We start from the raw sequence: 144,179 nt of genomic DNA on the forward strand, positions 1-144,179 counted from the left end.
TAGTGTGTCCGGCCCACCCTAGAGACCCCACCAACAATGATTTCCTTCCACCTTCTGGGTTCTCCAACAACCCCTCCCTGGGCACAAGGGGATGTTTTCCCCTTGTCATTCAGAGATGCTTCAGGGTGGGAAGAACCCCTTATCAGATGATGACTCAATGTGCAAACGTGCAGTTGCTATTTTTAAATTCTGGATCTCTACTTCATTTTTGTCCCAGCAGAATGATTTATGACATATTCTATTTCTTCCCAGAGAAGAGCAGCTTTTATTATGTCATCAATTAGAGATGGATGGAGGTCGGTGTGTGTGGCTCCTTCCTGGGAGAGGAGCTCAGCAGGGGTGGGAGGAGGGTGGTACTCAGCTGTTTGCTGATTGCTTGACTCAACCTGAGGCTGTTGTAGATTTCCCATCCTGTGTTCAAAACTGCCAGCAAAGTCAGCTGCGTGGAGCTGAATTTGCCCTGGAAAAAAAAAAAACAACAAAACACCATCCAGCCTCAGCAAGTTCAGTCACAGCGATAACCAAACAGATTCTGGAAGGATGAATACGGAAGGCAACATTGGTGGTGCCACAGCTGCGAATGCCATCCACAGCAGACAGCCCAGACAGTCACAGGCCTGGGGAGAATCCACCTGTGGGTTGAATAATGCGGGGCACATTGAGGGTGAAGTCATGCCCAGGGCGAGGTTGGCTCTTTCTAGAACTCATCAATAAAGCAAAGTGTTCCTTTGGTCCTGGGGCAGGAAGTTTCTGATTGCTCCCTGGCCCTGGGAATGTCAATTCAAATGGTGAACACAGATACCCCTGTCCTGGAACAAGGGCCCCAGTTTTCAGCCCATATTGCACGTGAGGGATATGGGAGGGGCAGGACACCCTGTGACAGCCAGGGACTCCTTCTCTTGTAAGAGATCAAAGACCTTTGAGTGCTTTCATTTATTTTGCTATGAGTGGAGCCTATCTCCCAGAGAGGGTATGGGAGGGAGAGTTCTGGAACATATTCTTGTCTCCTGGGGGTGGTAAACTCTTCCAGAATGTGTCTGGTCTGCCATATGGTAGAGAAACCGAGCCCAGTGGGGCGCTGGCTGACTTGGAGTGCGTGGCTGTCCCTCGCAGACATCCTGGGATAGGAACTCCTAGCGGTAGATCTAATTGGACTGCTCCTTCCCTGCTCTGTACTAATTAGACAAGAAAACAAGGCATGGGTGGAAAGTTTATTTACAATACAGACCAAGCAATGCCAAAGATGCTACAAGGCAGTGGGCAGATCCCAGGGAGGGAGCAGGCAGCAGTGCCTGGGGACTTGAGGGGAGGGAGAGGAGGGCTGTGGTGGGGTTAGTATCAGTGGGGTTTCTGGGGTTCAAGGGCAGTTGATAGAGTCGGCTCAGGGCCCCTAACTAACCACAGAGAGCCAGGTCTGTGGAAAGTCAGACTGACTTTTGAGGATACCTTTGAAAGAAGCAGGAATCAGGAAAATGGTTCCAGCCAGAGACTCCAGGATTTCGGCCCAAGGCAGGAGAAGTTCTGGCTGCTGGTAAGGCTCTGACTTCTTCCCATAGGATGGGTCTGTTCCCTGAGGTATGGCCGTCAGACCACACTGTGGACCCCTCCATCACAGCTGAGAGAGAAACCAGGCTGGACAGAGTTTCATGCTCAGGCTTGGAGTGGAGACCAGGTGATAAAGCCTATAACCTGTGGCAGGTGTGACAAATGCTCCCAGGTATCTGTTATAAGGTCTAGATTTTGTGAACTGACTCTTTATTTTCAAGCCCCATCCAGTGGCCCCTCCTCAACCCTCTTGAACAGCCTTCCTTATTTTCTGCTCAGTCCTAGCTGTCAGCCCACAGGCCAGTTCTAGTGCCTGACAGGTGATCTGCCAGTGAGGCTGAGCAAATGGATACATTAGATATTGGTGAGGCTTGCAAAGGTGTTAGCGAAGGTGGCCAAAGCCATGTGCCATGGCATAGTCAGATATGCTTCCAGAGAAATTCTGGAAAGATTCTTGAAGAGGATCTTTGGAGAATAGCCATTAAGTGTGGACCTAGAGGACTTCCCTAGTGACACAGTGAATAAGAATTTGCCTGCCAGTGCAGGGACACAGGTTCAATCCTGGGTCTGGGAATATCCCATATGCCTCAGTGCAGCTAAGTCCACGTACGACACCTACGGAGCCTGTGCTCTAGAGCCAGAGAGCTACAACTACGGAGCCTACATGCTGCAAATACTATAGCCCTTGTGCCCTAGAGCCTGTACTCCACAACAAGAGGAACCACCGTGATGAGAACCCTGTGCCCCGCAGAGAAGAGCAGCCCCGCTTGCCACAACTAGAGAAAACTTAGACAAAAGCAACAAAGGCCCAGTTCAGCCAAATTTTTTTTTTAAAATAGTGAATCTAGAGGGACTTTCCTGATGGTACAGTGGATAGGAATCCATCTGCCAATGCAGGGGACACAGGTTCAATTCTTGGTCTGGAAATATCCCACATACCGTGGAGCAACTACTTCCACGTATCACAAGTACTGAAGCCTAAGTGCAGTTACAAAGACCTAGCACAGCCAAAAAAAAGAGAGAGAGAGAGAGATGTAGAGCATCAAACGCTTTATTCTGTTTCTCCTCTCTGAGTGGAATCCATCCTGATGTTTGTTTATGAGTCCATTATTATGTTCACGTATGTATTTCTTCTTACTGTGCACCAAACTTTTTTCAGTGTGACCTGAACTTCGTTGGCCTTATGAATATCATAGTCTTACACATTTTATTGGCATTTGTAAGCATTGCAATAAATTAGACATTTTAAAAATATGTGCCTCTGAAAGTAATTACTGGAGTTTTGACTAACGGAGTGGTATCCCCGTGAGAAGCATCAATTTCTTTTGTTGGGGAAAAAGCAAACATTTTTATGAAAACAATGCTCACTCCACGTAGGGTAGATGTGGGAGTATACACAAGGGATGATGCAAGTCCTTTTCCCATGCAGCTGAATTGAAAAACAAGACAAATATTTTGAACAGCTCATATGTCAAGAAGACATGTGCAGACCCCACTTGTTAAAATAATAATGGTATCATGGTGCTCTGATGTGGTGCTTTTATCTTCAAAGCAATTTATGACCGTTCACTAGTTGACTTGGAACAAAAGATCAGAAATTGGCGGGAGGTTCTGGGTATGTGATTTTAAGAAGAATGGATGGGACAGAGATCAAAGAGACAGCCCTCCACCCACTAGGCTTTGTTAAGTGTCCCCCTGGAACCTAAAAGGAAGCCTGCAATTCTGCCCTGAGGGGGCTGGTTTCTTCTGGACAGTGGAAGCTGACGATTCAATGGCAGAAAGAAAGTTGGGCATTTTTTCCATCAAATCCCACTCCTCCAGCCTTGTGTGGTCATGGTCCTAGAACCAGGGAAGGCCAGCCGATACATTCCCCACCAGGGTCCCAGTGTCCACCTCACACTCAAACGAGGGGAGACATTTCAGCTCGTGACATGGTCTTACCTCTCTCCAGTCCCTTTGGACCAAGGTGGCCCCACAGTCTGCATCCAAGGTCATAATAGTGGTTCTGCGGGAGGGGCGAGGGATAGGGAGTTTGGGATTGACAGGTTCATAGCTTCAGGTGTTCAGCAAAACGATTCAGTTATACATATACATATATCTATTTGTTTTAAATTCCTTTTCCATCTAGGTTATACATATATCTATTTGTTTTCAAATTCTTTTTCCATCTAGGTTATTACAGAATATTGAGCAGAGTTTCCTGTGCTACACAGTAAGTCCTTGTTGGTTATCTATTTTAAATATTGATATAGTGTGTGAACCTTAAATATATATAAATACACACACACACACACATATATATATATATATATATATATATATAAGCCTGTAAATATATACACACACACACATCGGTACCTCATGCCTGGATTTGCTTCCATGGGTCTTAATGAGGTGTTTCCTGAGTACCCACTCTGCACCGGGTTCTCTGCTGGGTGCCCGGGCCATGGCTTGAATAAGACAGAGTTGACATGATCCTCACGAAGTTTCTGGTCTAAGAGGAGAAAGCATTCAACCCAGGAAGGAGCACTAATGTATTGGGTGAAACGCACACTTGTGGATGAAAACTCTAGGGAACCAAATGAGCCAACAGCAGGAACTCACCTGGGAGTCAGGAAAGGCTCTACTAAGACAAGGTTTGAGGTGGATGCTGGGAAATCAACAGAGAAAAGAGAGGTGGCGTGGGGGGAAATTCCAAGAAGAGACACTGGTTCCTCGGTGGAAGCCAGTGAGCCAGGGAACTTTTTAAAAGGTCAGTGTGGCTAGAATCCCAGGAGTGAGGAGGCAGTGGAGAGGGAAGAGAGGCTGGACCAAGGCTTGCAGTGTTCTGGGAGTCTTGGGGCAGCCTTGGGTTTTAATCCTAAAAGCAGTGACAAGTCATCCAAGGGTTTTGTTTTGGCATGCATGATCTTAGTTCCTTTGCAGAGATTGAGCCTGTGCTCCTGCAATGGAAGCATGGATTCTTAACCACTGGATCACCAGGGAAGTCCATCCATTACCTTTTTTTAAATGTATCCATTCATCAACCATTTATGACAATGACTGTACTTACATTGTGCAAAGTCACCTCAGCTATGTCCAGCTCTTTGCAATCTTGTGAACTGTGGCCCGCCAGCCTTCTCTGTCCATGAGATTTCCCAGGCAAGAATATACTGGAATGGGTTGCCATTTCCTACTTCAGGGGATCTTTCCGACCCAAGGATCAAACCCTCATGTCAGATGTCTCCTCCACTGGCACACGTGTTCTTTACCACTAGCATTACCTGGAAAGCCCTGTACTTACATTAATAGAGACATATAATTTTTTTCTTTTATTTTGGCCACACCATGCGGCATGTGGGACCTTAACTCCCTGACTAGGAATCAAACCTGTGCCCTCTTCATTGGCAGCATGGAGTCTTGACCACTGGACTGCCAGGGAAGCCCCTGTCCAAAGGTTTCAAGTAGAAGGGTTGTGTCTTCCGCCTCCTGATTTTTAAAGATGACCCTGGCTTCTGTGTAGAAATCAGTGGCACAGAGCCGGGGTGGAGGGAGCGATGTCCAAGTAGGACTCCCCGTGGCCATTAAGTGAGAGAGGATGGGCTTGATGAGGGGGTGCTGGATGAGATGGTGGGGACTGGATGGATGTCAGTTCCGCAGGCCCCGCAGAGAGTTTTTGCATGCATTCTCCACCAATTATAAATGTTTTTTAGCTGTCCACCATCATCATGACTGTTATCGGTCTGTATATTTGGTTTGGAAATACATAGATAAATTAACATAACCTCGTTAAGGGAAATAGCATTCCAGATCAAAAGCTGGCAAACCACAGTCCATCTGTGGGCCAAAACCAGCCCTCCGCTACTTTTGTAAATAAGGTTTTATTGGCCCACGGCCACGCCCACTTGTTTCCATATTGTTTATGGCTGCTTTTGCCTGGCAAGTTGACTAACTCTAACGGAGACCACATGTCCAGCACAGCTTAAAATACTCCCTGATCTACAGAAAAGTTTGCCTACCTCTGTTCAGATCTTTATGCTTCCTGTTGATGAAAGCTACACTTCTTAACCCTTTTCTCTGGCTCTGCCAGTTCTGAGAGCTTCGGGCTCCTCTCTCACTTCTGCCCTTGAGGTAAAGGCAATCTACAGTCTTCCTGGGTACAAGGAGACCTGATGGCTAAGGTTAAGTCATGAGCTTCTCTGATGGCTCAGCAGATAAAGAATCCTGCAATGCAGGGGACATGGGAGACGTGGCTTCGATCCCTGGGTCAGAAAGATCTCCTAGAGGAGGGAATGACAACCCACTCCAGTATTCTTGCCTGGAGAATCCCATGGACAGAGGAGCCTGGTGGGCTACAGTCCAAATTGTCACAAAGAGAAATGACTGAGCAAGCAGGTAGGTGCATACTCTATGTCTTCTCATTTTACAGAATAAATAAAAATAAAAATATAGTTAAGACATTGGCCCCAGGGACTTCCCTGATGGTCCAGTGATTAAAACCCCCGAAAAATAAAACAAACAAACAAAAAAAACCCATTAGTTTCTCCACTGTAAAATGAGGATAACGACAGCACTAACCTCAGAGGTTGTTTCAACAAGTATTTATTGAATAGTTTCTGGAGAAGACAGTGAGTAAATCAGATAATGTCCACGCTTCAGGAGCTTATAGAGTGAGAAGAGGCATCAGTAGGGCCCTGCGGGGACAAAGCGCAGCATAATGGAAGCCGGTACAGACATGAGGGATTATCTACCCACCACATCATCACCCGTCATCACCCAGAGCTCTGTAGTGACCCAAGCTTCCAGGGTTGTGGCTGTCTTAGAATCAAACACAAACTCAAAGCCAGAATTGGGTGAAGGAGTGAGGCAACCATCTCAGGCGCAAACTTTAGGGCGACAACAAAACACCCCAACTAATGCGACGTCATCAAAATAAAAACTAATGTGAAAGAATCCACGGTGAACAAATGACCAACATTTCACATAAAGACAGAAGCGTCACTGCTGAATTTTCCTTTTGCCTCGGAGTCCTAGACGGCTCGGCGGGAGCTGCACAGACTCGCGCCCACACTTGCAAGTGCATCGCTCTGGATATTCGGCTCTAGGGCGCGCGCATCCCTGTGCCGGGCACCAGCCCGAGCCCTCACTTCTCTCTGAAGTGTGACTGTTAGACACAACTCGGACGGCTGAGCGAACGTTCAGAAACTCCCTCATCTCGCCTCTCTTTGGATGCCTCGGAAATGGAGTTCCGCTGTGTTTTGTTTTGTCGACATTTGCCAGAACGTAAACCAGAGAGCGTCCAACTGTTAATGGCAGGGCCTAGGAAAGTTTACATGGCACCCCATCAATCTAGAAACACAGCCTCAGAGGCCTGCGGGCCAGATTGGGGGAACACGCAGACCTCACAGCATGGATGGAAAGAACCCAGACTTGAGACCTGAAGAAGAAGAGCCTCCTCTGTCAGGTCCCTGGGATTCCCGGGGGTCTTCCTCATCTGTAATACACGCTCACTCACTCTCACAGACACAGGCACACATGCGCACACCCACTCATACACTCACACACACACACACGACACACACACACACTCACATATGCTCACACTCATACACACCTTCACATACACTCACACGATCCCATACCCTCACACCCTCACACACACTCACACATCAGACACACACCCTTACACACTCACACACATTCACATACCCTCACACCCTCACACCCCCTAACACACAAGACACACACTCACACACATTCATACACCTTCATATACCCTTACACCTTCACATGCTCACACACTCACACACAACATACACACACACACACAAGACACACTCACACATGCTCACACACGACACACACCCTCATATACTCACACTTTCATACACCCTCACACACACTCACACTCACACACAAGACACACACACACCCTCATACACACACCCTCATACACACACACTCACACACCCTCACACACACACATTCACATAGAGACACTCACATACAGATACTCAGACACACACAGATGTACGTATACACATGCATCTGTGTTTGCCAGAAAACTGATATTGACTCTTTTAGGGAGTTAAAACAACAGAGGCAAATGATTTGCGTCACGTCAAGGGTATGTATAGGTGCAGGAGACTGAACAAGTAAGTTGTGTGTGTGTGTGTGTGTGTGTGTGTGTGTGTGTGATATACAGAAAACCGCCTAGGAGCACTGCACACCTGCCCACATCGTCCGGTGGCTATGGCCACGCAGATGTGGGGTTCAGGGCCATAGCCCAGCGGCCGCCCCGCTGCCCAGTGACAGGGAGCAATCCCATGGGGATGCTGACATATGGAAACATCCTGGATCTGGTTCACTGGAAGGAGGTTGGTGGGTGTCTAGCACGTTGCTCTAGATTCTGTTTCTAGGTACAGAGCCTTCTGTGTTGCAGCCAGGGGAAAGCCTGATGCCCCATGTGCAAGCTGGGTCACTGATAGAGGACAGTCTAGCAGGTGAGGGGGTGGGAGGAAAGGCCTGGCTAGTCGCTCTTCCCAGGCATCAAGCAGTGCACCTTAGGAATCAGGAGAGGTTGAGGTGGGCTAGTCCTATCTGGATATTCATGCACATTGCTTGTTTGGTACACGTTCATAATAGCCAGGTGTGGTTTGCTGCCCTAGGAGATTCCGGGAAGAGGAATGTGACTCCTGCCTTCCAGGGGCTGCTAGGTTAGCTGACAACTGGTAGGGTAACTGGTTGTGAAATAATGACACTGTTTGGGGAAGGATTTGTGCAATCAGTTCTATGGCTCGACCCCACCCCTGCTATACCGTGTCATGGACTGGTAGACAGGACTGGGGGCAGAAGGACACGGAGCATCGTTCTGCCCAGAAGGCTTGGTTCTGCACCTCTGAGACCTCAGGCTGGTGCTTCTCGAAGTGTGAGCCTGATGGGTGGCCCCAGCAGCATCACCATCCTCATGGGAACCTGTGAGCATGCCAGTTCTCAGGCCCCACCACTGACCTATTGAATCAGAAGCTCCAGGAAGGGATCCAGAAAACTGTCTTAACAAGCCTTCCGGGTGTTCCTGAAATTTGCTCACACGTGAGAACACAGCCTTCAAGCACGTCGCTTGACCCCTTTGGCCCTATTTCCCTCATCTCCCACCAAGGGAAAGTTACTTGTCCCAGTCCACCCATTTAAGTTATGGGAATCAAGTAAGTTAATCAAAGCACCTAATAATGCTAAGTGAAAGTTGCTCAGTGGTGTCCAGCTCTTTGCGACCCCATGGACTATGCAGTCCATGAAATTCTCCAGGCCAGAATACTGGAGTGGGTAGCCTTTCCCTCCTCCAGGGGATCTTCCCAACCCAGGTCTCCTGCACTGCAGGCAGATCCTTTACCAACTGAGCTATGAGGGATTGCTACGGACATGATAAACTATCACCATGAAGGAGGAGTGGCACATATAGACAATGGACTGCTGTGCCTGTCTAAGTCACTTCAGTCATGCTCGACTCTTGCGACCCCACGGACTGTAGCCCACCAGGCTCCCCTGTCCATGGGATTCTCCAGGCCAGAATACTGGAGTGGGTTGCCATGCCCTCCTCACAATGGACTATTACTCAACCATAAAAAAAGAATGAACTAACACCATTTGCAGCCACATGGATGGACCCAGAGATTATCATCCTGAGAAAAAGAAAGATAAATATTTATGAAATCACTTACATGTGGAATCAAAAAATAATGCATCTATTTACAAAACAGAAATAGACTCCAGACACAAAAAATAAACTTATGGTACCAGAAGGGAAAGGGAGGTGGGCGTGGAACAAATTAGGAGTTCAGGATTAACATATACACATAGCTATATATAAAGTAGATAAGCAACAGGGACCTACTGTACAACACAGGGAACTATATTCAATACCTTTTAATAACCTATAATGGAAAAGAATCTGAAAAATATGTATAAAACAATCACTTTGCTGTATACCTGAAACTAATATAATGTTGTAAATCAGCTATTCTCCAATTTAGAAAATAACAATTATTGCCAATGCAAAGCAGAAAGCTTTAAACAAACAAACAACAAAATCCAGTCACTTCCGGCAGTGAGTAGGACATTCTGTTCCAGGAGTGGTCTTCATCAGAGAAAACATCCTGCTGCTGCTGCTGCTGCTAAGTCGCTTCAGTCGTGTCCGACTCTGTGCGACCCCATAGACAGCAGCCCACCAGGCTCCTCCATCCCTGGGATTCTCCAGGCAAGAACACTGGAGTGGGTTGCCATTTCCTTCTCCAGTGCATGAAAGTGAAAAGTGAAAGTGAAGTCGCTCAGGCATGTCTGACTCCTAGCGACCCCATGGACCGCAGCCTACCAAAGGTGCCTCCCAAAGGTGCCTCCCATATAAGACCATACTGTAAATACCCACATCACAATAAAACCCATCACTCACCCTCAGCAGGGCTGCTCAAGTTGTTCAACAGCCCCTGAGTGAACTGGATTCCACAGCTTCAGATGCACAGGCCCAGCAGGGGTGGGCGCCAGGCCAGGTTGCTTCGGGCCAGACAGGTTGGAACACTTTTCTTCCAAGTTCCTGAGGAGGGAGTGGTAATAAACTCAAGAGAGCAACAGCCAGGAGGGCTTAGGAAAGCTAGCCCATCACCTTAGAGACAAGTTAAATATATGATGGTGCGTAGAAGAGAGAAGCTCGCTTCTTATAGGACACAAGGGGAAAGATCACACAGAGAGTTCAGAGCCAGCCACTCTCACCATGAAAAAACAGAGTGCTAAATCTGCAGGTAAATTTACAGATCCGTAAATCTACAGATAAGGTGGGGTATAAAAAAAAAGGAATTTTAACATAGAAATTCTCAGAGGGATAGGATAGTCTATCTTTAACATCGATTCTTCCCATGACAGTACTTTTCTATTGTGGCAATATAAATATTATAGGAGTTACCATTTTAACAATTTAAAAATGCACCAGTTTATTTTTGGTTGCATGGGGTGTTCATTGCTGGGTGCAGGCTTTCTCTAGTTGTGGGAAGTGGGGGCTACTCTTCATTGTGGTGTGCAGGCTTCTCATTGTGGTGATTTATTGTCAGGAGCCACGTTAGGCATTACTGACAAAATGGAGGCACACGGCCCTAAACCCCCTCCCTTTGTTCCGTAGGCACGGACCCGGAATGAAGGAGTTAGGTTTTGTGATTCTGACTTGTTTTTTCCTTTCCTCGGCTGAGTTGACTGAAGAGAATATTAAGGTGCTTATTGTTTTTGAGAGGAGCATGAGAAGGCATAAAGCCTTCTGCAGCTGTGCTCAAAGAATAATTCATAAAGTTAATCATTGACATTTTTTCAAGGACTTTTACAAAAGAGTGTTCCAGGGTGAGCACAGAGGCTGCAGCTTGAGACTATGGGAGGGAATTGCTATCTGAAGCCTATTTGTGAGGAAAGTTTTATGGCAAAGGAGTTTGCTGAATTTCGGGGTTAGGAATAATTAAAATACTTAGAAGCTAAAGATTTAAGGGATACTGTAATGTTAGCATATTCTACTATAGCTTATAATATTCTACTATAGCTTATAGAGATTAGGGACTTTAGAGATATTTATAGCTAGAAGCCCTTTCTTAGAAATAGTGAGCTTAAGATACTAGGGGCAAACAGGACTTAGATAAGAATTAAAGTGAGGAATGTGGTATGCAGCCCAGACATTGGCGAGAGTTACAGTGTATTCACAAGGACACATGAGAAAAAGTAGATAAGAGAATCGCTGAGGAAGGAACTCCTTTTGAAGGGCAACAATGATTTTTGGGAGAAAAATAAATCTGGGTCAATGGGAACTAAAAATATCAAACCTCTGACCTAATGCTTTTGTAAAAGTATAAAAGAGAATCATCAGTTCAGTTAGTTCAGTCGCTCAGTCGTGTCCGACTCTTTGCAACCCCATGAATCACAGCACGCCAGGCCTCCCTGTCCATCACCATCTCCCGGAGTTCACTCAGACTCACGTCCATCGAGTCAGTGATGCCATCCAGCCATCTCATCCTGGGTCGTCCCCTTCTCCTCCTGCCCCCAATCCCTCCTAGCATCAGAGTCTTTTCCAATGAGTCAACTCTTCACATGAGGTGGCCAAAGTATTGGAGCTTCAGCTTTAGCATCATTCCTTCCAAAGAAATCCCAGGGTTGATCTCCTTCAGAATGGACTGGTTGGATCTCCTTGCAGTCCAAGGGACTCTCAAGAGTCTTCTCCAACACCACAGTTCAAAAGCATCAATTCTTCAGCGCTCAGCCTTCTTCACAGTCCAACTCTCACATCCATACATGACCACAGGAAAAACTATAGCCTTGACTAGACGGACCTTTGTTGGCAAAGTAATGTCTCTGCTTTTGAATATACTATCTAGGTTGGTCATAACTTTTCTTCCAAGGAGTAAGCGTCTTTTAATTTCATGGCTGCAGTCACCATCTGCAGTGATTCTGGAGCCCAAAAAACTAAAGTCTGACACTGTTTCCACTGTTTCCCCATCTATTTCCCATGAAGTGATGGGACCAGATGCCATGATCTTCGTTTTCTGAATGTTGAGCTTTAAGCCAACTTTTGCACTCTCCTCTTTCACTTTCATCAAGAGGCTTTTGAGTTCCTCTTCACTTTCTGCCATAAGGGTGGTGTCATCTGCATATCTGAGGTGATTGATATTTCTCCTGGCAATCTTGATTCCAGCTTGTGTTTCTTCCAGTCCAGCGTTTCTCATGATGTACTCTGCATAGAAGTTAAATCAGCAGGGTGACAATATACAGCCTTGACGTACTCCTTTTCCTATTTGGAACCAGTCTGTTGTTCCATGTCCAGTTCTAACTGTTGCTTCCTGACCTTCCTGCATACAGATTTCTCAAGAGGCAGGTTAGGTGGTCTGGTATTCCCATCTCTTTCAGAATTTTCCACAGTTTATTGTGATCCACATAGTCAAAGACTTTGGCATTTGAAATAAACAGGCAGTCCAAGAAAACTGAGAGGCTGCCTCAGCTTCTCGCCGACACCGCTCACCCCTTCAGGTTGAGTCCCTGGCTGCTGGAGCTGGACTCCGGCAATTTGTTGCAGAGCACAGGCTCTCAGCTCTTGGGCTTCAGTAGTTGCAGCTCCCAGACTCTAGATTGTAGGGTCAGTCGTTGTGGGGCAAAGACTTAGTTCCTCTGTACCCTGTGGAATCTTCCTGGACCAGGGATCAAACCTATGTCCCCTGAATTGGCAGGCAGATTTGTAACCACTGGGCTGCCAGGGAAGTGCCATTTTAACCATCCCTAAGTATACAGTTCACATTATCACACAACCATCGCTACCATCCACCTTCAGAACTTTTTCATCTTCTCCAACTGAAATCTGTACCTGCTCAATATACACTCTCCCTCACCCCTTGGCAACCACCATTCTACCTTGTCTCTAGAAGTCTGACTATGAATTTGATTAGAATACCTGGGTACATCATATCAAAGAAATCAAGAAATGTGTATCATTTGTGACTGCCTTATTTCACTTAGCATAATGCCTTCAAGTTCATCCAGGCTGTGGCATGTGTCAGAATTCCTTTCTTTTGAAGACTGAAAAATATTCCATTGTAGGTCTATATCACATTTTGTTTATCCATTTGTCTACCGATGGATAGTATTTTGACTTCCAGTCTCCTAACTACCTGGAAAGGTGGAAAATAAATGAGGCATGTGTGAAACACTAGGCACAGCCAGATGGGTGTCATAACCCCAGGCGGTGAGTCAGCAGGCTAGTGCATCTGAGATGTCGCTGCTCACAGCCGGCAGGAGACGTGGACGGAAAATGTGACCTAAATGTCCATTCATAGAAAAACAAATACCATCAGGGTAATGTGGATGGTGACATCAACTCTTCTGTCAAGAAGCTCCCAACAACAACACTTCGAAATACCAGAAACGAGGGCACCGTGGTATCTGGGCAATGTTTGTACGCACACAAGGAGCCTGTGTCCACTAAAGGTGATGACAGAGGTATTTGGTGTCTGTGTTGATGATTCTATTTTCAAATTAGTACTGTGTTGATTTCAGAAGAGCTGACTTCTTCCTAAGTGTGTATAAGTGCTTTCAGGATGGAAATGTTCAAAGTGCTAAATCACTGGGGACAGAAACAGTGTTTGTTCCAATGTCCGCCTTATTAAGGCCCTAGCAAAGAGTTAAATTTTTGTTCCACTAAAAGGGAAGTGGCAGGGAAACAGGAACCACCAACAGGCTGACCATCCATGGGCTGTGGGTTGAATGTGTGCGGACGATCAATAAGCAAGAAGCATCACCATCTATCGACCTGCGATCCTGACTCTGAAACCTCCCCATTGCTTCCTTAGATAGGAAACAGAGGAAGTGAGGCCCTGCTGCCCCAGCCCTCGCTGCCCTTGGACCCTCACACACCAGCTTCTCTCCCCTTTGGCTCACGTTGCAGACTGAATAGGATGCAGGTGTCATTATTCAGAGTCTGCTTACTAAGCAGAATGGAAAGGGAGAAGAAAAATTCAGCTGCACATGTGTAAGGCAGCAAATAGCTCTCCAGGGGGAGAGAAAGCCCTGGCCAGCATTTGTGTAGGAAGAACTGCTTGCTGGGGGAATATTTCATTCTTACGCGCTAGTGAGGCAGCAAGGGGGTGATTAACACATTATTCACCTCAAATCAGGAACGGAAGGGAACCAAGAGAGACGAATCCCTTCCCATCCCTCAAGGGATCCCCCCCCCCACCCAAATGGGTCTTGTCATTTTCCTTTGTGCATCTATGTTTATTAATAAACAACCGGACCAAGGCAGACCTCTCAGGTGTCTTACTCACATCTGGACTGAGCAGGTGAATCTATTCAGGGACAATTGTCCCCATCTGGGACAACTTTAAGCACATAACTCATAAAAGTCTGCATGTCTCACTGACCCCACACAGATCCTGATGTAATTGCAGTGGGAGGGACATGCATCACCGAGGTGGCGTCCCTAGATGCAAGAGTTGGAAGAAGTCCTCTAGAAAAGTCCAGAGTTGAAGAAAGCCAAATGTCCTACTTCACTTTGGGGGACCTGAAATTCCCACCCGGCTATAGGGCAATACCTCGCAAGCTGGGTGCTTTCCTGTACACTATACCCTCCTGCGTGAGGTTCTTTCCCCACTGCTGCCCCTAGAGATCACTTGTTCGCTGCTCAAAATGCATCCCAAACTCTCTCCTCCTCTGGGAGGTCTCATTTGTCAAGCAATGAATTGTGTTATCTTCCCTGATTTCAAATCCAGTTATTTAGAGATATCTCTATTCTTCTTTCCTTGTGGCTCAGCTGGTAAAGAATCCGCCTGTGAAGCAGGAGACCTGGGTTCAATCCCTGGGCTGGGAAGATCCCCTGGAGAAGGGAAAGGCTGCCAACTTCAGTATTCTGGCCTGGAGAATTCCATGGACTGTATAGTCCACGGGGTTGCAAAGATTCGGACAGGACTGACTGATTTTCACTTTCACTACTCTGCTACTTAGAAACTGCTCAGTGCGCTGAAATTCTCCCTGTCTGTCCCTGTCTCTGTCTCTCCATCTGTCTCTTTATCACAGAAGACACTGAGTATCTCTGGCCTGGGGACTGACCAACTATGTATTTGGCAGGAGGTATGTGTCGAATGAGCAAACAGGCAGATCACCGTACCCATCCAGAAGGCCAAGTGGAACTGCAGAACTGGAACATAGAAAGGAGTAAAGCATTAATCCACCAGCTTATCAGGTTCGTTGGCCATCACCTGGCACAGAGCAAAGGCCTGAAAAAAAAAATGGGATTTAATAAGAAGGGAGGGATTTTAAGCCTCTCAGTGACTGGAGCCCCACTGTGCTCTCCATGTGGCATGCTCAGATGAGCCTACATTCAGGGTGGTAAGGACATTCAGTCACCTGTTTACATGTGTTCCCAACACATGAACATTTGTACCACGTGTTTTGGGGATCAAAACTCAGGAATCTCAGCCATCAGACATCATGCCTCATTTTTTCTTTTTTTAAAAAAATTATTTTAATTCATTAATATGTATTTTTTGGCCACACCAGGCAGCATACAGGATCTTAATTCCCCCACCACGGATGGAACCCACACTTACTGCATTGAAAGCACAGTCTTAACCACTGAACCACCAGGGATGTCCCTTCTTCCTTTTAATAAAAAATGCTTCTCCCATTTTATTTGAAAATCCAGCTAGTGAATTATCATTGTTCTTGTCTGTCTCGCCATTGGAGGATCCAGCGGGGCGCCCTGCTCCTTTCTCCCGTTCCTTGCCATAGCAGGGAACATGTGAACTACAATAGAGTTGAAGGAGAATTTCCTACTTAAGACTTCCGGGGGCCCGCAGGGTACCGCTATTCAGGAATAATGTTTTGTTAGCCAGAGATCAGCGCTGCACAAGGCTCTTGTGGTGTGTGGGGACCCCGGTTTGTAAACAGGGACTCTTTCCTTACTGCTAGAAGTTTAGACCCAACAACTGCTGCTCCGAAAATGGGAGGAGAGTGACGCTGAGGACCACTGTCAGCTGAGGAGTGTTAAAACAAGCGCTGGTTTGTGCACATGCACCATCACCCATACACACGCACACGCTGTACACAGCAGTAACACGTTCTGATAACAAAACCAGCCATCTCGGCGCTTGAGCCCTGGTTGGGCACTTCCACTAACTGGCCAGCAGGGGGCAGCATTGCAAAGGCGTCGGAGGCACCCAGCCTGAAAGGAGGATGATTTAACCTGACAACCCGCATCCTGTGCTACTGGGCCAGGCCCTGTGCTGGGTGCTTCGGAGCCTGCGATGGAGAAAACAGGACCATCTCATTTTCCTTCCAAACCTCCCAGAGCGGGCTTCACCCAGAGCCGCCTGGCTGAGGCGGCAAGGGCAGGGGCCGCGTCGTCTCAGCTGCAGCCAAGCCTCTAACTAGGTGTGTGATCTGGACGGGTTCGTCATCCCCGCCCATTTCCTGGAGCATGCCGTGGCCGACAGAGCAGTATCACCCAAGAGAAAGACGATGTGAGCCACACACGCAAGCCTCTTTGTTATTGTTATTTAGTCTCTCAGTCGTGTCCGACTCTTTGAAACCGACCGACTCTTTGAAACCCTATGGATGTAGCCCGCCGGGCTCCTCTGTCCTTGAGATTTCCCAGGCGAAAATACTGGAGTGGGTTATCATTTCCTTCTCCAGGGGATCTTCCGGACCGAGGGATGGAACCGGCATCTCCTGCATCAGCAGGTGGATTCTTTACCACTGAACCACCTGAGAATTTGTCAGTGACTTTCAGTTCCCCAGTAGCACCTTTCAAAATGGAGAAGAGATGAAATTTAGTAATGTGTTATATTTAACCCAGTAAAATAGTATTTCGATGTGTAATCTAAAAATATGGAACTACTTTGCATTTGTTTTTTGAAGTCTTCAGACCCGGGGTGCAGTTTACACTTTCACAGTTTCCATCCCTGTGGGGGCAGCGCATCACAAGGGTTCCTCTGGGTGAAGCAGGCCTAGCGACTGTGGGAACCCGCTGGGTGTTTACAAAGCCCCAGGGCCAGAGAGGAGTGGGAGCGGCAGACACGTGACCAGGCCCCACAGCCTGAATTTGGTTTTGTCCAAAACTTGAGGTTGTCACCAAAATCCTGAATGTCAGCCAAGCCCGTTTCCTTCCCCCTTTCCAGGGTGCACTCCCACCTCCTCTCTCTCTCCACACACACACAGGGTTTGGAACCTGCAGTTGAAGTTTCCTCAGAGGTCTCTTTCATGAAAAAATCTGCAACAAAAGGGACAGAAGAGCAGCTGCTCTGGAGAACAGTATGAAGGTTCCTTGAAAACTGAAAACAGAGTTCCCATATGGCCCTGTAACCCCTCTCCTGGGCATATATCTGGAGCAAACGCTAATTCCAAAAGATGCATGCACCCCGATGTTCATCGCAGAACTATTTACAATAGCCATGACGAGGAAGCCACCCAAGTGTCCACCGCCAGATGAATGGATAAAGAAGCTGTGGTGCACATATACAGAGGACTACTACTCGGCCATTAAATGGGATGAAATAATGCCATCTGCAGCAACAAGGACGGACCTAGAGATGATCAGGCTAAGTGAAGTGGGTCAGAAAGAGGAAGACATATGTCATCTTATGTGTGTCATCTAAAATACGACACAAATGAACTTAACCACAAAGACTCGCAGGCATAGACCACAAACATGGTTCCCAAAGGGGAAGGGGGAGGGGTAAATTAAGACTGAGATTGACAGATGCACACTGCTGTATACAGAAGAAACAAGGCCGCACCATGGAGCACGGGGAACTATGTTCAGTGTCTTGCAATAAATTATACTAGAAAAGAATCTGAAAAAGTATATGTTGTTTTCGGTTAGTTGCTAATTCACACCCAACTCTTTTGCCACCCCATGGAGCCTGCCAGCCTCCACCATCCCTGGGGATTCTCCAGACCAGAACACTGAAATGGGTAGCCATTCCCTTCTCCAGGGGATTTTCCCAACCCTGGGAATGAAACCGGTCTTCTGCATTGGCAGGCAGACTCTTTACAGTCTGAGCCCGCCAGGGAAGCCCCAGAGTATATGCATGCGTATGTAAATATAGAGGCATTGCTGAAGCATGTTGCTCTACACCTGAAACTAGCACAACATTGTAAATCAATATAGAATTAAAATTAAATTTAAAAATTATAACAATAAGCACAAACTTGGCAAATAAAAATGTTTTTTAAAAAAGAACTACCATATAATCCAGCAACTCCACTGCTAGCTAATTATCCAGAGAGGAAAAAACCCAGCAACTTGGAAAGCTGTCTGCACCCATATTCATTGCAACATTACATATATATACATATATATATGTGTGTGTGTATATATATATATATATATATATATATAGAGAGAGAGAGAGAGAGAGAGAGAGAGAGAGAGGTTGGAGGCAGTACTGTATTTTTCTTCTTAGGTAGCACTAATTTTCAGATGAGGCTTCCCTGGTGGCTCAGTGGTAAAGAATCCGCCTGCCGATGCAGGAGACACGGGCTTAATCTCTGGGTCAGGAAGATCCCCTAAAGGGGGAAATAGCAACCCACTCCAGTATTCTTGCTTGGAAAATCCCAGAGGAGCCTGGCGGACTGCAGTCCATGGGATCACAAAGAGTCGGACACCACTTAGGGACTAAACAACAAGTGCAAAACATTTCAGATTCATCTCCTCTGCCATGTATAACCTGACCTTGGAAGCATCTTTAAACTTCCTGACCCTCTGTTGCTTCATCTGCAGAAAAGGAATGAAAATATCTGTGTGCCTGGCTCACAAGATGATGGTGAACAAGGGTTTCAACCTTGGCTGAAAGGGGTTCAGAAAGAGAGGGTCCTGAGACTGCACCCACCTTGTAAGCGAGGCCACCTGGGCATCCTGGGCGGGGACGGCAGACACAGGAGTCAGGATGGAGGCTGTGTGACATCGGCAAGAGCACTGGGTAGGGTGGCAGTATTGTCTCGCCCTGGATCCAAATCCCTAACCCCCAGTTGGCACAGGGCTCCGTGAAGAGGGCCAGGTGACACCCACCTGCGGGACAGGAGCCCTGCACTTTGAAAACCCAGGGGGTCAGAGGAGCAATGGGTGCCTGAGCTTTGCCCCCAAGGGAGGCAGTCTTTATCCCACTTGGCCATCCACAAACCTGTCCTTTGCCCTGGTGACGGACACATCTCAGACTGTTCACTTTGCAAACATCCTTGGAAAGCTGGTTTGGAGCAAAATCTAGAACAAGAGCAGTCAGCAGAAGGGCAGGCGACCCACAGAGAGCTGCCTGAGTTGTCTCTCAACTGTCTCTGTCTCTCAATATATAGCAACAAATATATATACATATTTATTGCTATATATATACACACACATACACATATATATGTGTATTTCACTTAGGTTGTGTCCATGTCTTGGCTATTGTGAATAGTGCTGCGATGAACATTGGGTGCATGGATCTGTTTGAATTCGTTTTCTCCAGATATATGCTTGGGGTGGGACTGCCGGATCAAATGGTAACTCTATTTGTAACTTGTTAAGGAGCCTCCGCACTGTTCTTCACAGTGGCTGCTCTATGAAACCAAAAAAGCACCATATGAAAGTGTGAGTGCGGGGGATCCATCTAGTGTTCCCACTGCCCTGATGCTGACAATTGTCCCCTGTGAGGGGAGGAGCCAAAATGACTCCCTCGTGCTGCTTATACAGATGGGGAACCAGGTCGCAAAGAGGTGATGTGTTTGCCCCAGGCCACCTGGCTAATTGATGAGCTGCCGAGTCTAACACTGGGAAATGTAGACTCCAGGCCTCTGGCAAGATGACTTCTGAGATCGCTCAAGCCCCACCCATCCCCACGACAGCCTACAGATTATAACCCCTGGGAGTTCTCAGCAGTCACCACCTTCAGAAACTTCTGGAGCTGAGCTCCTTTGAAAACAGGTGAAAACATAAAACCATTAGTCGCTGTCATGTCCGACTCTGCGACCCCTTGCACTGTAGCCTGCCAGGCTCCTCAGTCCATGGGATTCTCCAGGCAAGAATCCTGGAGTGGGCTGCCATGCCCTCCCCCAGGGAATCTTGAACCGGGGTCTGCTGCATTGCGGGCAGCTTCTTTACTTTCTGAGCCACCAGGGAAACCTGGAAAACAGGTGAGGGGGTGCAAAATAACTTGGCTTTGGCTCAGGGTATCACGCTTGCAGGGGCGGCAGGGGGTTACCAGGGAGCTAAGGACACCCAGGAGCAATTGGACCCAGAGCTGCCCAGGGGGTTGGGCATGGGCAGGGCTGCAGCCCTGGGGGGTGAGTCTGGTGATCAGCCAGGTACCCCTACACCTGTGTAGCCGATGCTGTTTTCCCCTAAGGATCCATACCCAAGGGGCAATTTCTGCGCAACATAGGTAGCCAGGCTCCAGAAGTCAGACGGCCTAGGACTGAGGTCCGTCTTTGCGCTTCTGTGGATGTCGAGGAGGGTCTCTTGTCCGGGAGGGGCTCTGCAGGGTGGTGGTGGTGGTGGGGGGGCATCCTGCAAGAGCCCCAGTTCCTGCCCCCTCTTCTCTGGGGGTTGTGCTCAGCATGGGCTTCCCTGGTGGCTCAGGTGGTAAAGAATTTGATTGCAATGCAGGAGACCTGGGTCTGATCCCTGGGTTGGGAAGATCCCCTCCAGTATTGTTTCCCAGAGAATCCCATGGAGAGAGGAGCCTGGCAGGCTACAGCCCATCGGGTGGCAAAGAGTTGGACGTGACCGAGCAACACAGCACATGTGCCCAGCATGGCTGCTTTTCCAGGCCACAGCATGACAGCTGATGAACTTTGATTGAACAGGCGCTTTGCTAAGCTCTCTCATGCATTATTTTATCTGACCCTCACGAAACCCTCTCTGTGATAACAGAAGTGACCAGATGCCTATTTGTCCAAAGCCCCTCTGGCTCTAAGGCACATACATGCTTCCAACAAAAAGCTTGTGGGTTATCTGCATATTTTCACAAACCAAGTTTGGGTCCAGGAGCAGAATCTCTGAAGAGCCTTTGTTTCATGCCGACTGATTGCAGCAAAGTACCTCAACCCAGATCTTAGATCAGTAGGTCAGGGGTTCCATTTGCAGGAAAAGCTGCCAGCCTCCCCAGAGCCAGGTGGTACCAGATGCTCTGGACCAGCTCCCTCTTCGGAATGAGCTGATGCTGCCCTCTAGTGCCTGAACGCTGGTGGGACACCTCTGCCAAGGATGCGCAGGTTGACAGCCTTGTCATTCTCATCCCTGGAGTCACAGGACAGAGTGTGCACCTCCGGGCTCTGAAAAGCGTGCTTCTTCCCAGTGCCTCTCCACACAGACAGCCAGGCCCTGCCCACCAATCTTGAGCATCCTTGGGCTGAATCTTGAGCATTCTAGGGCTGTGCGGAGCTGTCACCACCCTCCTGCAGGCTCAGCTCTATGAGGAGGGTTTTTTCCTCTGGAGGGGACTTTGGGACACCTTTTGCCACAGTCGCTCATCCCTGAAGCCGTTTATTCCAACGGCTAGGAGCCAATGTTGCTATTTGGCAGGAATGCCAACTCGAAATCCACGAACCTCAGAGGTATTTCCTTGTTTCCTCTCAAGTGACTGTCGCTTTAGAAACCAAGAGTGAGAGTGCTAGTCGCTCAGTCGTGTCTGACTCTTTGGAACCCCATAGACTGTAGCCCACCAGGCTCCTCTGTCGATGGGATTCTTCAGGCAAGAATACTGGAGTGGGTTGCCATTCCTTTCTCCATGGATCTTCCTGATCCAGGGATCAAACCTGGGTCTCCTGCATTGCAGGCAGAACTTTTCTTTTTTTTTTAAACCATTTGAGCTACCAGGGAAGCCAAGGATATTTCCAAAGACACGAATCTGAGCACTGAGAAACACAGCATCTCCTCCTGTGAGGATTTTGGAGAAGTGTTTGAATGTCCAAAAAGCAGAGATGCCTCTAATGATTTTTAGCCTTTGAAGAAGCATCAGAGGAAGGGTCTGAGGTCAACTTTGGCCCTCAGGTAGAAACCTGGTGGGTGAGAGGTGAGATTTCCCAAGGCAACCAGCCCAGGTCAATCTAGCCATGTTAGCGGAGGTAGGCATGGGGTCAAAGGGCAGAGAGCTAATCTCTTGAGCACACACCTCCCTCTGGGTGATTCTTGATATCCCCAAAGGCCCTGACCTCAGGCATTTGCAAATTATAAAAATTCATGGAGTCCTCCCTGGCTATCCAGTAGTTGGGACTTCACCTTCCAATGCAGGGGATGCCGGTTCAATTCCTGGCTGGGGAGCTAGGATCCCACATGCTTCATGGCCAAAAAACCAGAACATAAACAGAAGCAATATTGTAACAGATCCAACAAAGGCTTTCAAAAAAAATTCATGGATGCCTTGAGAGCACGCAAATCTCCCCATAATCACAACAGCATATAATGAACAATGGAATTAGCCCATATCTCAGTCAGCAGGTTACTATATAATGCTGTGTAACAAGCAACCTCAAACATTTCAAGAACATACACAGTAAGCATTGGTTTCTCACACATTCGTGGTCAGCTAGGGTGACTCTTCTTCAGCCTGCAGGTCTTCGGATTGACTGGGATAAGTGTGTCGTTCATTTTTCCAGAATGAGGGGCTGCTGGAGCATATTTTCAAGGCAATGGGAGTAATCCAAACATCATACCCTGTGGACCCCAGTGTACCTGTGAACTAATCAGTGGGCGGAACACACAGAGGCACATGCTGGGCTGGCTCCCTGGCCAGTGATGTCCTAAGACTCACCAGCTTCAAACTGGAGGATTGATGTGCAGCCCCAGAACAATGACCAATTGCCACGTTTCCTAAACAGCGCTCAAGAACAAATGAAACTGTGTAGCCAACCTGGCAAAGACTGAGGAGTGGGAGTGAGAGTTTGCACCCGGTCTCCACCATTTGTGTCATCATGGGGTTCCCTGGTGGTGGGAACCCAGATTGTGATCCCAGAGCTCACTTGAAGCTCACTCTGGGTTGTCCTGCAGAGATTCTTTGCTACACCATGAGCAAGTCTTATTCATGAAACCACCTTTTATTTTCATAAGAAGAGGTTTTCTATTGTGTGTGCTGGCAGGATCTAGGCAATGCTTCTGTGACTTGAAAAATTAAAAGTGAAAGCCGCTCAGTTGTGTCTGATCCTTTTCGATCCCATGGTTGTCCATGGAATTCTCCAGGTCAGAATACTGGTGTGGGTAGCCTTTCCCTTCTCCAGGGGATCTTCCTGACCCAGGAATCGAACCAAAGTCTCCTGCACTGCAGGTGGATTCTTTACCAACTGAGCTATCAGGGAAGCCCCTGTAACTTGAAACTTCTCTGAATAAAGAAAGAAACAAACCCCTTCATAGACACTATCCATGGGAGGTGCTCAAACTGAAAAAAGAAAATCTACTGTGAATGAAATAAAGTCTGCAAACTTTAGCTTCTTTTTCTTCATGGTACAATCTTTGTACATGAATTGTAGCTGAACCAGATATAATATGGGCATGATTGTATCTCTGATGGGGAATCCTCCAAGAGTAACAGACATTTATAATAAAGAAAGTCATTTAAAAAATATTGGTATAAACTGTGTGGCATAATATTGGTGTGACTCAAACACAGACTTCTGTCCAAGTTCATGCATTCAGTGCTTCCCAAAGGCAAAAGTAACTCTCCTAACAGCTTGTATGCGAAAAAAGGCAGATCCTATGGTAAAATTACAAAGCTCTCAAAATGAATCCTCTCAGGCCCCATCTCACATTTCTTATTCCTTCCCCACTAGCCATCACAAGTTTCCCTTTTGCTTTCACTGGTAACAGAATTATGATTATATTCAGGTCTGTAATGGTGCCCAATTTAAAGGACTACATTTCCCAACCTCCCTTGTAGCTAGTTTGACTAAGTTCCAGCAAATGGAATATAAGCAGAAGAGTTTAGGACTTCCTGGACATCTCTTTAAAGTAAGCTAACTCATCTGGGAGAATTCTTCCTAATGTCATCTACCTGGAAAGTGTCCAAGATGACTGGCACTTTGGCAGCCATATTGGGCCATGAGGTTACCTTGAGGATGGAGGCCACCATGAGAGGATGCTAGAACAGAAAGATACAAGGAGCCCAGGCTCCCCAGGTACCGTGGAGCCGACATGCTAGCCCCGGACTGCCTGCCTCTGAGTTCCTTGAAAGTGTGAGAGACATAAGCTTGCATTTCACTTAAGCTACCGGTTTTTCCAATTTTCAGATAAGCAGTTGAACCTTATTCTAACAGATGCATATAGTGTTGTAAGATGTTACCTTTGAATTTCTTGACTAACTAGAGGATCATTCTCTCGTCCTCCGGGATGCAGCAAGCTAAAATGAACAGCATGACTTTGGGGCATAGAAATAGGTTTGAACCCCTGCCCTTTCACCAGCTGTGAGCTGCATCTGTAAGCAATTATTTATCTTCTCTATACCCACGTGTCTTTTGTAAAGTGTTGTACATTGAATTTATGTTATAACGTACCTGGCACACAGTAGGAACCCAACAATGTTGGTTTCCTTGTTTTCTTCCACGGACTTGCAAAGAGTTGGACACGACCAAGCTAGTAACACACACACATAGCTGATTAACAATGCTGTGATACCAAACTTCCTAACTATCTCTTCTTCGCCTCTCCCCAGCAACCATAAGTTCATTCTCTAAGTCTGTGAGTCTGCTTTGTAAGAAAGTTCATTTGTATCCATTTCTTTTTATATTCCACATATAAGGGATGGCATACAGTATTTCTCCTTCTCTGACTTCACTCAGAATGACAATCTCTAGGTCCATGCATGTTGCTACTAATGGCATTATTTCATTCTTTTTAATGACTGTGTTATATTCCATTGCATATATGTTCCAATCTTCTTTATCCATTCCTCTGTTGATGGACATTTAGGTTGTTTCCACGTCTTGGCTATTGTAAACAGTGCTGCAATGAACACTGGGGTACATGTATCCTTTCAGACTATGTTTTTCTCTGGGTAAATGCCCAAGAGTGGGACTGTAGGATCAGATGGTAGCTCTGTTTTTTAAGGAACCTCTGTACTATTCTCCATAGTGGCTGTACCAATTTACATTCCCACCAACAGTGTAGAAAAGTTCCCTGATTTTACATACTCAGAGGAAATTTCAGGGAAATACGCATCTAGGTTTGCATGTATACAGGTTGGCTCTGCCATGATGACCTCTGAAATGCCAGTGGGGTTAGGCAAGATAAAAACAGCCATAGGTAGTAAAGCAGGAAGCACAGGACAGAAGTAGCCGTGAGACAAGACAGCAAATAGAACCTCGATGTGATCAGGCACAAACCTCTACCTCAAGAGCTGGGTTCTCCCACTGAGTCCAGACCAGACACCGACTGGACCTGGAGGAACGATGCTTCCCACGGGGCTGTTGTCCCCAGTGCTGAGCAATGGGGTGATCGACAGCGTTTCCAGTCTGTGAAGTACAAGCTGACTATCTTGGGGGAGATTTATGCTCGGGGTAGAAGCAGAAAGGCCGACTTAGCTGGGAAGAGACAAACTCTCTGAACCTGAGTGCATTTAAATTGTGAGAAAAACAGTCTATGCGGACACTGCAGATTAATGCCTTGGACTGACTGCCAGGCTCATAAACACCGCGGTACCCTGTTCTAACCTAAGAAAAATGTTTGGGAGAATTCAATGTTGTCAGTCTCTTGGCTGGTCTGTACTATGGTGGGGGGCGGGGGTGGGGAACAAAAGCATGATAAGTTATTGGAAGGGGGAAGGGGGACCATGGACCACCCCGGTGAAAGATTAAGTCATGGCAAGATTCCCTACCCCGGGAATGACCCGGTCTTCCATCATGTACAGCCGCAGTTTTCAAATTATTTTACTCTTGGACTGTTCTGTCAGGGCGAAAGACCCTATGGACTTTCAATTTCACCAAACAACAGTTATTTCATCTTAGAGTTGGAAGAAACCAGCTAATTTAGTTCAATCCCTTTCCCCCACTTATGAAACGTTTCCAAGTGGGTAGCAGAGGTGGCCACAGTCAGAGAGTTTAGGCAGAGCTTAAAGCCAATTCCTGGCCCAAGTGCTTCATGCTACAGCATTAATTTGGTCAAGGGACTTCTTTTCCAGTTATATTCTAATATGTGCATTGAATTACCAACTGGCAGGGAATAGCTCTTCATTTTAAGGCCTGCATCTTGACATGATCTGAAATTTCAGACTAGGGAGAGGACCCTGGAACTCTTGAGCTTTGGGCTCCACACACATGGAGCCAGGAGAGGATGAGGGCAAGTCTGCAAAAGCTGATAGGAAAGAGGTAAAAAGGACCTTTTTTTTAAATACAACTTGGAAACCACCAGGTAGTGTGGTGGTAAAGAAATTGCCTGCCAAGCAGGAGACACGAGAGACATGAGCTCAGTCCCCGGGTCGGGAGGATCCCCTGGAGGAGGAAACGGCAGCCCACGCCAGTACTCTTGCCTGGTAAATCCCACGGACAGAGGAGCCTGGCGGGCTACAGTCCCTGGGGTCACAGAGTTGGACATGACTGAGCAACTAACACACAACTCCACAGGCGCCCTGTCCCTCCCCCTGCTGCCCATGAACCTGAGACTGTTCTGGGGGGCTGTGGGTTAGACCCCATCAATGTTTTCCAGAGGCTGAATTGCAGTCTTTACCACTCCTCCCCACCTTTAAAAAAAAAAAAAAAAAAAAAAGACGTGCAGGCTGGGGACCATTCTATCTTTCATGTTATTTTATCATCTCCTCCTTCTTGGCTTGAGGGGTCCCTGAGAGGACAAACCCACACTCCTGGAAAAGGACCTCCCACCAGGCAGACTCTTAAAGGTCACTTGGAATCAGTCTCTTAAATCCTGTCCTGAGTAGCAACCCTCCTCCCACAAACAGATGTGCAGAATCAGGAGTTCAAAACAAAACAGAAAGAAAATGCAGAAGTCCCCCCGGCCTGTAACAGCTTTGGCTTAAGAAAGGCACTTGCACCCTTCACTCCATCTCTGCCAGGTGGATCTGGCGGAACAGTGACCACCTAAAGAGTGGTGGTACTGCATCCAGGTCTCTGAGCCCAGATAGTTAAAGGCATTCTGCAATGCTGGCCCGTTTTCAGGGGACGCTAACCTGACATTTAACTGTGTACTATTTAGTCATTTTAAACAAGACAAAAGACGCACAAGTGTAATCTTGGAAGGTTACAGATGAGATGCCGGGTTCACCTTATCTTTCATCAGCCCTTTCTGCTCAGAGCTGGGAAGTAGTTGTGTCAACTGAGAATCAAATTTATCTTTTCCCCAGAAACCCACAACCAAGGTGCTATCAGAGAGTCATTTTGCTGTTGCAAAAAGCAGTCATTTGAGTTTAAGCTCAACAGGGTCATTTGGGTTTAGACACTTGGACTTCTGTGAACAGCAGACAGCCCTTCACAAACCATCATGTGAAACAGACAAGGATCTACTTAGAATTCCCACAGGAATCAAACCTCAATCTACAACTCTCAGGAGGAAATCAGGATCTCACGGTACATACATTTTTAAGGGATGTTAAAAAAAGGGACCCAAATAGTTATGTACAAACACGGAAAAGGATTCTAAAGACGCAGTCAGGGACGGTGCACCCTTCAGAGGGAGTTTTCTGTAGTTTGCAGAAACTGAAGGTTCAAAACAATAATAAAGATGTTTGGTTTTCAATGGTCCAGGAATTTTCTTCAAAGAAAGGTAATTAGAGCTATATTACCAATATTTTACCCCTTCTTTTGCAAATCAAGAGATACAAACACATTTCAATTGTGATTCCTCACATTTTTAAAGTCCAAATAGTCAAAATTAGAACTTTTAATCTTATAAGCCCCCAATTATTAAACACCAACAGTAAATCATATGAATGAGAAAAATAATGACAAATACAAAATATGAATACTTCCTTTCCAGCCACAAATGATGAGAGAGCTGTGCATGTATGAGAAATAGAAATAATAAAAGAATAATTAGCAAAAGTTCAAAACCTCTGGACAAGCTATTTTATAGGATTAGAAACCGTTATTTACCTCAGGAAATGCAAGTTTAAAAGTCACATTTTCAGTTACCTCTCCTCCTAAAAACTTATGTACACACTAGAATCTAGAAATTAAGGTTAAAGGGATAAATACTGATAATTTCCCCTAAATTTTTAGAATAGTTTCAGAGTGATATGATACAAGGATTCAGAAGAAAACAGCGTGTCATATTCTGGTTTGTGATTTCTTCCCTTTAGGATCCTTCTCTTTCTCTTGAGGAATAAGCTCCTGTTGAACTCTTTTGATTAAAAGATGTTTTAGATGGAATTAAAGACTGTAACGGGAAAGTCAGAGCCGGTAATATGTATATACATACACAACACACACAAGTATATACGTCTGTAAGTGTACATACATGACACATGCGTGTCTGTACGCATGTTTATGTACACACATGATGCATGTGTGTGCGTGTGCGTGTGCGTGTGTACATATACCCTCTCTCATCTGCACCTAAGAGGGATGTACACCCCCTCACAAGGATCCCCCAGGTGGCTGCTCCCAGCGGTACCAGACGACTCCGGTGATTTTCCCGGCATAGGCCCGGCCCGTCATCCCCACGGGCTGTGAGAAGCAAAGCCTCTAATTTCACACGAACCAAAATCTGGAAAGGAGTGACCATGAGAAACAGGGAAGAAGCAAGGCTGCGAGGTGGGTTTGAAAAGACTTCTCAGAACTGCTTAGACTCCGTGTTGTTTATTACTGTCCAAATGCATGAAGTTCTGATGAAATACAATCATATGGGACAGATAAAAGCAGGCCATGAGAGCCCAGAGCTGTTTTAGGGCCAAATGGCAGACCACTCAGCAGTTCACATCTTAGGAATTCAAAATGCTTAGAAACTGATAAGGTGGTTTCTGAAAAAGAAAGAGAAAGAGAAGGAAAAAAAGACGAAAAGGAGGGAGGGAGGGAGGAGACAGAAACCATTGAGGAAATGTTAGCTCACGAGAAAGCCTGACTTAGAAAGAAGTGACAAACACATTTTTAAAAAATGCATAAACTTTGTGCAGATTAATGCAATAGTAAACAGCAGAATACATAGGCCTCATAATACTTCTGTAATGGCGTACATATAATGTCTCTAGCACTTTTGGAAAATAGGCAGAGGCTAATTAAAGATCATTCTAGATAAAAATACACATTTCTTTAAAGGGACAATGGGGATGAGGGGAGGGGGATCTGGTCTCAGGGCACATCCCCGCAGATGAACAAAGATGAAACTATGGGGTTTTTTTGGTAATTCTAGTGAATATGGCAGCAAAAATTTGTTGTAAGGATGTTGTTGGCTGGTTCTAAGAGGGTTATTTTCAAATATAACCTTATAGCTGCATTTGTAAAAAAAAAAAATCTTTGTGAAAAGTTAATTTTATTAACCCTGAAAAATGTCTCTATTGACATCTCTTTCTAAGATAAACTAAGAGTAGCAAGAGTTGTGAATGGGTGAGGGGTTTATGCTTTAAAGCAAATGCGAACCCTCTCTGGGTTCCTCTCACACAAAGGGATACAGACTCTTAAATACAATAAACTTCCTTAAAAATCTGCCACCTAACAACTGTTTACATCATAGAAAAATAGCATTTTTTTTGGTAAAAAGAAATATAGTTACTTTGTTAAAATGGTCTATTTTACCAGCAATTATTTCTCATATAAAGAACTTCTAGACATCCATACAGGAAATAAAAATAGATAATACTGAGTGCAAAGCAGACAATGGCATGTTTGCAAAAGATCAGAGCGTCTCATTGCCGATAAATAATACTCTTGTCCATCATGGTACAAGGTTTCATCTTTTGGAAACTTACAAGCTACCGCTTTCATTTGCTGATGGCAAGTTACTTAATAGGTAAAGTGACTTCAGCAGCAGAAGGCCAAATTGATGAGAAATGGATCATACATAGGTGTTCACATTTCCCGGAAACTCAAAGTGCTGAAACACTAGCAATGGCCTACGTCCCCCAAACTCCCGAAAGTGAGCGTGGGCAGCAGGCCACAGGGATGCGAAGGGGGATTTATGACATTCTTGGTCCTTTCAAAATCATTCATTAAACCACCCACATTTGAGTTTTCACATATAGCCAGATTAACACCAAACGCTCTATCAACTGGGCTAAATCCATCATTAAGGAGGGTCCTTGTAACTCTCTTCTAAATATAGGTATTAACCCTTCATGCTATAAAAACAGATGCTTTCAACAGACTACTGCTTTATTTCCACAGAGTGACTCTGTGGAGTCGATGTGTGTCCTGGCCATGGGGAAGGATGGCCCAGTGAGGTTCCTCCCAGGTGGGGGGGCTGAGGCCAGCTTGGGGGGTCACCCATCAGCAAAAGACGCGGCCCCACACTCCAGCGGCGTGCCATCACACCCTCTCCACCCTGCTTGGGTCATAGGAATCTGCAGAAAAAGGAAACAAAAGAAAATGAGTAGCATATTCCACTGGTCTGCTTTCTATTTAATCCTCAGGCCAGAAATAAATGTGTAGGGAGCCAGGCCCACAGGTGTCGAGATGTTAATTTTCAGACATCTCACTGACCTTATTTTTCACCAAGGAGTAAACGGCTATCATCTAAAGGCTGTTTTGAAGGAACGGGTATGACCCATGCCTAATCACAGATGGGAAATGGGGGCAGCTTAGTATTTTGACCGTCCCTTCCTGTTGTTCACAGGGAACATAATTCACTTTAACTGCAACTCTTGTAAAGCAGTAGCAACGCTTTCAGCTGATACTAAGCAGGATACTGCGTGCATGTACGTTGCAACTCTAAGGAAAGCTTGCCGTGGGACCAGTGATGTCCCAGGGGGGCCTGAAACCCTGAGAACTGGGCCTGGTGATGGCAGGCCTCCTGTCTCTGACCCCACAGCCAGCACGCAGGCCCCAGGCTGCAGGCTCGCCCACCAGCCTTCCACACACAGCAGTGCGTGTGAGTCTGAGTTGCCATGCTGATCCACTCTACAGCTACACACACCGCGCCCAACCGGCCCTGGTTTCCAAAAAGGGACACCACACAACAGAACAATGGTCCTAGATTATCACTTGGGCTGTGGCTGGGCCCCTCGGGCATCACAGATCTCTGGGGTCCACGCAAACCTGAGGCTCACATGTGTACCTCCCACGGTCAGAATCTCCTCCCATGGCAGCTCAAAGGGCTCCTAAGTTCTTAAGAGCAAATACATAAGAAGTCTAGCAGGATGGTACAATTCAACAGGTATTAAAACTATCAGAGCCATCTCTTCCTCAACCCATCTGGACAACAGTGCATTCTGAAGGCCACGCAGAGTCCCACTTCTCTGGCAGCAAGATATCTTGCTGTGTCCGCTGCACACCTTGACAACGGAGGAGGAAATGGCAACCCACTCCAGTATTCTTGCCTGGAGAATCCCCTGGACAGAGGAGCCTGGAGGGTTACCATCCATGGGGTCACAGAGTCGGATACGACTGAGCGACTTTAGGCTTCCCTGGTAGGTCAGCTGGTAAAGAATCCGCCTGCAATGCAGAAGACCTGGCTTAGATTCCTGGGTTGGGAAGATCCCCTGGAGGAGGGCATGGCAACCCACTCCAGTATTCTGGCCTGAGAATCCCCTGGACAGAGGAGCCTGATGGGCTACAGTCCATGGGGTCGCAGAGTTGGACGCGACTGACACTTACACCACACACCTTCTTGACTCCTTGGGATGTACTTATGATGAGACGCCACAACTGCGACAACTAAGACAGTGTTTGCTGCACTTGGGGCAGGCTCTGCTTTTAGGAAGGGGTCTGCTGCTGCCCGACTCTGTGCAGCCCCATAGGCAGCCCACCAGGCTCCCCCGTCCCTGGGATTCTCCAGGCAAGAACACTGGATGGGTTGCCACTTCCTTCTCCAGTGCACGAAAGTGAAAAGTGACGGGGTATGCTGCTCCTCAAACGCTTACAGCACCAAGTGTTCATCTTGTTGGAAGCAGGCAGATCCCATGAACAAGCTGCCTTCTGCAGGTCTACACTTAACACCCACGGTGACAACACGGGTCTTAGCGGCTGAGCCCCTCTCTGGGCTCAGCTGGCCTCATTCAGTGCTGATTCTGGGGGACCCCAATGAGCGAAGATGAGATGGAAGCGGGTGGTCACGAATGGATGAAAGGGCACGCTGGCGGCGGGGAGAGGCCTCGAGAGGCTGAGCCTCCGGGGACACAGAGCCCGGCCCTCAGCAGCCCACCTGAGGGCAGGTACGTGGAGACCGACCTACAGAACACGCCTGCAGCCCGACCCCCACTGCTGAAGCTGAGGGCCCAGAGACAGAACCACAGAGAGAAATCAGTATGACCAAGGACTCCTTCTTTAGACCATGGAGGGTCGAGGTTCAATAAAAATACAACGTGAGCCGCAGTATGTTAAAGTTTTTAGTAGCCATGTTAGGGCAAACAAAAGGAAGCAGGTGAAAATAGTTTCAATGGTGCATTTTATGTCACCAAATATATCCAAAATGTTATCATTTCAACAGGGTAATCAATAAAAATTATTGGGACATTTTAGTTTAGTTTTTTTTTTTTTTTTGGTGATGTCTTTGAACTCTGGCATGCGTATCACACATTTACAGCCCATCTCAATTGGGATGAGCCATCTTTCAAGCACTCAGGAGCCACATGTGACCAGGGGCCACCATACTGCCGGCAGAGGTGCCGGAGAACAGGGAAGTCATGCCCCTCCTGGTTCCTGTGGGCCTTGTGTTGGGGGAAGACAGATCACTAAGGCCCACCCTGGTGGGTATTTCACGTATGAACACCCTCGAAGGCTACCGCCTGTGAGGATGTGCTGACGCCCAGCCGCCTAATGGCATCACGTGGCTCCTCTCAAGCTTGCCCTGGTTATCCCCACCCCAGGCCCGAAGAGGACAGGTTGTCCCCACTCCTCCTGAATGTGTACCAGGAGAGCGGCCAGCAGAGGTGGACGGGACCAGACCAGCAGGCTCGGACACCGATGCACCCGGATTAGGCTTCTGACATAATCCATCCAGCAGAGATGGGAATGCTGTGACCTGAATTAGTTTTGAGCTGCTGATTTCTTAGCCAGAGCTCCCCTCGACCGAAAAACACTAAATGTTAGCTGAAACGACTGTCTTTAAGCTGAAGGCAGGTCTTTATGATATGATGGGTACATAACACAGATAATAAAGTTCTAGAAGGATGTGTGTCGGGGTGGGGGGGCGGTGGTTTACAGATATATGAGGTACAATATTGCTTGAAAATTCCAGAACAAAATTTGAATCTAAGTGGGCTGTGAGTCTGGGGCAGTGAAGCGGGTCCCATACCCTGAGGTGACAGAGGAAAGGCAGGGGTCGGGCGAGGATGGAGATGATGACTTTTGTGTTTAAAATGATAAAAATACATCAAAAGGAAAGAGTGCAAAAGCTTATGAGCAACAAGGCTTTCATACCTCGATTAAGGCCTCTCAGAAGGACTGGCTTTGCAGTGAGACCTGGTGACCAGCATGTGGAAGGCTGAAGGGGGTACCTGAGTAGCTGCACACGTGAGGAATTGCCCTCATGGGTCTCACTATGTGGCCACTTCAGGAAGCCATCACCTCAAGCTCTCTGCCTTGAGATTTTTGGTCATCTTATTGTGTATTAAACAGCAAATGCACCAAACGGAGTGGCAAAAAAGCAATTAAAAATTTCTAATGGTTGGAAACTACAGCTACAAAATAGATAATAAAGTCACAGGTGAGGGTGTCTGAATGGCTGGTTAAAATGGAAACTGACATTATCTGGGGGATTTCAGATACCCGTCTGACCCCATTCACATGCCGGATGCTCAGGCTGAAAATTGAGGGAGAGCTGAATGGAACTAGAAATTTCATAACACATTCCCCAAAATACATGGCCATGGATGGAGGCATGGAAATCTTTACAAACTGATGTTTTTCTTTTAACAGGATGCATCTCCCTTTAAAATTCTTGTAATTCTCAGGAGGACTAACACTTTCAGCCTGATTTACTTTACAGATAAGAAACTCACTTTAAAAGCCTATGGCATAGGGGACATTCGTACATCTACGGCTGATTCACGTTGATAGTCTGACAGAAAACAACACAATTCTGTAAACTAATTATCCTTCGATTAAAAGAAAAAGCCTATGATGGCTTTCGAACCAGCATTTAGAAGCCAGGGGGTCTATTTTTGGTGGGGGTCGGGGGAAGTCTCCTGCTGCAGCCTCACGACGGCTCACAGATGGGCCACGGAGCTTTTTCCATGTAGCGGCCAAGGCCCCACACCCCCGCTGTTCTTTCCTGCAGCAAAGACCAACGTGGTCACTCAGATGACCCAGGAGGGCCCTGACAGACGGCTTCTGTCGATCCTGGATTCTGTGAGAGGGTGGGAGCATTAAGGATCTCTCCGCATTTGGGAGAAAACTGAAAAAATGCAAAGGAGATTTTTTTTTTAATTGAACAAAAATTTCGGGATTCTTCCAGCTGAAACAAGTGATCTTTTCCATCTCCTTTTAAACCCGATTTCAAAACAGGAAGCAGAGCGGCAGGGGTGGGGAGGACCACCCAGTCGGGGCAGCTAGGCAGATGGAAGGGCCTGGCTGCCAGGATGGGCTGGGGTGGAGGCAGAGCCAGACCACTGAGGACGGGGCACCCTTGCCCCTCCTGGCAAAAAGGCCCCTTCCAGTCGGTAGTTCAAGATGGATGCCTCCGCTCCTTGAACCATGTCTAGGGAATATAACTGGTAATATCATTGATAACCCCCAGGCCTGGACCAGAAATTCCCAGGGCTCTCTCGCCTGCTCTTGTCAGAGCTGGGAGAGTGAACTGGTGTGTGGGGGCACCATGTCCCTGCTGTGAGAACCTGCCCCGTGGCCTATACAGTGAAGAAGACTGGAGAGACCCGTGAAGATGAGAATACGCGGGGCTTCGGGTCTGCAGGAGGCTGTTGCCAGAACTGGCTCCCCTGGGCCGAGTGATCAGAGCTGAGGGGATGGAAGAAACAGGGTGGGCCCATGAGCTTCGAGGGGCGCGTGGGCTGGTGCTGAGAAAGTGCAAACTGCTAATTCTGTCTAAACCTCTCAAGTCTTTCATGAATGGTGTGGTGGCGAAAAGAGATAACAACCGAGGACAAAGGATTCGGTAAGAATCCCAGGGCAGGAAGTTTATTGAATCACTTGGGTACGTCTTTTCTCATTAGGCTAACCAAGCAATGCAGGTTATTCGCGTCTTGCTTCACTCGCTTCAGTCGTGTCTGACTCTTTGCAACCCCATGGACTGTAACCTCCAAGCTCCTCCGTCCATGGGATTCTCTAGGCAAGAACACTGGTGTGGGTTATCATGTCCTCCTCCAGAGGATTTTCCCGACTCAAGGATCAAACTCACACCTCTCATGTCTCCTGCATTTGCAGGCGGGTTCTTTACCACTAGGGCCACCTGGGAAGTCCGAGGGTTATCTGGGGGAATGTCTATTATCTGGGGAGAGAACAGAATACAAACGCCCTAGTCTCCTAGGAGACCAATCAAGGTGCCTACACCCTGGCTGGCATAGCTTACTGACGTACCTCTTCAGAGTTAGGGGCCCCACAGGTGTTTATATAGGCAATTTTATCTAGTCACTTACATAGAAAATATCTATGAAGACTGGATCATTTAAAATACACTGCAAGGTCTTACTATTAAGAGAGGCTTCTGGATAATTCTTGGGTAGATGACGACTCTTTGGGCACCATAATTCAGAGTCGATCTGATCTTTTGTGAATCTGCAGGTTTCATCATCTACCCACTGGGCATTTTGATGCTCTCAGGACGTCAAACGCAACCTGAACACCCGGCCCTCTGCCTGACTCCTCACCTGGGCAACAGAAGTCCCGGCCGCCGTTCTCCCTTCGTGCTGCTGGATGCCCGTCTACTTCCAGCGACAGAGCACCTTGGGGGTCGGAGAGCTCATGCCCGGTGCTGGGAGCCACCAGGCCTCCCGGCCACGCCCCGGGGCCCGTCTCGGCCTTGGGCTCCTCCTCGGAGTCCGCACCCCGGGACGTCAGGAGCCTCATCCGAGACACAGAGCTCACCTCCTTCATCCTCATCAGGCGGTCGGGGTCCGCCTTCCTGGGCGGGGAAACCAGCTTCTCCTGTAAACTTTCGATCACTCTGGAAGTGCTTCGGAGCTTCCTTTCTGAGAATGCCAAGTTTGGGGTCCTTTCTATAAAGTGGAACAAGGTGGACCTGAAGGGTGGCTTTGTCTCCACGTCCTTGGAAAGGAAAGGCTGGGACTCCGGGGGGCTGGGCGGAGGTTCGGGAGCCTTGCTGGGGACAGCCCCGTCCACACCCATGGGCTCAGAGGCCCAGGGAGCCTGCCGGGTGCTGTCCCTCTCGCCTACGAACAGAGGGCTCTTGGTCCAGCCGCACTTCCTCCTGCCATAGAAGGCGTCGGCAGGTGTGGTGGACTCACTGGGCTGGGCCAAGCTGGCCACTGCTTCCTGTCTGGGGGACTCAGGCCTGAGGGCACTTCCATCCGGCTCGGGGTGCCGGCTCTGCCCTGCCCTCTGGGTGCCTGGCAGCAGGGACTCCACAGCCACCTCGATGCCCAGGATCCTGGCGGCCCTGGCTTCGAGGGACTCATTTGGGGGGATTTCTATTGCATTGGCATCACCCGGAGACCCCGCTAGCTGGCTGGTACTGTGCTCCTGCACCAGCGTCAGCCCCACAGACCTCAAGTCTGGTGCAGACAGGCCTCGGGATTTGCCGGCAAGAGAGACGGGTGCCCTCGTGCTCCCTTGCTCCCCACCGCCCGCCTTTGGAGGGCCGGCTGCACTCAGCTCCACAGCTCCGAGACTGCCAGGGAGCTCCTGGCTGGGCGGGGGCTCCTTCCGTGTCGCTGGATCGGGTGGGGGCTCGGGTTTTGCATCATTCAACCCAGAAGATATTGCTCGTTTCACAGGCCTTGGGCTGACTGCCAGCTGGGCCACCCTGTCCTCAACCTCTCGGTCCCCGTCTTCGGCAATCCAGCTCCCGGGGGGCGACAACCACACAGAACCTCTGCCTTCTGCCTGCCAGGGTCTGGGGGACCGAGGCCTCCCCTCCTCGCTCCAGCTCTCGGACTTGCTCTTAACTCTGCCTGGCCTGGTCCTGGGGTCCTCAGGCGCTGCGTCCTTCAGGAGGCCTGGCCGCTGGGGTGCGGGGCGGGCACAGCTCCCCCAGGGCAGCTCTGTGTCACTGTCCTCGCTGCCACTACCACCACTGCTGCTGCCACTGCTTCCTTCCTCCTCCTGAAGCTCCTTGTTGAAACTTTCTAACTGGCTGATCAAGTCCCAGGGGCGGCGGCTCACGGGCTTCAGGAGGAACTGCCCGAACAGCTGTCTACTGTTGCAGGGGCCCGTGGTCTCCCCCTTGATCACCTCGGCCCTGGACACGGGGCTGGCTCGGCGCCCAGGGCCATCAGAGCCCTGCTGACCCAGGCTGGCCCTCGGCGTGGGGCCCTGGTTCTGGGGCCAGGAAGACCCAGAGAAGGCGCTGTTGCTGGATGGGCTGAGGGACCCTTGACTTTTCGGGGAATGAGCCCCGGGCCTCTGGTTCGGGTCACTGGACGCCAACGCCATGTGCATCTGAACCTCGAAGGGTGCGGGGTCCAAACACCTTGGAGGCAGCACGGGGTTGGGGGAGCCCCCTGGCCTCTCCCCTGGGAGGGGCTGCAGGCTCTGAGATTCATGAGCGAAGCTGGTTTGTGTTTGCTGGTCTCGGAAGTGGTACCCAGGCCACGGGCCGGGCCATGCGAGCGCATGGTGCTTTGTAGGGTTGGGGAATCTGAGGTCGTCTGCTTGCCGGCCCCGTCCCGGGCCCCCCGGGTCTGGTCTTGGCAGCTCTGTCCTCGTGGCCATGCTGCCTGTGAGTGCCTGGAGCTCCAGGTCGGTGGAGGACAAGCTGAGCACACTCTGTTCTTGCAATGCCGCGCTCTGCTTCAGGTCATTGTTGTTTGTGTCCGTACCTGGCAGCTGGGACTCCGATTTCACCGGGATGGAAACCAAACAAAAGATCGTCTCGCTCGTTTTTTTCTTTGAGCTTCTCTTGGGCTGCAGCCCTGTCTCGAACTTTCTGAGCTGGGTCTGCATCTCGCAGGAACTCTCGCCCTGGGGGCTCGGGGAGGACACCAGGCTTTCTGGATATTCGCGTGGGCTGCCGCTCACGTCCGGCTGCTTCCTCTGTGTGACAGTGCAGGGGTCTCTTTGGTCAGGAGAGCTGCCGTCCTCTCCATTCCTGGGGGGCTGGCCCCACAGCCATGGGGGGCTGGGGTCAGCAGGGGCGGGACCCCTCTCCTTCCCTGATGGGCGCCACACGGCCCCCTCCTGCGGCAGGTCTCTTGGGTCAGGGGCAGGGACCGCACCATCCAGTCTCACATCTTCCCAGAATCCATGGGGTCGGGGTAGTTTAATGTGTCGTATCCGTGGGTCATCGAAGGGAATTATCAGGATGGAGCTGTCGTAAGCCGTGGTGGGGTGGGGCTGTGGGGGGATGCCCACAGAAGAGCATGGGCTGGCCCCCCACTCACTCCCAGCTCCCCGAGAGCCAGAAAGAAGCTGTCCGCCAGCAGCGGGCTTCTCCATCGGATGCTGCGGTACACGGCGGCCTCCACCCTCATGCCTGGGCACCACCTCCTCGGGGCAGGGGTGTGTGGCGGGCTGCGGTGGCGACTTGTACGAGGGTGGGGGCACGTACACTGGGGGCTCCAGGCCGGGGTCAGGCCCGTAGAGGTCCTGCCTGGCACTGTTCGTCCTGGCTGAGTGGGCAGCTGGGTCCGGCTGCCTGCTGTCTGTGTAGCTGCCATTTTCTGCTCCGGCCCTGGAGTGTGGCTGGGAGCCGTAAGATGGGGGCTTGAGGGGTCTCCCAAACCTGGGCTGGGGCAAGGGGGCCGAGGTGCCAGCCTTCTTGGGGTTCCTGGTGGGTTCCAAATTGGAAGCACCATTTGGAGGCTGAAGTGGCACTTTAGGGACACCTGGTAAATGGCCATCGCTCAAAGGGATGGGGACCTCCACGCAACTCAGGCTCTCGGGGGAAAGGACTCGAGGCAGTGATTGGGACTTCCCTTTGCTCTGGGAGGCCAGCCCGTGCTCCCCAAGCATGAACGGGTACAGGTCCTGAAACAACTTCTCGCCAACACCGTCCGACATCTGCCTTCCTAGTCTCGGGGGCTGGTTCCAGCTTCCAACACTGACGTCCTGCCATCTGGCGGGACCCGCCATTCCCAGCTCGTCTTCCCAAACAGTCTTCTTGATCACGTGCTCAGACCTTCCTCCAACTTCCCAGGGACCCTCCCTCGGGTGCGCGGGCAGGCTGGGGACCGGGCCTCGGCCCCCTGGGTCCTCCCGGGCCTCCTGCTCTCTTCTCCTCCAGTAGGCGTGGCTGCGGCCGGTCAGGGGCTGCGAGGACCACGCGAGCACCGGCTGATGGTAGAACCTGCGAGACAGAGGGCCACAGGTTACACCTGGAGGAAGCCCACAGGAGCAGAGCGCACCTCTCTGCCTATGGGACCGTGTGCCAGGTCAAACTCAGGTCAGAACCTTTGAAAGATACAGTTCCAACCACAGGACTCATTCACTTGAAAGAAACTGTGGCCCAGGAATTACAGCTGGAAGGCAGCCACATGTTTTGCCATCGCAGACTTAAGAGTGGCAGCGACATGCTGCCCACAAGAGCATTAGGGCTAGACTTGGACCTGAGTGGCGCCTGAAATGCCCAAGAGACATGGGTTTCGCAAGTGTGATCCTGGGCCTCTGGGGTCCACCCCCAGCTCACACCGGAAGACCTTGCTTTCTGGGAGCAAGTCCAGGCACCTGCTTCCAGCAGGTGTAGGAATCCCACCCCTGATTCTGACTCTGAGGCCTGGGGGGACTCTGTAAAGGGCACTTCTAACAGGTCCCGGGTGCTGTGGCTACTGCTGATCCCGGCGACCCCTGAGGACCATCAAGGCCGGGAGGCATCAACCATGACTACACAGCAATCCGGGGACCCCGCCACTCCCAACGCCCAGGCAGTATCCCAGCTCCGAACTCTCAGAGTCTCAGGGGCAGGTGGAGTGCTCGGTGGGCCCCCAGCTCTTCCCAGCGTGTGACTGGGACGGCCCCTCGGCTCTAGCAGAGCAGAGTTCCCACACCTCTGTGATGGTGGGAGCCACCCAGGGGGCTCATTAACTATACACATTACCAAGTCTCTGCCCCCAAAGTTCCAAGTCAATAGGTCTGGGTTAGGGTCTGGGTGTTTCCCTGGTGGCTCGGATGGTAAAGAATCCGCCTACCAAGCGGGAGACCTGGTTTTGATCCCTGGGTCGGGAAGGTCCCCAAGAGGAGGAAATGGCAACCCACTCCAGCGTTCTTGCCTGGAGAATCCCAAGGACAGTAGAGCCTGGTGGGTTACAGTTTATGGGGTTGCAAAGAGTTGGACACGACTGAGGGACTATCTATTTTAAGCAAGCTGTCAGGGGCATCTTTTCTTCAGGGCGATGGGGGAAACACCGTTCAGACTGACTTTTGAGACTGACAGAGGAAGCGGGGTCTTGCTCGTGGGCAGAGCTCTCTGCCAGGCGAGGAAGGGCAGCACCAGCAGCACCCGAGGATAGCTGACCCCAGGCTGCCACACGCCGCCTGGCTGTGCATCAAGATTTCCTTGTGAGCCCAGGTCCCTCCCACCCCAGATGGAGGATTTAATCTGTCTAGCCAGGCGCCTAGTACCTCCTTGAATGACTCTAACACACACCCTGAGTTGAAAATCACCCTTCTAATGGAGCCGAAGAAACAGCCTGAAGAACCCTGGCATACTGTGCAGAAATGTTAAGCTACTGCCCACAGGGAGCAGAGACTAGGGCTGTAACCCAGAAAACCCACTGGGCAGAGGGCAGCCTAGGGCGCTCCATGAGCTCGACGGGCCAAGGGCTAATCCAGAAAGGGTTCAACTTTTCTTGAAACTGGAAAAGGTTTCAAGCAGCTAACAGTGCTGCTTGCTTTTCACATTATAGAAGAACTACGCATTCTGTCGTTTTCTGCCACCTATCAACACATAAAGCAATTATCCTCCCATTAAAAGTAAGTAAATAAATAAAAATAGAAGGAACATGTAATTTATTGCTGAAAATTTGGAAAAATACAGGAAAGAATAGAAATCAAACGTCACCGGCAGTCCGTCTACCAGAGGTAGTCACTGAGATTTACAGCTTCCAATGTTTGTGTGACGACGCGGGCTTTTCAAACAGCCTTAGTGTCATTCTACTAGGATCTGGCTTTACATGAATGTTTCCCAACAACTGTGTCACAAACAACAGCTGACGCTCACACAGCGGTGCCAGCTCTCCAGATCCTCACTAAACTCCCCCAGCACCCCTCTAAGGTAGGAGGAAATAGGCGCAGAGAGGTTCAATGACTCAAGTCACACAGCTTGCAAGTGGCAGGAGGAGAGTTCAAACCCAATGAAGGTGACCATTAAGCCCGTCAGCCACCACGTTCTACTTCTTCCAGCATAATGACGGATTCCTCAGGTGCACAGTTTCAGTGGGAGAATAGTCTCTCGTGAGTCATGCTTTATTTAACCATCTCCCTGCTGTTGGACATCCTTGCTCTTGTTGTTCAACCGCTAAGTCGTGTTCGACTCTTTTGCGACCCTAAGGACTGTAGCCCACCAGGCTCCTCTGTCCATGGGACTTCCCAAGCAGGAATACTAGTGTGGGTTGCCGTTTCCCTCTCCTGGGAATCTTCCTGGACCAGAGATCAAACCCACGCCTCCTGCATTGGCAGGTGGATTTTTTCTACCACTAAGCCACCAGGAAGACTTGGATATCTGTGTCGCTTAGATCTAAAACACTTTGGAGAAGTGCTATTTGCCATCACTGATCGTGTCTCAGGCTCTGGAGAATCAATGCTGAGAAGGCATCAGCAGGTCAGGGGGTCAGGTCCTCCCTGCTGCGCGATCTGCCCACAGCTTGGAGGAGAGCTGGTCCTGCTGCACTGTGCCCACATCTGACCATCAGGGCTCTTTTGTTTCTGCACTAGAGAAATGAAAGTAATCTCTCAATGGTCTCCATTTGCATTTCTGTGATTACTAGCGAGGATTACTGTTTTATGCACTTAAGTGCCATTAAACCACATTTTGTGGTTTGGAATGATTTCTATGCCACAGTCCACTTTCCAGTTGACAGGATGGTATAGAATGCAGGGAGGATGCCCACCCCCCGCAGCCACAGCAGGGGACAGCCTGGGGACAAGGCACTGTGGGGGATGGGCTGAAGGTGGGACCCCACCCCACCCCCACCCCCCGCAACACACAGGCAGAAAGAAGGGCTGTTCTACAGGAGCTAGATGGTAAATAAATGGTGAAAAGCTATTACTGTCATTATTATTTTGGAATTCACTTCTTTGCCTTAAAAAGTGAAGGCAGCTTCTCACATCCTGCATCCCGCCCCCTGCCCCCCAATAACTTCAGCAGCCACTTAGTAAAGCTGAGGCATGGATTGAAAAAGCAGAAAATGTCTGAAATGGATTGGAGGTAAAGCGTTTGCCAGAACTGCCTAACTGCTTCTGCATTTACTGCACACACACAGTGCAAGTTATCTTAACCCTGCCCACAGCTGAAGGTCAAGTTCTTTGTTGCCGTTGTCGTCATCACAGGGTGTTTGAGGGCATTTAGGTTTTGAAGACTGACAGAGCCTTTCTCAGGTCAGGTTCTATGAGGACTGGTCCCTGTGGAAGCCGCCTCACTGGCCTCCGCATGCGTCGCCCCCACCCTCACCCTCAGCCGAGCCAGCACAGGGCATCCAGAGCTCAGAAGCTAACATTCCTGTCCGTAGGGACACCCTCTGGCTGCCTGTCCCGAGTCTGATACTGACCATGAACCATGCTGCACCTACTGGCTTCAGCGTCTTAGACTCTGTGCCAAGTCCAAGGGTAAGACTCAAAAGTGCAGCTTAATAAGACGATACAATCATTGCAAACCTAATTAAAAGAGTAAAACAAACCATCTGGAGTGTGTGGTCGGTGCCCAGCATGGGAATCTCCTTTCTTGCCTGTTCTATAGCTGACGGTGAGTGGGCTTCACCCTCCACACCCACTGACTGGCTTCTTTCAGACCCCTGAATGTCTGCGGCACTTGGCTTCACAGAAGAGACCATGCTGTCTGGCTTTTGCTCACTTGCTCAACAGACATTCCAGTTTCCTGGCAAATGCGTGATCTGTTAAATACCAAGAGGGGCTGAAATCCCAAGGTGCGATCTTCCCACGTTTGGGCCACGAGCACCACTGGAGACTAACAAAGGATGACAGAAGCAGGACACACTCATAAACAGGCTGCAGCTACCTACACCAGGAAGGGGCTCAGTCTCCTCCCCGCTGAAAATCGTGACACCACCTTAACTCATCCAAGCTGCCGTGTGTAATTAATCAAGATGGCCAAGCATTCTGGGCTAAACTTGGTTTTCCATTTGCACCATACACCAAAATCCCAGTTTAAGGAAAACACAGGGCCACTTGGAGAACTTTAAATAATCTATTTTAACAAGTATACACGACATAGAAAACTATAAAGCAGTTAGTTCACCAACATCTAGTGTGTGCCTAGTCTGTCAGTCATTCGGCCATGTCCGACTCTTTTTCAACCCTGTGAACTGCAGCCTGCCAGGTTCCTCTGTCCATGGGATTCTCCACGCAAGAATACTGGAGCTGGTTGCTATGCCCTCCTCCAAGGGATCTTCCCCACCCAAGGATTGAACCTGGGTCTCCCGCATTGCAGGCAGATTCTTTACAGTCTGAGCCACCAGGGAGACCCCACATTTACATTCACAAAATGTTAACAATGGGACATTCCACAAAAACATGCGGAACGCACTCAAACAGGGTGGGAAAAAGATAAGGAAGCCAAGTAGAGTTTGTGAGCCCAAATAAATAGTGTCAGCAAGGTCAGGGAGACGAGCAGGGTCTTTGTGCAGAATTCCTGGGAGAAGAGGTCAGAGAGAAGACAGAAGCTACACTTGCGAGCAGCTCCCTGGTCTATCAGCAGTGACACGGCGATGACAAAATCACCGACCCAGGGTGTTTAGGAAACCTGTGAAACATGAACATGCGGCAAACAACAAGTCTACTAGAAAAAAGGCGAGTCCAGTTGCTGAAGGTATAAAAGCTGATGATGAAAAACATGGGACCTGTCTGTTCACATGACACTTTCCATGGCAACAGAAAATCCCACCATCCTTTTAGAAAGGAAAAGCCGACTTGGAAGGGCAGCAACGCCGTGACTTTTAACCACGGTTCCACCTGTGGCAGGACTATCCCTTCCAGGATCCCTAGACCATGGAATCGACACAGCACAGGCTGTGTCACCCGGGCACAACACAGCCCAGCTGGGTGCCCGCTGCCCCAAGGGGAGACGCCCTCCTTCCTCCACCAACAAAATCCTGAAATGGGTCCCCAGGGGGCCTCTGGAGTCTGGTTTTCCCTGTAAAGATCAGGGTGGAGGGAGAAGGCCCCACTGAAGAGGTCCCGGTCCACTGGCTTCTTCCCATCAGCAGGGCCGCCAATCTAGCAGCTGCCGGCACCACCCATCATAACCTTGAAACCCTGGGGCCACGTCCTTCAGAAGCCACATCCTCCTCCAGGTGGCCAGTCAGTCTTACTCAGGACCGCAGTCTGAGCAGAAACGTGGAATGTGTCACTTAAAGGACCTCCTACCCCTTAAAGGAGAAGCTCTCTCCTCCTGCAGGGGCACTAGGGCATCTCTTTAGAGTGACTCAGAGTTATCAGTCCAGTGTTAGGTGTTTTTGGGTGGGGTCAGCCATCTCATGCTACGGAACTTGCTCTCAATGCTCTCTGGCCTGGAAGCCTGCAATTTTACTTTTCAGCCAATTGTGGTATACTCAACATACTACACGGAGTAGGCAATGGCACCCCACTCCAGTACTCTTGCCTGGAAAATCCCATGGACGGAGGAGCCTGGTGGGCTGCAGTCCATGGGGTCGCCAAGAGTCGGGCACGACTGAGCGACTTCACTTTCACTTTTCTCTTTCATGCATTGGAGAAGGAAATGGCAACCCACTCCAGTGTTCTTGCCTAGAGAATCCTAGGGACGGGGGAGCCTGGTGGGCTGCCGTCTATGGGGTCGCACAGAGTCGGACACGACTGAAGTGACTTAGCAGCAGCAGCAACATACTACAACTGGGTAAATGGCCCTCTGACTCAGAGTAACAGACTAATTTTGGAAAAGGGAGCTATAAGGTCAAGAGGAGATCATGACAGAGGTTAAGAGGATAGCACAAATTAAAATCCATCAGAAAGGATAAAGCTGGTCTGGGAACATATTGCACGAAGATCACTATGCAGCCAAGTTCAATTTGAACACAAAGTGCTAGTTGCACTGGCATAGATATAACTAGGAGACACACAACTGCTGGGTCACATGACTAGCAAACCATTGGGCCTGCTTTTCACAATGTCCTGATGAAGTGAAAAAAGTGAAAGCTGCTCAGTCTTTGCCACTCCATGGACTGTAGCCCACCAGGCTCCTGTCCATGTAATTCTCCAGGCCAGAATACTGGGGTGGGTAGTCGTTCCCTTCTCCAGGGGATCTTCCTAACCCAGGGATCAAACCCAGGTCTCCTGCATTGCAGGCGGATTCTTTCCATCTGAGCCAGGAGGGAAGCCGCTATGTCATGCTAAGTGAGTGTAAATGATTCCAGCTGAGATCAAGGAGCAGGGAGACTATTTCAGGAGGTTCCTGTTTGATTATCTTTTTTTAAATACACACACTGAACAATGGGAATAGGAAGCATAATGACTGACTGGACTGATGAATGATGCTAACTTTAGCATATGGGGGGTGGGGGTAGGGTAGGAAGACAGTCTAGAGCACTCACTGCACACAGGGGACCAAGCAGATCCACCTGGGACACCTGCCTGCTGACACTGCAGATGGAAGGCTCTGAGTCTGGGTCCCCCACGTGGGAGTCTGCATAACCGAGCCTGAGTCCAGTTCTACAGAGATGGGTTCAGAATGGGCAGCCTCCTGGGGAGGCGATGGTGCCAGGGGGCCAGCCTGCTCTGCTGCACAACTGAGAAATCAGACGATGCTGGAAGTGGACACAAATTCCTCCTGTGGGGGCCGGCAGCTTTCCACATCATTGCTGGGGTAGGACTTCAAAAGCCTTTTGATGCTTTGAGGTCTGGCAACCCACTCCAGTGCTCTTGCCTGGAGAATCCCAGCGACAGGGGAGCCTGGTGGGCTGTTGTCCATGGGGTTGCACAGAGTCGGACACGACTGAAGCGACTTAGCAGCAGTAGCAGCAGCAGCAGCAGCAAAGACCTAAGTCAGAGGCCCTGCCCCAGGAGGGAGGGGTGTTTGGGGTCATTACTTGCTTTTTATAAATCACTGCCCAGCGCTGTAGTTCTGGGATCCATGAGAGCCCCCCTCCTCTCCCAGATGTGGAGCCCACCCCCCGTCCCCAGTGACTGGGCAGCTGCCCCTGCACTTACTGCAGGTGATCTGGCACCTTCTGATGGGTTTCCAGGCTTCAGGGAGAAAGGGCTCAAAACAGAGAAGAGTGGGATGAGAAGATGGTGCCTGTGGTCAGGCTACTGGGAAACTTGCAGCCAGTCCCCAGAGAGGGCTGCCCACTGGCAACAGGGCTGTGAACCACGGGGCAGCTGCCCAGGGCCGAGGGGACCACCCACGGTAATGCCACCAGAGAGCAGGGTGGCCAACCTGCCAGGACTGTGTGTGCATCTTGACGAGGGGGACCTGGCTTTGTCATCAGTATCCTCAGCAACACGCTTCACCCCCTCTGGCCTCAGACTCATCGCTATCGAGGGGGTGGTCCTAACGTCTTCCTTCTCAAGTGTGTTGGGAGGGATTCATGAGATAATACATGTCACCTGACTGGCAGAGGGTCTAATATACTAATCCCTTGTTTTCAGCTATCAGTACTATCTGAACCCAATTAATATCAATTCTCAGTGGAGTAGGATCCATTTCAAAGCTCTTGCCTCACATCGTCCAAGGAAGAGGGTGAGGGCCATGCAGGAAAGAGAGAAAGAGAGAGTGTTTGTCTTTGTGCAGGCTTATTTTAGACTGGGATTGTCCCCTCCTCAGCTGTGATCAATGGGCCTTCACAATAGCAGGAAGCCACGATGTCCTGACTGTCATAACAAGACCCTGCCCCTCCAGCCGGTCTCTAAGGGAGGATCCATAATGATGATGTCCAGTCCTCCAGTGTTTAGTTTATTCAAACAAAGCAGGGAGAGCAAGCTGGGACCCAGTAAACCAATAAGTAAGGCAGATTACTCCAGAAGTTTCCTATTTTCTCTGTAATAAGCATATATCCTTATGGATACAGGCTTCCCATATCCATATGGGAAAAGAATCTGCCTGCAATGCAGGAGACCTGGTTTTGATTCATGGGTTGGGAAGATCCCCTGGAGAAGGGAATGGCTACCCACTCCAGTATTCCTTTCTAGAGAATTCCATGGACAGATGATCCTGGCAAGCTATAGTCCATGGGGTCGCAAAGAGTTGGACACAGCTGAGCGACTATGGGGTCGCAAAGAGTTGGACACAGCTGAGCGACTAACACACTTATGGATATATACGGGGGTTTCTTAGCTTGTTAACTAACCTAGTTCTCTAGTTAAAGAAGAAACTCATCACCAACAAGTCTCCTCTTGGTGGTGATGTGGCTCTTAGGCAAATGGAGCCCCAGGCTTCACTTTGCTGTCTTCCCACTAATTCTGGAAGCGCCACCCTCCCAACACTGTTTTCTCTGAAGTCTTCCTGGTAATTCTGAAACACCTGTTCACGCTGTTCCTCCTGAAATCTCATGTTCAAACAGTCCAACCTGATTCTTCTTGGGAAAATACAGTGACAGAAGAGCAACACGGGAATGTGTGCAGAGAGAGGACCAGCGTCCAGGCTTCTGGAAGCTTACACTGCTGACGAACAAGAACAAAGTACCCCAGGAGAAGAGTTTACAACAAGACAGTGGGGAAACAGAAGGTCTGAATCCTCACGTGTGTGGCTGAGACACCAGCTCACACAACTCATACTTTGCTCAGTGAAGAGGTCAAATTAACAAGGCCTCAGTTCAGTTCAGTTCAGTCGTTCAGTCGTGTCCAATGCTTGGCGATCCTAACACTTAGGAAATGAAGCAAGGAGATGAAACAAGACCAGTGATGTTTGTGGAAGTGTCATTCTGTACAGAGAAAGAGATACATGGAACCAGATGTTAAACTCGAGACATCCCTTTTTAGGAAAGCCATTATAAGCAAGATGGGATTTGAGAGAAGCTTAAAAAGCATCCAAAAAGGAACTGTTTACTGAATCCAGTAGCACCACCTAAAACGATGTTCACTGAGCAGATGGAAGCCTCCCCAGTCTCTGACCCCACATCAGAGACCCTCCCAGACTGCCGAGTCTCTAATCAGCCACGACTGCTGATGAGAGCAGATAATTACAAGCTAGTCTCATGGTTAACTAGCACAAACTTCAGCCAGGATTTCTGGGGTAAGCAGAGAAGAGTTTATTATGGTACAACTTTCAGATTCAAACCTCTGCTATGTTACGTTATTTTACAGCTTCCTCCAATTATAACATTTGAAAGGGAACACAGTAAGGAAACAGAGAATGCCTGATAACAGTGCTTTACAAGTTTCATGGGAGCAAGCTGTTCTGTGTCCCCGGTTTTATTTTCCTTAAGCGTTTTCCTGGATACAACCAGCTTATACGTGAGAAACCCTAAGGCGATGGTACTTATCAGTCTTATCATCCTCCTCCCTCAGGAGTCCTGAAGTTCCAGCCACGCCCCAGAGGACAGCGATGGTGCCTCCACCCGTGTGGCCTGGCATCACTGCCCGGCTCTGGCCTGGGAGCACAGATGCGGTCCTTGCGCAGCTCCCTAGACAGGAAGGGGCGAGGCCGTGCTGGGGAGCTGATCCCCCACCTGCGAGCAGTGGGAGGGGACGAGGAAGTGAGGATGGTCCAGCCCGGGGACAGCCCCGCCAGCAAGGGTGTGGGCAGGTCCAGTGTCTCTGGAGCCAGAGCCTGGCTTCCCTCCACGGAAGCACTGAGCGAGTAGCCCCTGCAGAGTCACTGACATTCCCTGGGCTCTGCGCTCTTGGCTATAATGACATTGCTAACGTGCCTGCCAGAATAAAATAAAACAGCCCAGTCCCCTTCCAGCCCCTACGGCCTTCCAAGCCGTCCCCAGGAGGTCCACAGGGTGCTGAGGGACACAGTGCAGGACCTCATGAGAAACTGCAGGTGAGGGGTCCTCATGATGCCTTCAGGTCACCCTGATGCCCAGAAGTTGGGTAGCACCTCCTGGGCCCTATCGCCCGACCCCTCCCCGACCAGACCTGGACGCTAGGCCAGTGGGGTCACTGTGGGGACCAGTGACTGAAGGCTGGGGTAAGGCCAAGCACCGCTGATCCATGCAGATTCAGAATTCCCAGAAGCCAGAGAATTTGGCTTCACAGGTTGAAGCCTTAACTATTTATTTACTATTTATTTATTTCCCCTCAGAGCAAGTTTCTCCTGAAAGGGAAAAATAATTCTCCTCCCACCTACCTTTCCGTTTGCCTCTTGTTTCCAGCTCTCTAATGGCCACTGAAAAAGAAAATGTCTCTTCATTTCAGCCTGGGAAGCCCAGCAGCAGGTCTCCGAGATGCTGGGCACTGGCATGGGTCTTTGCCAACATGTGTGCACTGTCTCTCTCTACCCTACAAGACAACCTTCAACCCCAAAGCTCAACACCTCCCAAGTTGACCAGCCGACCTCAGAATTGGGAGGGAATGGCCGGATCTGTCAGAACTCCGTGGAGGGACAAAGCCATGCTGGCGATGCTCTCAAACCAGCTGAGGCCCTCATTTGAGACAGGAGGAAAGGCACCCGAGGGTCAGACAGAGGCTGGGCTGCAGGGCCTTGTAGTCCTCAGGCCCCCTGACCACAGGGGGCTGGGGAGTCCTGGGCAAGCTGTGGATGGGGCGGGGGCCTCACTGTCCTCAGAGAACCCTAAAGGGATTCTGTTGCCCCCACCACCCAGGACCCAACCCTGATCTCTGATTCAGCCTTCAGGACTGAGAGGACCCCACACGTGGCACGTTCATAGGGATTCTACGGCCACCATCTTTTCACCTCCTTAGAAACTGAGCCTTCGGCTCCTCGATGGTTGTCACGAGGCTGGAAGGATGAACTGAACCTCGGGGCTTATCCTGAGCACCCTGTGTGTGCAGCACTGGAGTGAGCTCTGTGGGACACATGGGGCAGGGGGGTAGCGGGCAACCTCGGCACCCCGAAATCCAGGGTGGGAGGTACAGGTACACTCTTCAGAGAACCAGAAGCCCAGGAGGCAGAGTAACACCCAGCGTTTGTGTGGTAGAAGCGAAGGCTGTCCTGACCCTCGGCCAAGGCACCCATAAGCGCCCTCTTCCAAAGTCCATGGCAGGCAGGCTTTTCAGGGACTGAGGCTGCCAAGACCGGGGCCCAAGGCAGCAGTAGACACAAGGGCAAGTTCTGAAGGGCACAGTTAAACAGAAGCAGCTTCAGTTCCTTCTCCATCCCTCCTGAACCTGCCCCATCGGCGACAACACTAGCCCTCCCTGAAGAGGTGGGTCTGGGTAGTAACGCAAACCTGTGTCAGCTCCACAGGGCATGAAGAGGCGCCCTGCCCTTGGGGAGTACTCCATGACCAAGGGGTTGACCACTCTGACTTGGAAGAGCAAGACCCCTCCCCTTTTTGCCTGAAGGCTGTCGACCAACAAGAAAGATTCTCCCTGTGGACAGACAGGTAACTTGAAACCATAGGAGGCCATTCATCCCCTTCGGACTTGACTCACTGTCCTGTTTGCGTGTTGGTTTGTTGCCTTAAACACAGGCCTCTGCTTCCACTTGTAGACAGAGGCCCCCCACCAGCCTAAGCCTAGTCCCCACGTAGCATTAAAGACAAACACAGCTTTAGGAAGCAATGACAAAGGTTCCTCCAGGTTAAAACTGCTGGCTGTGGGCTGCAGGGTTTGTGGCGAGCTGCCCAAATTCCCTCCTAATTACCTCCCTCCCCATCCCCTGGCCAGTCCACCCTCTTTTTCATTTGTAAGAAAACACCCACAGATGCAGCTGTATTGAGACGAGATGCCCACCTCAGGGCCTGAGCGTTGGGAAAAGATGGGTTGGAGGCCAGTGGAATGACATGAATATGAGAGAAGAGAGGATTTGCTTTTGCCCAAGTGGAGGGGAGCACGGGCGTCTCGCAATGCTGTAACGTACGAGGTATTGGAACGCATCTGTATTTCAGGTACGTACAGGTGCTTCAACTCTGTAAGGTACTGGAACGTGTCAACAAGGAGGCTGGATGTGCTTGGAGTGTGTGCCTGACATAAACTGGCCTTTCTAGAGTTTTTAAATGATTCCTGGCTGGGGAGACATGAAGGAACTATGAGGGAACAAGGAGGCTGAGGATGAAAATGCCGCATTGGCAGAAGAGAATCCACTCACACGTCACTGTGCTGAAGGCTTCACGCATCTGACCCTGCACTGGGTGCCACCGAGCATCCCGGATGCTCCAGGGAAGATGCAGCCCTGCCACTCAGTTCCCCTCCCTCCCAGGCCCTGGCCACACAGAAATGGTGCCCAGGATGCACGTGTACATCTGCTACCAGACCCCTGGGGCCAAGGGGGCTGGAGGGTCCTGGTGGAGCTTACCCAGCCTCGGAGATCCTGGCAGCGGCAGCAGCGCTGGGGCGCTCCCTGTGGCCCCTCGGCCCGAGGCGGCGGCTCTTGGGGTCGCTCAGGAGGCCAGTCCCCGGAGAGGCCTTGCCCTGGGGGTGGGCGGTGGGGCCATCCTCGCAGCCGTTTAGCAGGCTGGGACCTGCAGGTGCCGCAGTCCTCGCGGGCTGGCGCCCCTCGCCATCATCCTCGCGCGGGGCTGGCAGCTTCCTCGACAGCTTGTAGCCGTGGGAGATCAGCAGGTCTTCGACACTGTACATAGTGCTCTGGCCGCATCAAAGCGCCACCGTGGTGACCGTCGTGGTGGCAGGGCCCACGCTGTGGGGACAAGGAGAGTGTCTTGTAAGCTGTGGACGATGCCCCCAGCGCTCCTGTACCTCCTCCCTCCAGGACCCTGACCACACGGCACCCTGGTCACGGTGCCTGCAGTGAAAGGGAAGAGGAGGGGGCTTCTCTATCTCACTCAGACAGAGGGTGGAGGCAGGAGGGCTGCCCTCCCGGGGTTGGGTGAGATGGTCCCTTCTGGACCAGAGAGGGAGCATTTGATCTTGGATTCCACAGAGCCAGGATGGGGGACTGACTCTGGGGACCCCTCCCCAGACGGCCACCACTTGCAGGAAAGTCCAGAACAGCATTTAAGCCACGGAATGATGACCAGTGTCCCCTGCCCCAGACCTCTAAAGACAACACACACAGGAGAGAGGTCAAAATAAAGAGACTCGGAAGCTGCAATTACTACTCCACCCTGCTAAAAAGAGAAACCTCCAGGGGCCAGCTCCATCGTATTATCTTCCCCGCTTTCATCTCGCAGACACACCTTTCGGTCCAAAAGGGCAAGGCAAGATCTTTAATCAACCCAGGGTTATGATGCACTTTGGCGGAAGCAATCTGGGTGGGTAATGAGCCACCAAAAATAGATCCTAAGTCTTTCAGCTCATAATGAGAAACGCTAACTAAGCCTACACAGCTCGTGCACTACACAATTCCAAACTTCTTCCCACACCCAACTTTGAAGAGTCAGATTTCTCTCCAGTTTATCTTGGGGAGACAGTCTGCACCTCTGAACCCAGGGGTGTCCACATCCGAGTCCTGCCAGGGTGCATGAACTCAACAGCAGCAATGATTCAAAAACACACAGTCCTAAGACAATGGCACCAGCCAAGAAGAATGAAAGTGAACAGGGAACCTACATGAAAGCGCCTGTGTGTGCAGAGGTGGGGCTGTTGCGTTCATTTTCACGAGGGAGCATCTCTTCTCCCAAGACCTCCTGTTGCTAACGGGGTGGGAGGCAGTTTGGTCAGTCCTCCCGCTGCCTCCCCAGGCTGCCTCCCCAGGCCTCGAGGCAGGCCTGGGTGAGCTGCACCGGAGAGGCGGGCCTGGACGAACACGGCTGCTCCAGCCCCTCTTGGCTGCTGGACGGAAATAGCGACTATCAGCAGTGGCAGCCCCTGCAAACAATGGCCAGGAAATGCCTGCCCCCAAGTGCAGGTGAAAGGGGGGCCCCTGTACTTCCTGCCGGTGGGGCCTCTCCCTGGAGCTCATCACAGGATCCTGCTGACTGTGCCGGCCCTCGGCACACACTGGGCTCCAGCAGCAGCCAAATTGCAGCCGGCACAGAGAGGGCAGGAAAGATCAGGCTCTGGAAGCCTGTGGTTCTCTATCAAGTCCCCACGTTATGGAAAATCCACACGCTCCTGCCGGGACTGTAGTAGGAGAAGCATCTCCACAGCAACTCGGCTAGTCTCAGTGCTACGCTCAAGCTCCACATCTTCTAGGGGCTGGCACAAGACGGACAGAGAAATGGCAGGACCAGAGGGGCGAGCATTTGTTCTCTGAGTTCACTGTTCTGATCCCCAGGCTGGGCCTGCAGAGGACAGGGATCCCATCACAAACCCAGGGCTGCGGGAACATCAAGGCAAGGTCTGCTTCGTTCAGTGCTAGGACCCCAGCATCCGGCATATAGTATGTGCTCAATAAATCACTGTCGGATGACGGCACAGTGGGAGAAAGGGATGTTTGAGCTAGGTTTTGAAGAATGGTTAGGAGCTCACTGAATAAACTGCACGTGCACATGTGTATGAAATGGGGAATTAACATTTAAAATAGATTCAGGGTACAGTCATCCCAGGGGGAAAGAATGACACGGCAGCAGAATCCTGCAGGTGAGACTGTGGGTTCCCAGACTGAGTGTCACACATACAGTTGGCACCATGGTCAGAGTTCAGGTCTGAGGACACTCAGCTTCTTCCTGTTACCACATCAGGCTCTTTAAAAGCAAAGCAAAGTTCACAGCACCCTAGCTGGCCACCCATTACACAGAGGAGCAGGCCAGCATCAGTGACAGAATCCACTATGAGGGTGGTAAGAAGCAATGACCTTCCAGAAAAACGCCTGAGGGTCACTGTCCTCCTGGGGATAGGTGAGCTGGTCCATGCTGCCTCTGTCTGCAAGGTAAGTACACTTTGCAAACCCTTAAATGGTACAACAGATCAGGCCCAACCATGAATATCTTTCCTACAAACTCGTAAGAACTGTCCTTGACCTTACAGGTCTGAGGTCAAACATGCATTGATGTAGGGGGACTCTTAACTTGGTGTCACAGAGGCCAGCAGCCTGTGGGGGGCAGGAGGACAAAGCACACCAGCTTCAGCACTCAGGGTGCAGGCCTCACGAGAGGGCATGACCCATAGCACAGGCACCATGGCCCAGATGAGGGGTGCCCCCAATCCCCAGAGGACTCCTTCCTTTGGCCGACACCCACCACCTCTTGGACCGTATCTCAGAGCCTGACTTCTACCTCATTTCCAGCCCCATGTCAAACATCGTCGCTCCTAGCAGACAAGACTTCTCAACAGCCTCGTGGCCCATCCAGTCCTTTTTGTATTCAGCATCCTTCCTGTAATATCCTTCCCTACCATGGATGGACCAGCGCATCTCTAACACATCAGTCCCATGGCCACCAGGAGGGGATGCCAAGGAGCTGAGGAGGAGAGGAGTCCTTTCAAAGTCCCCGCCCAGCCCTGAGGCAGCAGCCTTACAAATCAAAGGTATTCGAGGCCACCCCCAACCCACTACCCAAAGGGCTGCTGCTCAGAGAAGCACACAACAAAACTGGACCTAAGTGTAAATTATTAGAACATGGTGTTTCACAACTTGGAAAGATGTGTGTGTATGATGGGCCCTCGTGGCTCCAACACCCGGGTCATCATAAATCTGAGGGTAAACTTTTCAGTCAGGCCTCTGTATACGGAGTCCCTCCGTATGCGTATCTGAGGTTCCTCGGCCACAGGTTCAACCAAGCCTCGGCCAGGACGGCTTATACCCTGTAAGCAGGCGCTTACTGAAAAGAATCTGGCCCCACGCAGGTCAAACCCGAGTTGTTCAAGGGCCACTCGAGTTAAAACAGCACGGGCTTGGAATGAGCCCTTTCATCCCTAAGTGGTGCTGACACCAAGCCCGGCTGTGGTCCCAGAAGCAAGTCATTAGCTGCATGAAACCTCAGTTTTCCAATCTGCAAAATGGCAGGGCCACTCACATCTGTCTTCCCAGACTGTTTCAAGGGCCACATGTCGTTGTTCAGTTGCCAAGTGGTGTCCGACTCTTTGCACCCCAGGAACTGAAGCAGGCCAGGCTTCCCAAGGGCTATGTAAGTACATGTAAAAGCGTAAATCACACACAATCTGAGATAGCATTTATCATGCAGCAATGGCGCGTCCATCTCTGAACAGCTACCTGTCCTCATGGAAAGCTTTCACCATAGTTATTCGCTGTGACCACTGGACCGTTCCCTGATTCCTCGTGTCTCACTTGGACTGTGACTTGATTCCCAAAGTCAAGCCCACTTTCTATCTCCCAGACATCTGTCTTCCAGGAAGGGGTACTTCTGTCACCATCCGAGTCACCCAGGACAGCAAATGTTATTTCACAGAGTCCAGAACCTGCACACGCACATTCCGAGGGCTTGGGATACGCCGGGCACTTACACTGTAATGATGAACGAGACCCATTGTTTGCTCTTGAGAAGTTTACTGCAGCGACAGCCGGAGAACAGGCCAAGGAAACACGGCACATGCGTGTGTTAGTGACAGGAGCGTGCCTGCTCCCCACAGTGTCAGCACTGCGATGGGGACAAGGGCAGGAGGAGAACACGGGACCCTCACCCAGTCTCAGGGAGTCAGGACGGCCTCTGGAAGAGCATGTCAAAGCCAAACAAACCCTTCAGGGAGAAGCTGTGCTGCGAGGTCACCCTGAAAGGATGCTTCTCCAGCCAGTTCACATAAGAAATGTCTTCCTTTGCTACTTTGTCACCTTGCATCAAATACTGAGTGGAACATCTAAGAAGAGCGGCCCAGGCAGTGCTGGTGCCCAGATATGTTCTCAGGGACAGACTCCTGAGAACACAAGGACCAGAGACTAAGGAGCCCTCTTCCAGTAACTCATTCATTCTATGACTAAATGCAAGGCAGACAATTAAGATAAGGGTACACATGTTGGGCTTTCCTGGTGGCTTGGCGGTAAAGAATCTGCCTGCCAACGCAGGAGACACGTGTTCGATCCCTGGTCCAGGAAGATCCCAGGTGCCTTGGAACAACCAAGCCCGTGCGCCACATCTGCTGAGCCTGTGCTCTAGAGGCTGGGAGCCGCGACCGCTGAAGCCCGCACACCCTGGGGCCTGCGCTCTGCAACGAGAGAAGCCACCGCCAGGAGAAGCCTGCACACCACAACCAAGAATACCCCCTGCTCGCCGTAACTGCAGAAAGGCCCCCACGGCAATGAAGACCAGCACAGCCAAATTTAAATAAAATTATTAAAAAAAAAAATACTCATGTTATTAGAACAGTCCATCAAGGCCTGTAGTGAGGAGTTCCTGGCTGGGGGGGGTCTTAAGTGGAGGTCAAGGCAATGAATTTGCAAATTCTATTGTTCTTACAGCCACCCACTGAAGGTGTGCACACATATTTACCCTCACATTCTGAGGGGCACTGTAGTATTTTCTATTCTATTTCACTTTTGAAAAATGCTGGTCACTACACACTAAATTTGATGTCACAGTAATTGATCAGAACCCAGCGTTTGGAAAGCACTAATGGAGAAATCAGTCCTGTGCTGGTCAGGACGCTGTACTAGATGACCCCTGAAATTCTGTCCAGTTCAACGTTCCCATCAATCGATGAGAAATTCCTTAACAAGTTCCTTGCTTTGTTCTCAATAGCAAAATACAGCTGTTCTACCTGATCAAAAATTTCCTTTCCAAGAAAAGTCACAGCAACTAAGTGAAGCTGCTTTCCCACTCTTAAGAGCATAAGATGAAAAGAAAGAAATCTTCTGAAGGGAAAGTCCTGGCTCCTGCTTCCTTCCTCTACCTGTGATCCACCTGGGGCTTGAGACCCGAGGCCTCGGAACACAGCATCACTGGTTGACAGATAAAGCCAGCATCGTGGAAGGTGCCAAGGAACCCTCAGGATGAACTGTACCTACAGTACTGCAGCTTTTGTTCTCTTTTTGGTTTGAAAGAGCCAGGAAGCAGACTTTTGTCTCTTTTGAGTCCACTATGGCTCTTTTCATCTTTTCCTATACTATTCTCTGCCCCATATATTCCTGGAGTAAGCCCATCATTTCAAAGACAAAACGGAGAAAGCAGTTAAAAAACCCTACCACCCTAATAAGAAACCTGACAGTCTGGCAGAAGGGACATGTGTCCTGGTGGGTCTCCTTCCCGGGGTGGCGTGTGTTCAGCTGTTTCTTCTCATCTCGGGTGGAACCTGCCTGCAGACTTCCTCCCACCTGATCTGAGGGAAAACAGAGCAGATCAGTGTGCTTTCTTGATAGAAAGGCTTCCTTCTATCAAGCTTCTGCTTGGTAGATGGCTGTTACCATAGGACTTAACTTCCAAGCCTCAGTTTTCTAAATGGATCGTCACTTACTCCAAAGACAAGTACGTGGGTCTAGTAGCTACTAGGATGTCAGGCTGGTAATTCCTACTGGACTTGGTGGCACTGTTCGATGATGCCAAAGAGAAACCCGGCCTGAGCCAGCAGCGGGGCTTCCCAGGCGGCTCAGTGATAAAGAACCCGCCTGCCAATGCAGGAGACACAAGAGACGTGGGTTCGAGCTCTGGGTTGGGAAGATCCCAGAGAAGGAAGTGGCAACCCACTCCAGTATTCTTGCCTGGGAAATCCCTTGGACAGAGGAGTCTGGTGGGATACAGTCCATGGGGTCGCAAAGAGTTGGACACAACTTAGCGACTAAACACAACAACAGATCCGGACCCCCGGCTCAGAGAACGTCTCCCCTGGTTATACAACCTGAGTTGAGCGACACAGTCATTCGATGGACGCAAACTCTGTAGACAGTGTACAGAAAGAAGGCAAACTGGATTTACAACAAGTCTCTTTCTATAGGAGAAAACTTTTGTGCTCAGTGTATAACAACACTCCAAAAACCAGTTAGGCGAAAGGCAAACTTCAGCTTTTCCCCCTCTGTTCTGTTATGAAAATGCATACTTACAAGCGTCAAAACTAACACAATGGGAGAAACGGTGAAGGAAACAAAGCACGAGGAACACGGAGCTGGGTGAGAAGTCTGCGTTCAGCCTACAGTTCTCTTGTTCACCTCGACAGGACTGGTTTAAATTAAAGTCACGAGAGGAGACCCAAAGAGAAATGCTTATGGCATGCAGGCTCTAAGTTAGGTGGTTTAAAGGGGAACCCAGGGAGAGGAATCACGAATGCTGAACAGCCGAGCTTCCCAGGCTGGGTTTTTTTCTATTGATTCATTACATCACTAGATTTATAGTCGATCATTTTTTCCCCCTTGAGGATGCTTGGGATAAGTGGTAAGATGCTCAAATGCCCTCCAGGAGATGCGTAAGGAACATCTTCCAATTTGTGGTTAATTTATACCCCCCCCTCCCGGCCACAACCCTCATTAAACAGAGAAGGAAGAGCCTGTTCTCTGAGCTCAGAATAGCAGCACACGAGAGATAACAACATCATCCATCCCCCGAGCATCTGTGATGTGCCAGCCACTCTGCTGGCTGCCTGGCACTCTTTATTTTCCACTCCCAGGAACCGTCCTGCTGTAGATACGAATGTCTCCATTTTACAGACAAGAAAACCGAGGCTGAGAGTCCAAGGTCACAGTTTGCAGGCACAGATCCAAGGGTCAAACCAAGGTCTGTCTAGCTTCAAAGCTCATGCTACTATTTTAGGCTCTAAATTTCCTTCCTTAATAGCAACAGAAGTTTCCCAGTTTACCAAATAATGCATAAAATATAAATAAGAAAGGATAGAAGGCATGGTGGAATAAAGATGAAATACAATAATAAAAACGAGAAAACACCTTTATTCTCTTGGGCTAGGATGGCTCTTTGAGGTGACCCTTGCCTTGTACACACCAAGCGCACACACAGCAATGCACACACACAAGGTTGACGCTTCACTTCACTACAATGTCTTGATGGCAATACTAACACTGACTTCTAAACATGCAAATAACATGATTCATTCACAAATACACCACGTGATGCTCTGTGACCTTCAGCAGACCTCTTCAATTATTTGGGGTTCCAGGCTCTCCACCAGGGACCTGGGGTTCTCATGAAACCTGCTGTGTGAAGCTGAAAAGCAGACAAACTACATCTATGAGAAATGGGAGGGGAGCTTGTAACTTTTGTAAAAAACGAAGTTCTAAAAGAAAAAAAATTATCTACATAGTACTATCCACTGTTCTCTGCAGTGTTAATACGATCCGGACTTGAATGAGTGGACTGTGGGAAACCACCGCAGGGTCTGGGCAGATAAAGGAAAGGCGCTTGACAGTGACTCTGGCAGGAGAGCGAAGGAATAACGTGGGCGGAACAGGACAGATGTGTGGACAAATAGTCACAAGTCCCTTCGATTGTAATGTGCATGGATGGATGGGAGGGCGGGAGATAAGAAAAAAGGAAAGCAATGAGTGTAACTTCTCAGGGAAGAAGTACAGTGAATTTTGGTCTGGGTGACTAAAGAAATCGTCCTCTTGTTATGAGAAACACAGAAATCGGAAACAACGTTCAGCTGGAGATGATGACGGGTCATTTGATTTTGATTTAACCAACTTATTCCTGCAAAATTTTCTTGTGCCCAGATCATTCTTCAATGGCTTTTCATCAGAATTCTTGTCCTTTCCAGAGAACCCGAATAAGACCACAGTAAGCCATCTTCCTGTGTGGTGGGCTTCTAAGTTCTGTCCTTATCAGCCGTATCCTTTCTATTCAGGCTGAAGGGATGCTGATAACAGCTCATAGCATTTGGGCATGGACTGGAATTGTCCACCCCCTTGCTGTAGGAATGAATTTCCATCCCGCCACGGTGGCTTAATACACAACTGCTGTGGGAACTGAGCCTAAAACAGTGCCTAGGAGAATCTATGGGTTTCAGTCTTCTTCCCAAAAAGTGCATTAAGAAGGCTGAACTAGAGGATCTTCTGGGTCCTTCCAGCTCTAGAGACAGCCCCCTCTCTGGCCTCTTCTTCCCTGTGATGAGCAGCATGCATTTTTCAGTTAGCTCAGTGGAGAGAATACAGCTTGTGTCCATGGCACAGAACAAAGCTAACTGGGTCACAGGAAGATAGACCCTCTGACCTTGGCCTGGTTAGCAGCACCCATACAGAGGCCAGCCCAGAGAGCAGAGCTAAGCGGCCACACAGTGAGAGAAGAGGGCAGTGGGGAGGGCTAGGGGAGTCCACCACCCAGGATCGCCCACCCCAAGAGACCTGGAGTGCAGCCACGCCCACTGACTGCAACTTGCTTTGCACCAAGTGTGCAGGCCCTGGGCTCTGAAGACATGGAGATACAGAAGAAGCCCCCATCAACACCCTCCGCTGTGAAGCTTCTAAGCTGGGAGGCATTACTGAAGTCACAGGCGCCCTCATCATTAGAGGTCGAGCCTCGCAAATGAATGTCATCTACACAGGCTCCACTGCCCACCCCCATCCCATCTGTAAAAATATGTGTTCTCCTCATATTGGCAGTTCTCAGGCTCAAAACAGTGAAATGAAACAAAATATTAGTAAACTGACGAAATCAACCAGCACCTTTCTTCCTTTTAAACATCTGCCTAGAACTGCAAACTAAGAAAGAGACAAATACTCAATTAAAAATATCAAACAAATGTTCACCCTCACCTGAGATAAAAGATATGCAAATTAAACCCAAAAGCCACTATTCCCTTCTCACACTGCTGAAGTTTCTAGAAAGCAATAGCTTTTGTTAAGGGCATGGTGAATGAGCTGTCAGGGTTCTCCCATTTGTGAGTGTATTAGTGGGGTTGGTGGGGGTGTGTGTGGGGGGGATAGGTCTGTATGTAAACGGCTATTTCCTTTCTTAAAAATGATTAATGCTATAAAATCTTTAAAAATCTGAAACCCTAAAGACTAATAATCTCACTTCTTGGGATCCATCCTAATGAAATAATCAGAGATACATACAAAGTTTTATATAAGGATACTTACCCAAGTTTTAATTATGATAATAATTTTTTAAAAAGCTAGATTAAACAGTCATTTAAGGGACAGCTAAAAAATTCTAGTACCTCCATGTGGAAGATTATAATATGCACACATGTGTATAAAATGATGTTTTTAGATATTGAATGGTACAGGGAGAAAATGCTCATGGCACCATGTTAAATAATAAAGACAGGACACAAAAGCCTAGATTCAGTGTATATAATACCAATTCCATCTAAATACATACAGATACAGCCTGGGGAGAAACACCGAGAGGAAACACACCAAAACAGCAACAGTGGTACTGGAGTCTAAGTCTTTTAAAAATGCTTATTTATACTTTCCTGTGTTTATGATATTCAGTCATGAAATATATTAGATCGAACCACATGAAGCTGCCATTTTACAGGTAAAAAATGGTCAAATAGCGGCATTTTCTTATACTTACTATTTCATCATCAGGGGAAAAAAGAACTTAACAAAAAGCTACATATAGGAAAGATTAAGAGAAAATATCTTCAAAAACATACTGCATATTTCAAGACTCAATGAGAATAAGAAAGACACAAAAGAGAAGAATAAATGAAAAGTAAATTACATAAGGTTTGAAGAGTTTAGGATATGGTATTTATGTCTTATCTGCTACCAAGAGATACTTAACCTGAATCTAGCAGGCTTAAAATGCCAATCTGCTGTTAAAATTGAATACAAGATCCCAAGCAGCATTCTAAAGGTCCTGATGAGACGTTGGTACTACAAAACCTAAGGCTTCTCTCTTGTATTCATTGACATTCCACCCTTAAGATGTAATTAGTCCTTCAAATTGTTGGCGGTTGACTATAAATATTTCTTCAACCGACAATTTTTCGGTCTAATGCTGTGATTAACATACAACAAAGCACTTTCTTTAAACAAGAGGTAAATAGCCAAGATACAAAACAAACCAGACTGAGGCAGGCTGCTAATTGATGCACAGATTTTTAATACTCTCTACAGCTTTTTTTCTTTTCTTGGATGGCAGAGTCATGGATTTTATTATGAGCAATAAGATTGCCATTTCCCTTTCCAGTCTTAATAATTAAATAAAGACACTGTCGTCACCACACCACAGAGGGATGACCACCTCTGCCAGGGCCCTCAAGTGGTCACAATCTCCTAAGATATAAAAAGCATATTGACTGTGAAGTTGTGGTTTTAGTGGGGCAGCCATCTCGGAGCTAAGTTTCTTTAAGGTGGCAAAAACAAAACAAACAAACAAAACAAAAAAAGAGATGGAAATCTTGGATCTAAGATCAGGAGTTTCCTGGAAGCTAACCTTGCTGGGTTGGGTTGGTATTAAGGCACTGATTCAAAAAGAGAAGAAAGTACAGTGCCAAACATTATGGAGTTCTTTTTTTTTTTTTTTTTTTTTGGTAAATATTACCTTTTTAAACTCTGTCTCTTCCCCTACCACCTGTATGAACACACACACATACACATTTCACACATACACATTCACACACACTCACGCTCTGCTATCTTCTTTCACCTCTAAATTCTACCACACAATTACTGCTTTGGAGACCTCAACCATTTTTAAGAGACTCAAAATATCTCATTAACGTTTCTGAAAGATTAGCAGTCATTAAGAAAAGAGGACTGCAATTGGATAACATTTTCTAAATCTTCTGGAATTGTTGACTATCTGCAAAAACAACTGTAAAACTTATATAGGTTAAAATTAAATTCCACTATCATCACAGATGTCAAATTCCACACATAAAGATTCCTAAAATAATCTCTTAAACTTACAACACACTAGTTTTGCTTTTAAATATCTTTAGAATGAAACAGTCAAGGTTTTATAAAAATGTCAAAGTTTAAATGAACTTGTATAATTCTTACATTATTCATTTTCTAATTATGAAAGTCATATAATATTATTCTAGAAGTAAACACTGAAAAATTCAGTGTTTAACTAGAAAGTAGAAGTTGCCTCAAACTCCAGTGTCAAGAGATAACCATCTGGTTTCTATTTCTCCAACTAGTCTTCCTATGTATAGTTGCTTTTGCTCACTCCTTTTCCCCCCACCCCCTTTCCTCTTTGAAATATTTATCTTGGTGTCTTCACAATAGTATCTAAATTCTTATATTTCCATACAGAAAGAAAGCAAGCTGAATAGGCAACTCCAGAGAGAGAATCAGAAAGCAACAAACCATGAGGCTATTTAGTGGTCTGATACAAGGTTTTGTCATTTCGGCCAGGCTGTTCTCAACTATATTATCTATAGACAGTTTCTAGGAAATATATTTGGTCAAAGAAAGTTAAGGTAGAAAGTCAAATTTTAAACAAAATACCACAAATTCAAATCAAGGTAATTGAGGTTTTAGCATCTGGGTGGTTCCCATATTCAGTGACATGAAAGGTTTAAGGGCTGTATCAAAGCACTGGCGACTGTTCTCAGCCTGCTGGCTTTAGCAACTGAGTGCCCCTCATCATTCCTGAAGTCGGCCAGCCCTCATAACAAAGACCAATAGCAAAGTTTCAGTGAATGGGATAACTCTTGCCATCCAAAAGGTGAAAAACAACATCTGCTGAAAAACCAAATGAACTGCAGTGACGGGTTCAGCAATCGGCCTGGAGGATTTCAGAGACATGGTCTTTGCCTCTGGAAAGAAAAAACACAACAGAACAATTGTCTCAATCCCACGCTCTGAGTTCTAAACTCTCTTTAGATCAATTAGCATGAAGTCCTGCCAAGCTCATTATTAAGGAAACTCTGGGCTCCTACAGCCCCATGGTGTTAAACTGTCCTCCAAACTAGAGGGCTCTGCAGCAAGGACAATGAGGACTTGATGGGGGCGCAGACTCCTTGGGTTTCCTTTGCTGATAGCCATTTCTAGGATTTATTTTTAAACTGCATTAAAAAAAAAATTAGACTCCAAGCATCTTTTCAAAGATTTTTTCTTAATTGAAAAACTGGTCCTTATTTATTCTCTTGTGTACCTCCAATCTCCAGTTACCTTTTATAGCTAAAATTTTACAGCCAAATGTTTCTGGAATCTGTGACTTACTCAGATCCCTTACTAGATAACAGTGATTAGCTGTCAAGACCTCCAGAGCATGTGGACACCCCAGCATCTTAAGTTATGTTCTAAGGAGGTGGGAAGACAGAATTTTTTTTCTTTCTGGCACAGGCTTCCTCCGCTCACCCAATCCCCCTAAATCTCTTGGGCCTGCCAAGGGCCTGACTTTCCGATCTCTGCAGAAGAGGGTGAAGTTTGGCGGGAGGAAGGCCCAGTAGATGAAGGCCCTCTGTTCAACAAATATTTGCTCACCCCTCCAGTGGGAGGGAAACCATTTTCTATAAGCTGCCTGCCTTGAGTAACACTTGGAGCCCTTCAGGAGGCTTGTTCAGCTGGTGGCCTAGAATTAGACACCTACTATCAAAGTAAACATAAAGTCCAAACCCACAGAACATTATGGAAAACCAAACGAATTTACCACACTTCCCAGGTCACATCAAAGCCAACACAAGTTCCTGGAAATAAGAGTCTGCGTGAAACTTCCAAAAAACCTTTTCACTCGCCTCTGCCTTGCTGGACGGTCTTAGTCCAGTTATCTTAAATTCTAAAACTACCTGACCTAGGACGACACTTCCCTGAAGTTTTGCCCACTCAAACTACTGAGTCTGCAATTTTTGTCCACGCATTTCTGGCTGCCTGAACCCCCGTTCCACTCCCCCTCCCATCTTTCAACCCTCCACTCAAACCCCCACCCTTCCCCCCCCTCCCCAACCCTGTCTCTATTTGCAAATCTGAAAATACAAAAAAGCCAGGGACAGGAGAAAACCTCCTAGTTGTGTGGTCCTCACCGCTCCACCCTCTCCCCAAGACAGGCCAGGCGACCAGATCTGGGGAGGGAGATGCTGATGGGGGTGGGACGGGGACGCAGGGGATGGGAGACTGGGTGGCAGGGTGTGGGTGCGGGCGGCTGGGGGAGGGGACCTGCCTAAGCTAATTCCCCAAAGTCCTCGCTCCTAGAGAGTGCGGATGGGCAAGGGCTAGGGTGTAACCAGGTGGCGCTGGCAGAAAGTTCCCGGGTTGTTTTTTTTTTTTCTTTTTTTTCCTCAGTAGCGGAATCACAGCTTCTTTTTCAAACCCCTAGAAGAATCCGGGGCGCCAGTGACAGGGGGCCAAAGCAGCGCTCTCAGCTCTAAGTGCTGAGGTCATTGCGGTCGGGTCTTCTAGGAAATCCCTGGTTTTCGGGGTGAACTGATGGCGACTGGGGGTGTGGACACGCAGGGTGCGCGCGGGAGACCCAGGACCGGCGGGCGGGCTCCGGATCGCAGAAGCGGGCTTAACGGATTTACAGCGCTCTTAGGCGGGGCTCTTTCCTTTCTCCCACCCTGTTTTCCTTTTTCTCTCTTTGGCTTCAGCGCCAGCCGCCTGGGGGAGGGCCGGGCCGCCGCGCGCACGGCAGAGAGGCAGCGGCGATTAGCACCCTAATCCCGGCCCTGACCCCCCGGCGGTGGGCGCGCGGGCCGGGCGGAGACGGGGCGGGGCGGGGGCGCGGCCGCCGGCTCCCTACGTCCCGCGGGCAGGTCCCAGCAGCCGCGGGTGGGGGCGCCAGTGGGAACTGGGGGCCCCGGGGACCCCACGCAGCGGCTGTCAGTTCCCCGCGGTGGAGATGCCCGGGAAGTCGGAGGGCGCAGGCGAAGAAGCGGGTGGGCTGGACCCGGGCGGTGGCCCGGACGCCGGGAGCTGGGCAGCGACCCCCGCCTCCCGACCCCCCGCCGCCCCGACCCAGCATGGAGGGGCGAGGCGAGCGCCAACGCCCGCCGCGGCCCTCGGCGCCTACAGGTTAGCGCGAGCCCGGGGCCGGGCACCTGAGGGCGGGGACTCGTCCCCCGCGACCCAGCAGAGGGGCGCCCCCCGCCCGAGGCTGCGGGGCTGGGCGCCACGCCGGGGGCTCCGGACTGGGGGCGGACATCCCCCCACCCCCGCTCTGGGGAGGGCGCCGACCCGACCCACGTCCGGGCTGGAGAAGTTGGGGGGCGAGCGCGGGAGGCTGGGGCGAGGCCCACGGGGTGCCGAGGGAGCGGACTAGATGGACGAAGGGAGTCAGGAGGGGCGACAGACGCCGGGACTTACCGAGCGGCTCCCTCATGCTGCCCTGCGCTGTCGCCGCCGCTCCGGCCGGCCGGGGAACAGCGCGACCCGCCCCGCTCGCAGCCTCTGCGGCCGAGCATGCCCGGAGCCGCCGCCGCCGCCGCCCCGCTCTCCGCGGCCCCGCCCATCACCCCGCCCATCACCCCGCCCTCCGCGACCCAGCACCCCGCCCATAGCCCCGCCCCCGCGGCTTCGCGATCCCCGCCCCGCCCATCGCTCCACCCCGCGCGCTCCGCCCCGCCCTGTCCGACGAGCGGCCTCCAGGCTCTGCTCTCTGGCGGGAGGGCAGCACCCGGGCTGGGGCGGACGGGTAGCCAAAGGCACAGGCCTGCTCCGGCCCCGCCTACGGCACAGGTGAATTGGTCACCTTTCCCTCTTTCCGGTCACTTGGGTTTGGGCAGCTTCAACGCTGTATGAATGTCCATACACACTTATGCATACGTACACTGCCACACAGAGATGCACACAGCTCCCCCCCACACACACACACACACAGACACACTTTCACAAAAACATACACGCAGGGAAGGTGTGAAGAGCAGAAGACAGTGACAACAGCTTAGTGCTTGGAATCTCCTAAAGCAGATGGCTGAGTATCTTAGCTAGAGGCTTGGGGAAACTTTACAGGTCAGCTGCTCAGTCCTGTCTTTTGGTGGATGAGGAAATGGGAAGCCAGGAGAAGGCAGAGGTCAGGCAGAGTGAACACATACTGCTCCCGCCTCTCCACCTCCCTCATAGCCACAATCAGACTGCTGCCAGGTCTGCTCACCGGCAAAAGTCCTTGTACTTTGGAGGGCAGAGAAAAGACAAAAGGTTCAACTGCTGATGAGTCATGGAGAGGGCGATGGTATTGGCTAAGTTCAGTTCACAGAGGCAGAGGCATGGAGCAGCCCCCGGTGCAGAAGGATAACCTTTCAACTGGACTTCCCTGGCGGACCAGCGATTAAAAATCTGCCTTGCAAGGCAGAGGATTTGGGTTTGAGCTCTCCTTGGGGAACTATGCCTCGGAGCTACTGAGGGAGTGAATTCTCAGGTAGGTTGATAAGACACCTGGAGTTCCCAAGGAGGAGAAAGGGGTCTGGGGCTCTCGAGGAGGAGAAAGGGACAAACCTTTTTTTCTGCATCACTTTGTCTTAGTCACATAAGACGTTTTTTCTTAAACTCTGAGTTATTGTGACAACAATTTTTAAGAATAACTTTCTTTAAGCCCATAGCTAATGATTACACAACAAAACAACTCATCTTGGTCAAGGGTATGTTTTTCCTTAAGCTCTATACTAATGATTATATATCCAGATAACCACGATGGTGTGATCTCTCACCTAGAGCCAGACATCCCAGAATGTGAAGTAAAGTGGGCCTTAGGGCCTTGGCCCATCACTATGAACAAAGCTACTGGAAGTGATGGAATTCCAGTTGAGCTAATTCAAATCCTAAAAGATGATGCTGTTAAAGTGCTGCACTCAATAGACCAGCAAATTTGGAAAACTCAGCAGTGGCCACAGGACTGGAGAAGGTCAGTTTTCATTCCAATCCAAAGAAAGGCAATGCCAAAGAATGCTCAAACCACCACATAATTGTACTCATCTCACACACTAGCAAAATAATGCTCGAAATTCTCCAAGCCAGGCTATAATAGTACATGAACAAAGAACTTTCAGATGTTCAAGCTGGATTTAGAAAAGGGCAGGGAACCAGAGATCAAATTGCCAACATCTGTTGGATCATAGAAAAAGCAAAGAGAGTTTCAGAAAAACATCTACTTCTGCTTGACTGACTACGCCAAAGCCTTTGTGTGGATCACAACAAACTGTGGAAAATTCAAGAGATGGGAATACCAGACCACTTACCTACCTCTTGAGAAATCTGTATGCAGGTCAAGAAGCAACAGTTAGAACTGGACATGGAACAATGGACTGGTTCCAAATTGGGAAAGGAGTGCGTCAAGACTGTATATTGTCACCCTGCTTATTTAACTTATATGCAGAGTCCACCATGCAAAATGCCGGGCTGGATGAACACAAGCTGGAATCAAGATTGCTGGGAGAAATATCAATAACCTCAGATATGCAGATGACACCACCCTTATGGCAGAAAGTGAAGAACTAAAAAGCCTCTTGATGAAAGTGAAAGAGGAGAGTGAAAAAGTTGGCTTAAAGCTCAACATTGAGAAAATGAAGATCATGGCATCTGATCCCATCATTTCATGGCAAATAGATGGGGAAACAATGGAAACAGTGACACTTTATTTGGGGGGGCCCCAAAATCACTGTAGATGGTGACTGCAGCTATGAAATTAAAAGATGCTTGCTCCTTAGAAGAAAAGCTACGACTAACCTAGACAGCATATTAAAAAGCAGAGACATTACTTTGCCAAAAAAGGTCCATCTAGTCAAAGCTATTGTTTTCCCAGTAGTCATGTGTGAATGTGAGAGTTAGATTGTGAAGAAAGCTGAGTGCCGAAGAATTGATGCTTTTGAACTGTGGTGTTGGAGAAGACTCTTGAGAGTCCCTTGGACTGCAAGGAGGTCCAACCAGTCAGTCCTAACGGGAATCAGCCCTGAATATTCATTGGAAGGATTGATGCTGAAGCTGAAACTCCAATACTTTGGCTACCTGATATGAAGAACTGGGAAAGATTGAAGGCAGGAGGAGAAGGGAACGACAGAGGATGAGATGGTTGTATGGCATCGCTGACTCGATGGACATGAGTTTGAGCAAGCTCTGGGAGTTGGTAATAGACAGGGAAGCCTGGCCTGCTGCAGTCCATGAAGTGGCAAAGAGGGAATGAACTGAACTGAACTGAGTGATTATATAACAACAATGTATCTTGCTCGAGGACATGTTTCTCCTTCTTAACAAGAAACTTCTGACTAATCTTGTTATATTAAGACCTATGTTTTGGGAGTGGGTCTGGTAAGACCTTTCTATTGCTAGTTCTAATCTTGTTAATTTAAGATGTATGTTCTGGCAGTGGATCTGGTAAAGTATATAAGGCCTTGATTAGACTAGTGAGTGGGGCAGTCTCTGTCCCCCTTCTGATGTCTATGTCAGAAGCTTTCTCTGTCCTTTTTCGCTGTAATAGAACTTCTGCCACATGAAATTCTGAGTATCTGAAGCCCAGTCTCTGGTTCTGAAGCAAAATCTTCTTTGGAGATCACAAATCTGACATCATTCACTGTAAGCTATCAGTACGGAGCCTGCATGCCCCAACTAGAGAGTCCATGTGCTGCAGCGAAGATCTGGGGAGCCATAGCTAAGACCTGATGCAGCCAAATAAACAAATATTTTAAAAAAGAAGAAGAAAGAAAACTGTTCAGTCACATTACTGATTTCTGGCTGTGCTCTTTGCCATCACACCGATAATCTCTAAAGTCATTGCACTGTCACTGCAGGGAGTCCCAGGATGAGCCCTTCAAGTGCATTATTTTGTTTCAGTCCTCACCATTGTCCTATGAGATGGTGCCACTGGGAACTGGGGCTCTGAGAGGCCCTGCAGCTAGGCAATTGCAGAATCTGGCCCAAGACTCTCATTCTGAACCCTAACCACAAGGCGTGTGCAGTCTAAGAGAGCATATAAAGCCAAACACACTTGTGCTGGGAAAGAAAGGTGATATGGTCAAGGGTCATGTGGTGAAATCATCTTTCTTGTATCCCAGGAAACCAGGCGGGGAAGATGGGAGCAGACAGCTTGCTCTGAAGCTCAAGGGGCAGATGGCTTGTGTACTTGATCTTGGGTATTCCTGCCACTTTCTAGGGGCTTCCCAGATGTCGCAGTAGTAAAGAATCCACCTGCTAGTGCAGAAGATGCAAGAGATGCAGGTTCGATCCCTGGGTCTGGAAAATACCTTGGAGGAGGAAATGGCAACCCACTCCAGTATTCTTGCCTGGATAATTCCATGGACAGAGAAGCCTGGTGGGCTACAGTCCATGGGATCACAAAGAGTCAGATACAACTGAGCACATGCTACTTTCTAGATGTGTGACTTCTGTGAGCCTCAGTTTCTTGCCTAATATGATGAGGACAACAATAGTGCTCACCTTGTAGGGAAGCCCTGAGCATTAAGTGAGATGAGGCCTCTTTAGCAACAAGCATAGTGCTGGCACAAGGTACGAAGGCAGAAATATCAGCTCCTACCACTAACACCTGTTCTAATGGTGCTCTGTTGGTAGGAAGGCTTCATGGGAAATGCCTCAAAGGCCTGGTAGGCTGCACTTAAGCAAAGGAAGCCTGGAAAAATAAGATAAGAAAAAAGCAAAGAAAATGATATGCAGAAGTTTTCCTGGGAAATTACAGTTATATACAGCAGTGACATGACTTCTTGTTATGAAAGCAAGTCTCAGGGGTAGACTGCTTCAGTGACACACCATTCCCATCTGTACTCAATCTGTCAACTCAATGAAATAATTTTTTTTTTTTTTTTTTTTTTTGCTGTGGAGCATCTATGTGCCCAGCAGTATGCACACGCATGGAGACAAATGTTCCCACGAGATCATTTATCAACCAGCACGTTGAGATCAGGACACGGTTTCCCACAGAACAAAGTTATATTGTTGGGTTTCTGGGTCAACCCTGCAGAAGTTTCCTAATGCAGCTGAACTGCTGTGTATTTGCAGCAGAAGACAACGCTGAAGCAAAGGGAGAAACAAGCTAAACCAACCCACATAAAGCCTCTGTAATAAGAAACTGTTGGGGCAGAAAGGTGGGTGAAGGCAGCTTTCTTTAGAGGAAGGTGACAAGATTGCACTATCACAGATTCTGGAGAAGATGACTTCATGATTTCCTAGATTGTTGTGGTTTCCTGACACCAGCTCTCTAACATGATAACCTCATTCCAAAATGTTTACCTTTCTGCTTTCTCCAGCACAGATATATCCCTGGCCCAGCTCTCATGCCTTCCAGCCATGACTAAGATCATTTCAGATGAACAAGGAGAATGAAAAAACTGAGGATGGGGCAGAGTGGGGTCAGGGGGTGGGAAGCAAGGAAAAAGATGGGAGCCTTTTCTGCAGATTTGGGGCTACAGTTGTGAAGAAGAAGAAGGGCAAGAGAAAAAAGGCAATGAGTATGAGAGGGTGACCGTCTCAAGAGCACAAAGAAGGGGCATGGTGTTTCCCCAAATGAAGGTGGAAGCTGAGGAGGAAAAAACCCATTGCACACTGGTTTACAGTACTTGGACCTGGGGTGGTAGGCATGAGAGATGAGAACCAACTGTGTATACATGCATATGCCTGTGGTCTTCTGCCTTTTGTATACATACACATATGGGTATATGAGGCTTCCAAGATGGCTCAGTGGTAAAGAACCCACCTGCCAATGCAGGAGACACAAGAGACACAGGTTTGATCCTTGTATAAGGAAAATCCCCTGGAAGAGGAAATAGCAACCCACTCTAGTATTCCTGCCTGGAAAACTCCACAGACAGAGGAGCCTGGTGGGCTATAGTCCTTGGGCTTGCAAAAAGTTTTACACAACTGAGCACACATGTATATATACGCTTGTTATTATATTTTTAGGAAAAAAGGGCATTTCTTCATCAGGCAGGTCTCTGTAACTCAGAAAGCACCTGCATAGGTTTTATTTTGCCCATAAGAGGAATCCCACTCCTTCACCACTTTGCCTCCAAATCTCCCAGTTATAAGGTAACTTCACCCCTCTCTCTCTCACCTACTTGATTTTGGGAGACTTCAACACAGGAAAAATATCTATCGCCTGCTTATGTATTTGTGAGGAAACAGAAAATGTGGTTTAAAGCAACTCTGAGCATGATGCTGCCCGGGACCCTGAGTCAGGATGCCTTCCTGGCTGCCTCCACGACCCCGCCTCCCTGCGGGTTCTGGAGAAGGGATTTCACAGACTCAGGAAGGAACTGGATTACTGAGTCATCAGGACAGATGTGCGATGACCAGAGCAAGAATGCTTAACGGTCTTCTTCAGGAAAAATAAAAATTAAAAAAAAAATAAAAAAGACCAAACCCTTGTTTCTTTGATTTGCTGCTTTTTTTCCAAGGACCCAGTGGGAAAAAAACAACCCTCTCCTTGCTTTAGGGCCTCAGGGATGACCTACCACAAGGTTTCCTTTAACTGCAATATTCTTTGATGTTTTTCTCAGTCTGTAAAAACACTACCAGTTCTTATTCTCTGAAAAGATTAATGTTCTTGATAAGATCTCAAAGTCCCTCTTGTTGGCTTGTTCTGGAAAGTCAGACAATAGTACTTATACAAAGACTAGAAAGGGTTTTATGTTCATAGGTGCTAAGAAAACCTGTTTTTAGATATTGATATTTCTATTAATTCAGAGGCTATGCTGCATAATCACTTTTGACCATGAACTAGGAACTAGGCATGCTTTCCCAAGTGTGCTCCATGGATCACTCGCTTCAGGATCAACTCGGGGGGGTCTGACTAAAAGCCAGATTCCTGGACCTCATTGGACACCATCAGAATTTCTAATTTCTACAGTCAAGAGCCTGAAATCTCTATTTTAAGTACATGCCCAGACAATTCGTACACACGGGCAAGTTTGAAAAGCAGAGAAAGAGTACAAGAGGAAGAACTCGTGTGTGGAGGGCCTAACAGAATGATTGGCACGTTATAAACATTCCCAGAACGGTAGCCATCAACGTCACTCCGTGAGGCTGGAAGATGCCCCTGGGAAATAAAGTGCGTTAGGGGTGTGTTAACTGTTGCCTTAGAGATTTGGCACCAACCCAAACAGAAAATTTACAACCATGGGGATTAAGAAAAAGGATGACAAATTCATTTCAGGATTATACTTTCACTCTAAGGAGACGGATCTGCATGGTTATTGCATGAGAAAAATCATTTTTCATCGTTTGCTGTCTCTTTCTCCACTATCTCCTCCATCAGGCTACACCTTCAAGGCCTCCTCCCGCCACCACCACCGAGCACCATCACCACCCACTGGAGCAGAATTATGGTTCATTCCAAGCATCCCCCTGCCTGCAGACTGTGGTGCTTTGCCAGATTCATAGGGAAAACCCAATTCTCCTGTTTTCCCGGGAATGACAGTGGCTGGCTAGAATTGCCTGGGACAAAGGCGATACAGATGTGGCTTCTGGAGGACAGTGGACCAGCGCTGGCGTGTCCACACACAGGCACTTGCGGCCTCCTCTCCTGCCATCTCACATCAGCTGATTGAGAATCCATCAGAATTAAGCTGAGTATTTTCTTTTTTCTTTCATTTTTTAAAAATATATTTATTGGCTGGGCTGGGTCTTAGTTGTGGCATGTGGGATCTAGTTCCCTTGCCAAGGATTGAACTTGGGCCCCTGCATTAGGAGTATGTAACCTGAAACACTGGACTACCAGTGAAGTCCTAAACATTGAGTATTTTCTTTACCCCTGTGTGACTTATTTTTTTTTAAATTGGAGATATGTGAACAACTATGAAACAAGTTGGTTATCAACATTAATTGGAAAAAAAAAAAAAGAGCCTGGTCTCCTGTATCGGAGGTGCATTCTTTACCATCTGAGCCACGAGGGAAACCTTCCACTGGGGGAGAGAATAACATTATCAGGCTTTCACTGGGTCTGTGATAGCAAGTGATACAAAGATGACACCAAGGCCAGGGGGAGAGGCAAGAACTTCCTTTCATGTTTGCTGTGTGCCAGGCATATGGCTAGGCCTTGACTTAAATTTTCCCGCAGTTCTGTTACCAGGGTTACTCATTCAGTCGTAGTGCACCAGGCTCCTCTGTCCATGGGATTCTCCAGGCAGGAATACTGGAGTGGGTTGCCATACCCTTCTCCAGGGGATCTTCCCAACCCAGGGATCGAACCCGGGTCTCCAGCACTGCAGACAGATTCTTTACTGTCTGAACCACCAGGGAAGCCCAAGGCTAGATGATTTGAGTTGAGTGCTGGAGAGGCTATGAATCCCCCATATAAAGAGAGTTTTCTACATCTTTGATTGTTTGCATTCATAAAACACCCACAGCAATTGGTTTAAGCTGCTAGGATTGAGTTTATCATGATATGTCTTGGATTTGCTGTTATCAGCCTGTGTGTTTAGTTAAGCTGCTGGATTTTGAGTTCTGGATTGTTCGTCTCTGTCCTGTGTTTTCTTAGGCTCCATGTTTATCTCTTTGGCGTCCACTAATCACAAAGCCAGAGCAGTGGCCTGGTTGTTTACAAGTCTTCTGTGATCGGGGGGCCCAGGCTGGAAACTACCTCCTTATCTAACCCTCACACCCCAAGCCAGTATTGTCCCTTCCCTAAACCGCCCCCCCCCCCAGGCAACCAGGGAAAGCCCTGATGCCCCAGAGCCCCCCTGCTACTGCTAAGTCACTTCAGTCATGTCTGACTCTGTGCGACCCCATGGACTACAGCCAGCCAGGTTCCTCCATCCATGGGATTTTTCAGGCAAAAGTACTGGAGTGGGTTGCCATTGCCTTCTCCTGTAACAGAGTCATGATGCCCAGCCTGTCTCCCTCCCTTGCCGGGCGGTGCTGCCTCCTTCTGGGCTTGGGCAGGGGTGGGCAAGAGCCGGCACCTGAGGAGGCGGGATGCAGGTTGAGGGAGCTCACTGATTTAAAACGACAGAGGCTGCCTAAGCTCCCCCTGCCCTCCCTGCTCTCAGTCTCCTCGGCCCGCTGCTCCGTGTTCTCCTCTTCTTCGATCAACCGGATCTTTCGTTGATGGCGTCCAGCTGCTCCTGCAGCATCACAGTCAGAGTCTCGGCATCGCCCTGCCCGCTGGGTGACAGCTGAGTGGCCGAGCTGAAGAGGGTGACCCTGTCGCCCTCGCCGTGAGACACACCCTCGTCACTCTTGAACGCTTGGGCCACGTTGGCCAGCTGCGAGTGCTCCCAGTCCTGCTCCTTCAGGGTCTGCACCTTCTCGTCCAGGGCCTTGTGGTGCTCAAACAGCAATTTCAGCGCCCTGAGCACCTCCACCTCGCTGGTCATGCCGGCTGGGGACTGCGCCTGCCGCTTGCCCACCGTCATCCGGAGGGACGGCACGTACCAGGAAACCAGGCACTCCAGGGGCTCCAGCAGCATCCTGGTGTTGTTTCTTTCTGTTTTCAGCTCTGCAATTTCTTCTTCTCTTTTAAGAAGTTGCTCCCTACATATTCGTATTTCTTCCGAAGGAGTTGGAAACTCCTCAGAGCCACTCCAACCAGCTGGTTCCAAGCTGGTTCCCTAGCCCTGCCTTGAGCTTTTCCACAGGCACCACAGTAGAGGCTGCGGCCCGTGCAGACCACTTGTTCTTCTCTGGCCCCTGGTGGACACTGGTGCTCCCCCCGCGGCCCTGCGTGCCTCTCCTTTCTAGGGGAATTGGGAGCCACACTAAACCTTTCCATCAAAACCACTGGCCTCTCCGAATTGTCACTCATGCACGTGTGCTCAGTCGCTGCAGTCATGTCCAGCTCTTTGCGACCCTATGGACTGCAGCCTGCCAGGCTCCTCTGATTATGGGGTTCTCCAGGCAAGAATACTGGAGTGGGTTGCCATTTCCTTCTCCAGGGGATCTTCCCTACTCAGGCATTGAATCCACATCTCATGTCTCCTGCATTGGCAGGCAGGTTCTTTACCACTAGCACCACCTGGGAAGCCCAAATTGTCACCCACCTCTCTAAATTAAGACCCAAATCAACCCCTCTGTTCACTGCAACCTCAAACCACACCTCTCAACAGGTAGATGAAACAACTGCTTGTTCCACTGAATTATTGAATGTATCTGAAGTGAAAAATGGCTATCTAAACTGACATTGTGCAAATCCTGAGTTATAAATCCTCACAATATGCACACAGTAAAAACAGTAAGCAGAGGGCTGAGGGTCACCAAAGGAAAAATGACCAACAAGTTTAGAAAATGCCTGAGTTTTCTTGAATTTTTGGTCTATTTGTTTTGAGTTTTACTTCTGCTTTTTCTGTATTCTATCATAAACCCAGCTTAGTATTCTCAAACTTTATTAGTCTCTTAAGTTCCTGGTGATTGATTGACCATATATATATGGTATATATATATGTATATATGTGTGTGTGTGTATATATATATATATATATATATATATAATATATGGTGGTGTCATGTCCAACTCTTGTGACCCCACAGACATCCCACGCCCATGGGATTCTCCAGGTGGGAATACTGGAGCGGGTTGCCATTTCCTTCTCCAGGGGACCTTCCTGACCCAAGAAATGAACCCGGGTCTCCTTCACTGCAGGCAGATACTTTACCAACTGAGCTATGAGGGAAGCTTCATATCTAAAAAGATATAGATATATATGGTCAATCTGATATATACCTATGTGTCAGATTGCTTGCCTTTTGGTTAAATCCAACAAAATTACATTTTCTAAAAGCAAATAATATGAAACACTCAAGCAAGAGAGCCAAGGAGAAGAATTAATGGTTTGTCAGAAGCTAACTAACAGACATGAAATGTAAGTCTGAGAAAAGAAAAGAAATCATTAGGAAACGTCAGCTTTTCATCAGCAGTGGCTACAAAATAACAGTGCAAGTCCAATCCCAGTGGCTCACTTGGTTGGAACACTTGGTTAGGAAGCGCCTGGATAACTCCTCGACTCCTGCCATGTTCCTTTTGTCAGCCACCGTCCCCTGGATACGTGGAAACTTAGTCCATTTGTGTGGGGGGGTCACCACTACAAGGTCCAGTGACTCCCCATCTCACATCGGGGGTGGCCAGAGCCTCTGTCCCCACATGGGAACCTGCACACACCTCCCATGGGAGAGGAGAAATTGAGTGCAGCTCTCAAGTCAGCAGGCAGCCATGTGTATTTCCTAGTGTTCTCAAACTAGTGAATGTATTCATCTTTGTCTCCGTATTTGTACAGCCTTCCCTGTAGTTCTTCATGCCTGGAATGTATATTAGAACTTCTGCTGAAACCACCAAATACCTGGAGGTTACCATAACTAACTAGTCACAGATGTCGTATTAAGTTCATCCCTATTTTTTTCCCTCTCTACATGGTATACACTGGAGCCATAATATCATACATCTTTGAACAGATGCTATTCATAAACAAAACTAATATCTTTTCCAGAGAACATGGCCTGATTTGTGGTCAGGGCCCACCTGCTTATCAGTGAGCAAATCTGTATATGAGGTTATGATAGATTTTACATGTTGAAGGGGTAATTTAAAATTTCCTAGTTACTAATTTTCTGCTGCTAACTCATAAGAAATTGTTTCATTGTTATTATTTATTTTTTATTTTTGTTTTCCCCACCTTTGCTAATGAACTGCAGTGTGAACAGGACACCATATGGGAGCAGAGATGGAGGATATGAGGATAAAATATTCTCATACTGAAGCAATTGCAGGATGGTAAAACTGATTTCAGTCGTCTGATGTAAAATGACAAGGTCTTTTTTATCGAAGTATAATTGATTTACAATGTTATGTTAGTTTCAGATGTACAGCAGTGATTCAGATGTATATATATATGCATGTGTGTGTTCAGTTGCTCAGGCATGTTCTACTCTTTGCAACCCCACGAGTTGTAGACCTCAAGGCTCCTCTGTCCATGGAATTTTCCAGGCAAGAATACTGGGTTGCTATTTCCCACTCCGGGGGATCTTCCTGACCCAGGGATCAAACCTGCGTCTCCTACGTCTCCTGCGTTGGCTGTATATATATATATATATTCAAATAAATATTCTTTTTTAGATTCTTTTCCATTATATGCTATTGTAAGATATTGAATACAGTTCCCTGTGCTATACAGTAAGTCCTTGTTGTTTGTTGATTTCATATATGGTACTGTATATATTTTAACCCCAGACTCCTAATTTATCCCTTCACCACTTCCCCATTGGCAACTATAATTTTGATTTGTATGTCTGTGTGTCTATTTCTGTTTTGTAAATAAGTTTGTTTGTGTTGTTTGCTTTTAGAATCCACATATAAGTAACAGCATATGGTATTTGTCTGACTTACTTCACTTAATAAGGTCATCTCATGATTTTAGAGGCTTAATACCGATGTTTAAGGGAATATATTTAAAAATTAAAAGATAGGTAGGTTTTCTTAGCTGCAGGTTTGAAATACTCATATAAGGACAATAAGAAGGAACCCTACAGATGCCAATACATCATTGCTTTGGGAAAAGAAAATCCTCTCCATTTTTTCATAAAAGGGGGTGACCAGAGGTTAGTATCACATAAACATACCTGGCATTTAAATTAAAGTCCATGAAACATCTTTAGTGCAGTTAACTGCCATTGCTACTCAGTAAAGTATATTTATTGAACACTCCCATTCTCTGGATTATGTGCTCTGTTTTATGTCCCATGCTATGTGAAAGTGTTAGTCACTCAGTTGTGTCCAACTCTTTGCAACTCCATGGACTGTAGCCCTCCAGGCTCCTCTGTCCATGGAATTCTCTAAGTAAGAATAGTGAAATGGGTAGCCAATCCCTTCTCCAGGGTATCTTTCTGATCCAGGGATAGAATCAAGGTCTCCTGCATTGCAGGCAGATTCTTTACTCTCTGAGCCACCAGGGAAGCCGCTACTTTTACTAATATTTCAAAATAAGAGTGTATTTTCCTGCAGGACCTACACGCACAAAGTCCTCTTTCATCTCACAGATTGTAAGCTTCTTAAAGACAAGACACCCAATGACAACCTATCATTCACAACAGAAACCATTAAGGCTGGAAATGTCAGCTGATTTTATTAAATTTTGGGGCCATTTGAGAAAAAAATTATATGGGTAGCTGTCAGTGGCTAGGAACCCAGAGACGGGGCTCGCAAATCTGCATTTTAAACAAGTTCCCTGGTTCAAATGAGCAGCAAAGTTCAAGGGCCATGGTTTGTGACAGATCGTGGTCTTAACTTGCTAGTGGCGGGTCCTCCTTGTGAGGCTTCTTCATTTGCCTTGTAGACCTTGTTAACTACAAAGCCATCGGCTGCCCAGGGTGGGGAATGAAACATTCATGCGTGGCCTACCTCCCCATCCCCCTGCTTATCAGGCAGTGACATAACCTGAAGAAGCACTGAGAGTCTGCAGTCAGATAGGTCTGGGTTGGGTGTCCAGGGTGTCATTCATTGACCGTGTGTCTTTAGGGAAATCACTTTGTTCTCTGAACCTCAGTTTCCTTATAGGATAACAAACCACACTGTGGCTACGAGGATCAAATGAGACCTTTTATGAAAGCATTCAGAATAGAGTTGGCATTCCATAAATGTTAGCTCTTACAAATGTTAAAGGTTGTGCCTTTCCAGGGGTTCACATGAGAATGAGTGAGAGTGATGTGAACTCCTGGCCATCACATATTCTCCCAGTAAGAGCTCCCAGTGTCTTCATGTTCTGGGGACAACATGTAACTTCTGAGCACCATCTCCTCATTTGAGAACTAAGAGAGAAAATTATTTCTCTCCAGGCAGACCTTGTTTTAGTGTATTTTGCTTTAATGTGCCTCTCAGATAGTGTGTTTTTGATGAATGGAAGGTTCATGGCAACCCTGTGCTGAGTAGGTCTATGGGTGTCATTTTTCCAACAATATTTGCTTGCTGTGTGTCTCTGTATCACATTTGGATAATCCTCACAGTATTGCAAATGTTTTCATGATTGCATTTATTATGGTGATCTGTGATCATTGTTACTACAACTCACTAAAAAGCCTCAGGTGGTGGTTAGTATTTTTACCAATAAAATGTTTTTTAGACATAATGCTATTACACACATCAGAGACTACAGCATAGTATGGGCATGACTTTTATATGCATTAGGATACAAAAACATCTATGTGACTTGCTTTGTGTCTGTCTTCACTTTATCGAGGTGGTCTGGAGCTGAACCCATAATATCTGTGAGGCCTGCTTGGATTCATTCACTTTTTGCAGGAAAAACGTTACAGAGATATTAGGTGATTAACAGATTGTAAGAAGGACTGTTCCACTTAGCCTCTTAATTGAAAACCAAGGCTGGTTTCCTTCCTTCCTTCCTTCTCTGCAGATGAGAGAATGGTATCACAAAGAGCATGTGCATTTTCAAGTTATAACAAAGGGTCAGAGCTTCTGAAAGCTACTTAAATGTCATAATGCATTCAGATAAGAGACCGCGGAAGGCAGGATGCTAAGAGCTCCCTACATTCCTCCAGGAATCCCAGGTATCACAAGATCCCAAGAGAACATTCAATGAGAGGACTCGGTTAATGTGAGATGTGACGGCTCAGAGCTTAATCCGAGCACATGGCTTTGTGTGTGGGGGGGGGGGGGGTGTGTGTGTGTCTGTGGGGTATGTATGTGGTGTGTGTCTGTGTGTGTGTGTGTGTGTGTGTGTGTGTGTGACAAGAGGGCAGTAAAAGGGCTAGCTTTCAGGATTTAGAAGAGTAGTTTTAGCCCAATGATGAGAGGATGGAGATACGTGTTAGGAATCTTGACAAAAACACTGCGGACCAAGTAACCACCTGACCCTAACTCAGGTGTGCCCTGAAGCATCCCTGAGTGGGTAAATCAGCGGGACTTCCTCTGGATGTTACACACAGTGTACCTGCCACCAGGACACTACTGCACTGACTTGCACCCTTTTCTTCCAGATTTAATGGGAGGACACCAAACAGGCAACTGGCCAAAGGAACAGAGTGTGACCATGTTATCACTGAGGAAGTTCCCTGGCAGTCCAGTGGTTAGGACTCCATGCTCTCACTGCCGAGGACCTGAGTTCAATCTCCAGCTGGGGAACTAAGATCCCACAAGCCACATGGCATGCCCACCACCAAAAAAAAAAAAGAAAAAAAATCACTGAAAGTTTGAGTGATTTCAAGCTCAAGTGTTGTTTTGTGTCCTGAGCCAGATTCTCTGACCTAGACGTTCTGAAGGGCCAGCCTGGCTGTCTGGCCTGGCTTCTAAATGTCCCCAGGTGGATCGTGTCTCAGTTCCTCATGTGTGAGTGTGTCACAGCAGGTGTAGGGCTCACGGCCACAGCTCTGCATCCATCCGGACACACGTCGGCCGTGATTTCCAGGGATCTGAAGCTGCCATGACGCCCACAGGGGGCAGGAACCCACAAAGCGAGCAGGGGTGTGGTGGAAGGTGACGGGGCAAATGTCGGCCGTGTCACACCCCCCAGCGCCTGTCCTGTATCCACCCATCCCATCACACGATGCTTTCAATACCTGCTGAGTCCTGGAAGGCAGGAACCGCCCCCCTTTTTTTTCATTTCCTACATCCAACTAGTTTTGAGAAGCTTCGATTATTTTATTTCAGTCTAGATTACACAAGTGGGAGATCTCTATAGACATCTTTTCCCCTGGGGCAAAAGCCTCTGGAATCCAGAGGGCAGTGGGCCAGGGTAGTCCTCCTCTCTGAAGGGAATAGACAGGCTTTAAGGATGGAGGGTCCAACACAATCACAGTTCCCTCTGAGTCCAAGAAAAAGCCCACGACACAGACTCTGTGACGTGCCGCTTTCAATCTGCTTTCAGTAGGAGTCCTTAGGAATAATGTCCTCTCCTCGTTAAACCCATTAGCCTAGTGACTTTCACACAGCTTTATCCCAACTCCAGGGAATGGCATCATTGATCTAATCTTCCTGTCAGCAGCAATGACACTGGGTAATTGTTATATAACAAGTGAGCTAAGCAGAAAGGGTGCCCAAGGTTGGTTCCAACTTGGGTGGATTTTGAGACAAAGCTTTCCCCTTAACCCATTCTAGAAACTTACATTGATTCCAGAGAAAAATGCCTTGCATCCAGTGAAGCCAGTGCCACATCAGAAATGCCAAATACCAAACACTGGCAGATGCCAGCCTGTCAGAACCATGCCATCAGATTATGGAGCAGCACGGTGGAAAAACCCAGGGCAAGTGGGGAGGGGAGAATGCACTCGAAATGAGGGCAGTTTGTCTTTGTTTCAGTAATATCTGCTGAAGGGGGAAAAAGCATCTTGGAAGACTTGGAGTGAAAAAGCAAAGAGCTGTCACACCTCTGCTTGCCCAGCCTGCCACTCCTGTACCCTCATTTCATGATAACATGCGCTTCCCAGCTCTGTCGTTTGATCTATCTTCTCCACTGAGATGACAAATGGAGTTAGCATGATGTTTCCTGGGGCAGGCGTGTTTTCACTTCTCATTTAGAAATATGGTTCATGCAGGGACTTTTTGAGCATTTGGTACCCACTCAGAAATCTGACAGAGGGATTCCTTTCTTGAGTTTGCACACCAGTGTTTTATCAAAATAGTTATACTGCCCAGTTGGTCCTGGAAGGCAAGAACAAAGCTGGGGCTGGATTCCAAAGTGGGATGCTCCAAGACTGTGTGTGGGGCTCACTCCACCAGATAGAGAGGTGGGGCTGCCCCATTCACCAAGGGACCACATCCCAGTGTCCAGGTTATGCCTTCTCTAGTTGCGGGCTTGGATTGTGAATGGCCATCTCTGGGGGGGAGGACAGTAATCCACACGTGTAGTCCTGGGGAGCATGGCCTTGCTAGTCCATCTAAATTGGACTTTCAGGCTTCCCTGGTGGTCCAGTGGTTAAGAATCCCCCTGCCAATGCAGGGGATACAAGTTCAATCCCTGCTCCGGGAAGATCCCACTTGCTGTGTGGCAGCTAAGCCCATGGACCACAACTACTGAGCCACCACAACTTAAGGCACACCTACTGAAGCCCCTGTGCTTCTGCTCTGCAACAAGAGAAGCCATTGCGATGAGAAGCTTGCATGTCGTAACAAAGGGTGGCCCCCACTCGCTGCAACCAGAGAACACCAGAGTGCATCAACAAAGACCCAGCATAACCAAAAATAAAAAAAATAAATGCGTAAGTCTTTTGAAAAATAAGCAATTTAACTGGACTCTGGTGTGATGGGACTGAAAGATGCCTGCCAGCCTCAGCTTCCCAGAAATCGAAATTAGCATGAGCCATCATACTTGTTTAGGATGGAAGGCCACACTATATGCCTGCAAGAACCAGCTGTGAAGGCTGAATTGCCTGGGTCCATGTTTTATTCAGAGAAGATTTGCTTGAGAGAGAGGAGAAGGGACATTCCCCAGCAGAATTTACTTGGTCAGAATGGCAGGCAGAAAAAATGGACATGTAGGTGACTGAACTGGGGAAGGTGGGAAAAACATTTGGAATCACAGAAAATATTAACGATGTTGTTGCAAGGCACCAGGAACAGTCCAGTGCCATCTACACCAGAGAGAGAGCTCCCAGGATTCTCTGTGGCGAGGTGACACACAGGTATGGGCAGAAGGTGGTACCTGGAACTGAGGTGTCTACACCATTGGCAAGAAATTGAACCAAAAAATTTACTTTTCCGTACCTTTTGTTTTTAAACCGTTTCTAAGTGTACAGTTCAGTGACACTAAGTACATTAATGATGTCGTACAACCGCCATCACTATATCCATTTCCAGAAAATTTTCATCATCCGTGATAGAAGTTCTCCCCCTTAAATAGTAAGTCCTCATTCTTCCTCCCTTCAGCCCCTAGTAACCTCAATTTTATTTTCTGCCTATAAATTTACCTATTCTATGTTTTCTCATTTTCTGTCTGGTTTATGTCCTCAAGGTTCATCCATGTTTTAGCATCAGTTGGAATGTCCTTCCTTTTAAGGGCTGAATAATAATCCCATTGTTTGTATATGTCACGTCTTGTTTATCCGTTTGTCTATAGATCAATAGATTCCTGTGTTGTTTATACCTTTTGGCAATTGTGAATAATACTTTTGGGAACTTTGGTGCAGAAATGTCTGTTGAAGTCTCTGCTTTCAGTTCTTTCGAGTATGTACCTGGGAGTGAAATTACAGCTCATACAGTACCTCTATGTTTAACTTTTTTAGGAACTTTCAAACAATTTCCTACACTAACTGTGCCGTTTCACATCTCACTAACAATGAATGATGGTTCTAATTTCTACACGGGTTTTCCTGGTGGCTCAGTGCTAAAGAATCTGCCTGCCAAAGCAGGAGATGCAGGTTTGATCCCTGGGTCTGGAAGATCCCCTGAGAAGGAAACGGCAACCCACTACCGTATTCTTGCCTGGGAAATCCCATGGACAGAGGATCCTGGCAGGCTATAGTCCATGGGGTTGCAAAAGAGTCGGATAAAACTTAGTGACTAAACCACCACCACCACCACCATAATATTATTACCTCCAGCACTGCCTGAAATTCTGGTGCAAAAAGCTTTTCTGTTAGTTTTTAGGGCTATCAATCAAATGTGTATGTAAGTAGGAGGTCTACAGGTATATCAATTTCTTTTATTTGCTGCTGAGTGTAAACTTAGTGGCATTTGTATAAATGTTATATACTCTGAAGCCTAAGTGTAACTGTTTTTACCTCTTTCTTATAAATGAATAATTTTGAATATATATTTATATATCTCGCACATAATGGTGATGATGGAACCTTTTAAAGTGCCTTGGAACAGATAGTAGTTTTAGTACAAAACAGACCCATTAGCTGTCAAATTCAGCTTCCCGTGGGAAGAAAAATAGAGTCAGTTCTCAGATAGTGCTAAGAAAAGCTTTCACTTTTTCTAATACCTTAGGATGTGAATTCTTTTGTAAAAAAAATTGCTGTGGGAAGACTATGACAGCTCACTGTTAATGAAGGTCACAAACTGGAAGGAAAAAAAAAAGTTTCTTTGATCAAATGATGTGAAACCTAAATCAAAGTGATGCCATTGATTCCAGACTAAAAGTGCACATTTCCAGAGTTTTCAAATATGCATGAGTTCTCTGACTTCACTTTGTATGATCTCTAGGTCCATCCATGTTGCTTCAAATGGCATTATTTCATTCTAATAACAGAGTAATACTCCATTGTATACGTGTTCCACGTATTCTTTATGCATTCATCTGTTGTGGACATTTAGGTAGTTTCCATGTCTTGGCTGTTGTGAATAGTGCTTATTTGCCACTCTTTTTATGTGACCTTGCATTGGTCTTCACTTTCCAGAGCTTCCCTGGTGGCTCAGATGGTAAAATTGCCTGCTCGCAATGCCGGAGACCCAGGTTCAATCCCTGGGTTGGGAAGATCCCCTGGAGAAGGAAATGGCAACCCACTCCAGTACTCTTGCCTGGAAAATTCCATGGATGGAGGAACCTCATAGGCGATAGTCCATGGGGTCACAAAGAGTCGGACTTTGCTTTCACTTTCACTTTCAATATCTCTATATTTGTCCTTTAGTCTGTGAGATTCCCTGTAGCTCAAGAATTCTGTAATGAATCAAAGTCATAATTTTGCTTTCAATAAATTTAATGTCAAGTTAGACCAAAGATGAGAAGGGATAGTTAGGGAGTTTGAGATTGACATGTGTATACGGCTGTATTTAAAATGGATAACCAATAAGGACCTACCATATAGCACGGGGAACTCTGCTCAATGTTATATGGCAGCCTGCACAGGAAAGGAGTTTGGGAGAGAATAGATACATGTATACTTATGGCTGAGTCCCTTCACTGTCCACCTGAAACTATCACAACATTGATAATTGGCTGTACTCCAATACAAGATAAAAAGTTTAATAATTAAAAAAGAAAGAGCTGTGCTGGACTACAATGTGGAACAGATTTTGTGGAAAATCTGAGAAGACGGGCCAGTCAGAGCTATGCATTCACAGAAGGGTACTTGAAGGAGATGAGATAACTTACAGGCTAGGAAGAAGGAAGGGCTCCCAAGTAATGGACAATAGGAGTTATGAGCCAAAGATCTGAGCAGTTTCAAGAACCACAGGGGTGTGTTGGAAAGTGTGTGTGCATGAGGAATGATGGGCTGACCCCCAAGATGCTCTTCCGTTGCTTTGCAGCTGTGCTGAGAACTCATCTCTAGCGTCATCCATGCCTCAGTTTACTTGTTCTGTTTAACAGTGCCCATGGACTCAGGGTGATGTTGTCCAATCCATGGGGTTCTAACTGCCTGCCCTTCTCATCAGCACAGCAGAAATCTATGGCATCAGAGAGAATTTTGTTTAACCAGATTCTAACATCAATCTAGTCCTTCCTCTGGAAAGTCTACTTGTTTAAATGAACTCCAGTAAAATGTTCAAAATTGAAATTACATGACAAATTTTATAGACAAAAATGACAAAACTCTGTATCTCTACTAACTCTCGAAAAATGGGCAATTTAGAATTATTTTTAGCATTAAACTGTCACCAAAAAATAAAACTGTACGTGAAATTTTATAAAAAGGGATTTTTCTCATGGAAAAATGAACATGTACGAAGCAGAGTAAAGATTAACTGCCCAGGAAAACAAAGCTTACTTATTGTCTGCCTCTTTTTGGATATTAAACTTTTTCCCTCCACAAAGGCCTGGTTTGTCCCTTTGGCAGACAAGTCTGTTGTGCTTTTTACTGACAGGGCAGAAAATAGAGTCTGCTACCCAGTTTGAAATGAGCTGCCTTCAACAACGCAATGAAGAGCTCACTTGTTTTTATTTGCCTGCAGGATGGTGTCAGTAGGCCCAAGGTAGAACGTTCTATCTGTATTTCAACCTTAGCAACTGTCTTAGTGCTGAACTTTCAACAGTGAATTCTTCATACTGAGAGACATGTTGCAAATCTAGATCATTAATTACTATCTAGGTTGGGTGGAAATCCAATTCCACTATTGGAAAAAGTCATTCAGTACTTTCTTCCAACAGACAAAAGGCCTCCTCACTTTTGTCACCCTGGGCCTTCTCGCAGCTTATACTCTGGATCAAGAGATGGGCAATGTCTATCTACCTTTTTCCAGCCAGCAGATCTGAATTCTTGCCAATCTGAGGCATATGATCTGAATGTGTTCACCTACTTCTTATATACAAAGAAGCTAGGTCTTCCTGATAAGTCAGAAATAGTATTTCTAAAAGGTACACTGATAAATAAATGTCTCTCATATTTGGAAAGTGTGAAATGCATGTCTTAGTTTTGGGAGATTTTTATCTCTTGCTAAAGAAGTTCCAGTGTTACCTGTCAGAGCAGCAGGATAGGACTTCCCTGGTGGTCCAGTGGTTAAGAATCCACCTGTCAATGGAGAGGACGTGGGTTCGATATATGGTCTGGGAAGAGGCCACAAGCCATGAGGCAACTAAGCCTGCACACCACAACTGCTGAGACTGCTCACCCTAGAGCCCTTGCTCACCGCAATGAGACGCCAGAGTACTGTAACTAGAGAGTAGCCCCTGCTCACCACAACTAGAGGAAGTCTGCTTGCAGCAAGGAAAACCCAGGGCAGCAAAAAAAAAAAAAAAAAGAATAGCAGGATAGACACAGAGGATGAACTCCAGATTAGGGGTTGGAGCCAAGGGTGGGAGTCCCGGTTCTTCTGAGTTAGGAATAGCTGTGCGGTGGAGGCAGACCTGTTTCCCCAATCAGCCTCTCATAACTGCACATTCTCTACCCCAGGCAGGAAGCCAACTTAGTATCTGATTGTCAAGTTGGGGAGGAACATTGTCCAACATCATTTTGACAGTAATACAATTGCCTGGCTTAACCAGTTCCCAGTGTGGGAGGGGAAGGTTAGTAGGAGAGATTGTTTCTCTATCTCTAGTCAAAAAGACCTAACATGGACCCTGCAACCATGCTGGAATTGTCAGTTTTGGCTTCAAATGAATGAAAGTAGAGAGAATGGATCTAGTAGGGAAAAAACCAAGCAGGTTGAGTGTGAAGATTATACACAGGCAGTTGGAAGTAGTTGATGTGACTTCCAACTCCCAAAGATAGATCATTAGCATTCTAAGAGCAAACAGCAGTCTTTCTCCTTGTGGGAAGTTCAGGAGAGAAAGGTCACCCTTAGGACTTCTAGAAACACACGACCTTTCTGAGTCTGGGGTCTCAGCCAACGCTGGAGGAACTCAAAGAAGTCCCCCGCCCCAACTCCAAGATTTATGTGTTGACTTAGAACAAAGGGAGATGTTTGCCAGCTCAGGGTTCAGGTTTTAAATCAAAGAGTTGAGGAGATAGCAAGATGAAGGGCCTGATTGCATTTCAGTTTCTTTCTCTTTTAAAAATAATAAGGGTCAGGAACACAGTGACCCCAAAGCAGGAGCTGGACGAAGTCCATTTGGTTTCCAAGCCTTGATGTGGGAAGAAAAGACATGACACGGACCATTGATCTCGATCCCAAGAAGGGTGATGATGTACAAACAGTAATGCTCATGAATCAAATGGAGATTTTTATTTTCCATCTTTGGGGTAAATTTTGAGAAGCCATTGCTGGTGAGGGTGGGACTTCTGCCTCCAGCTGCCTCTGCCTGGCAGAGGAACTGAACTGCAGAGGTGTTGATGGGAACATGGCTACCTGAGAGTGAGCAGGGCTCAGAGACCAGCATCTGTCTCCCAGAATCTCTTGCTCCCCTGCCTGTCTGCCTGCCCCATTTGGCAGTCACTTGCAAAACGACTGCTGTGCCTCCATCTGGGGAATCTCTGAGGAACATCAGGGATGTGGGCTGTGAAACGCGGATGCGCCTTCCAGATTTTTTATTTGTCGCTAATGTCTTTCTAGGGACAGAGATGTTGGGAGACCCTTTTGGACCTAGTGCTCAGTGGACAGTTGTTTCCTAGGATATGGGATGGCCACCGCCATTTTTGTAGCCAGTGATGCTGATTTATCCAGGGTGGTGAGGAATCACATAGGTGAGTTAATCACTCAGAAGAGAACAGCTGATGCCAGCTGTCTAGCGAACAGCGAGGCTTTACTGTATTTTGAGGCTTTTAAAGTACACACACACACACACACACACGCCCATCAACTCTGCTGTATGTATAAAGTGTTAGTCGCACAGTCACATCCGATTCTTACAACTGCATGGGCTGTAGCCTGCCAGGCTGCTCTGTCCGTGGAATTCTCCAGGCAAAAATACTGGAGTGTGTAGCCATTCCCTTCTCCAGAGGATCTTCCCCATCCAGGAAAAATCCAACCCAGGTCTCCTGCATTGCAGGCAGATTGTTTACCATCTGAGCCACCAGGGAAGCCCGTAAGTATAAAAGCTATTTGCAATTCATGAAAATGTGATTGTGCCAAAATGAGTTCAAAATGTGTTTTGTTCCCAATTATGGTCATGAAAATAGTCTAAAATTGTCCGTGTGTCCCACTAGTGAACTTCGATGACCTGGTTACTCTCACCTTCTCAACCTAATGGTGCTGATCTGTTACCACCTTTCATGTAGGACAGGGGTCCCCAAACTCCAGGATCTAGTGCCTGGCGATCTGAGGTCAAGCTGATATAATAATAATAGAAATAAAATGCACAATAATGTAATGCACTTGAATCATCCTGAAACCACCCCTGGAAAAATTATCTTCCATAAAGCCAGTCGCTGGTGCCAAAAAAGTTGGGATCGCTGATGCAGGGGTATCACCCAGAAAGCTGCAGGGCCCAGCTATGGGATAATGGTGCTCTACACAGTCCTTTGTATCCAGAGCTAATTTGACTAAAGATCCTCTGAGTATATCAAGGTCCCAGACTCACCATAGATACCACCTACTTCCTTGCTGATGTCTTGAGGCTCTGTTTAGGAGAAAAATTTGCACAGGTGATAAGTAGTCACAGCGGAGGGGAGTTGGGGTGGGGGGATGAGTAAAAGAGATGATTAAGAGGAGGAAAATGTGAACCTTCTGGATCTTTCCATGGCCTATTCCTAAACCCCTTTCCATACTCAGCCGAAGCTCCCCAGTATGGGAACCATGAGCAGCAGGAACCCAGAAACTGAAAGTCAAGGTGGAGGCACCTCAGGAATGGTGGGACATTTCGGCCTCTGGGCAGGGCCATCCTCACATGGCGGAGGCCTGGGCCCTGTCAGCTCACTGTTGGGTGACTTCTGCTCTAATTCACAGGCTATTGATTTATCGTGTCGAGGGAGCGGACAGGAACCGACCCTATGGCAAGATTAGAAACGACAGCCAGATGCAGACCCAGCCTCGGAAGCGGTGAGCACTGGTCTCATAGCCAACCCCCTCACCCCTTCTCCCTGCTGCGCACGCATGAATCTCCTGGGTCTGACTTCTCCTTCCAGGCCTGACCCTCTGCCCACTGGCACCCAGGCATCTATCCTTGTCCTCATGGCTAAATAAACCCGTTCAGACCCTGGAGGATGAACAACAGGACAAGTTAACGGCAACTGACGGGTCCGTTGGTGAGAAGCTCTGTCTGCAACATGATTTCTGACAAGTCGTTTGGCATAATTAAAAAATCGCTAAACAGAGCTAAGAAAAAACTCCTCAAAAATAGATGTGATTCTGGATGAGATTCTAATGGCATAATGGACTCTCGGTTTAAATTTATCTGTAAAAGAAGTTCCTGTCAGAAGCAGGGTGGAGAGGGTGGTTAAAGTTGGCAGCAGGAACACATGGTGACTGACGTCAGATTTTCTCGGAGGGACGTGGGAGTTAGAAAAGGGGGAGATGGGAGAAGATGACTTTATCAGCTGTTTGAGTTTCCTCGGGGTGGCAATAACTGTATTTTAAACTCTATTCAAATTCTTTAATGTCAATCTACTTTAGGCATAAAACCAAAAATATGTTTTCTATGACATAATAGGGATCCTCTAGAGAAAGAAAGAAGAGTAGGGAACGCGGGATGGGGCGAGCCAGAGGATTGAGCCCCCGGGTGGTGTCTGGGGGGATGCAAATAGAACTGTAGCAGCAGGGAGACACGTATTGCATGGTAGCCCCTGGCATATGGGCACAGGCCATGCAGAATACTAGGGGTTTACAGTTGTCAGAACCATCCCAGCCAAATTGAGAGAGTAGCTTTGGCTTTCAGACACTGCTGCTGCTAAGTCGCTTCAGTCGTGGCCGACTCTGTGCGACCCCATAGGCGGCAGCCCACCAGGCTCCCCCATCACTGGGACTCTACTGGCAAGAACACTGGAGTGGGTTGCCATTTCCTTCTCCAATGCATGAAAGTGAAACGTGAAAGTGAAGTCGCTCAGTCATGTCCGACTCTTAGCAACCCCATGGACTGCAGCCCACCAGGCTCCTTCGTCCGTGGGATTTTCCAGGCAAGAGTACTGGAGTGGGATGCCATTGCCTTCTCCGACAGACACTACCATGTGTAAAATAAATAGCTAGTGGGAAGTTGCTATATAGCACACGGCGCTCAGCTGGGTTCTCTGTGATGACACAGAGGGGTGGGATGTGGAGAAGGGTTGGTGGGAGGGGGTATATGTATCCCTATAGTTGATTTACATTGTTGTACAGCAGAAACTAACACAACATTGTAAAGTGATTATCCTCCAATTAAAAAAAAACAAAAGTCATCCCAGCCAACCCACCTCCACTATCCATTTAAACAGGAGCCAGCAGGCCGGCAGGTCCTAGCTCACCAAGCTTGGGGGAAGGGGCCCCTTGATGATCTCAGGGACAACACCCCAGTCAGAAACTTGCCTGCCGAGCACACAGCTCAGGGTCCTTGAAACAGCTTAGAAGCTTCGAGAAGGAAGCATTTTTCCGTCTGCAGGCAGTGTCAGCAGCAGCACCTGAGCCAGGACGTTGGCTGCCGGGTATTTGAAGCTTGGACCGTCCTGGTCTATTTGTGAACAGCCCCCAGAGCCTGTCATATGATCACTTGTTTCTGCAGAGGCCCAGAGTGGAATTAGCAGGAGAGCAGAGTATGGGGTGAGAGCGAGCCATGGAGCTGGTGAATGAGCTTTGCTTATGGCTTAGCGTCCACATTTCAATCAGGTTTTGCTGTTTCTCTGCTCAGTACCTCTTGTGAGTTGCTAGAAACAGAAAATGTTCTGTTGTGGGAAAGTGTTCATAAAGAGAGACCATTAAGTACGCGAATTTTGAAAATGAAAAGGATACAAAATGCTCCAAGGGAGCTGTGGGTTTTAGCCAGAGAATAGACATTTTGGATAAATTAGAAAATAGCAGAAAGGAGATACCATAGATAGACTTCAAAATCTGCGGCTTCACCAGGGCTCTGGATGTTGACTCTAGTGTACTTTTTGATTTTGAGATGTGAAGGAGCTGCAGATCCTGAAACCAAGTAATAAAAGGAACATGTTGTTGTTCAATCTCTCAGTCATGTTCGACTCTTTGCGACCCCATGGACTGCAGCATGCCAGGCTTCTCTGTTCTTCATCTCCGGGAGCTTGCTCAAGCTCATGGAAGGAATCTACTGTCAGCCAAACCACATATTGATGTCACTCAAGTTGGGCGTGGTTTAAACGTTGATAAAACCTGGTTTTCTAGTTTTCCCAGGTGAATCCCAATGGCATGCTCTTTCTAGGAGCGGTTTCTGGTATCTGTATTACAGTCACAAGTCCACTGTTTTCCTGCATCTGGGCACCCACATAGGTTGGATTGTTGGGAACTGGTGAAATTGGTGGTGCATTCAAGCTGCCTTGGAGAAGTGGATAAGAGAGTGGCCTAAAGCTGCACCTCCCAAGACTGCTGCTGCTAAGTCGAGTCAGCCATGTCTGACTCTTAGCGACCCCACGGACTCCTTCCAGGCTCCTCCGTCCATGGATTCTCCAGGCAAGAGTACTGGAGTGGGTTGCCATTGCCTTCTCCTCCCAAGATTGCAGAACAAACAAAAAGAGGCTGAGGGTTTACCGAGCCAATGACGAGGATCTGCCTATGTCCCTGAATAGCTGCAAATATGTCCTGAACCCCAGACTCTTATATTATCAGGGCAGCATCTGATATTCAGGCCTTAACTCCAATCAGCAGCACCGAAGCTAGGGGAACCCCAGGGACAGAAAAGAGCTTAGAGACTCAGCAAGTTTTTGGAGGGCAAGTTTCTTTAATGAGCATCTCCAAAGTAAGCTCTAAACTCTTTGGTTTTGGAGAATACTGGTTCAGTGATATTGCTTGCAGTAAATGAAGCCCTCACCTGAGGTCTTGGACATCTTTATTAGAAAGAGCTGGGGACTCTGTCAGATTCTTTCTTGCCCAGCATTTTGTTAGGCCCCTAAGGACTCCCTGAAATGGTTTCTGCCATGCACAAGGAAGGGGCATGGATGTTTCTTTTGTAAGCGCTCTGGGAAGTCATCGGGAACTTGCCTCCCTGCTTTATTGTTTCTTGTACCAAAGTCAAGATGAAAATCCATGAACTGTGTTCTGGGGGCTACTGTGAAATATGGCCATGGGGTTGCTGTCACTGTGAGAGGGGCCAAATAGAATAGTTACCTTCTCACTGAAGGCAGAGGACCTTTACCGCTGCCTGCATGACTCTGTGCAGCCCTGGGGAAGGTGGGTGCTGGTCTTTGGAAAGAAATCTGTCCTGTTATTGCTCAAAACTAAAGAAGAAACATTCCTGCCTTTGTAGAGGGCAGCAAGCCACTCTCACATTTTTTCTTCTTGCCCATGCACCTCACAGACTCAGCCTACCAGTCCTCTGTCATCCTCATCACCTGGTCTCCTGCTTGGCTTTCTCTCTCCCTGACCTTCCTGGGGTGTGGCATGGTTTCCCATTTTTGCCTATTTCCGCACTTTCTCTGAAATGGGCATGCTGAGTCCCTCATTCAAAAGAGCAGAAAAGAACATCTAGTTATCACCAGAAATTAGTTCCATTCAAATGGCCTGAGTAGGATGTTTGACACAGGGATGCATCTCTCGGTCTGGGGTGGGTTCAGGCTGGTCTGGTTGATGCCTTTATCCTTTTCCCTAGCATTGCCTGTGGCCCTGGGACAAACTTCATGTCCATCAACTGCACCCTGGAACTCTGGGTCCTTCTGTGGTCCATGCCCCGATTTTTGTCTCCCGTCTTAAACTTGCAGTTCCCAATTTTGCCCCTGATGTATAATCTACAACTCTCATCACTTGAAGTTACATTCTGATGCCTAATTCATTTCTTCACTTCTGCTATTCCTCATAGATATTTACTAGTTGGTGATTAAAGCTAATTCCATCCCTGGGTGAATCATGGCTTTTACAACTTTTGTTCTAAATTAAGCCCTGGGCCAGTCTTACCAGTAGCCCCATGGCCTCAATAAAGGACACCCAGTGTCCCAGGTGCCTTGTCTCCATTGCCTCACCTCTAATCAGAGCTTATAGCCTGCGCTTTGTCTTACCCCATTTCTGAGCTTGCCTCCATGTCTGACCTACTATAATTCAGAAATTTTGCTCGAAGTGTGCATCTAGTTCTCCACTCATTTACACGTCATCAGTCCTGGTTTCATAGCACTTATCATGCTGTATTTTAATTACCAGCAGACCTCAGAGATATCATGGGTTTGGTTCCAGACCACCACAATAAACTGAATATCAGACTAAAGCAAGTCTCAGGAATTTTTTGGTAGGCTGCAGTCCATGGCGTCGCTGAGTCCGACACAGCTTAGTGACTTCACTTTCACTTTTGACTTTCATGCATTGGAGAAGGAAATGGCAACCCACTCCAGTGTTCTTGCCTGGAAAATCCCAGGGATGGGGGAGCCTGGTGGGCTGCTGTCTATGGGGTTGGACAGAGTCTTAACTGAAGCGACTTAGCAGCAGCAGCAGCAACAGTGCATATATAAGTTATGTCTATTAAGTATGCGATAACAGCATTATGTCTAAAAGATAATATACATATCTTAATTTTAAAATAAAAAAGGCTAACCATCATGTGAAGCTTCAGTGAATTATCATCTTTTTACTGGTGAAGGGTTTGAAATATGGTGAGAATGATCAAAATGTGACCCAGAGACATGAAGTGAGTAAACACCGTTGGAAAGGTGGCGCCAATAGACTTACTCAACACAGGGTTGCCATAAACTTTCAATTTCTAAAAAATGCAATATCTATAAAGCACGATACAGAGAGGTGTGCCTATATTTGCTCACCCGTTGGTCTCCCAGATCTCTCTGTGAGCTCCTCTTGGGCAAGAACTGCACCTCATTCATCTTTAGCTGACAAGACAGGTGCTCAGAAAATATTTACAAGCCACTCAGGTTCTCAAGGGAGAGACGTTATGGAATCCTCAAACTTTAGCCTTGTTGCAGTCAGTACTTTATCCTGAAAACAGTGGGAAGAACAAATGACCTATAACAAATGCTGAAGAGGGTGTGGGGAAAAGAGAACCCTCCTACACTGTTCATGAGACTGTAAGTTGGCACAGTCACTATGGAGAACAGTATAGAGGTTTCTCAAAAAAACTAAAAATAGAGCTACCGTATGATCAATCCAGCAATCCCACTCCTGGGCATATATCTGGAGAAAACTATAATTCAAAAAGCTACCTGCACCCCAATGTTCATAGCAGCACTATTCACAACAGCCAAGATGTGGCTAAATGTCCATTGACAGATGACTGGATAAAGAAGATGTGGTATATACGTATATACAATGGAATGCTACTCAGCCATAAAAAAGAAATAACGTCACTTGCAGCAACACGGATGGACCTAGAGATTATACTCAGTGAAGTAAGACAGAAAGAGCAAGACAAATATCATATGATCTCACTTATATGTGAAATCTATACTATGACACAAATGAACTTATTTAGACGACAGAAACATACTTATAGGCATAGAGCACAGACTTGTGGTTGCCAAGGAGGCTAGGGGAGGGATGGAGTGGGAGTTTGGGAGTAGCAGATGTGAACTATTATATATAAGGTGAATAAACAACAAAGTCCTACTGTATAGCGCAGAGATCTATACTCAATATCCTTTGATAGACCATAATGGAAAAGAATGAAAAAAAAGAGGAACAAATGACCAAATTATTGAGAGACGGTCTGTCCTCATTCATCCTAGAGACTTTCTTAGTTCGGTCTGTCTGTTTCTATTTGTTTATATCCTCCTTTTTAAACAGAATGGAATTCTTTCTGAAACTCAGGTCATGTTGAGTCAGCTGACCACAAGAGTTGGGAAAATATTTGCTGCATTCCACTTTCTTTTTTTTTTATTGTCAGTAAAAGCCAAGGTTCAAAGCACACATGCTACAACATCGTCTATCACGAGAGGGCATAGAAGCTTCCAGAAAGATGTGATCAGCTTGGACTGCTAAGACCTCCTCTCCCCATCTCTCTGTCTTGCCGTGTCTTCCTGACCCACCTGTCCAGCCTTCCTCCCCTCCAGAGGCACCAGGAGACAGAAGCACGTGCATCTGAGAGCAGAGGGCGGGGGCAGGTCTGGGGATACAAAATCACATGACACAGAGCTGGCCTCCTCTTGTGTCTCAGCCTCACTCCCGAGCCTCAGTTTCCTCATCTGTAAGATGTGGGAGATGCCACCCACCTTACAGAGTTGTTACAAGGATGAGGAATGTCTGAGTGCTATGATTATTGTGGTGATTATGGAAACCTCTAGGCTCAGATGACATTCTCAAGCTGCCACATCACGAAAATCAAGGAGTCGCTTATGCATTATTCATCACACCTTGACATGACTTTTATATAACATTCAGCCGGAATATCTTCGATCTGTTTCTTGTTTCATTTGTGATTCTGAGCCAGACCACAGGATAACTAGCTCAGCAGTTCAACAGACTGCTTCCCCGCGCCCCTGCCCCCCGCCCCCAGAAAATGAGCATCTGTTTGTGCCAAGGTCTCAGGTTCCTGAAGTACCTGGTTGAGATATGGATGGAGGAAGGCTCAGGCGGGTGTCTTGAAATTTCTCAGCTAGATTATTAAGGCTGCGTGACATGTGTGCGACAGGGATCTATTTGGAGACACTGTGGGAAGGTGAATCAAGCTCAGATTTTCCAGGGAGCAACTGTCGAATTTTAATTAGCTTTGAGTCTTTCTCTGCTGGAAATAGCAGATCCCTGAGTGCTTTTTTGAATAGCATTACGGTAATTATAACAATTCTGAAAGGGATAATTTACACATTGTATTTTTGTACACTTGGAGGAACCAGAAAGGCTGGTACATGCTTGGAGTGACTGTCAGAGAGATGTTTAAAAAATATGAATGACAATAGTGTACACCATCTGGTTTATGGTCTCCACCAACACTCTGAGACAGGGCTGTGCAATTGAACTTCCTGGGATAACACAAGCATTCACATCCGTGTGGTCTCATATGGTGGCCACTGGCCACATGTGACCATCAGGCACTCGACATGTGGCTGCTGCGACTAAGATCTAAGTTTTTAAACTTTATTTCATTTTGACGAATTGAAATTTAAAATAGTGCCTGTTACCAGTGGCTACCATGTTGGACAGTGCAACTCTAATGCACCAGTTAGAGCTCCCTGTAGCCGCCTTGCCATCTGAAGAAACACTGGGGCAGAGGAGGAAACCCACGAGGTAGCTGGGGAGCGACAAAGACCGTGAAATTCAGCTCAGCTGGAGCCTCTCGATTTGGTTCTCTGGTTTTTCGTTCCACAATAGATTGGAAGCACCCAATTAGAGTGAGAGGCAGGCATGATGGAAGAGTTGAAATCCTTTTCCAAAAGAGAAAAACAGTTTAGGATCACTGAACACAGGACAAGCAGCCTTTATACCTTAAAAGTATGCTATTTTGGTGCCTTGGACCATTGGAAAAATGTTAAGGGTTCAGGGATGTAAGAATGGACAGAAAGGATAAGAGCCAGCCTCATCCAGGTATTCATCCTTCAAAGGAAGTAAAAATATAAATGTTGGGGCACACAGGTTGGCGAGTGTTGGTTATTTGAAGAGTCCAGCTCCTGGTCACCTCCCATCCCTCCTTTAAGCAAGAGATGCTCTGTGATGTCCCACTGCTCTCGGGATGAAAGCCCAGATAATTGCCATGACCCTCCAGATTGCCTGCTGGAGCTTTCCCATTGCCCTGCCTCAGTGAACCCCACTTCTCCTGGTTCTCTGTTCTCCAGCTGTACTAATTTTCCTTCTCTTTCTGGAAAGTGCATGAGCCTTCCTCCAAAGGACTTTGCATGTGCTGTGCCCTGTCTCTAGAAGGATTCTTCCACTCAGCTCCACTCCTCTTCCCCTTTGGATCCCAGCTCAGATGCTCCTGCCTGGAAAGCCTGCCTCACATCCATCCCTCTCTGCCCCAAGTAGACCTGATTCATTTGTTATTTACTCTTCCACATGAACTTCTTGGGCCGATGCCTACTTGAATATGTGTGTATTCATCAGTGAGAGCATCTGCTTTCTTCATTGGTAAAGTCAAAGAAAGCAGGGTTTGTGTTTGGCTGGATCCCTTCACCTCTGTGTCTCCAGTGCCTGGTTGATGTTCAAAAAATGCTGAATGAGGGAATGAATGAGTTCTGGTTTGTTTCTAAGACGATTTTCAGGATGCCAAGTGTCTTCCAATTCCTAACACTTTCACATCTTTTTATAAAGTCTGTTTAGTCTCTGAATGACTCATCTTCTCTTTACGAGCCATTTTGAAGTTTTTAGTGTCCCATAACTTTTTGTCGTGAAATCTTCAACCTTAAAATTCCACCCACCTCTCCCTTATTTGTTCCACTGGCTACAATCACCCCCAAACTTCCTGTTTCCTTTAAACCATTCGCTCTCCTGTTGGCAGGCTGGATGGTTCCTGCCATCTGTGGTTCTTTCCTCAGTAACTCAATTTTCTTGATTTTTTTCCACTGTTTCTTTCACTTGATTGCCCTGATAGCCTTTGAACTCCTCGCTTACTTTCTCTTGGCCAGAATATCTGCATTGTCTTTTGAGATTTTAAATTTATGCTCCATGTAATTTTTTTTTCCTGTCTTTTCCTCAGATTTCTTCTAAATTTGCAGTCTTTCTATTCCTGTTCTTTCCCTTTTAAAGAAAAGCATTCAGAAGTGGGGAAAATGAAACCCACACTTACTTCCAACTCTTCTTACTTCGAAAACATAAAACATTACAAAAGAAAGTTCTCAGTTAATTATTTCCAAAACCTTCTGGGGATTCCCAACTTCTCGTTTTCTGTCTCATTCCATTTTTTTTCCAAAACAAATCATGGGTGAGAAAAAACTCCCATTAATCCTATGTCTCCCCCCTAAACTTCAATTATGCCTCAGGCTTCATTCTTTTTTTGTTTTGAATGAGCTTTCTTCATTGCTTAAATGATTTTCCCTTTCTGGTATACCTTATTTAGTACCAAATTCTTGATATAAATTTCAACTCTCTTTAGCAAGTATTTATTGAGCCCCTATTATGTACCAGGCACTGTCTTAGGAAAACAGTAATGAATAAATTAAAAGAAAAATCCCTCTGTTGGTGGAGATTACATTTTACACAGAGAGGTATAAAAAAACATAATGACATATACAGTATAATTGCAGATAGTGACAAACTCCATGAAAAACATTATAGGATAAATGCTGTCTACAACGAAAAAAATCTGAACTTATAACTCCTTATAACAGCCTACAGGACTGTTGTGACAATCATGGGAGCTAATGACTATATCAAGGAGGGTTCTTTATTCTTGGTGGAAATTGGGACTGCTTTCTAAGCACAGAGTCCTGCCATAGATGTATTGCAAATCTTTTCATTATTTTTTTAATGAAAGGGAAGATTATCCACTCAGTGACTCAAGAGGTTTCTATGGGCTCTCTTCTGTGGGTGACGTACTAACATACATGCCAGGTGCTGCCACAATGAAGAGAAAATCCGCGACATTGTGCCTTCGAGAGCAAGACTGAAGTAACAAGCTGACTCACAGCAGCCTTTGCCTGGGAAAGGCCACTGGGGACAGGGGAGCTGCTAGGCTACCCTCAGGTCACTCTGGAGGACTCACCTCCGCCCAGTCCACAGTCTGTGGCCCTAGATGGCAGAGCTCTGGTTACTCCTTTGCTACAAAGTTTAGAAGTGTGTTATAAGGATTTGTTGTTGTTTAGTTGCTAAGTTTTGTCTGACTCTTTGAGACCCTGTGGATTGCATCCTGCCAGGCTCTTCTGTCCATGGGATTTCCCAGGCAAGAACACTAGCGTGGGTTGCCATTTCCTTCTCCATGGGAGCTTCCTGACCCAGGGATCAAACCTGTGTCTCCCACACTGCAGGTGAATTCTTTACCACTGAGCCACTAGGGAAGCCCATTATGAGGATAGCAAGGCCAATAGCTCAGATTCACGTACTTAGCATTGGAAGGATCTTCATATGACATCTGTCAATTTCACAGGTGAGGAAATATATAGAAAAACACATATACAAACACACGCATATATACATACATATCCATTCTTTGGATCCCAAACAGGCCCTTTCTCTACTTTCTTTTTTAATTTAATTTCTATTACGTAATGACCTTCTTTGTTAATTTAATTTTTTTAGTATTGGGGTATAGTTGATTTACAATGCCATGTTAGTTTCAGGTGTATTGATATATATACGCTGTAATATATATATATATATATATATATACACACACACATATATGTGATACATATATCTATGCACATATATGTGTATATATAAGTAAGTAAGAATTAGTTGCTCAGTCATGCCCAACTCTTTGTGACACCATGGACTGCAGCCCACCAGACTCCTGTGTCCATGAGATTTTCCAGGCAAGGATACTGGAGTGGGTTGCCATTTCCTTCTCCAGGGGGTCTTCCCAACCCAGGGATCGAACCGGGGTCTCCTGCACTGCAGGCAGATTCTTTACTGACTGAGCTACAAGGGAAGCCCATGTGTATATATAAAAGGATATATATATTCTTTTAGATTCTTTTTCATTATATATATTCCATTATATATACACATAATATATATATTCCATGTGTATATATAATGGAATATATATATTCTGTTAGATTCTTTACCATTATATTATTACAAGTTACTGAGTATAGTTTCCTAGGCTATATAGTAGGTCCTTATTGACTATTTTATATATAGAGGTGTATATATGTTAATCCCAATCTTCTAATTTATCTAATTTATCCTACCTTTCTCCTTTGTTAACCATAAGCTTGTAATGACCTTCTGACAATAAACATTCTGAGTCAACTTTTCAATTTAATTCAACCAACCTTTCCTGTTTGAGTATGTGAATAATTGCTTGCCTTGTTTCCATGTTCAAAGAGTTTGCTGTCTGTAACATGGGAGACTTCATTCAGTGTTAAGTGCTACATAAAGGCATGAAACGAGTACCACGGACATGCACCAAAGGAGATGAACTCTAGCTTGAACGTCCCGCTGGGAGCTAACCCACGTGAGGAATGAGGACTCAGAAGTGGGCTCACAGAGGCTGGTCCTGAGGCATAGGTGGGAGACAGAATAAAGCATCTCCATGAGGGGCTTCCCGGGCCACGTGAAGGGAATTTGAACTTGATTCACTCAAGGTTTTGAGCAGAGGAGTAACTTCATCACAACTGTGCCTGAGGATTCAACTTCCAGAAGACAGAGGAGAGGCAGGTTGGTGTTTGTTCAGCTGGAAAATGGAAGCTCGGTTCTGTGATTCACCTGCCCCCACGATAATAATAGTTCACGTTGATTGAATGTGCAGAGGGTTTTGCATACATTAACTCACTTAATTATCACAACAATCCTAATAGCTTTTGTTATTTTGATTTTAGCTTGGGGGAAACGGAAGCTTCAAGATGCTACATGCTAGAAAGAGGCAGATTGGAGACCCAACCAGGTCAATCCTCTCTCTAAATCCAGTTTCTCAACTGCGATATGATATCGCCCTGCAAGGTCATCTCCAATTGACAATGATTTTGTGAAGGTGGGGTACAGAGGGGAAAGGCGAAAATAATTATTAGACACCCCTACTCTGGCTGGTGTTGAAAAGGATGATTCAGGGACAAAAGTTGAACTTGACTGTGCTTGTCACCAGCCTGTACTGCAGGGGATGTTTGACCCCTAAGGGACTCCTTCTGCTGATTTTCTGGCCCAATTCCTCACCTTCTATTTGTCTGTGCCGAACTCCTCAGCATAATTTTCATATCAATTTAGAAAAATTAAGAATTGGGAAAGCAAGGCTATTCTAAAATAATCCCACGTAGTATTTTCAAAGCTTAACGCCTGTGGGGTAGTCGTTTTATTTGTGTTACCTGTTCTTATAAATTAGCCTTGAGATTAATTGACATCACTGCTCTTGTTAAACATAAAAGATCAAAGGCTGATTTTACAATTTACGTGCAAAAATCAGAATGGTGATTTTACATCATTCCTATAACCTGAATTGGGCATTAATCTTATGCTAACCTCAGCTGGTAAAGAATCCACCTGCAATATGGGAGACCTGGGTTCAGTCCCTGGGCTGGGAGATCCCCTGGAGATGGGAAAGGCTACCCACTCCTGTATTCTGGCCTAGAGAATTCCGTGGACTGTATAGTCCATGGGGTCGCAAAGAGTCAGACATGACTGAGCGACTTTCAACCTTCCTAACTTAGTTGACTCCCTAGTGGAGACTTCTAGGAAGAAACATACCTCACCCCTCCCTTTAGAACAAAACATTCTATGGCACTAAGACCCCAACCTTTACTTGTGTTTCATCCCAATTCCAGAACAATAGAACCATGATTATGGACGATGCTGTAAGGATCCTTTTTCATTTTAAAGAGGTGTTTTACAACTCAGAGAGGCCACAGTTCCAGAACAATAAAACCATTGCTATAGATGACGCTTTAAACATCTTCTGTCATCTTAAAGAGATGTTCTACCGACAGGAAAGGTGCATCATGGAAAAGCAACTGTACACTAGGTAGGATTTTTGTCACTGTGAAGCCGGCAGCCATGCTCAAGGTTAATGTGGATGAACACAATGACCTGCAGCGCTTTTCCTCCATGAGTTAGTCCTGACTGGAGAATGAGGGCAGGCCATGTGTGCCCCTCCCCCTCCTCCTCCCACTGTCAATGGGCTTATTCTAACGAGTTTCCACAAAGATCTGTTAGATGAATACACATACAAATTAATCAGTGATCTTATGAAATCAGAAAACACTTCATCCAAGGAAGTGTGAAATGAAAATATCTCCTGCCGTATTAATCAACAAGAAATGTCACTGGCCTCCAAATGTGCATGAGGGCTCCCAAAACTGGGATCCAGCGGATGCCACCGCCCCTCATGGTGATTGCTGAGGAGCTAGGTGAATGCAAGAAGCAAGATGAACAAAGAAGCAGGACTGGCCCCAGATAGCTGAGGTGCAAATGAAAGGAATGAATTCAGTGAGCCCGGAGGCTTGCAACTTCTCACACATAGAAGGCTAAGTACCTTAACTTGATACCTGATCTTTGATCTTCAGAGGGCCTGCTCCCTTTGTTGCAAGCTTGTGTGCCGTCTAACATCCCCTCCTGCCTCCTTGGAGCAGTTTTCTCAGAGCTACTGAGATGCTGACTCCTGGGCTCAGAATCCTAAACATTCCCACCAAATAAAATAACTCTCGACTTTCAGGTTGTGACTCTATTTTTTAGTCAACAGAAGTCAATCCTGAATTCCCATTGTTTCAGAATGAAGATGAAACTCTTAACCTGCTTTTTAATCACTTAAGGGACAATTTCTTGAAAGCTTTTTTAGTTTTTATTCTTGGCCATGCCATTTAATGAGATACGCACCCTATCTTGGCGTGCCCTCCTCCAGCTGAGGACACCGTAGTCAGTAGCTTCTGTCCCAGAAATATGTCAAGAGCCCTATGTTGTGATAAGAATGGCCATATTGGGAGGGGAAGGGGCTGTCGGGGAGCCAGTACAGTGTATGTGGCTCAGAATTGTTCTCTTTATTCAGGCTCAGAGCTGGAGAAGCATAGGCATCCAGCTTCCTGACTGGGAGGCGGTTTCAGCCACTAAATGCTCCTCCTCACATCACAATTTTCTAGGCTGGGTACCAAGCACCTCCTTAACCTCACACAGCAGCCCGCACATCCCTCCCTCCTGCCCTTCCTCTGCCTTCCTGTCTTTTTTCCTCTGAGCAGGTGGACGGTATTCTCTGATACCAGCCCCTCTCTTCCTAACGCCCTCGCTCCCTCTTCTGTCTCTCTTCTTCCCTTCCAGCTTCTCTCTTGTCTGTGTCCTACTTCACCTCCCGTCCTCCCTTCTGTTCCAACACCTCCTTGCTTCTGGGTTTCTCCCCACATCCTCTTTCCTCTCCTCTCTTGGCTTCACCCACTTTTCTTCTACCCAACCCCTGAGCAGAGAAATATTTCTGTGTTTGGCATCCCTCTACCCTCCTTCTCTCTCACATGCACAGAAACTGCCCATTCTCTGATTATATGTATATTTTTAAGGTTGCACTATGTGGCATGCGGGGTCTTATTTCCCCTACCAGGAACTGAACCCCAAACCCCTGCATTGGGAGCGTGGAGTCTTAAGCACTGGACCACCAGGGAAGTCCCTCTGTGAGTTTCACTGATTTCCTGATGCTCCACTTTGACATTCCCAGCCAGGCTCTCTGCCCTCACCTCTCATCTTGGGCTCCCCTTTACTCTCCAGGGCTGTCCCTGCCACCACACCCCAGCTTTGTACACTCAGATCTCTAGTCCTTGTCTCAAACTCAATACAGAAGAAGCCTCCCTATTCTCCTGCTCCCAAATAGACTCTTTCTCCCAACTTCCTTTTATAGTTCATGGTGTCACCGCATCCCCAACCTTCCAAGTTCAAAATCTGAAGTCACCTCGATTGACACCCCTGCCAGTCACAGAGTCTTGCTGATTTTTCCTTAAATATCTGCCTCGTATCTCTTCCTCCCACTCTGCCCTCCTCGCCTCTGCCTTGGCTCAGACTCTCATCCCCTCAAACTCTGATGATCTCTCCAAGTACTTTGCTGCTCCATCCTCTCACCCCACAAACCAAGGAGTGGGTGGACTGCAGAGGGCACTCCGTTGCTAAGGCCAGTGCTTTGGCCTTGGCAATGTCAGTGGGGGGTGGGGAGAGAGGTGGGTGGGGAATGGGGTCAGGGACTGACTGGTGTGCAGACCAGCTGTGGCTCCACCCCCAGCCCCCTGCACAACTTGGCCCCACTGTTGATCCACCTGCAGGAAAGGGGAGGGGCTCTAGGCACAAGGCTGGGGGAATAACCATAATCTAGTCTTCAGCTATTCTGCAGATATATATTGAGTTCCCACAGTACAGAGATACAGTAATGGACAAGACAGAGTTCCTGTCCTCATGGAGCTTCCTTAGAAACAAGAGGAAATGGATAGTAAATAAACAAAGAGGGAAAGTGATAGGAAGGGATAAATAATAAGATTTATGTAGAAAAAAAAGATAGAGTCAAATAAAGGCAATAAAATGTGAATGGGACCATTGGCCAATAAATATGAAAAGATACTCAATGTTATGAGAAATGGAAATCAAACCATAATGACCAACCACCTAACACCCACTAGCATGACTATAATAAAAAAAAAAAAAAATAGAGAAGAACAAATGTTGGCAAGGAGGTGATTAAATCTAAACCCTCATCCATTGCTGATGGGAGTATAAAATGGGGCAGCTGCTGTGGGAAAGAGTCTGGCAGTTCCTCCAAAAGTTAAATGTCAAGTCACCATATGACCCAGGGATTTCACTCCTACAGAGTCACTGAGAGAATTGGAAACATGTGTTCAAACAAAAACTTGTACATGACTGTTCATAGCATCACTGCTCACAATAGTCCCAAGGTGGGGATGACTCTAATGACCTCAAGTGATGAACAGATAGACAGATGGTTTCTGTACCTTCAGTGGAATATCATTCAGCCATGAAAAGGAGAGATGTGCCCATCACATCCCTCCACATTGTGGAAGACCCCTGAAAACATCATGCTCAGTGAAAGAAGCCAGACACAAAAGGCCACATATTGTAGGATCCTGTTGACACACTGACTCTGAGCAGTAGCCACCATTACCTGACTCCTCATCTCACACCTCAGTCCAGAAGCCACAGACGACTCCTTCCACACCACCCCTCTTGCCCCCGGACAAGTGCTTCCCTGCCTACCTCTCATCAGGACACAAATCACTGCTCTGCCCCCCACCAGGCCCCTCCTACCCACCCCCCACCCAGCAATCCATCCTTTTCCTCCTTTGGACTCTGGATAACCCTTCCTAGCCCAGTCCAGGGACCACCTCTAATGGATGTACATCCTGATACCAGCTGGGTCCTGAGCACTGGCCCTGGACCAGGTTGGAACTCTGACCTGCACATCAGCCATGGTCCATGGGCACCTAGCACCCACCCCTGCCTCAATATATAACATGAGTGTTGTTAAGAGAGTGAGAGGAGATGCTTGCAAAATGCTTAACTTAGTCATTGATGCATGGTGAGCTCATGGAAACAGGAGTTGTATTTTCTGACTTCAATCTCACCTGTATTTAAAGCTTAAAATTGAGCACTTCATTTTGTGCTATACTTGGTAATTATTTAATGGATGTAGGTGAGCGTCAAAATGCATGATGAACACCAGTGATGGTATTTATATGTATTGGGATAACCTCCCCACCCTGGGGTTCCCAGGTGGTGCTAGTGGTAAAGAACCCGACTGCCAATGCAGGAGATGTAAGGGATGCGAGTTCAATCCCTGGGTAGGGAAGATCCCCTGGAAGAGGCTATGGCAACTCTAGGATTCTTGCCTGGAGAATCCCATGAACAGAGGAGCCTGGTGGGCTACAGTCCATGGGTGGCACAGAGTTGGACACGACTGAAGTGACTTAGCACAGCACAGCACAACCTCCCCTGTACTCTGGTGACACTTCTAACACAGAACATAGAAATGCATTTGCGTGAATGTTTGGTATCCCAGTGATGGATTGATTATCGATTGATTTGGTTCTGTCATCAAATAGGAATGGAATTTTCTTCAAACTAAAACTTCAAAGGAAGCAATGATCACTGGGTCAAAGGGGGACAGAGAGAGAAAAAAAACAGAGAGAGATAGAGGGAGGGAGGGGATAGAGAAATAGAGAGAGAGGTGGAGAACTGGCAAATAAACACCTAGTCCTGCCACTCTGAGCTGTACTGAAAAAGTTCACAGGCACCAATATTCACAGGAATAAAAAAAAAAAACAACAAAAACTGAACAAGGAGGAGTGGTGGCAAGTCCTTCTCCAAAGCAGCTTCTGCAAATGAACTCTTGTTTCAGAGACCATAGTAATTGGCATTCAAAGGAATAGTTAATATGTTCTACAAAGAGACGGAAGGCAAATCTTTAAGGTCCTATCATCAGAGAAATGCATACATTTAAGAGACAGTAGACTAATGTTCCACAGCAGTTTAGAAGTAGGATATAGACAGATAGATAATAGATAGGTGGGTGATAGATTGATAGATAGGTAGGTAGATGGTAGACAGATGTAATGGCACCCACCTGCTTGAGCAGGAAGCAGCTAGGGAAAGAGAACCACTTCGGTTTCATTCGATGAGAAGAGAAGATGAGAGAGGGCTGGGACCTGCTCTGTGTGAGCTGGTCACGTGACCAGCCTCCAAGCAGCTGCACCAGAGGAAAGGACCAACAGACCCTTGTTTCCTACCTTTCCGACTCCCAAGCACTCAAAGGTGTTTGGGCAGCTCCACCAAGGCACAAGCATTCCTCAAACCCCAGCCCTTTCTGCACAGACAGAGTCCCCCCTGCCATTTCTCTCCAAGATCCACGTTTCAGCACTTTTTTGTTCGTCATTCAAAGAAACAGACACAAGCCCCGTTCAACAGTCAAAGCTAGGAAGCAGCTGGCTTCTCCCAGTGCCCACTGGCACAATTTTCCCGATCGTCTTCTCAAGAAAAGAGTGAAAAAGGAAAGGAAATATTTACCTGAGATCCCCACCTTCTTCACAAAAGTCTAAAACTGAACGTTTAAAAAGCAAGCCAATACATCTTCCCAGAGGAGTGTTTAAATCCGAAATCTGCCTCTGAGAGCAGCTCTGAGTTGAGCTCTGAATAGAGGCTGTGTGTTATTTTAACCACAAGGTTTCTAGTCGGGAGGAGGAGAGATGGAAATGAGGCTGGCGTGCAGAAGCACCACCACCCCAAGTGAGACGAGATCTCAGAGCTGATGGAGGAACCCTCAAACCAACTTTTCCTAAACTAGAGGTGAAACAACTGTGGAACATTCCAGAGGAAGAAGATAAGACACTTACGGTCTTTTTTAAAAAAGACATGTTGGTCTGATAGTGTCCGAAGGGAAGCCCAGCTCAGAGCTGACCTGGGGAGCCCTGGGCCTCGGACAAGAGCAAGTCACACCTGCAGACAGCCTGCTCCACGCAGCAGAGAGCCTCCTAGGGGTTAAAGGGCAGAGTGACCAAGAACCTTGGTCAAGTCCAGTCTTTTCCTGAGAAAACACAACCAGTGTCCTGAGAACCAACAGGAGGATAGAGGGTGAGGGGGAAACTCTTCTGGATTATGTTGTTAGGGAACATGAACGTGTGTGTGTGTCTCTCACTTCGCTAACAACTTCAAAAGCAAAGATCCAGCCTCAGCTTGGACCTCAGCTGGAACTCCTCCTCCTCCTTGGCATTTTGGCAAATACAAGCCAACCTCTGGACAAACACCATCTTTGGACTTGGGGGAGGGTGACAATTTATCATACAACAAAATTGATAGCTAAAAACAGAGCCTCTGAAATGGCCAAAGGTCCTTTGCAGCTGGCCCTTTGCAGAAGCCAAAGATGGTTAAACTCCTCTTTGGGAAAAACTCAGCAGTGCTCCCCTGCAGCAGGGTCATAACTCACTTTTATATCGAGGCTTTCATCTCAAAGGAGCTTGGGATGTGTTAGCACCAAAATATAAATTATCCTGTGCATAGTTACCTTGGGGACGAAAAATGGCCAAGCAGCCGGGGGCCAGGACACGGCCAGTCAGTTGGGGGCCACAGGTGGACAGCAGGATGGGGCCAGGAGGGCCTGTAAGAAATAAAGAGGGGGCCCTGGCCTTCCAATGTGGCATACAGGATCTAGTCCCCCGACCAGGAATCGAACCCCGTGCTCCCTGCATTGGGAGCTTGGTGTCTTTACCCCTGGGCCACCAGGGAAGTCTCTTTTCTATTCTGTTCATTCTCTTGTAGTTCTTGCCATTGTATCCTGATGATTTCTTTCTGAAAGCAATAAAATCTATAAATGACTGTCACATGCTTATTTGTATTCAATGGCTCCTGATGACCTACAGAATAAAGACTAATACCCTGAATATGACATATATATTATATCCATAATATATACTATATATACTATATTATATCACAGTGATCTCTAGACTGTAGGTTTCCTGAGAGCAAGAACAATATTTTAGTCAATGCTTTATCTCCAGAACCTAATACAGTAAGAGGTGCACAAGGGGGACACCCTCTGTTAATGGGGGTCCTTATTACAGAAAGAATCTGTCTTAATCTGCTGGAACAGAATCTTAACAGAAGTGAATGAAATGGTGTCTGACATTCTCTGAAGACTCAGCTTTCTGAAAATAGTCTTCCTCAAGGTTGACCTTGGCCCAACTCTTCCCACCCTTCCCCCTCAGTGGGGTTGACTACACATTCTCTATTAGTTGGTCATCTCATTTTGAATTTATGGGAGAAGACCCTCCTTGTAGGACTATATACCAGCAGACGTTAGAAAAAGACAGGTTTCGTGGCAACTAGGGCTGTCAGAAGGCTTGGAAAGGTCTGGCATTGGGTGGGAAGGAGGCAGAATGTTTCTGAGTTCCTAAGGTGCTAGCTTAGCTTCTGCGGTGTGGCCCTACCTGTCACGTGGCCAAGGGATGCAGACCCACCCAGTTAAGTCTGGAGCTCACCGGAGCCAGCCCTCTCGCATGGCAAGTGGCAGTGGCGCTGCACCAGTGGTTCCAGCAGGGCCACCTCTGTCCTCATTTGTATCCTTTTTAATGGGCATGAGTGTGACAAGACCTGGTAACATTCCGTACCGAACAGAAGGTGGTAATCTGCACGTACGGGACGTTTATCACATTGTGGCCACCCCACAGCTTGGGAACAGAATTCCTTTGATGGTGACGGCCTCCCACATTGAGTCTTTATCTCAATGCTCCGGCTGCTATAACAAAACCCCACAGATAGAGGTCTATTTTCTCATGGCTTTGAGGCTGCGGGTCCAAGATCAGGGTGCCAGCGTGGCCAGGGTCCAGTGACAGTGCTCTCCCGGGCTTGCAGGCTGCCCGGCCGCCTTGTGGCTGTGTCCTCTCTTGGCCTCTCCTTGATGCTTGCATGAGGACAGAAGGCTCTCTCTCTTCCTCCCTCTATGAGGTCACCAATCCTATCAGATTGGGACCCCATCCTTCTGGCCTCATTTAACCATAACTACTCCCTAGAAGTTTTTGTTCAAATATAGTCACTTTTGGCATTATGGCTTCAACATATGAATTTGGGGTGTTGTTGTTTAGTCGCTAAGTCCTGTCTGACTCTTTGTGACCCCATGGACTGTAGCATGCCAGGCTTCCCTGTCCTTCATTATCTCTGGGAGTTTGCTCAAACTCCTGTCTATTGAATCAGTGATATCATCCAACCATCTCTTCTCCTGTCATCTCTTTCTCCTTCTTTCAATCTTTCCCAGCATCAGGGTCTTCTCCAGTGAGTCAACTTGTGGCCAGGTGGCCAGAGTATTGGAGCTTCAGCTTCAGCATCAGTCCTTTCAATGAATATTCAGGACTGATTTCCATTAGGATGGACTGGTTTGATCTCCTCGCTGTCCAAGGGACTCCAAGAGTTTTCCCCAGCACCACAGTCCATAAGCATCAATTCCTTGATGCTCAGCCTTCTTTATCACCAACTCTCAGATCTGTACATGACTACTGGGGTGAGAGGACACAATTCAGTGTGTATTTGCCCTTCCCCTAAGTAGAAGCCAAACTCTCTCCCCCAGCCTTCTTTGCAGCCAGGGTGCAGGCATATGTCAGGCCTAATGTGCCTTCAACTCAGTAAAAACCAGGAAAGGAGTTGAATCCACTCTACAGGCGGTCCGTGCCACTTGGCAGGGGGACCTCAGCTCTCAGAGACAGCCCTGGGGAGAGCCAGTCATGTGTCTGGTACAGATTTTCTGCTGAGCAAGTCCAGGGTCCCAGCCCCACCTCTGCAGGGATAGCCAGCACCCACCCACCCAACGCCCCCATAACTTGCCTTGTGCTCCCAGCCATGCAGCTTCTACACCTGACCGTGGTCTCCCAGAGATCAGTAACCTACCAATAGTTTTCAGTAAATCATCTTTTGGCTCAAACTAGCAGGAGGTGCCAGTTGCAGCAAAACACACACATGTGCGTGGCTGATGCTGGTGCGTAAGACTAAGGCACTTAGTTTCTTCTGCTTGCTTCCTTGGCTGCTTCTCTGGAGGATTTTTCTCTCTTGCCCCAGTGCTGTTTGGAACGAATCTCTGGAATGTGACTGTGCACTGATTCTTGGCTCGTTTGCTCCGGGCTTCTTCCTCATCTTTCCCCTGCTTCATTTCGTATCACAGGCAGAGTGTGTGTTTGGGGAGCGGTTCACCCCTGCAAGTTCTGTGCTGCAGGATCTTGTGACACCTGGTTCAACGCAGGAGAGGCTCCGGTGGGGGGCTGGCCGGCAGGAGTAAGGGAGCACTGGGGTGCTTCTCCCTATTGCTCTGCCTTGGGTGGCATCTCCAGCAGGGCTGCGTCGCCCCCTCTCTGACTTTAGCTCTGCAGGGACCAGCTCCCCGGGTCCAGCTCCTAACAGATGACTCTGGCTCTGGGCTCCATCTCCGGGTAGCAGTGACCTCCTGCCACCTCTGACTGCTTCTCGACCTTTCCATTGTCTGTGTCACCACCTCACTGAATTACATGTCCTGTCTTTTAATGCTTGGAGTGAATCTCATATTGCTGGTCAGACCCTAACTGATACAGCTCCCCACACCACTTCCACTTCCGGTTGAAGAGCCACCAGCCCCCATGGCTGGATGAGACTCTCTAGGCAGCGTCTTCACCCTGTTGGATAGAATTCTTCCTATTGCTTTGGACAAGGTCACTTCTCCAAAGTGGACAACCATGAGGCAAATGTTATCAGTTATTTGCCTGATATACGTAATCTTCTGGCCTCTCAGAGAATAAGAAACAGCCTTCGAAGAGACTTGTTGATGGGAAGAAATCATGATCAGAAACCACAGCTACATCCTCACCCTCACGGACCAGAACATCCCAGGAGGATAAAGCAAAATGAAGCAGAGATGCGTCAGTGAAGGCTGACAAATACAGAGGGGATTTAGAAAATTGTGTCTGGCTTTTAGGAAAAAAAAAAAGTATCAAAGACTTTTTCTAATTCACAAGGGGGAGAAGACTATAAATCCAAGGTATTTGTTCTGGTATTATTTATTAAAATCAATCTAAACTTCCAACAGTAATAAAATTACATTTCATCATGAGACATTTTATCCTGAAATTGTTTTCAGCCAGTAGCCAAGCCAATTATGAAGGCAAGATAGCAACATGAAATGCTTAGAGCCATGTTAAATACATAGAGGGGAGCTAGATAATGTATCTACCCTGTAATCACAGCCATGTGACAATCATAAATGTACAGACACAAACTAAAAGTGGTGTGGGAATCAATATGCTACTTTACATGCTCTTTTATTTTATAAATATGTTATTTATTAAATATAAAATGCTATTTTATTTTAAAAAATTAATCCATGAGAGGTGGATTAATTTTATAAAATTGCCATTCTTAAAAAATAAGGATGTTTGATAGCCAGGTCTGACTGTATAGCACAGGGAACTGTATTCCATATCTTGTAATAACCTATAATGGAAAAGAATCTGAAAAAGAATATATTTATAAATATATGTGTAAGAATATATGTATATGAAGAATGTATATATAATATATATATTACTGAATCACTTTGCTGAACACCTGAATCATTGTAAATCAACTATACTTCAATTTTTTAATGGAATAAATAAAATAAATAAGGATGTTTGTACAACAGTAAATATTCTTCCCCCTTCTATCTAAGATCATGCTATATTAAGTGATGACAAGAAGGAGACAGGCAGGTCTGAGAGGCAGCCATCAGCACGACTTGGGACACATTGAAGGAGGCACAGAAGTAGGAAAAAGTATTTAAAAGAATAAACTACTCAATACCGAGGAACCATGAATGCTGAATTTTAGGACCCATGTCGTAACAAGCACACGTAGCCTTTGACACTGGGACTGAATACTAGCCGACAGCCTTCGTGTTTACACCCATTCTGGTGGGATCTGCAGGGGGCATGGGGAAGCGCCCTTCCTGCCAGTTAAAAGACAGAGTACAGAGGTGGGAAGGGACCAGCTTAGATGTACTTGGTGGGAATGTCTCCTTTGATTCCAAGCCCAGCACACTGGACTCTGTGCCGTGGCTGCCTCTAAACAATTAACATGGCAGCCAATCAAAACCAGGGTCCTTTCAACAAACTTTAACTCATGTTCAGGCTTTTTTTTCAAGGAGGAGGGAGGTGACCCCTTATGTCTTTTATTCTTTTTAATTAAGCTTTTTATTTTGTATTAGAGTATACCCGATTAACAACGTTGTCATAGTTTCAGGTGGACAGCAAAGGGACTCAGTCATGCATATACATGTATCCACTCTCCCCTCAAACTCCCCTCCCATCCAGGCTGCCACAGAACATTGAGCAGATTTCCCTGGGCTATGCAGTAGGTCCTTGTTGGTTACCCATTTTAAATACAGCAGTGCGTACCTGTCCATCCCAAACTCCCTAACTGTCCCCTCCCTCCATTCTCCCCCCTCAACTTCATCTTCTACTTGTTGACTTTGAAGTTAATCCCAAATATCATATGACTTAATCTATTCATCCAAAATAAAGTTGATATATTATAAAAACAAACAAACGAGATTCCTTTACCAGGGATGGTTCTTCCTTGTTCAGTCCAGAAACCTCATCCCAACTGCCCCTGGAGTTGCTCTGGCCACGCACAGGCCTGTCAGCCTGCCCCTCCCTCTACATCAAAGCTGCTCTGAAGTAGGGTCTTCTTATCTCCCCTTGGGCAGGCTTCCCGTTGGCTGCATCTCCAGCTCTGTGTGTCAATTCCCAGACTGGAGAGGACTTGCTGCTTTCAGGAAGAGCAGTCTGCAAGAAGAGGTGAATTACAGGACCTACTTCACAGGGCGATTGGTGGATCAAAATTTTTAAAACATGTGTATGGGATTTAGCGCAGTGCCAGGGCACAGAAAAGTTGGCTAGCTGTGATAACAGTCCCCCTAGTAGTCAAACTAGGAGTAGCAGCAATTAACTCAGGACTTGAGTTGAGAAATAGCCCCAGGAAAGTTTCCTTTAGTAATTAGGAGCAAGGAGAAAGCTTTCTTCTTCCTTCAACTACAAACTTATTTCATTCCTAACTAGGGAGTTTTTTTACAGCTCATACTGTAAAAAAATCTCAATTCTTTTAGTCCAGCTTCTTTCAGTCTTTTCTCTGCCCAATTCCTCACTTCTTTATTTTTTGCTTCTTATTTTGGGTCTTATATGTTGTTTGGTATCAAATCTGCAAGAAGGGGCAGAATTTAAATTGTTTGTGTGCGCTCAGTCACTCAGATGTGTCTGACTGTTTGTGACCCCATGGACTGTAGCCTGCCAGGTTCTCTGTCCGTGGACTTTTCCAGGCAAGAATACTGGAGTGGGTTGTCATTTCTTCCTCCAGGGGATCTTCCCAACCCAGGGATTGAACCCATGTCTCCTGTGTCTCCTGCATTAGCAGGTGGATTTTTTTTTTTTTTAAACCATTGAGCCCCCTGGGAAATCCAGAATTAAAGTAGTTGATTCCAAAGCAAACCAGGCAGTTACTGTATATAGTTCAGTTGATTGAATAGGCATCTCTCTTGTTTCCTTGTTATATTGTAAAGCAATGAATTTACATAGCAAACACTGAATCAATTTACTGGAAATAAACAATATTTAGTATGTACTATTCATTTAGTTACTGCTCAATTCATGACGAAAGTGAAAGTGAAAGTTGCTCAGTCGTGTCCTACTTTTTGCAGCACCATGGACTGTAGAGTCCATGGAATCCTCCAGGCCTGAATACTGGAGTGGGTAGCCTTTCCCTTCTCCAGGGGATGTTTCCAACCCAGGGATCGAACCCAGGTCTCCTGCATTGCAGGCAGAGTCTTTACTAGCTGAGCTACAAGGAAAGCCCAGGAATACTGAAATGGGTAGCCTGTCCCTTCTCCAGAGGGTCTTCCAGACCCAGAAACGAAACCAGGGTCTCCTGCATTGCAGGCAGATCCTTTACCAACTGAGCTGTGAGGAAAGCCCTCAATACGTGATGGCCACCAATAATACCAAGTTAACCTTAACAACAAGGTATGTTCTCCTCAGTTTCTCATTCATGTTGCTTCCTGATAAGACAGGTTCATAACTTCACTGATGAAAAAGCTGTGTGTGTGTATTTATTCTCTTGAGTATGCTCTACGTATATGCCAGGGCACAGCTCATAACTTACCATCACCTAGTTATTTGTTTATTCATTTGACAGGTTTTATTGAGTACTTGCTATCAGCCAGGCCCTGTGTTAGAGTCAGTTCTCCAGTTTTCCAGTTTTTCATGGTCTAGCCTTCCTCCAAAGCCTGAGGGTGATTGCTGTCTGGGCCATTCATTTGGTATTTGGTATGTGCTGTCTGGCTTTGTGAATTGCTTTTTTATGAATGGTATTCTGTATCTCCCATCAGAATATGGTCCTGTCTAGAGCAAGGACCTTATCTCCTTAATCTTTGAAGCCTCTATATCTACCCCATACATTGCCCTACAGATATTAGGTTCTCAATAAATGGTGTATTAATATTGATATTATGTCATCCTGGTAATTCAAAATAAAATAAGTGGATATTACATGGGAAGTGAAATTGAATGCCTCCACACTCAGAAAAATTTCTCATGTGAACATATTAAAGCATACCTAAGGCTAAAACTAGAGGCTTATGGGACAGTCCAAGTCACAGATTAGTAAGGATACAGGCAAACATCTGAGCAAAGCTGGTGGTGTGCCAGCTAAAGGTCAGCACCTGCAGTCTCAGCTCTGCCTGAAGGGGTGAATGGATGCCCAGCCCAACACCACAATTAAGTGGGCATTGCCTGGAAAAGTACGGTGGATGTGGCAATCATAGTGGCTGGGCGTGTCCCTCCCGAGAATGAACAAGCACATCATGAACAAAATCACTCATGAGCATTAAGCTGAATAGAATTGATCCTGTATGTTGGCCCAGGAAGAGCCATCTTGCAAAGTAGGATGGATGGAAAATAAAAGTTGCCCAGCAAAGCCTTGTTTATTTCCATGCAAATCTGATGAACTGGTAAGAGTTGTGGTACTTAGTTTGAAGGCGAATGTGGCACAGGATATTTAAAAAATTAATTACATAAATATCTCCAGTGCATGGAAAGCCAATATGCCAATGTGTATAGTGTCATAGCAGCCGATGCTCCCTGGACTCTGATGCAAGACTCATAGAGAACCTTCTAGGAGGCTGTTTTAATTTTTGGGGACCAACCCCAAATCTTAGCAGTTCTACCCTCTAAGTACCAAGAACTTGACACAACTCCCTCTCACATCTTGGTAATTCTCAAACTTGATCCATCAACTGATTCACTTCGTGCAATTTTTTTTTTTTTTAAGCAGATTCTTGGACCTCATCTCTGTAGATTTTGACTCAGGAAATCTCTAACAAAAACTTTCTGGGTAATTCTGGAAGTTGGTCATGTTTGGGGCCTGCTGATCTAGGTGTCTCTTCTGCATGGTGCTCTGCTGGGAACAGAGGCCTGGAAATGAAGTGGAGCCCCTGGTCACCCTGAATCATGTTCAGTGATGAATTACTGGGAAGAGAAAACCAGCAGATGTGAACAAGCAGAGAATAATGACCATGAGGAAGGAAAGCTCGGGCTGTATCTGACATCCCTAAATTGGAGAAGCAGGGCATGCCTGGCAAGAAAACAGCACCAGCAAAGCCATGGACATGGTACTTGTGGGATGGGGCGGGGGGAGCACAGGGAGTAGGGCCAGCTGCCTGGGGTGGACAAGACACACACTGGAGGAGATGGAAATAAATCTGACGTACGGATATTTAACAAGGGGCTATATAATTCTCTTCGAAGAACAACACTCAGAGACAGTGACCCAGTGGAAAGTGTGACTTGAACCAATAATTCCCAGCCCAGTTGGAGTTATAGGACATTGTAATTGTTGGTTTGATTTCACAATGACCCACTTTCCACTCCCTATCTCTCCAAAGAGTTCATCAGAATGGCATCCAGGCCCTAAGCACGGCAAGTTTTCCCTTGGGGAGGTTTTGCAAATACTTCTTGAGAATTTCCAACTTGAAGATAAAATAACACGGGTTAAAAAAAAAAAAGAAAATTTAAGAAGCATATTTCCACATGGGCACACACACAGGCCTTTAGAGACATCAGTTCTCTTTACACACTTGGCAGCCACGTCCATGTGGGAATACGAGAGAGGAAAACTTTCAGGAGATGTCACCTCAGGACCGACCTCAGACCTAACAGGACTGAACGCCCCACATTGCCAGCAACGACTGAGGAAGAGTGTCCACCAGTGTGTCCTGTAGATCTACTGGGAACCAGGCGTCATGCTGAGCACTGGGAGGCAGAGTGCAATCAGCGTCTGATCTCAAGGAGCTCACTGCTCATTAGATTGAAGGATGGGGGCTTCCCTGGAGATCCAGCAGGTAAGAATTCACTTTCCAACCTAAATGTCCATCCACAGAGGAATGGATCAAGAAAATGTGGTCCAATGGACTATTATTCAGCCATTAGAAAGAACGAAATAATGCCATTTGCAGCAACATGGACAGACCTAGAGAGTGTCATACTGAGCGAAGGAAGTCAGAGAAGGAGAAATATCATATGGTGCCCCTTAGACGTGGAATCTAAAAAGAAGTGCTGCAACTGATCTTACAAAACAGAAAGAGACTCACAGACTTAGAAAACAAACTTATGATTGCTGGGGCCGGGGAAGGGATAGATAGGGAGTCTGGGAAGGTCATGCACACACTGTTATATTTAAACTGGACGACCGACAAGGACCTATTGTATAGCACATGGAGCTCTGGTCAATGCTATGTGCCAGCATGGAAGGGAAGGGAGTATGGGGGAGAATGGATACAGGTATAGGTATGGCTGAGTCCCTTTGCTGTAACTATCACAACATTGTTGACTGGCTATACCTCAATACAAAATACTAAGTTTAAAGTTTCAAAGTTAATTGAAAGAAAAAAAAAAAAGAATATGCCTTCCAATGAAGGGGACAAGATTTGATCCCTGGTCAAGCAATTAACATACCACATGCCTCGGGGCAGCTAAGCCCATGTCCTGCAACTACTGAACCCAGACACCTGCTGTAACTAGAGAGAAGCCTGTGCCCCGTGATGAAGAGCCTGAACTCCAGCCGCAACCTAAGATCTTATGCACCACATGACTAAGACCCGATACAGCCAAAAATAAATAAATTAAAAAATCAATCTACATTAAAAAAAATTGAAGGGTGAGTCCAAATTTGGATGTGAATCTAGCATCTTGGACAGATTCAGAAAGACCATCAGAGCTTCAAAGGGTGAATGACAGGTAGAAGAAAGGGATGAGACACTGAAGAAGGTCAAGAAGGGTCCCCTCCATTTAGTGAGGGTGATTCATGAGCATCTTTGATTGTGGCTGTGAAGACAAGCATGGTACCAAGACTGAATGGGCAGAGGATGGGCAGGAGCCAGGAAGTAATCTCTCCCTCGCCTGCAGCATCCACATGGATTGTCGGCATTTGCTCATGGTGGCTTTGGTTTTTAAGAGTGATGTGCAGAAAACAAGAAGGCAAGAGCAAGAACAGTTCCAGCAGGTAATTGAAAGGAGCCCTAGAGAAACGTTAAATGATTCTAATTCTCTTCAAGAAAAGCAAAGCCAGAGAAGAGATTTAATAGAGCATTAAAACATAGAAGAGTTATTTAAGGAGAAAAGCACTTCTCTGTCTTAAAGAGGCTTCAGTGAGAGGAAATGGCTTCCATTTCAAGAAGCAAGGTTAATGAACTTCCAAGGAAAACTTTCTGGCGTGAAGGACTGTTAGAGATCAGATAACAGAGGCATGGTGAGGTTTCCTTTCTTTAGAAGAGGAAAAACAGGCTTGTATCTGGAATACAGAATTCTGGCAGGGGAAAGAAGAGGTGGGCAGATGATGGCAGTCATCAAGGTCCAGCAGTTCAGGCTCTGGCATCCTACTGAAGAAAGAAGGTGATTTGTACAATAACCACAACAGTAATCTCACCTATTGGCTTCACTTAGTATTTGCCAGGAGCCAATTTCAACTCCAGCCATCCTTTCATCCTTAGGAAAAGTGAGGCAAGTGACTACAGTTATTCCTCAACTTAAGATGAGTTTGGGCATGAGTGCTAAGTCACTTAAGTTGTGTCTGACTCTTTGCTACCCTATGGATTGTAGCCCACCAGACTTCTCTGTCCATGCGATTCTCCAGGCAAGAATACTGGAGTGGGTTGCCCTGTCTCCTCCAGGGGATCTTCCTGACCTAGGGATCAAACCTGCATCTCCTGTATTGCAGGCTGATTTTTTACCACTGAGCCACCGGGGAAGTTACAGCCAAACAAATCCATCTAAAGTCGAAAATATCGTAAGCTGAACATGCATTTAATACAGCTAACCTACTGAACATCATAGCTTAGCCTAGCCTACCTTAAATGTTCTCAGAACACTTCTATGAGCCTGCAGTTGGACAAAGTTATCTAACATGAAGCCCACTTTATAATAAAGTGTTCAATGCCTCATGTAACTTACTGACTGCTGTACTGAGAGTGAAAAGTAGAATGGTTGTAAGTGTAGGGGTTGTTTCCCCTCCTAATTACGTGGCTGACTGGGAGCTCCATCTCCCTGCTGCTGCCCCATTCCCAGGGGCATATCATACTGCATATTGTTAGCCTGGGAGGAAAGCAGAATTCACAATTAGAAGTATGCTTCCCGTTGCACTCCTATTACTTTCACACCATCATAAAGTTGAAAAATCCTTAAGTCTATAAGTCAGGAACCATCTGTATCTGAATATCACAGGAACACCAGGCATGCAGAGGCTACATTCCTGATTCAAGGTCATATATTAATAAGGAGCTGGGTTCTGAATGTCTCCCTCCTCCTGACTGTGACAACCTGCATCTCCCATGTTCTGATCGATCCCTTTCCCATCCTAGACTCACTATCCTTCTAGAAGGCAAGGAGGAGAAGGGCTTTATTTGAACTATATTCTAGCCTTTATAAGCTTTAAAGCTTGTGGTTAAGGGAAGGAATTCTTCTAAGACCTGGCCTTCTCCCAGCACCTCCCTCCTCTCTGCACCTGGTAAACATGCGGCCCCAGGACACGTGGCTGGCTCACTTCCTGGCTCAGTTCAGAATCTACTTCCGGTTATGAACCAGGGTCCAAACCCTTTATTAATTCACCTTCATGTGCCTTATTCCAAAAATTATTTATGTAAGTCAAGGTTAAAATCAATTCTTAGACTCGAGCAAACCAGCGCCCCTGCCCCTCCAGGCCACCAAAGGACTTTGAGGTATACGCAGTCACTGTGAGCCAGATGCTGAGGGGAACCTAGCCCTCAGCCAGTCTTAGGTACAGCCAGATGAGTTAAGCAAAAGAACAAAATACCCTCATTTTGGTGTCATTTCAGAGGTGCAAGAGTTGGCCCTTAATCCACCAAAAGAAGGCTATTTTCAGGCTGCAGATGAGGTAGGAAAGAAGGAAGACGTGATGAAAAAGAACTTTGCCCCTCAACAACTGATTAAGCCAGTTTTCTCCAACCAAAAATAAATGGGAAAATTGATAGTAGGTTACATGGCTTTGGGTGACAGGTTCCATGGTTTTCAGGGCTTCCCTGTGGCTCAGACAGAAAAGAATCCACCAGCAATGCAGGAGACCTGGGTTCAATCCCTGGGCTGGGAAGATCACTTGGAAAATGGAATGGCTACCCACTCCAGTATTCTGGCCTGGAGAATTCCATGGATCGAGTAGCCTGGCAGGCTGCAGTCCATGGGGTCTCAAAGAGTAGGACAAGACTGAGCGACTTTCCGTTTCAGTTTCAATAGCTTTCTGGATAGCTCTTGAAATAGAGATCTTGAGACAGGAATATCTAGATTTTCTTAACTTGGACCACAATTACCTGAGTCCAAGTATATTTGTAATTGTCTATAATTCAGAGGGTTTTATTTCTGATGTGACCTCTATCCCAAGGAAAACCATTCATTACTTGCAAACATTTGGTATCTGGGGTTTCCATCTCTGTATCCTCACCCTGATTAGGTTTGATTCCCTGATTCCTTGTGGGAATTCAACCTTCAGCTCTTACTTCAGGAAAATGAGTGAGAAAGACCATGGCCTGACTCTCCCATCTCTGTTCATCAGGGCAGTATTAGTGTTTTCACTGGAGGTCCCTCAAGTTCAAGACCCTGCTTGAAGGATAAGCAAGACGACTTGTGATTCCAAATGAAGCCTGCAGCAGAGGGAGGCTGGACCCCTTGGCTCAGCTGACACATGAGCCCACCTACCCTTCATACCAGTAAAACCAGTCCCTCACACCTTAGTGTAAATCACCTCATAGTGGGCCAGCCACGTGCCTCCCCAGCCCCCTATTCAGTGACCCCTCCGCCCTGAGTCCAGTGACTTCAGGCCATGCATCAGAGGAAGGTGGCAACCAGGCAGGTCTGAGGGGATGATGAGGGGGCTGGGGTTCACTGTCTTTCACCTCATGCCATCATCACATAAGCCTTGGGTTCAGCTCCTAATAACTGAACAAAATGGGGTGGACAGCAGAAATGGGGTTGGGAAAGCTGAGAAGAGGAGCAGGTGATATGGTCAATTGATGTGACCCTCTGTCACAGCATTCTTAACTTTTGCAGGGGCACCAATGTTTTGAGAATCAGTGAAATTATACAGCCTTTAAAAAAAAAAAGACCACACCACATATATCCACAATATCTCGCACACAGTTTCAAGGGGTTCTTGTGGTTGCCCTGAAGACCAGCTGCGGACTTGGACAAAAACTCCATGACAAATCCCTGCCCCCACAGTATGGCCAGGCACACCGTCCCCATGAAGACAGGCAGAGGGTTGGGGCTGCCCAGTCAGCAACCCTCCTTCCTCAGATGCTTGCTTTTAAGGCTTGCAGTCCTGGGGGGAATAGAATACTCTGGTTCTGGTGAACAGACCTACCTGGGGTTCCAATTCACAGTTAATTAACTGTGTGACATTATCCAAGAGACTTAACCTCTGTCTCGTGTGAAAAATGGGGATAACAGCAGTGTCTTCCGTGTGGGACCATCTGAAGAGTAAATAAGAAAGTGTACACACACACACACACACACACTGCTTGGCACAGTTCTTAGCACACTAAGTGCTCAGAATATATTAGCCAGGAGCAGCTTCTGTCAAAAGTCATACCATCTACACAGGGTCAGGGCTTGGGAAGAAGGGGCTGTCAGTGGCAGCCCCTAGAGGTGACAGAAGCCATGGGACTGACTCTGGGGGCAGGTGTCCACCCATCCCAGACCCCCAGGACTGTTCTGTGAGGCGGCAGAGAAGTTGAACCTGAGATGGGGCATGTAAGGAAACCTCAAATCCTGGTGCAACTTTATATAAGTGAAAATGTTATATAAGTAACACGGAGCAGCTGTCTGACCAATAATATACATCAACACGGTAAAAATACCTGAGAAACTTACTGAAGCTCCACTTTGCAGTTTTCTGGGAGAGGAGATGGGGAGAGGTGTTTTGGAATGAGATTCTTCTCCGCATCTCAGTGGCTGCATCTCACGTCTGACACTGCACTGCTGTGGGGCCAAGGGTCCATCACAAACCCTCAGGCACCCGGGAGGTCCCAGATTAACCACGAAGGGTTTTCCTTTAGGCACAGCCCACTATATTCTATTTAAAAGCATTTCCTTGACAGCACCCATCACAGCCACTCACATGTCTCCCATCATCTCTTTGTTCGTCAGTCACATGTCAGGGTGTTCAGGGAGGTGATGGTGGAGGGAGACAGAGGAGAGAGGTGGGAGGCAGGGGTGGAGGGACTGATGCGGCTTTGGAGAAGCAAAGAAGACAGAGCGTCCTCCCCACCTGGGACTTTGTGCACAGAACGTCCACTTCCTAAATTCTGGGCTAGTTACGATTTTGCACCTCTGGTTTTCTGGATGACATTTGGTCGTGACAGCCTGAGCCATCCGTCCCTGTAAGACAGTTCCAGGCCGGGCCAAACTCATCTGCCTTCTTGGGAGCAAAATCGTTCATCCTGGCTGTCAGCGGGACACTGGGATGAGCCCGAGTCCCGGCTGTGCCAGTGTCTGGGCTGCGGAAAGTGCCTCCTGCCGACGGCACACACAGCTCCCTCGGGGAGGAGGCAGGTGGCAGGTGGCTTGAACTTCATGGAGGAGCAGGACAATCATTCATCAAAAGCATGCTGTGGTTTTTTTTTTTTTTTCTTGAGCCTTCACTGTAAAGCTGCTCTGTGCAGTCTATTGTCCTGCCTTGAAAATAACCATGGGACAAAACCAGCCAGGGAGGGAGAACAAAGGCTGCTCAGCACTGGCTGAGCCTAACCGCAGACCCCTGTCCCCACGCTGATGGTCACTCAGCAGGACTGTCACACTCGGTCCCCAGCTAGAGGAAAGGTGACAACATTCCAGCTGTTGGTCTGCAAATGGCACTGTGTAGCTGCACCATTTGCAGAAGGCTCAGCTGATCCTTGTGGACCTGGGGACAACAGAAACAGGGCCAAGTGCATCCTGAGACACCCTGCAGTCTGATGGTGGGCCCTCCCCAGCCGCTAGTCGCTGGGGCAGGGGCAGCGGGTGAGGCCACAGACCTGGGAGCCGCTTTGCACCAGGAGGCTGGAAAGAGGCTGTGCTGAGGCCCCCGGACGCTGGAGCAGAAGGAGTAAACACTTGGCCAGGAAAAAGGTGGGGCCCTCATTGTGCACTCAGGAAAGGCCGCTGGGCTTTGAAGCGATGGAAGCAGCCTGCGTCCTCCCTTCTCGGGGCAGAGGCTGACTTCTGTCCAAAATGCGGGTCTGAGACCCGCAGGCCACAAGGGCTGGCAATGAAGCCCTCCAGGAAGGCAGGCTGTGTAGATGTGGGTGGCTGTGTAAACGAAGAGGGGAACAATTGTATAGATGGGTGGGAGCTGAGGAACTCAGGAAGTGTCCTTGTTGACCAAGGCAAGGACATTGCACACACACACACACAGGCACACACTATCTATACCACACAGACACATTACTCATACCATACACACTACACACACACCCCACACACACTACACGCACATCACACATATCACACTCATCACACACACCACATATAGACAAACACATATACTGTACACACTATAGACACAAACATGCACTATATTATACACACCACACATAGACACACTACACACACCACAGACACACAAACAATAGACACACCATCCAGACAAACACACACACACACACGTGCAGGCCAAGGCCTACTTTGGAGAAACAGGTGCTCTAGGGGTGAAATGCCTCCAGAGCAGGCAAACCCCCAGGAGCAGCCACATGGAGCCCTCAGAGGGGACGAATTTCCTGGGAAGTCCCCCGGGCCTGGCTCCTGTCAGCCCCAGAGAGGCTCTGAGCAGCCAGCTTCCAGCAGCCGGAGGCAGGGGTCACAGCACGAAAGGGACAGGGGGCCGGGGTGGGGACAGCGGGTAGTGACCAGTCCCCCGGAACACGTGTTCCATCACTTGGGCTGATGAGGGAACCGAACGCCGTAAAGTGGAAGAACCTTGGAAGACGGAGGACACACGGAGAATGTTCGGTTTCAAAAGTTGTTTTATTGTTTGCGGAGCTTGTCCCTCAGCCTCTGACCCCATGGTGAGCGGGTTCTGCCATCGTCACTTTGCAGACGGAGGGAGGAGGGCATGTGCAGCAAAAGCAGGGCTTGAACAGGTCTGCTGACTCCAGAGCCCAAGTTCTCCACCCCTGAACCACACTGCGGTGGTGTTGGGAGATTTAATTGTCCCTGAGAGAAAGATCGCTGACAGAATGGACCAGTGGGGTGGAGGGGGTGAGTGGAGAGGATGCATGTGGTTAAAATTTGTTTCTGATTCAATCTGATACAAAATTTTTAAATAGGTTATTGTACCTGGAGTTGCAGAACAAAAAGTTGTTTGGTTTTTTTTTTTTTTTCAAATGCCAGGCACAACCCGATAGTTTCTCAAGAGAGTTACAGCAACAACTGCCTTTGTATCTAAAGGTAAACACCTAAGTACAGAGCTGAATTTACCCTGAGGCCCTCAGGGCTGCCCTCAGGGGAGGGTGTATACCTAAAAAATATCCTTTTGTTGGAAGATCAACAGAATGGTTTTTAACTCTTAAAAAACTCACACCCTTGGGTATCAGAAAGCTGCCCTTGAAAATATCTTGCCCTAAATGGATTCTCCTTGCTGTTACTGTGGTTACCCCATGAGCCCAAAGCCCACAGAACACACCCGTGAGACAGCTTCAGTTTGTCCCTAGCATGTAGTGGCTCCATCTCCTCCACCCTCATCCTGATGCTGGTGACTTTGGTGAGGACAATTCTGTGAGTGACCAGGATTGGCTGCTAGAGGTAATCTCTGGCAAACGCCTTGTGTGTGTTTTCTACACCCTGTCTCCCACAGACTTCACACTTAGCTGTAGAAAGTAACAAGGCCACGTTGATCACAGACACCAAGGCAGGACCAAATTCGGACTTCCTTGAAAATTAAGTTAATGGAATAAGAATCTCCAAAGAGGGACAGGATTACCACTGCAATCTTGATGTCTGCCCCCTAAAAAGAAGGGCTCTTTCAGGCCAATCCACAAGGACCTGCTGTTCTTTAAAGTTTCACCCACAAGTGGACATTAACTCCATTTATTCCCTACAACACACTCAATAGCACTGGAATTTTAAACTAAAGGTTTATGGACAGCAAAAGAGAAAAAAGAAACTAACATGCAAGCAGCTCTTCTGGCATCAAAATGCCATCATCTCCTCCTCTCCGGGATGCCAGGTTCTTTGAGTTGCTCTCCGCCTGTCCCCAAGGGCCATCTTTATTGCCAGGAGGCATCTGTTGATGCTGCTTGGGGACCTCAGAATCCAAACTCATGGAGGGAAGATCTAGAGTGACAGGAGTTCTCTCTACCTCAAGTTCAAGGTCCCCATGCTCTTGTCCAGGTGATCCATCCATTCATTCTTTCACTCGTCAGGTCTTTTTGAGGACTTACTATACCCTCAGCATTTGAATAGGGTCCGAAGATGAGGTGGTGAACAGGCAATGTCTCTGCCATAATTTGGGGGTATCATGCTTCTGTTGTGAATGATTTTGATGTTTCTACAAAAGTTTCCCTTGGCTGTTGACCTCCACTCACTTCGGTCTCTGCGTGCAGAGTTCATCCTTAGAAAGAATCCCAACAGTCATTTCTGGGTGGGCTGGAGTGGGGTTGATGGGTTTCTGGACAGTCTGAGTTTTCTTGGTTCTCTGTATCAACAGCCTAGATAGTGCCAAGACTCTCTGCATGAAGAGAATTTTTTAAAATATAAATTTATTTATTTTAATTGGAGGTTAATTACTGTACAATATTGTATTGGTTTTGCCATACATCAACATGAATCATGTTGTGGGGCTTCCCTAGTGGCTCAGTGGTTAAAAGTCCACCTACCAGGGGACACAGGTTTGATCCCTTGTTCAGGAAGATCCCACAAGCTGCAGGGCAACTAAGCCTGTGCACCACAACTACTGAAGGCCGTGTGCTCTGGGATCCATGCTCAGCAACAAGAGAATTCACCACAATTAGAAGCCCGTGTACCACAACTAGAGAATAGCCCCCACTCTCCACTACTAGAGAAAAACCTGAGCAGCAATGAAGACCTAGCACAGCCAAATTAAAATTATATATAAAAAGTATCTATTGTGATCCTTCATTAAGCCTGGTAGGCTACAGTCCATGGGGTCGCAAAGAGCTGGACATGACTGAGCGACTTCACTTCACTTCACTTCACTGCAATGCATTAAGAATCGTGGCCATACCTGCACCATAAGCTTGCTCTCTGGAGTTTGAGGTGCTAAAGGGAATCCCTTTGGCTCTGGACACTGGGTTTTGGATGCATTCTACCCTGTGATATTGACAGGCCATCTGTACCAAAACACCACATGGTCCAGGAAGTTTGGTCAAGCCAAGACCAAGGAAGCACTGAGTCTGAATTCAAGTCTGAGAGCTGGATCTAGGATTAGGTGGGGAACAGGGTAAGAGAAAAGTCTGGAAGCTGGAAAAGCCATGTCAGATCTGGGGATCCTTCATAGAAAGCCTTCTAGTCCAGGGAAGGTTGAAGGTCTTCAGGACAAGGAGTTACGATGAGGGTCCAGGGGAAGACAACCATATCGGATGGTGTAGGATGTGGTGTGGAAAGGGCTGCTACCTTGGAATCTCAAGAGTGGGACTCAGGGGCTGGACTCTGCTGCCCTTTGAGTCAGGAGTGGTAGGACCCAGTTCAGCAGGTGGGATTTCAAAAGAAATCCCTTGTTGTGAAACTTACAAGTGTTGCCTGGAGCCTGACTAATAGCCTTGCTCTGTATCTATGATACTTTTCATGAAACCTCAGTTCTTCTAGTTTGTCCCCCCTTTTGGGGGGAGTATCCACCTTCAATCTCTCTTTAGATCATACATTACTAATAGAAACATTCATAACTGGGCAAGTGAACCTTGTACTTTGACCTCATTTCTCCTGCCAATTTTAGAGCAGGAGCTAAGGATTTCTTTACATCCCTTCAGTGTAACCTGGGCAAAAAGGAGGAGCTGCTGAAGGACAAACATGCTGGACACTCTTGGTGGCATGTTGTCACCACCTGCTGAGTGTGTCTGACTCTAGTTCAGCATCCGAACTAGAACTGCCAGGGCTGACCAGCTACATAAAACTCTGTCCAGCCAGTCACATATACTACCCCTGCTAGAAGAATAATTCACATTTCGGATTCTCCTTTTGGGGATTCAACAGTCTAATTCCCATGCAAAGCACAACACTGACTTAGTGAGCCAAGTGGGTTGGGACACAAGGATTGGGTAGGTTCCCCTACCCCTGGCCCATGACGCCACAGGGAAGAGCAAGTGAAGTGAAGTGACGTCGCTCAGTCGTGTCCAACTCTTTGCGACCCGTGTACTGTAGCCTATCAGGCTCCCCCGTCCCTGGGATTCTCCAGGCAAGAACACTGGAGTGGGTTGCCATTTCCTTCTCCAATGCATGAAAGTGAAAAGTGAAAGGGAAGTCGCTCAGTCATGTCCGACTCTTAGCAACCCTATGGACTGCAGCCTACCAGGCTCCTCCATCCATGGGATTTTCCAGGCAAGAGTATGCTACCTATTTTACACATGATAGTAAATCCCAATCATGGTAGTAAACCCCACGTGTCAATCCCAATCACCAAATTTGTCCCTCCTTCCCCTTCCCCACTGTGTCCATATGTCCACTCTATCCATCTGCATCTCTATTCCTGCCCTGGAAGTAGGTTCATCTACACCATTTTTCTAGATTCCACATATATTTGTAAATGCTACTATATGATATTTGTTTTTCTCTGTCTGACATACTTCACTCTTTATGACAGACTCTAGGTCCATCCACATCTCTATAAATGACCTAATTTTGTTCTTTTTTATGGCTGAGTAATACTCCATGGTATATAGGTACCATATCTTCTTTATCCATTCATCTGTTATTGGACATTTGGGCTGTTTCCATGTCCTGGTTATTGTAAATATAGCTGCAAGGAACTCAACATCACTAATTGTTCTGTTCAGTTCAGTTCAGTTCACTTCAGTTCAGTCGCTCAGTCATGTCCGACTCTTTGCGACCCCATGAATCACAGCACGCCAGGCCTCCCTGTCCATCACCAACTCCCGGAGTTCACTCAGACTCACGTCCATCGAGTCAGTGATGCCATCCAGCCATCTCATCCTGGGTCGTCCCCTTCTCCTCCTGCCCTCAATCCCTCCCAGCATCAGAGTCCTTTCCAATGAATCAACTCTTCGCATGAGGTGTCCAAAGTACTGGAGTTTCAGCTTTAGCATCATTCCTTCCATAGAAATCCCAGGGCTGATCTCCTTCAGAATGGACTGGTTGGATCTCCTTGCAGTCCAAGGGACTCTCAAGAGTCTTCTCCAACACCACAGTTCAAACGCATCAATTCTTCGGCACTCAGCCTTCTTCACAGTCCAGCTCTCACATCCATATGTGACCACTGGAAAAACCATAGCCTTGACTAGATGGACCTTAGTCAGCAAAGTAATATCTCTGCTTTTGAATATGCTATCTAGGTTGGTTATAACTTTTCTTCCAAGGAGTAAGAGTCTTTTAATTTCATGGCTGCAGTCACCATCTGCAGTGATTTTGGAGCCAAAAAAAATAAAATCTGACACTGTTTCCACTGTTTCCCCATCTATTTCCCGTGAAGTGATGCTAATTATTAGAGAAATGCAAATCAAAACTATAATGAGGTATCACCTCACATAGGTCAGAATGGCCATCATCAAAAAATCTACAAACAATAAATGCTGGAAAGGGTGTGGGGAAAATGGAACCCTCTTTCACTGTTGGCAGGAATATGAATTGAAACAGCCACTGGAGAAAGTATAGAGAGGTTCCTTAAAAAAATAAAAATAGAGTTGCCTATGACTCAGCAATCCCACCCCTGAGTATATACTCTAAGAAAACCATAATTCAAAATGACACATGTACCCCAATGTTCAAGACTCAGCTTTGGAGACTGCCACTTCTGTTTCGTCTGCTTCCCAAAGGGAAGTAATAGGTAATGAAATATCCAGTCAATTTTATCAACAAAGGATCTATTTTGAATGCCAAATCAACACATACCCACCATGTTCTACCATGTTCTTCCAGGATGCATGTCTGCTTGTCACCAATATTACTGCCAAAAAAGTGTTTATAGATTTGTATGATTTTGTAGGGCGGGGATGTTTCTTGGCTTAGCAAAGTTAACATATGTGCAGAACCCTGAAAGGAACTCTGCTTTTTTAATTTAATTTTTATTCTATATTGAAGTAGAGTCGATTTACAATGCTGTGCTGCTTTCTGGTTTACAGCACAGTGATTCAGCTAAGCACAGATATAAGAATAGATTCTTTTCAGAGTCTTTCCCCATATAACCCAGAGGTTATTACAGAATATCAAGTAGAGTTCCCTGTGCTGTACAGTAGGTCCTTGTGTTGATTCTTGGCTGAGACCATGTCATCATCACCTGCCAAGTGCTTCTGAAGCTACTTCAGCACCTTGGGGAGGAAAAGTCAGGATGGAGGCTGCTGGACACAGGGGCTTCTGTGTTCTTAGCCTACGCTCTCCTGCTGAGCTTATGGAGCACACGTGCTTAGTCACTGAGTTGTGTTCATCTCGTTGTAACACTTGAACTGTAGCCCACCAGGCTCCTCTGTCCCTAGAATTTTTCAGGCAAGAATACTGGAGTGGGTTGCCATTTCCTTCTCCAGGGTATCTTCCTAACCCAGGGAGTGAATCCTCATCTCCTGTGTCTCCTGCATTGAAGGTGGATTCTTTACCCACTGAGCCACTGGGGAAGCCCACCAGGTACCTAGAGTCCCTGGTGGCTCAGATGGTAAAGAGTCTGCCTATAATGTGGGAGACTTGAGTTCAGTCCCTGAGTTGGGAAGATCCCCTGGAGAAGGGAATGGCAATCCACTCCAGTATTATTGCCTGGAAAATCCCATGGATGCAGGAGCCTGGGGGCTACAGTCCATAGGGTCGCAAAGAGTCAGACATGACTGAGTGACTTTCTTTTTTCACTAGGTACCTAATCTTGGGCAGGGGGAGCTTAGAAGGCCACATGTATTACCCTTTTGGCAGGACTACCCTATATCAGACGCACCATCATCACGTTCTTTAAGATCTCCAGAGAAAGAATCCATGCCTTCATCTCCTTCCTCTAATGATACAGAAGAGGCGGCTCTGGGATATAGTCTGCTGGTTTCCTTCCCCTCTGTTACGGTACTACTTATTCTATACAAGATGCTATTGAATCAATCAGGGTTCCTGGTGGCAAGTAAGAGAAACTGGCTCTTGGAAGCACTAAGGTATGAAGAGGAATTTATGTGAGACTCTTAGAACTGGGAGGAAGCTGGAATAATAGGTCTGGGATGGAGAGAACCATGAAAGACCTGGAGAGGAGGGTCATAATGCATAGAACAAGGCAACAGTCTTGTAGCCAGGGTAATGTGATCAAGACATCACTGTGACAGTCACAGGAACCAGTGTGATGAATCCAACCTCTGAAACCTCTCTCTCTCCCTGTCACCTGAACAGATTTTAAAGTCTCTAAGAACAAGCATCTGATCATTCAAGCTGAGATCACTGCCCCAATCTGACTATAGTAAGAGGCAGAGGGAGGAAGTATTGGGCTCCCTTGGCCTCTGCCAACCTTAGTGGGGAAAGGCAGAAAAAGGCAGGAAGCAGGGGCCAAAAAAAAAGCTCAACAGGAGGATGTAATTCCCAATAAGAATACTGAATATCTTTTGGGAAGGAAAATGGATACATTATAGCTGAAAATAGCAAGATGCAGTCCTTCCCCTAGAAGGATATAGGTATTGAACATTGTGGTTTCAATGAATCTTGGCTTGAGTGTTGTGAACTCACTGAACATATTCGTGGTCTTACCAAGTTTGATTTCTATGCGCTCTGGTTGCAGCAGTTCCTCCTCACACACTTTCCCTACATTTCTCAAGGCTTCTGGCCAAGAATTAGTACGTCCAAGAATTAGTGATCCTCCACTGCATCACCCAAGCTGCCTTGCGAACACGGGCCAATGTTTTGTACTTGGACATATTTATCACCATTTCATTTTTGAGCTTTTCTTTTTACAAGGTGCGTTGATTTCAAAAGCATTTATCAGCCTAGATCCTAGAGTGCCTTGAAACAGAAAAATAAGGAGTGTTCTGCGGCCAAAACTGAATCAAACCACTAGTGAGTAGGAAACTGACACATCACCATGAAATCTTACCACCAAAGAATCCTCATCACCAAAAGGAGGACCAGTGGGCCACACTTGAGGACAGTGTCTTCCACTTCTCAGGGACCAAATGAAGACATATTTCATGCTCTGAAAGCCACTGAGAAAGAGAAAACATACTGCCAAACAATGAGACAATGCTTTATTATCATGAAAACTTTTTATCTTACTTGTCTTATAAGAGCTGTTTTAGTCTTACTTAGACATTAGTTGTATAACATACATGCATCTATAAAAAGGAAAACACAAGAGAAATAAATTAGAAACATCTTCACATTCATGCTCTTCCAAATGGCTTTTTAACTCAGAGTCGCTGAAAGCTGTGTTTTACCACACAAACTCTCCTCTGTGCCATGAAGAGTTTAATGCTACAGTGCATCTGAAAAGAATCCATCAAAGAGCTGCAAGCCAACAGTACTGATCTCCTAAGCTGACTCCACAGTTATTTAGAGCTTGCTTTCCTTTGAATTGTCCTTTAAGAATTGCCAAATCCATCTTTCCTTCTCCTTCACCCCTACCAGGGAATCTGGCCCCCAAGGACTATGGGGTCGCTGTCCCTGGGACTGTCCCAGGCTGTTGCCACGCGTGCTGTTGACTTTGATATCGGCATCTTCAAAGCTGAAGCAGTGACAACAGGTAACACCTGGCCCATAGTGATCACAAAACACTGACTGCAAGATATAGGACTTTAGAAGTTTTAAAATATACAATAAAAATGTATCTATTTTGGAATGATTAAACATGAGATGCAAAGATGTTCTTTAGGGGGACTTCCTAGGCAGTCCAGTAGTTAGGACTCTGCGTTTCTACTGCAGAGGACACAGTGTTTGATCCTTGTTTAGGGAATTTTTAATAAGATCTCACAGGGTATGCAACCTGGTTGAAATAAATAAAAAAGTTTTGATTAGTATTATTGCTTTTAAAAAGAATTTTTTTAAAAGTATTCTTTAAATTCAGAAATGCTACAAAATGAGTTATTATTGTTGCCTGGTAACAGCAAGTTATACCCAACTTGGGTGTAACCAAGTGTGACTTGTTACACCCAAGTCACTCAAGTTGTGGGTGGCAGGAATGCATGCTTTTATAGTGCCATCTTGACTCCGTTGTTTCTTTTAATTTAACTTAAATTTTATATTAGAGTATAGTTGATGTACAATATTGTCTTAGTTTCAAGTATACAGCAAAGTGATTTAGTTATACATATATGTGTCTTATTATTTTCTCAGATTCTTTTCCCATATAGGTTATTACAGTTATACAGTAGGTCCTTGTTGGTTCTCTATTTTATATATAGTACTGTGTCTATTTTAATCCCAACTTCCTAATCTATTCCTCTCCCATACCTTTCCCCTTTGGTAACCATAAACTTGTTTTGACTCTGTTTTTGTGAGAGTTTGACATCCATACGTATCCCACAGCTCTCATCACATCATTAAATGTCCAGTTTTGTACGTTACCAGGAAATGTAGCCAGTAGACACTCACCTTCCCCCATCTCCATCCTTTCGCTCATCCTGTCCTGAAGTCTAACTGTATCCTTTACCTTCCTCCTTCCCTGAGCTTGACTTTCACCCTGAGGGCACATGGTGGGGACAGTCAAGGATAGGTTAAGAGTGCCTTGATCTGAAAAGCTGACTTGGGTGAGCAGGGGGGCTTTGTGTGTCAGTGGGCACTGGGACTGGAGGAGGACCATAGCCTGGCTCCTAAATGGCAAGCTTAGTGTTAGGAAGAGCATGACAATGACAGGTCAAAAAATAAGCTAGAGCAGAGGTGATTGACTCGAGATCCAGGGTGTCTTGAGTACAGTTGAACCAGAGTTTAGGTGGTTGAAGCAAAACCACAGACTAGGCAGATAGCACTGGCCAGGAACACATGGGAATCCAGAGAGTTAAGCAAATTAAGCCACAGGCAGCACCAGTGATCTGAGTACAACAGATCAGCAGGTCTTGGTTAGACTTCATGTACACTTCCGGCCAGGGCAGATGTTGGGCAGGGCCCAGGTCTACAGAAATGAACAGGAGATGAAAAACAGCTGGAAAAGGTGAAGGGTGCTGGGCCTGCGGTGGAGTCTGATTATTCCTGGGGCACGGGTGGGGTTGACACAGGATCCTTTGAGCATTTTGGTGCAATGAAGAGTGCCTTCTCTGGTTTCTTTTCCGAGGTTATTCCCTAGAGTCACCCTGACCATCCTCAGCGGGAGGTCTAAGTTCCAGATGTAGAAACACCCCAGCATATGTTTTCATCTGATGTTGTTGAACCCAATAAAAGATGATGACAACTTGAAACAAAAATGAAACTTTCTTGAAGGCAAGGCCACCCCACCTCCACATGCGCAGCTGGAGTTTCCTGCTAACGTGATGCTGGCGTATATAGAGGTTTTGGCCAACTAACAAAACAATTTGCTCATGATGGTGGCTTAATGACAAAGCGGAAATCTCTTATGGACTGCTGGGGCAGCAAAAGTGTCCAAAGAACACAGCTTTTGTATTATCATAGCCACGGGGAAGAGGGATACCTTTATTTTCCACTGTGAGTGTTCCAAAGATGACAAACTCTGCAGGAAATCCCGGGCCTATATATATATACATTTCTACTGCTGGGCCTATTCAGTCTTAATCAAGGCCTACATCATCCATGAGCTTATCCACACTGGAAAAGAAGAAAAACAAAACCCAAGTTGCAAAGGCCAGTACAACCTGCTTTTGACAGCAATTCCCAGGACTGTTCGGGAGATAGGAAGCTTAGGAAATGTTTGTACAAGTGACCGCAGGGCAGTGTGCAAGCAGGAAGCTTAGCGTTTCAGGGATTGTGTTTTTTCGTAGTTCACTTTGATTTGCCCTTGATCTGATCAAAGGTAAAGTGTTGGGGTCTATAAGTCAATCATCTTTAGAAGTTGAGGATAAAAGACACAATGTAGTGATACTGCACAATTGAGTATCTTCTGGTCTCTTATTAAATAAAATCCGCAAACCAAAAATCATCTTCACAACACACCAGAAAAAGTTCATGATTTTATTAATAAGTTGCTTGAGAGTGTCCACTTTTGCCTGGTGGGATGGTCACTGCCTTGAATACACCACATAATTTGACTCTGTCTTTGCAAGGGCTCCTGGAGAGAGAGTCTCCTTGCCGGCCTTGAAGAAATGAGGTGCCTTGTTGAGAGGCAGCTACATGGCCAGAGATTGTGGGCAGCTTCCAGGATGGACAGCAGCCCCCCACTGACAGTCAGCAAAAAATGGGGGCCTCAGGCCTAAAACCTCAAGGAACTGAATTTTGCAACAGGGATCAGAGCTCTAGAATGAAAAGCTGATGCGCTGGCTGAATTTGTCTATTTCTAGCACAGCAATGAACCACCTTCTACACAAATGTAAGTGTTTCTGAGAGCATATTACACAAAGTGGATTTTTTAAATAAATATTACCAAATCATCCTTCATGGCTGCACCAATTTATACCATTGTGACCAACCATGTTTGAGGAATGCCCAGTCCCCAATATGATATCAGTGTATCTCTGATCATTAATAACGTGGAACATCTTTTTATGTATTTATTGCCCACTTTTTTTTGGGGGGGGGTGTTAGTTCTAAAAGATCTTGTAGGTCTTCATAAAACTGTTCAACTTCAGTTTCTTCAGCGTTACTGGTTGGGGCATAGACTTGGATAACTGTGATATTGAATGGTTTGCCTTGGAAACGAACAGAGATCATTCTGTCATTTTTGAAATTGCATCCAAGTACTGCATTTCGGACTCTTTTGTTGACCATGATGGCTACTCCATTTCTTCTGAGGGATTCCTGCCCGCAATAGTAGCTGTAATGGTCATCTGAGTTAAATTCACCCATTCCAGTCCATTTTAGTTCGCTGATTCCTAGAATGTTGATGTTCACCCTTGCCATCTCTTGTTTGACCACTTCCAATTTGCCTTGATTCATGTACCTGACATTCCAGGTTCCTATGCAATATTGCTCTTTACAGCATCAGATCTTGCTTCTATCACCAGTCACATCCACAACTGGGTATTTTCTTTTGCTTTGGCTCCACCCCTTCATTTTTTTCTGGAGTTATTTCTCCACTGATCTCCAGTAGCATATTGGGTACCTAATGACTGGGGAGTTCCTCTTTTGGTATCCTATCATTTTGCCTTTTCCTACTGCTCATGGGGTTCTCAAGGCAAGAATACTGAAGTGGCTTGCCATTCCCTTCTCCAGTGGACCACATTCTGTCAGACCTCTCCACCATGACCCGCAAGATCTTTTAGAACTAACACCCAAAAAAGATGTCCTTTTCATTATAGGGGACTGGAATGCAAAAGTAGGAAGTCAAGAAACACCTGGAGTAACAGGTAAATTTGGCCTTGGAATGCGGAATGAAGCAGGGCAAAGACTAATAGAGTTTTGCCAAGAAAATGCACTGGTCATAGCAAACACCCTCTTCCAACAAGAGAAGACTCTACACATGGACATCACCGGATGGTCAACACCGAAATCAGATTGATTATATTCTTTGCAGCCAAAGATGGAGAAGCTCTATACAGTCAGCAAAAACAAGACCGGGAGATGACTGTGGCTCAGATCATGAACTCCTTATTGCCAAATTCAGACTTAAATTGAAGAAAGTAGGGAAAACCGCTAGACCATTCATGTATGACCTAAATCAAATCCCTTATGATTATACAGTGGAAGTGAGTAATAGATTTAAGGGTCTATATCTGATAGATAGAGTGCCTGATGAACTATGGAATGAGGTTCATGACATTGTACAGGAGACGGGGATCAAGACCATCCCCATGGAAAAGAAATGCAAAAAAGCAAAATGGCTGTCTGGGGAGGCGTTACAAATAGCTGTGAAAAGAAGAGTAGCAAAAAGCAAAGGAGAAAAGGAAAGATATAAGTATCTGAATGCAGAGTTCCAAAGAATAGCAAGAAGAGATAAGAAAGCCTTCTTCAGTGATCAATGCAAAGAAATAGAGGAAAACAACAGAATGGGAAAGACTAGAGATCTCTTCAAGAAAATTAGAGATACCAAGGGAACATTTCATGCAAAGATGGGCTCGATAAAGGATAGAAATGGTTTCGACCTAACAGAAGCAGAGGATATTAAGAAGAGGTGGCAAGAATACACGGAAGAACTGTACAAAAAAGATCTTCACGACCCAGATAATCATGATGATGTGATCACTAATCTAGAGCCAGACATCTTGGAATGTGAAGCCAAGTGGGCCTTAGAAAGCATCACTACAAACAAAGCTAGTGGAGGTGATGGAATTCCAGTTGAGCTCTTTCAAATCCTGAAAGAAGATGCTGTGAAAGTGCTGCACTCTATATGCCAGCCAATTTGGAAAACTCAGCAGTGGCCACAGGACTGGAAAAAGTCAGTTTTCATTCCAATTCCAAAGAAAGGCAATGCCAAAGAATGCTCAAACTACCGCACAATTGCACTCATCTCACACGCTAGTAAAGTAATGCTCAAAATTCTCCAAGCCAGACTTCAGCAATATGTGAACCGTGAACTCCCTGATGTTCAAGCTGGTTTTAGAAAAGGCAGAGGAACCAGAGATCAAATTGCCAACATCCGCTGGATCATGGAAAAAGCAAGAGAGTTACAGAAAAACATCTATTTCTGCTTTATTGACTATGCCAAAGCCTTTGACTCTGTGGATCACAATAAACTATGGAAAATTCTGAGAGAGATGGGAATACCAGACCACCTAACCTGCCTCTTGAGAAATCTGTATGCAGGTCAGGAAGCAACAGTTAGAACCTGACATGGAACAACAGACTGGTTCCAAATAGGAAAAGGAGTACGTCAAGGCTGTATATTGTCACCCTGCTGATTTAACTTCTATGCAGAGTACATCATGAGAAACGCTGGACTGGAAGAAGCACAAGCTGGAATCAAGATTGCCGGGAGAAATATCAATAACCTCAGATATGCAGATGACACCAACCTCATGGCAGAAAGTGAAGAGGAGCTAAAAAGCCTCTTGATGAAAGTGAAAGAGGAGAGTGCAAAAGTTGGCTTAAAGTTCAACATTCAGAAAATGAAGATCATGGCATCTGGTCCCATCACTTCATAGGAAATAGATGGGGAAACAGTAGAAACAGTGTCAGACTTTATTTTTTGGGGCTCCAAAATCACTGCAGATGGTGACTGCAGCCATGAAATTAAAAGACTCTTACTCCTTGGAGGAAAACTTATGACCAACCTAGACAGCATATTCAAAAGCAGAGATATTACTTTGCTGACTAAGGTCCATCTAGTCAAGGCTATGGTTTTTCCTGTGGTCATGTATGGATGTGAGAGTTGGACTGTGAAGAAGGCTGAGCTCCAAAGAATTGATGCTTTTGAACTGTGGTGTTGGAGAAGACTCTTGAGGGTCCCTTGGACTGCAAGGAGATCCAACCAGTCCATTCTGAAGGAGATCAACCCTGGGATTTCTTTGGAAGGAATGATGCTAAAGCTGAAACTCCAGTACTTTGGACACCTCATGCAAAGAGTTGACTCATTGGAAAAGACTCTGATGCTGGGAGGGATTGGGGGCAGGAGGAGAAGGGGACGACCCAGGATGAGATGGCTGGATGGCATCACAGACTCGATGGACGTGAGTCTGAGTGAACTCTGGGAGTTGGTGATGGACAAGGGGGCCTGGCGTGCTGCGATTCATGGGGTCGCAGAGTCGGACACAACTGAGTGACTGAACTGAACTGAACTGAACTGATTGCCCACTTGGTTTTCCTCTTCAGTGAAATGCCTTTTTGTTTCTTTTGCCCATTTTCCTATTGAACTATTTGTCCTTTTTATTGATTCATAGAAATGCTTTATTAATTCTGAACATTAATATTATTTATATATCAAAATTATATATTATAAAATTATATATTATATTATATATTATATATTATTTATATATCAAAATCCATAGCTCATTTTTCCTCTAAAATTTGTGTATGGTCTTTTTTATCATATGAAAGTGAAAGTGAAGTCACTCAGTCATGTCCGACTCTTTGGGACCCAAGGACTGCAGCCTACCAGGCTCCTCCATCCATGGGACTTTCCAGGCAAGAATACTGGAATGGGTTGCCATTTCCTTTTCCAGGAGATCTTCCTGATTCAGGGATTGAACCCGGGTCTCCCGCATTGCAGGCTGATGCTTTACCAACTGAGCCACCAAGGAAGTCCTTTTATAGAATTAAATATTTTACCATATAGAATTTTTAAATTATTGATGGTATAGTCACATTTATTCATTTTATGTGTTTGAGTTTGTGTTTCTTTCAATGCCTTCCCACTCCAATATTATTAAAAAGAAATTCTCTTATATTTGCTTACAATATTTTCGAAGTTTTGTTATTGTGTTTTCTTTTTATTCCTCCTGGAATTTATTGTGAATCATGCATTCCAGTATCAATACCTCCTCAATTTGGTGTCCACTCTCACCACTCACCTGATACTGCTTTGGGCAAGGTCTCTAGGGATTTCTGTGTTGCTGGGATAAACGTCCCCAGCTTGGTGGTTTAAAACAAAAGAAATTGATTTGCTCACAGATCTGGGGACCAGAAATGCTAAATCAAGTATCTTACAGTTGAGAAATTGGAGTTAGAAAGGGTCCCACAGCTTCAAGAAAAATTCCCTGGTTCCTGCCCTCCAAACTAAATATCTACAATAAGATACTTTTTTGTAACAACAAATTACTTTACAAGGACAAAGACCGGAGAAAATGGAGAAAATATTTGTCATCTAGAGCCATTCAGTGAAGCAGCTAGACTAGACCCAGATGGAAAAGACTCTGCAACTGTGGCTCTGGCTGTGGAGATACCTGAAATGCAATGTCTGCGGATTTGTCGTGTTTACATTTACACAAAAGGAGAATCTGAGATCTCAGAGGAGGGGTGACCCATGGGTGTTGTCTCCTACGAGGACGATTGCCTTAGACACATTGGAACCTCCAGTGCTGTGTTTCATTCTGAGCCGTGTCGTCCCCGAGGCTTTTAAATTTCCCCAGGAGAGGGATTATAACTCTGCCTATAAAACACTCCAGGACTTAACCTTCCAGCAGGCGAATGGCCAGCCACATTTACACTTCGGTCTTCCTGCGGCTGCTTTGAGAGGGTCTGCTTTTCTTCTCTGAGGCTTTGGGATCTGGACAGATGCATGCTCTGTATCTGCTTCTTAAGCAGATCACACAAGGATTAATTTATCTCAGTAAACACAGGGATCCCAGAAAGACTGCCAATCACCTCCCAGGGGAATAGAAAATCTTAAGAGAGAAAACTATCCCAGGCCTCCCCCATTTCCAGTAGATGACACAGAACTGGAGCCTCCTGGAGAGGTCTGGAGTTTCCTAGGTGGCACTGTGGTAAGGAATCTGCCTGCCAATGCAGGAGACACAAGAAACACAGGTTTGATCCCTGGGTTGGGAAGATGCCCTGGAGAAGGAAATGGCAACCCACTCCAATGTTCTTGCCTGGAGAATCCCCATGGACAGAGGAGCCTAGTGGGCTGCAGTCCTTGGGGTTGCAAACAGTCAGACACGACAGAACACGCACCACCACCCGTCACCTGATGCTGTGGACCAGCAGTAGTCTGAGCCAGGTGCTTCTGGAGCTGTTTTTGCTCCTCCTACGGTGGAGGAGCTGGAGCTGGCGATTAGCTCACTGTATATACCTGGAGAACAAGACTTCATGGTTTCCCATGGCCCAGACCCACCCCCAACACTCGCCCTTCTAGGGAAAAAGTGACTCAAGCAGCCTCCATTGGCATTGGTGGAAACTGCGCACAGACGCCACCCCACGCTGCCCTTCCGATTGCTTTCTGAGCAGCTGCTGGCCAACAGCTTCATCTGTCTTGCGGATACTTGGTCTTCAGACTTCCACCACCTCCTGCCTTCCTGCCTGGCTTCCTGCCCCTGATTAGATCCAGGATTTCCACTGCTTTAGGAGTGGATACATCCCAGGCAGTAAGAGTTCAGTAGGCCTGGGGAGAGGGTTGTCGTTAAAAAAAAAAAAATCACACCTGTCTGTACTACAGGAAATCTCCAACAAGCCACACTATACACCGTAAACCCCAAAAGAAAGGCATGGTGCATGAATTTTCCAAATATATGTGTTTACAACACATGCATTATCTAGGGGTTTCAGAGCGATGGGCAGGACACAGTCTGGGGAACCCTGTCCTAGGGAAGATCCCCTGGAGAAGGAAAAGGCAGCCACTCCAGTATTCTTGCCTGGAAAGTCCCATGGCCAGAGGAGCCTGGCAGGGTACAGTCCATGGGGTCGCACCAAGTTGGACAGGACTGAAGCAATATAACAAGCGTGTGCATCCTAGGCTATATACCCCTCTGTGCTCAGGAGGGTGGGAAGGGAGAGATGAGGCCTTACAGTGAGTCTGAAAGTGCCAAGAGCCACGGTGCCTTCGGCAGGCCTTGCCCTGGGCCTGTACAGCCTCTCAATGACCCAGCACTGAGGGCACGGTCAATGTCACTCCTTGGATAGGAGATGTCCTGTGCAGCCATAATAAGGGCCAAACACTAGAGGCACCCACACAATAAAACTGCCCCCAGTGGATAGTTTCATGATCATCTGCTTACAAAATCAGGCCATTGTACTAAGGAGGAGCCATCTGCCCTGGCACATGGTGGTGGTGTGCCCTGCCTGCTGGGCCGAACGCCTAGGCAGTGAGGTCATGGTGGCCTTGGCTGGGGGGTACGGACAGGGTGGGGGTGGGGTGCCCACAGATGCATCACAAATAGTCAGAATACACTCTGTGCCATGCAAATCTCAGAAATTCACCCAACAAAGGTCACGTACAGTTGAACAGGAGCTGCTGTTGAGTCCAAGGCTGAAGAAGAAATTCCGCAAAGAAAGGAGTAGCCAGAGCCATCCAGGGCTCTCAGGGGCCAGGAACTTGTTTGCAATGTTAAAGGAAAGGGGGGCTTGGGTGAATTTCTGGATTTTGGAAAGAGAATTGATAAACCGTGTTCTTGCTTGTGTTTTTTTTTTAATTATCATTATTTTTTAATCAAGCTTTCCAGTTTAGAAAAGTTGCAAAGATAGTCCACAGCCCCAGGTGCCCACACCCGCTTTACCCAATTGTGAACATTTGTCACAGTGAATGAACCGACCTTGTTACCTCATTAATTAAAGTCCAGATTTTATTCAAATGTCTTTTGTTTTTACCCAATGTCCTCCTTCTGTCCCAGGATCTCACCCAGGACATTACATCACACTTAATCCTGTCTTCTTCGGCTCCTCTTGACTGTGATCATTTCTCAGGCTCCTCGTCTTTGATCATCTTGACAGCTGGAAGTACAGGTCAAGTGGTTTAAGCAACGTTCCTCTGTTTGGGTTTGTCGGATGTTTTCCTTGTGGTCAGACAGGGGTTATGGGTTTGGGGAGGAAGACCACAGAGGTCAGGTGCCCTTCTCATCACATCTTCTCAAGGGCAGGTCCTAGCAATGTGATTTACGTTGACTTTGACCTTGATTGCCCAGTTGAGGTTATGTGTATCAGATTTCTCCATCGAAAAGCCACTCTCTCAGGCTCGCCTTTCCACGCTGTCCTCTTGGAGGGATTCACTACAAAGTCACAGCCCACACTTGACGGATGGGAGTGATGGTCCTCCTTGAAAGGTGTGTCTACAGAAGTCATTTGGAATTCTTCTGCGTGTGAAATATGTCTATTCTCCTCTATTTAGAAAAATGCATTGGGGGAGGGGTAACTTAGGAATTGAGGATTAATTGTACACAATACTATACATGAAATAGATACACAAGGTCCTACTGTATAGTGAAGGGAACTATATTCAACATTTTATAACCTATAAGGGAAAGGAATATGAAATATATACATGAACCACTATGTTGTACACTTGGAACTAAATCAATTATACTTCAATTTTAAAATGTATTCAATTATTAATTTATATCAAGGTAGACTCATGAATATTTATATTCTTTTTGTTGCTGATCAGTCGCCAAGTTGTGTCCAAGTCTTAGTGACCCCGTGGACTGCAGCACGCCAGGCTTCCCCGCCCCTCACCATCTCCCAAAGATTGCCCAAGTTCATATCCATTGAGTTGGTGATGCCATCCAACCATCTCATCCTCTGTCACCCCCTCTCCTCCTGCTCTCAATTTTTCCCAGCATCAGGGTCTTTTCCAATGAGTTCCCATCAGGTGGCCAAAGTATTGGAGCTTCAGCTTCAGCATCAGTCCTTCCAAACAGTATTCAGGGTTGATTTCCTTTAAGATTGACTGGTTTGAATTCCTTGCTTCCCATATATGTACACACACACACACACACATACATATATGTACATTCTTTTTCATATTCTTTTCTATTATGGTTTATTGCTGCTTGTTGGGTAGCTCAAATGGTAACGAATCTGTCTGCAGTGTGTGAGACCTGGGTTTGATCCCTGTGTCAGGAAGATTCCCCTGGAGAAGGAAATGGCAACTCACTCTAGTATTCTTGCCTGGAGAATCCCATGGACAGAGGAGCCTGGTGTGCTACAGTCCATGGGGTTGCAAAGAGTCAGACACAACTGACTGACTAACATACACATTATGGTTTATCACAGGATATCAAATATAGTTCCCTGTGCTATACAATAGGATCTTGTTGATTATTACATGATTTTTTAAAATTTGCATATAATAAGGTTAACTCTGTGCTGTGAAGTTTGATAGGTTTTGAAAAATGTATAGCATAATATATCCACCATTACTGAGTAGTTTCACCATCTAAACGATTCCTGTTTCACATAATGCATTCTCCTCTTGTATTTTTGTTTTTCCCTCCCATTTTCAAATAAGCGGTTCTATTAGAACCAAATAATGTAACATGTCATGTAACTTTTAGTTGCTGGACATCAAGTAGCTGTGGCTGGTGTTGTTTAGTCACCAAGCTGTATCTAATTTGCAATCCCACGGACTATAACCCACCAGACTCCTCTTTCCATGGGATTTCCCAGTCAAGAATACTGCAGTGGGTTGCTATTTTCTTCACCACGAGATCATTTCAACCCAGGAATCGGACATTGACAGGTGGAT

General features: G+C 47.0%; 1 protein-coding gene and 2 long non-coding RNA genes across 5 annotated transcripts; all 3 read right to left on the reverse strand.

Moving 5' to 3' along the window:
* Positions 1-216: 216 nt before the first annotated feature.
* Positions 217-10,067, reverse strand: LOC138416936 (uncharacterized). The gene is made up of 3 exons (XR_011247901.1): positions 9,971-10,067; positions 3,487-3,550; positions 217-460 (listed from the first exon to the last, which is right to left on the reverse strand). It is a non-coding gene; the product is annotated as an uncharacterized lncRNA (long non-coding RNA).
* An 18,717-nt stretch (positions 10,068-28,784) lies between these two features.
* On the reverse strand, positions 28,785-66,561 carry JCAD (junctional cadherin 5 associated). 3 transcript variants are annotated; one of them, XM_069546456.1, is made up of 4 exons: positions 66,422-66,561; positions 51,776-52,117; positions 35,919-39,514; positions 28,785-30,497 (listed from the first exon to the last, which is right to left on the reverse strand). In XM_069546456.1, exons 2-4 carry the CDS (start codon positions 52,057-52,059, stop codon positions 30,463-30,465), a joined length of 3,915 nt encoding a protein of 1,304 aa, XP_069402557.1. In that variant the 5' UTR covers positions 52,060-52,117; positions 66,422-66,561; the 3' UTR covers positions 28,785-30,462. The 3 variants fall into 3 exon arrangements, with proteins under 3 accessions (XP_069402557.1, XP_069402556.1, XP_069402555.1); XM_069546455.1 differs by lacking the exon at positions 28,785-30,497 and adding an exon at positions 35,203-35,376; XM_069546454.1 differs by lacking the exon at positions 28,785-30,497 and having other exon boundaries at positions 35,752-39,514.
* Positions 66,562-125,963: 59,402 nt separating this feature from the next.
* Positions 125,964-133,339, reverse strand: LOC138417469 (uncharacterized). The gene is made up of 2 exons (XR_011248138.1): positions 132,123-133,339; positions 125,964-126,617 (listed from the first exon to the last, which is right to left on the reverse strand). It is a non-coding gene; the product is annotated as an uncharacterized lncRNA (long non-coding RNA).
* Positions 133,340-144,179: the final 10,840 nt, after the last annotated feature.

This window comes from Ovis canadensis, chromosome 13 (genome assembly GCF_042477335.2).
Source record: "Ovis canadensis isolate MfBH-ARS-UI-01 breed Bighorn chromosome 13, ARS-UI_OviCan_v2, whole genome shotgun sequence".
In the NCBI taxonomy this organism is placed as follows: Eukaryota; Metazoa; Chordata; class Mammalia; order Artiodactyla; family Bovidae; genus Ovis; species Ovis canadensis.

What these genes read in the sequence shown, in the direction of transcription:
- JCAD (XM_069546454.1), bottom strand. Translation starts at nt 52,059, where the DNA reads ATGTACAGTGTCGAAGACCTGCTGATCTCCCACGGCTACAAGCTGTCG. An exon ending in GCCAGGATCTCCGAGGCTGG is followed by an intron (nt 39,515 to 51,775) that starts GTAAGCTCCACC and finishes TCTGTCTCGCAG; the next exon opens with GTTCTACCATCAGCCGGTGC.